This window comes from Onychostruthus taczanowskii, unplaced genomic scaffold, assembly GCF_017590055.1.
Source record: "Onychostruthus taczanowskii isolate IOZ18803 unplaced genomic scaffold, ASM1759005v1 scaffold24, whole genome shotgun sequence".
Taxonomy (NCBI): Eukaryota; Metazoa; Chordata; class Aves; order Passeriformes; family Passeridae; genus Onychostruthus; species Onychostruthus taczanowskii.
The window spans coordinates 10,860,774-11,001,486 of record NW_024499684.1 but is presented as its reverse complement, the minus strand read 5'-3'; the positions used below and the strand labels follow the sequence as shown (position 1 = coordinate 11,001,486).

General features: G+C 45.4%; 3 protein-coding genes across 5 annotated transcripts; 2 read left to right on the top strand and 1 right to left on the bottom strand.

Annotated features, from left to right (window-relative positions):
- Window positions 1-9,489: 9,489 nt before the first annotated feature.
- Window positions 9,490-13,839, top strand: GMNC (geminin coiled-coil domain containing). The gene is made up of 6 exons (XM_041406089.1): window positions 9,490-9,504; window positions 9,896-10,052; window positions 10,143-10,228; window positions 11,608-11,724; window positions 13,195-13,466; window positions 13,641-13,839. Exons 1-6 carry the CDS (start codon window positions 9,490-9,492, stop codon window positions 13,837-13,839), a joined length of 846 nt encoding a protein of 281 aa, XP_041262023.1.
- A 47,409-nt stretch (window positions 13,840-61,248) lies between these two features.
- LOC121336666 (interleukin 1 receptor accessory protein) lies at window positions 61,249-110,056 on the bottom strand. Of its 3 annotated transcripts, XM_041406021.1 has the most exons (12): window positions 109,633-109,694; window positions 99,501-99,580; window positions 93,175-93,242; window positions 81,094-81,379; window positions 80,151-80,343; window positions 78,268-78,433; window positions 77,255-77,326; window positions 76,018-76,147; window positions 74,949-75,097; window positions 72,568-72,717; window positions 71,574-71,717; window positions 61,249-61,967 (listed from the first exon to the last, which is right to left on the bottom strand). In XM_041406021.1, exons 3-12 carry the CDS (start codon window positions 93,239-93,241, stop codon window positions 61,249-61,251), a joined length of 2,076 nt encoding a protein of 691 aa, XP_041261955.1. In that variant the 5' UTR covers window position 93,242; window positions 99,501-99,580; window positions 109,633-109,694. The 3 variants fall into 3 exon arrangements, with proteins under 3 accessions (XP_041261955.1, XP_041261953.1, XP_041261956.1); XM_041406019.1 differs by lacking the exons at window positions 99,501-99,580; window positions 109,633-109,694 and adding an exon at window positions 109,942-110,056; XM_041406022.1 differs by lacking the exons at window positions 61,249-61,967; window positions 99,501-99,580; window positions 109,633-109,694 and adding exons at window positions 64,880-68,960; window positions 109,942-110,056.
- Window positions 110,057-133,575: 23,519 nt separating this feature from the next.
- On the top strand, window positions 133,576-137,673 carry TMEM207 (transmembrane protein 207). The gene is made up of 5 exons (XM_041406044.1): window positions 133,576-133,671; window positions 135,488-135,525; window positions 135,951-135,995; window positions 136,442-136,581; window positions 137,525-137,673. The coding sequence occupies exons 1-5, from the start codon at window positions 133,576-133,578 to the stop codon at window positions 137,671-137,673; spliced, it is 468 nt and encodes a 155-aa protein (XP_041261978.1).
- The last annotated feature ends 3,040 nt before the right edge of the window (window positions 137,674-140,713 follow it).

The window sequence follows — 140,713 nt, the reverse complement described above, 5'->3', positions numbered from 1 at the left end:
CCTCCCCTCCACACGGGCAACTGGCCATATTTCATTCCAGCTGTGGCATTGTGCACTGAATTAACTTTATCCTCAATTTAGAAAGCCAGCATGAAATCAAGAGACCTGAGGGAAAGAATAAAGAGAAAGAAGAGGGAGGGAGGAGAGGGAGAAATCCTAGCAGATCAACCCAAAAAACAGTTTGGTGAGTGACCATCTACAGGGGTGGTGCTGCTTAACCCATTGCTGCAAGGCTGGTTGCAGGCAGCACATTAATTAGTAAGAGCCTTTCTGCCTATTATTGCCTGGTGCTGCGATTTAAGGTTTCTTAGCACAAGCTGAAGGGGGAACTCAGTGATATAATTGTTTTTTAACCAGTCACTGTTAAGTTGCAGCCTAAACAGCAAGTAAAGCAGAGCAATAGGCAACAGTGGTGCCAGGATGAGTCTGGCTGGACACACCGCGAGCTCTCGAGGTGAGGGCGCTCACACAGAGCAGTGTTCAGCTTCAAAGTGCTGTGAAAGGTCAGCTATTCCCAGATCTGGGAAAGCACATGGGAACTGTCACACTGCTGGGTGTTAAGACAGATTCCCTGTGAGCAGTGGAGAGTGCTGGAGGCTTCTACACAGCAACTCACAACATCTGAATCCAGAGCCTGCCCCTCCTATGGTCCTCACACCTCCATGTACTGCAAAGTTACACAGGCAGCCTGAACATCACCCACAGCTAAATGCTGAAATGCCTGTAGTTAACTCATCCTGGGATCTTTCTGCCTGCCTGGATGTTTAACTGAAACACAGCCTGAGCTCGCAGTGCTCCCACTGGCAACTTTTATCTGGTTGAAAATGCACCTGAAAAGGTCATTGTCATAAGTGCTATCATCCTCCTGGAGACAATGGAATTTTGAAAATGCAGCACAAAATAATTCCTTTCCCCCATGTTGCTCAGTCTCCCTCACCCTCAAAACTTGAATGCAGCTATAAGATCCTAAGTGAAGGCTTCCTGATTTACTCAGCTGAACCTTCTTGCTGTGCCCTGGTGGAAGCAGAGGCAGAGATGCTAGCAAGCCCTCTAGTGTCCACCTGCAACATCCTTCTATAAAACATCCCAGCGTCCAGGGGTGCATGAAAACCAAAACATTCTCAGCAATAAGCTAACCCTCCAAATTCATGATACCAAATCACATCTTTGAAAGAATAAAGTCTATAATTAGTGTTACTCTTGAAATAAAACTGACAGCAATTACAGAGGGCTATTCCTCAGTAAGAACATCTACCATAGTATCTTCCTCATCACACATTTAGATAAACAAAGCAATAAAAGCAAGTTATTGAAGGGTGCTTTATGGGCTGGCAGCCAACCCAGAATGGAGCAATGTAGGATCTTCCAGTTTCCCAGTGAAGAATTTTATCCCAGGGAGCCCCACTCCTTTGTGCCCAAGGCACCAAGGGTGCTTGCCCAGACTCTTCTTTGTAGATTTGTATTTCCTGGGTGCTGGATATTACAGAAATGTCTAAGCCCTGTCCTTGAACATAAAACTCTCTTAAAATGTGTGGAATTGCAAAACAACATCCAACAGCTAATAGCTGATAATCACAGATTAAATTAGTTCAGTTCAGTTCAAATTAAGCTACAATTTTTCCCTAAGGCAGAGGTCAGCAAACTGACCAGAGCCAACAAGGTCCCAATGTGTATGTCAGGAGTCTGCTGAGCTTCAGTGCTGGCCATGGATGACAGACCAGTCATTGCAGCTTCTTTGGGTGGCAAGAGGTCTCATTTCTGTCTGACTAGAAAGAAAGAGATGATACAGACTCCACATGAGCTTCTGGGCAGCTTAATAGCTGCCATTTAAGTCTCTGTTCCTTCCAGTCACTTCAGGAAACTCGGACACAAGAATCTGGAGCCAGAAGAACATCTCCCCTCCAAAGCCTGCTCGGTTGCACTGTACTAACCTCTTCTTTCTTTCCCTGCTGTACTATTACAGTTTGCAATGGAATTGCAAAATTACAGTAAGGCATGGATGAATCCTGCTCTCTTATCCAGGAGCAGTTAAAAACCAAATACTTCTCTAGTTTCTTATTCACTCTCAGGCCTTTTTACATTGCTTTGGCACAGTATGAGGCTGCCAAATGGATACAAACCTCCCCCCACCCCTTTCTCCTCCAGGATAGCATAAAATATAACCAGACCTAAAAAAATCCTGTCTGCAGTTATTATCCACTGCACATCATTCCTACAAGGGAAGTCATGCTGCCATTGAAGTGTGTAAACTTTTGGTTAAAATTAAATTTCAGCAAAAATTCAGGGAAAAAAAGCAGCTCTGATGTGTTTTGAATGGAATTCTTTTAAAAGGCCTTGGGATTTGGAAGACATTTACTCTTTTAATCCATTATATCAAAATAATTGACAAAATCACAATGAAACATTTTGTTCCTTCCTAAAAACAAAAACCAAAGAGGGGAAAGAAAAAAATCTCTCACAGAGAATTAAAAAGCATTCAGGTTTCATTCCAACGAGCTGGGCGTCAGGACCTCGGCATTCTTAGAGAAAAGAGATTATTGTCTCCAGCCAGCCCTGGTATAAGCCTGTAAAATCCTCTGCCAATCTTTTAGATGAATTACCAGCCAACTAATTCCTTTTCATCACCAGTTCATCGAACACTACCTGCACGGACTAGGAGCTGGAAATTTTGTGTATACAGACAGAGCTGTTTTACTAGGATATCTCCCCCGTGACTTATTGCTTTAACTCAGCCTTTGAAAAGTATGCACAAAAACCCTGACATCTTTCTCAGCTCATGACAACAACATCCTTCACCTTCTGACCTCCAACACATTTACACACGTCCTAGAATCTTTCTTTCATTATTGATTAGGGAAGGCAATGCCATACAGCTCTGCAATGAAGAGATGCCCTCACACATATTTACTCAGACCAGAGATCTCTGCCAAACATCCCAACTGCCAGCCAAGAATGGAAAGTGCCCAGCTCTGCACCCAAAGCAAGATGGAGAGAAGCCAGACTGCCAACTCCTGAGCCAGAGCCAAGAGGAAAAGCACTGTTCAGTAGGTGAAGCCCAGTACATTGGGCTGGCAGCACCGTTCACACAGGAGGAGCTCACAGGCCAGGTTAGAAGCAGGCAGATGCACACATCAGTGGATGATTAGACACGAGGACTCAGTCAGCTCTGCATCTGGTCCCATGAAAATTCATCCTAATTTGGACTAAACCTGTGAGCTAAGCTTTTCTGGCATGTCTCCCTGCAAAATAGTTTGAGTTCAATACAAAACACCATGGAGAAAATCATGGCTTTTTAGCACACAGCTCTTTCTCTTGCAGGCGCAACAATTTCCCCCAAACCACGATGGTCAACACTCCGAGCACACTCAAGAAAAACTGTTTCTGCCATCTGTTATTTAACCCTGGGACTACCTCAGGGTTTTTGTTTGCACTGCTGAATCACTTTCTATGGTGTAAAGGTTACTTAGCTGCAGCATGGCAGCTCAGTGCAGTGGGAACCTCTGGAATGAGGGACACGGACAGCAGCAGCATGCTGCTGATGCCAGCCAAGAACAGGCTTTGCTTCCATAACTACATCATACTTTATATTAAAACTCCCATCCAATTAATTCCTAAATGTGACAAAAAATTATCAGTTCACAATTAATTTGCTCTTCTGGAGCCAATTGGTCTCAGCCAAGAACAAAGGAACTCATTTGGCCAGGGGCTACATGAGGACATGTTTTATTACAGAAATGTGAAATCTAAGCAGACACACCAGACCTGACTTATAGATGAGGAACTGAAACAAAGATGCAGAGACTGACTTAGGTGTATACCATAAATGGGTGACCTGAAGTTTCAGAAACTTAAGTGCTACATAAAACTGTACAACATCAGACCGAGGAGTAGAACATGTTTCTCTTCCACAAACCAATCAGACTGGCAAGAGTAACAAATTCTCACCTGCAGTTTTCAGGAGAACCCATCAGCTCATCAAAAGCCAGCCCCTAAGATCAGGATCACAGGGTTATTTTATGATACAATTCCAGCCAAAGGAAAGGGCAAGAAATAATAAAGGCAATAAATAGAGCCTGGGATGACTTCTGAGAGAACATGTCCATAGGATACTAAGCAAGTGCAATTAATGTCCTCCTCTGACAAAAGATCAACATACCCAGAATTAATGAAAGCATTCAAAAGAAAAAACAAGAATAATAAAACTCATTATGCTTTTATCCTCTCACTCTCAATGACATGCTGCAAGCAGTGAATTCTGTAAGCATATTCTGTGCTCATAAAACTTGCACTTTTTCCATTTGCCTTTCCATTTCAGGGAAACCTCATACCTGTACCTGAGGTTACAATCAAGTGCAATCTAGAGGACTGCTTCTCAGATGGCTGGCAAACAGAAAAACAATTGCACAAATCCAGACAAACACAGCATTGATTGTTGTTTATAACACATCAAATGACATACAGGGCAAACCAGAAAAAGCTAAAGCCACAAGTGTCCGGTTGGAAATTGGAGTGAAATTCTGAACAGTAAAAAGCAGCACCAGAATCACAACAGCAAGTCTCTCACATAAAAGTGCCATTATCTAGAAACCTTTAGAAAGATTTCTATCTTTCTTTTGAAAACCTTCAACTTTTTCAGATAAATTCCATCCTCTAGTCACTGACTTACCACTCTTGCTGTGAGAAACTGCAGGTAAACCCAGAAAGGTGTTTTGCAGTTTTTCCATCTTGTAGTCATCTTTTTTCTTCATTCTAAACACTTGTGGAACTCCACAGTGCCAAGAAATATCAACACGGGAGAGCTGGAGCCCAATAGCACCGAAGACTCAGTTTGACTTAACTGCATTTTACAGGCAATAAAGCCCACAGGTGCATTCACTGCCACCTGACAGTGATTTCAAGACTAGTAACAAGGGTGAGAGAGTGATGAGAAAGGTAAAGGCTGCCCTAAAATATAGCAGGAAGATATTAAAGAGAAAGATTTCTCCATGCTTTTCTCTAAACTATGGTGTGTTACACAGCAACCTGAGTAATGTTGGTCATCCATCTGAGAAACAGGTTAATATCAGCTGGAATATTTTCAGAGATGGGCTCCTAAGATTAGGGAAAGACTGTAAAAGAACCTGCCTTCTTTGACCTAAAGAAAAAGACAATGTGTGATAGTGCTTTGCAAAGACATCAAGGCTAAACACTGGAGAGGGAGATGAAGTGTCTAAACTAGAGCAAGAGTTTGGCACAAGGACAAAAGGGATTATACCTACTATGAATACATTCAGCTTGGAAACTAGAAAGTGTCCAGCCATCAGAGCTCAGAGTACGGGGTAGCCTCACAGTGGGAATAACATAAGGAAAATAACCTAATTAGTTTTAAGAGGGAGATTGAAAAGTTTAAGAATGTCTCAACAGCAGGGGACTGGATTTGGGAAGTGCCTTTTAGTCCTGCGTTCAAGGACGAAGACTGATCAGAAAAACAGCCAGAACCTGGATCTGCATAAAATCCCTTTCAAAAGCATTTTTGCAAGTCAGTCTCATCAGGTTTAATTTCTCACACCTTTGATTCACAAACATGATCAGAGATTCATGCAAGTGTCAGGTACCTGTGTGTACCTGTCTATAGGTTACCATCCTGAGTTACAAGTGAGCCTCTGTTTTGTCACTGGTTCACTTAACCACTCTTCACACACAGCAATGTAGCAGTAACATAGAAGGACAAGTAAAGAGGATTTGGGGTGGGTTTGGACACCAGTGCAAGTGTCTGCACACAAAGTAACCCATACTGTAACTGTTGTAAACCTGGTATAAAACTTGTATTAAACTATCTGTATTATTTTCCTCTCTGTACCATTCCTTCTGAGAGCCCATTCACTATGATGCAAATGCAACTTTCAGGCCATTTTTACATGAAAAAGGGATAAACCAGAAAAAAGTTGGGGGTTTTTGTGGTTTTGGGGTTTTTGTTTTGTTTTGTTTTGTTTTTTTTCTTTAATATAATTGTGAAGGATTATCTTCACCACTGTTGTATAAACAAGAAAAAAATCATAGAAATTACAAAAGAACAAAATATAGGTACAAACAGACAGTAATTAACACACTGCAATACGTTTAAATGTGTGTTCCCAGAACTTCAGAAAAGAACTGCTATGACATTCAAAGTGAAATCTCCACTGAAGCAATATTGTAGTCTTTTCCCCCAGAACTTTATTCCCAATTAAAGAGGTCCATCATTAAATGCAATAAGCAGTAAAATCTCCAGATGAAGAGGAAAATTAGCAGATGACTGTTACTTAGTTTTGTTTTACCCCCACACATCAATGTGATTACTACTGTGGCATCAACCTCTTCCATCATCGTGTGTGATCATCCATGCACCATTTTGCAAAATGAGGTGTTTTTCTCCCACAACAGCATTTTTCTTTCTTTGGCAGTCACCCAGAAGGTATCTCCCCAAACCTACCAGGGTTCTGTTTGGTTGTCTTTTACCCATTACTACCTCACTCCCCAGCATGCCAGCCTTGGTGAGTGGACCTGAATTCCCTGAGCTCAGAAAGCCAAGCGCGTTTGGTTGTCTTTTACCCATTACCACCTCTCACTCCCCAGCATGCCAGCCTCGGTGAGTGGACCTGAATTCCCTGAGCTCAGAAAGCCAAGCGCTGCCAGCCCCGAGCCAACACCGCGCCGGCAGCGCAGACCCAACAGCGGCTTTCGGGTTCCTGTGAGATGTCTCTAGACAGGGAGAATCCACACACCGCCTGGGCAGCTCTTCCAGTGCCTGCCTCAATGGAGAGCTCTTCCAGATGTTGAGGTGAAGCTTCTTGTGTTCTAGTTTATGGCCACTGTTCCTCGTCCTGTCACTGGGCACCACTGAAAAGAGTCTGGCACCTGTCTCTTGACCCTCACCTTTGAGATATTGATATGCATTAATAAGATCCCCAAAGGAGAGGCCCCGTTCCCTCAGTCTCTCCTCATAACAGAGCTGCTCCAACCCCCAGTTATCCCCTGGATGTGCTGTTCATCCACCCGGCTCTCCTCTCCCTGCTGCTGCCCGGACACACGAGCCGCGCGGTGGCCCGGGGCCACACGGGGAGCACTCCCTGCGCAGGTCGTCCCTGCTCTTCACCCGCTGCAGGCTCCTCTGCGCCCGCCTCACCCCCTCCGGGGCCAGGCGGGCACCCCCGAGCTGCCTGGAGCCGGGCCCCGGGAGCGGGGCAGTCCGGGCCCCTCACCACAGAGCGCGGCTCCCCCCGCCGCCATCGGCGCGAGCTGATGACGCCATCTTGGGCAGCCCCAACATGGCCGCGGTTCGGGCTGTCCCGGCCCGGCGGGATCCACGGGGTGTTCGCCTCTCGCGCGGGGCTGCTGAGGGCTCCTCCAGCCTGCCCGCCCCGGCACGTCTGCTCTCCCGGCTTTACCCGCCTCCGCCGGGCCATTTCCCAGCGCGCTGCCGCCCGCGGGGCCCAGAGCAGCGGTGCTTGCCCGGGATGTGCCCGGTGTGAGGGAGCCGCCGGTGCCACAGCGCCTTGCGGCACCTCAGCGGTGGGCAGCGGGGCCAGAGCCGGCCGAGGGGCTGCGCCGGGCCCTGGCGCTGTTTGAGTGTCACACAGCTGCAGTTCCTTGGTAGCCAACAGAGACCCAGCCGTGCAGAGGGGTTGGCATCTGAAGGGAGTGTGTTATCACAGAAGTTATCAAATGTGCTGGGCTGCGGGCTAAGAAACGTAAAGTGTGACCCCAGACACTGTAGGCTGAGTGAGAGAGTGTCAGACCTTTTTAAAATGCTTCTGTTGGGAAAAAAAAAAAAAAAAAAAAAAACCAAAAAAAAAAAAAAAACTAACCAAACAAAAAACCATAAGACAGGAGATGGCAGGGGTTTAATTTGGTATAACTGCCAGTTTACCTTGGCCACCAACCTAGGAAAATAGGCAGTAATAAAAGAATGGAAGGCAAATGGCCCTCTTGGTTTGTCCCTCAGGTATTGTCCCTGAGGCTTGCTGATGGGGGAACAGCACTGAGCATCCTGCAGGGGAGAAATGAAAGACCATCCCATATGCCAGCATGGTCTGCCCTTGGCCCAGCCTCATCCTGGCTGGCTGCAGACAGGTTGGGAGAGCACCTGGAACAGCCCTTGCCATGGCAGAGACAGGATCCTGGCAGAACAACTGCTCTGCTATTGGCTTTATTCCCACCATCCCCTATGCTATTCAAAGGCAGACCCTCAGTGAAGATTGATTTTATTTTTTTTGTTCCCCTCTGGGAGAATCTCAAGTTTATCCATGGATTTTGATCGCTACATAAATCTGATACGAATCAGAAGTGACTATATGGAGACAATCTCTGCCTTTCACACACCTGTCCATGGCTTTTGCAACATTATGGTAGTAAATCCTTTATGATAAAAAATCTTTTACCACTGCCACATTTATATCCTAAGATCTTCTGGAAGTCTGGGGCTTGATGGAAAACATTCTCGATTTAGTGAGACATTTGCAGGAGCTTGTCCTTGCAGACTCTGTTGTTCTGAAACCTGCACTTTCCTTCTTAGAACTGTCCACAGAAGTGCTCTGAATCATATTTGCTTCTACACACCTCTGAGAAGCTGGGCAAAACCCACTCCGTCAGCCAGGCAGGTTGGACAGACTTGTTTCTTCCTGCTGGATTTTACAACTGCAAACAAGTCTTCAAAATAAAACAAAACAAAAAAACTCACCAGCAACACCAGCAGCCTTATTCTGAACATGTGGGATGCTTCCCTGCATGCCTGTTCATTTCCTGGAGTGAAACTCAGACGCACCAGTTCACTGCTGCCCTGAAGTGTGTGGAAGCTTTTTTTCCTTCTCCCTCCTTTTCTCTTCCCTCCTTCCTTGTGTTGATTTGTGGGACCAGAATGACTTTGATTTCAGCAAGTTTGCTGTTTATTCACGTCACAAGTTTGACAGCTTTACACCAAATCAGATTGCTGGGTTTCAGGAGAGCTCTGAGGCGTCACTGGGAGCTCCTTTAGATTAAACTCGCCTCCCCGGTCTCCCCCCTCTCCCCCTCCTTCAGAGCCATTTAAACCTCTCTGGGGCTTTAACAGAAACGTGCTCCCAAGACCTGCATTTCATTCTGCCACTAATATGGTAAGTGCTCTTTGCATTTCTCTCGACCTCGAGGCAGAGGAGAAGCTGGTCTCTCCCTTGGGGGAGTGCAATAGATTTTGTGCCCTCTTAAGATGGGAAAGAAAGAGGGCTCTTCTCTACCTGCCAGTGCAGTCTCTGCTGCTGTGCCTTCCCATGGGTGGGCAGACTCCCTGACTGAGACTCCAAGTTCTGCCTTTAGCTTCCTTGCAGAGATTTAGAGTTGCTGCAGATGAGGAGGGAGAAGGGGTGAATCCAGAGACAACCCCAGGTTCTGCGGTCTGGGACTCCTGCAGAACTGCAGGGGCAGAAGAGAGTGCGAGCAGCCAGGAGGTGACTCTGCTGGCTCTGTGCTGCTGCTTTGCAGCTGAGTCGAACACCCATGGTGGCAGCAACGGTCTGGCCAAGGACAGCACTGGACCCCCCTTCACCCTAAACCCACTCAGGACCGTAGCATTTCCCAAGGGTTTGCAGGAAACGGAGCCGCCTCCCTGGCACAGCTGTGCTCGGAGCCCCAGCGCTGCGGGGACGGCACTGCCCGCGCTCGGCGCACGGAGCGGTGCCACCGGGAAAGCGGGGAGCGGGCACCGGGTCAGGGCTGGGCGCTGCCTCGGGGACCGGCGGGGCTGCCCCGCGGCAGCACCTGAGCACAGCCCGGCCGGGACAGCAGCGGGGACAGCGCTGCCCCGCCGGGGCGCTTCTGCCGGGGAGCGGCGGGGCCGGGCTGGCACCGCTTCTCCTCGGGGCCCCGCCGAGCGCCCCATCGCCTCGGCCCCTTCCCTCCGCAGAGCGCCGGCCGGCCGTGCCCGGAGCCGGACTTCGCCGGGGGCTCGGGCAGCGCCTGCCCCTGGTCCGCCCCCGCCGGCGTTTCCAAGGAGACCTGGGCCGCCGTCTGCGCCGCGGAGCCGCCGCACAGCCAGGGCCGGCGGGAGGCTCGGCCGCCGGGTGAGTGCTCAGCTGCCGCCGGCAGCGGCCGCGTCCCCAGCCGCGCTGCGAGCTCTGCGGGGCCGGGATAACTCTCGCTGTCGTCCGCAGGCCAGTTCTGCGGCCCGCAGCTCGGTGCCCAGGACGCGGCGTGGCAGGGAGACCAGCTGTCCTCCCAGCTCTACAGAAACAAGCAGGTAAAGGCTCCGCACCCCCGGGTTCACCCCACGAGGCTCTCGAACTTTGTGTCACGTATTGCATCCTCTGGGTTGGCTTATGGCATGTCTCCCTGTCACTGGCACGGATGTCTGAACCGACATAAAACTGTTGTTCCTTGCTTGACGTATCTGTCTCCCCCATGTTGTCCTGTGAGGTTGGACCAACTGTGGTGGGATTCCCTATCCATTCCTCCCCTCTTGCATCATATTGCCACAGCAGCCTTGGCACTAAAGAAAACCAGGAGCATGAACAGGGGGGCCTCAGGCTCTGGTGATGCTGTTGGCTAAAAATACATAGTGTGTGTCCTCCTGATTCCACCAGGTTTAACTTCATGGGAAATGATTCCACCAGAATTGCCTAATTACATGGAAGATCAACTGTTCTGGCCAACAGGTTTTCCTTGTCACTTTATTTTCTCTTATATTTCATTTTTTTGTAAATCCCAACAAGAGACAGGAGAAACTGAACTGTCTTCAATGAAGGAACTTCACTTTGATGACTCTGATCAAGTACTTGGAATGATGTTTTGACACAGTCAAGTCAGTGAAAATTCAGATATTATCTTAAAGGGCCCTGGAATCAAATCATAGTTCCAGCTGTCAGTGTATTTCTTTCTTTGGCTTTGCCTCAGTCATTTAAGTCTGTTTTTGACAAAGCCTATGCTCAGAAGATGCTTGTGGTCCTTGGCAGAAGATTCTTTTTCCTACTAAAGAAGTCTCCAGAGCTCTGATGAGGAGCCAAAAATCTATCTGTAAACACTTAGATTTCCCTTGGAAAAGTGTTAGGTGTCTGCCATTCCTGTTCAGTTTTTGAGACCAGGGATTATCTCAGCTCTGTATATGTACCAGGGCTGGTAGGGTCCAGAACTGAAGAGATCACTGAGTGCTACTTTATCATAAAGAAGGGCAACTGCATCTCGCTTCAGCACTCTACCCCCATAAATTGTTAGTTTGCAACTTCTCCTCCTTTTTTTTTCCCACCAGCCAGCTATAAAAGGGAAGGGAGAGGGCAAAGGGATGTTTGCTGTGGCTCAAGAGGAGATCCTGAAGCTGCTGTCATGCCCGTGACCATTTCTGGCTGCTCACAGGGCTACTTGTAATTCATTTCTATTATTATTCTGTGGTTGCAGGTTTTTTCAGAGTAATCTTTTCAAACACTCACTTAAAGATTAAAGGAAGTCAAAAGTGAAAACTGAACAGTCATGCCACTTAGAGTTATAGAAACAAGAGGCTGGAGGGGGTGGGTTGAGCTCACAAAGCAAACACCCCGATCATCAAATCCAAGCAGCTTGTACCAGAGGGCAATTGCTATTAAGTTACAGAGTCAACATCTATTCATCAATATCTCTATTCCACAGCTTCAAGATACTTTGCTTCAGAAGGAAGAGGAACTTGCTAGGTTACATGAAGAAAATAATAACCTCCGACAATACCTGAATTCTGCCCTGATTAAGTGTTTGGAAGAAAAAGCCAAGGTATTGTGTTCAAACCTGTCATACAAATGTGTGCAGAAGGAACAGGTTGATTTGGTACATGCCAGTAAAATATATGGAAAATCTAAGAGTGTAGACAAGCTGCAGTGGAACTCACACTCACATTTAAATTCACAAAGGTGGCAGTTTGCTCCAGGAATGATATCCTGTCAGGTTCTGACTGTGGAGACAGTGTAGCATCTGAGATAATTAAGTTTAATTTATTAGTTAGCTATAAGTAAGATAAGATTATATAGTCAAGGTAAAATTATTCCCTCTAATGCCTTTTATCAGTAAGAAGCTCATATTTGAATATATATATTTTGAATGTCTCTTTTTTCAATCATCCCTTTGATAAGTATTTTTTCCAGTTTATTAATTAAAAAGTTGTGTGGGGTTTTTTTTAATGGTGAAATACAAAATTAAACATTTCAGGTTGGATGAAACATTCTGTTAAACTATGTATGAAGGGTTGTTTTTTTAACATTTGAATTCTTTGTCTCTCACCTAAACAAAAATAAAGAAAATAATTCTTTCTTGTCAGCTTAAAGACATTTTTTGCTATTCCAACTAATAGCAAATTAGTTGGAATAGCACATTAATTTTGCTGTTGCCCATGAAACTGAACTATTGATTATTTGCTCAACTCTGTTTGGATTGGGCATGAGGTAAAAAAAACTGTAGGACATAGGAGACTTTCCTTTTCCATCCTGTTGATGAGTTGCTAGCACATTGTCCTCCTTCCCATGGCCAGACCTGGCTCCTGGCAGTAGAAAAGGTCTCCTTCACTGGGCACAGTGGCCGCCCCGTGTCATGTGGAGAAGGGTCCAGTGTGGAGCAGTGAATTCATGACATGGTGGGGAGCTTCCTTGTTTATTCTTGCCTTCATTTGGCCATAGCTGGATGCCTGAAGGGCCCTTGTCCTGGGATAATGACAACCAAGGTGAATTGGTGAATGCAGTGCCACTCAGGCTGCTGCTCTGAGCACTGCCTTGTCAGGATCACCCTGTTGCAGCAAAAGTTACCTTTGATAATACCTCTCTCTTTGTCAGGCTGCCACTTCGCCCCCCATGCCCTGCTCACCTGCAGAGCGCTGCTGGCACAGAGGCAGGTGGCAGCCCAGGGCTGGGAATGCCATCAAAGCAGGTCTTATTGACATGGCCACACTCTTCTCTTTCAGGAACAGGGTTGTTGCAGACACTGTGAAGATACGAAAGAGTTGGTCATACCCATATGTTTAAGCAGAGGTGGGAAAAAAGTCTCTGTAAGGACTCTGTAAAAAGTCTCTGTAGTAATCAAGTAGGAACAATCTTGTGCATCTGGGGCAGGGGGGAAAAAAGTCTCTGTAAGGACAGTAGTAATCAAGTAGGAACAATCTTGTGCATCTGGGGTCAGAAACATGTTGCCTTCAGGTATCTAGAAATTCAAATTTTAATCTTCCATCTCCACCTTGTTGTTTTGGTTTTTTAATAGAAACTACTGTCTGGCCATGGGCAAAAAACCTGTCCTATCCTCAAAAGTACCAAGAGGAGATTAAAAGAGGACCACTGCTTTGTTCCTCAAGAAACTCCTCATGCCTCCAAAGCTAGAAGAAACCTCTTCAATGAATTCACTGCCTGTGAAGAGCAAGCCAGCCCTGCTGTGGACAGCTGGGTCTTGCAGACTTTAGGATTAAAAGATGTGAACACCATTGATGAAGCTTCAGCTAACTACAGTGCCCTGTCCGCAGACCTTGGAAAAGACACGTACTGCCTGAGCCCTGGGGGAGCAGTAGACTATGAGCACAGGGAAGGAGCAGCAGCAGTGTTTAGCTGCAGCCATGTGCCTCCAGCCAGCAGCAGCACCCATCCCTGCAGTGAGGATTCTCCCTTTCTTCCTCAATTTCCTTCAGCACCATGCATCTCCTCACCTGTGCCAAGTGTTTCCTCCGTCCCAGCCTATGGGTTGCCTTATTTGACTGGTGGTTTGTCACCCAACAAAACAGAAGTGGCCTTCACAACATCCCTGAGTCCCCACCGCAATGTGAGAACGCACAGCTTCCACCAAGGACAGGCCTTTGTGCGCAGGGACGACGATGGAGGGTGGAGATTCACCTGGGTGCCGAAGCAGGCTGAATGATGCACCTGATCAAGGGTCAGCCATAGAGGATGTAGGAGTCACACTTCACCTTGTGCATCAGACAGGTCCAGGCAGAAAAAAGGACCCCTTTTGGGCTGCTTTAAATGCTACTCTGTCACTAACCCACTCTCATTCCCTCCCAGATGTGACTCCAGATTACACTTGGACAATTTTCTGCCCCAGATGTTCAAACTGGATTCTTTTCTCTTGTGCCTGTGTTGAGATACCTGCTTTTACTTGTTTCCTGGGGTTTTGTTATCAGCTCTTCCTTATTACTGGTGGTTTCCAGGCTGGAGGGCTTTCACCTTTGATGGTCACTTTCACATGCACCAAACGAGAAAGCACTGTGGGAATACACCTCTCTCACTTTGGAAATAGCACCTGTCTCACAGATACCCAAAGATAACAAAGGAGGCATAGGTTGGAGGCTGAGGATCAGCAGTTTCTAAGTGATTTGTGTCTCTCTTGACTACACAGATAGCCTTGGATTTAACAAGCACCTGTGGTTGCCTTAGGTGCTGCACAAGGCTGACCTACCTGCAGTTCCATGGTGCTGTCATATTCTTTGATGGTGCCTCAAAATAAAACCTGGATTTACTTCTAATGCCTGGAGGCTACTTAGTTACAAGAGATTCAGCAAGGGCAGGGGATCTTCCTAAAATGTGATGAAGAGACTGATGTGTTTACTAATACATTTTAAGGGTATTTGTCTATCAACAAAAGAAGTTTACATGTGGGGAGGCAGTATCACTTAGTGGTTGGAGTGGGTCTTTGGGAACCCCAGCCTTCAATGCCAGCTCCTGCCTCTCTGTGTCTGCCATACTGGGATGGGCTGAGGGTAACACCAGCATTACTTTGAGAATGCTTTAAAACTCTCTGAGAGAAGGTGCTCTAGCACTGCACAGGACTTAACTTTCACTAGTGCTATTAATGATATGAATATTTAATGATAGGAAGTCAATGGACTTGAAGGAAATTCACCAGTACTATTTTCTGTTACCTTTGTCTTCAGTTCTGCAGTAGTTTGACACCTAATATTCAAAATAGACTGACTTGGTTATTCTTGCTTTCAGAATGGGGCCACTGACATTGAGGAAGGACTTAAGTAAAAATAACCAAAATAGAGGATTTTTTTTTCAGTGGCTTGTTTTAATACAGAAAACAGGATATTTTTATCCTCTAAAAATAGAGGAATATCTTCTAATAGCCTGTTGTGCCTTAGAATTGCAATATTTGAGACACTCCATCAGGAGCAGTAAGGATTTCCCTAAGGACTCCTAAATAAACAAACTGTATTTCTGGGTAGTTACTTTAAAGTAACTGTGGCAGACTTCCAGGATAGGCTATATGAAAGCATTGATTGTAGGCATTATTTCACTGGATTAAAAAGCCAATCAAACTAAAAAAAAAAAAACACCACAAACCCACACAACAATCACTGCAGAAGAAAACCATGACAAAAACTCAGTAAAACCCAGAAAACCCACACCAAACAATGCTCATGGAATAAATACAAGTATTTGTTTCGGGAGCTTGCTGTAGTCCATAAAATTGTGGTAGATTGATGAAGACTGGTCAGACAAGACCACTGTTTCTGTAGCACTTTTCTACTTTTCAGTGAAAGCTGAAGAAAAATCCTGTCCTACAAACGACTCATTTTTTTCTCAATGCATTTATTTTCTATTATTCTCCCCTTGCCCCACTGTATAAGAGAGCATTGAAGAAAATACTCCTGTCACTGGAGATTTTGTTGATGTGTGTGGCAGTGTAGAAAATGCCTGAACTTAACCTGAGCATGTGATGGGAACCCCTGGTACAGGTGGAGGATGTGGAGGATGCACAGCAAACTGGGAGTAAGGCAGTGTGGCCAGAGGACTACACCCAACACAGCTGTTGATGCCACATCTCTCAAAGCAGCTGTAAAACAGAAGTAGAGAAACATCTGTCTATGTTTTCTAACACTACAGAATGCTATTACATGTGAATTTCAATGCTATGGAGTGAGCAGCACTAATAAGTGCTTTTGTACTACCAACAAATCTTAAATCAGGATTTTTTTTCTCTGAAGAGAGAGAAAAGCTTTCCATTTGCCTGACTTTCCTTTCCACATTTTTATATCACTGCATGTGAGAATTTCTCCTGCAGAGAGCGAGAACAAAAGTGTCAGATCTTTGGTACAATCCCGAAGTAGGGTTTCAGTTGGAACAAACTGATACTTGAGTCTTTGCCAGCCTTTTGTACAGGGATGGCTGACCCTTTGTCTCATAGCAAATAAATTATGAATGTGAGGAAATAATTTACCTGAATGAATCCTCTTCTTTTCCAGTGGGTTCCTGAATTTTACTCTATATGAAGGAACTGAGTTCTGTTGGAGAGATTTTTTTCTGAGCCTGAGTTTACTGGAATTCACTTGGGTAGAGGATCCCATGGTGCTGCTCCTGTCAGCTGATGGATGCTCCTGACCTGCACATGCAGACTTCAAATTCTGGTGGAGGCAACTGCTTGAGCAAAGTTCTCTGTGATAATGATGCTGCTGGGCACTGGAGCAGATGGAGCACACTGGAAAGGAAACAGAAAAATCCCCAAAACATTTTAACAAATAAATGAGAGATTTGTTTTACCCTGAAACCACCATTTGAAGCAGTATTTCCTGAATTACATGAAGAAGAATAGAAACAGGGTTTGTCTAACACCAACCCATAGCAAGCAAATCAGCGCAGTGACCAAACCATTCCTTTAGATAAATATTGCTCTTATTGCCAAAAGAAAGCCACTGCTCAACATACCTCACCCTGAACTGCCTGGTTCCTTTGAAAATCCTGCCTTCCTACAGGTGTAATAAGTGTGGAAAACCAGTAAGAGGCTGAAAACATCTCATGGCAGATTGCTGTCACATGATGGGATGTGAGGACAGTTTCTGACTGGGCTGGTGCTGTGTCCCCATGATTTCCTTGTGCCTAGAAGCACTGAAGCTGCATTAACGTGGTGCAGTTCTTTGGCCTGCAAAAATGTGGGAGGAAAAGCTCTTGCTGGTACAAAGACTAGATGGAGTTTTGAAATGGGTGTTCAGTCTTGTTTTGTGCTCCATCCTCCCTATTTGTCCTTTTGTATCCATTCCCAGTGGGGGAAAGAGATTCAAAGCCACCGTGCTGCTCATGGAATGTCCGAGGTAAAGCCCAGGGAAGCTTGTGACACATTCCTGTGCCCCAGAGGTAGCTAGATATCAATGGCAATGAAAGCAAAAAGTGGAAACAAAATCTAGATATTCACACTGCCATCACAACTAGGTAGCCAGGAGATAGCAGAGACAAGTTTCAGCTTGGTACTCTATTTCTAATTTTAAAAAACAGGCAGCTGGAAACAAGGGCCAAAAGGCAAAAGTTCTGGGTTCTGATGCTGCCTCTGGTATTACAGTTGGTTTCTATGAAATTCACCACTGGACCAGTTAATGGCTATTTAATAAGAAAACACAACTCTTGCTGCTGCAAACTCCAAGAAGTTCCCTCTTGCCAAGGATCAGTACCAGGTCCATAAAATTCCAGGATGGGGAGCTATGACTTGAATGGCCATAGGACCCAGGGTGGTTCTTTGAACAGCAGTGAACTTCCTTGTCTGTAAATACTCATCTTGTATTAACATAATTTGCTTTATTTTTTTATTTGAAGTTTGCTTTATTGTGTGACTGTAACATGCAGCTGCATAGTTTAAAATAATCCATGCTTCTGGAAAGGTACACTAACAGAAATGAAAGTTAATTTAACACTTAATATGGTTTCTGATTTTTATGATTTAAAAAGGCCATGATTATATGTAAATGCCAATTTTACCACTGTCACTAAGTTATGGCTAATAAAACTTATCATCCAATTGATGCAATTGTTTCTGGCCACTTCAGCAGGCATTAAACCATGCAGCTGTTGTTCACACAGCACAGCATCCCCCTGGCACCTACACATCTCCCCAGAGGACTGAAAAGCACCTTTATTTCCTGCAGTCACAAGTGTCCACACAAGGACATGCCATGTTTTTATGGTACCAGATCCAACTATATTGACAGCCACAGGTGTGCTCATTTCAGCCTGGGCTTGCACAGCGTATTGCAGTAATCCATTATTGCTTTGACTCAGGAATAGATGCCATGCTACCAAACAGCAAGGACAGAGGGAAATATTGTGCTTTCAGTCTGTTGTTTCTGCAGCATTGAGCTCTCTCATTTATACCTTCCCAGGCAGCTGAGCATCCTCATCCAGGACAACCTGATTCATTATTACAGTATTCTCACTACTCCTGATTTTGACTCTGAAATGATGAATTGCAAAATGGCACTGAGGTGTCACATAAAGAGACTGGAGGTGAGACAGAAAAGCCTGATTAAAAAATTCAAACCTTTACTTAGCTCAACTTGACAACAAAGAAAAGCTGTGTTAGTTATTAACTTTCCTTTCGGTACATGAGCTGGTTTATTGGTAACCATCCACCAGCTGAGACCAAAGAGATTTTTCATTGGAATGGAGATGGCTTATTGCTTATGAAAAGATACAAAGTGAGCCTTCCTTAATCTCTTTTGCCCTCATCTTGAAGCCTTACTAAGTCTATGAGATGATTCATAAACACTCTGGCCTGTTGCCGGGTAGCTGACACCCTGTCATAAAGAGAGAGCAGTCTATAAATAATTTGAGGAATGAGCTGTGATTCACCTAAAATGCCATCTCTCCAGTCATTCCTCTGTTTCATTAGCTGTGCATCACTGAGTTATTTTAAGGCTGAATGCTTAAACACAGTACAGCTCAAGGAAATCAGTATAATAATAGTTCACAAGGAACAGACTATAAAAATCAGCATGAGTATGAAGAACTGGGAGGTCTGAGGTCCCCATTTTCCCTAATTTATTTTTTAAAATCCCACTCGAAGTGTGGCTGTAATACTGGTATGGTTAGCTGAAACTCCCAACAGCTGCTGCCTCCAAAGCTGTTACTAGCCAAAGATCACTCTGAATATTCATTTACTAAACAATGTTTGCATGTGTAACATCTTCCACCACGACATTATTCTCCGTTAGTGATCACAGCACACGGGGTCAGGAGCTGGGAGCTCTGTGATGCTTTCAGGAGCACAAACAACGTGATCAAAGCCAGCTTCTAGCTGTGCAGAATGGGAGCCTAACAGCCTATGAGAGAGCGCAAATGCGCTGTCAGTGTCCCAGATGTGCTGTCAGTGTCCCAGATGTGCCACGAGAGCCCAGCTGTGTAGAAAGCAGCAGCCGCGCAGCCGGGGCCTCAGCAGCGCAGTTACACCCAGCGGTGTGGAGCGATGCCGATTCCCGCTGCGGGGCTGTGTCCCCAGGCTGTCACATCCGGGGGTCCCGGTGCCCACCGAGCCGCTGCCGGCTCCCGGCACCACCGGCCCGCCGCCGGCCCTGGCCAAGGTGCTGAAACGGCCGCGCCGCGGGCGCGGGCTGCGAGAGCATCAGGGCGAGCGGGGCTCCCCAGCAGAGAGCCCCGATAGCCCACCCGAACGTGCTGCCACAGCCCTATCCCTTACCAGCAGCTCCCAGGGCTCGAAGGACGCTGTCACACGTGATGACATTGATTAGCAAAATGGGCTTGCTTTGATCTCGGGGCAGTCTTTACCTGACAACACAACTGGGGGCGAGGAAGCAGGGAGAACCTCTTTCACAGGGCTACATCCTTGGTATGTAAGGGACAGTTTGCAGGTACAAGCAGTGCTGGGCTCCTCTGCCCAGGCTGTGAGGCAGCTGGGTAACAGGCAGGGTAGTTTCAGAGTATCCTACTCCGTATCACCACATGTAGAGGCAGTGTCAACTGGAAAGCTCCCCTGCACCAATGTTATGAACCGCAGTTTATCCCAGATACAGAATAAAGAGGCTATCTACTGCCTCCCAGCTGGGACAGAGAAACCAAGAAATCCTTGTGACCTTTGAGAACAGCATCTTTGTAACCTCCAAAGCATTGCATGTTTGATAATCAGCTTGATTCTACAGAAACATTTGTTAGTACAGATTTAAAATACTCATCACTCTATGTTATAGGATTATTTAGACTATCCAAGTAGGAATACGATCTCAATTATATAAGAAATTATATCACAAATGTTAATCACTCTGTAGTAAATTTTGTTCTCCTTCCCCCAGACTAGGATTCCCAACAGCCTCCCACATTCTAAAAGGTTTTTTCCGAGTTACACTTGTAAGTAGGATCTAAAATATACATATATTTTTTTCTGTTTTTTCTCCAACATCCACTCTGGAATTACATGAAAGATAGCTGCTATAATGATATTCAGCAATCAAGAGACAAGAATTTAGTAACAACTACCTTTCTGCTGCTCTCTTACTTTTTGCTCATCTAGTCCAGGAGCTCAAAGTTATCTGACAACATCAAAAAGTGATGGAAGACCAGTGCTGATGGAAAGCCTCCAAGGAGACTCTGGTTTTAAGAAAAGTTGAAATTTCTTTTGGATATAAAACCACACAGTTCCAAGACACAAGCAACTCCTCTAAAAAATACACATTCTTATCCAAATCTAGACAAAATCTTCACCAACAGTGTAATCCAGGTCAGCTCATTCCCAAGTTCTGAATATTATTGTAAAGCAAAGATCAGCTCAGCAATATTCAAACTCAGCTGTAATTGTTGCACCTGCTTTGAGTTCCAGTTCCCTCCCTTGGAGATAGAATCAAACATAAAAAGTAGGAACGACAGGATCCCTTCTTGCTTCAGAAAACAGGGCTAATTTTGTTTACCTATGGGTCATGAAATATTTAGTGAGACCTTTCTGCAAGTGAATGGAGAAACACTGACTTAATACTGGTGGTATTGTTCAAACCTGCCAGCTTCAGTTCCCTTCAAAGCATGATATTCGCCTGGTAATTTTTCTTGCCTTCTTACCTGAACCAATCACTTCTCACCTGAAGAACACTGCTAGGGGAAAGATGCCGTGTTCCTCCACGACAACAGTTTCGTTTCAACAAAAGTGTTTTTCTGAACTTTTACAGTCTATAACAATTGCAGTAACCCACTGAGATCAGCATGGTTAAGTCTGACCCCTGAGAATAAAATGGAGCTGAGAGAGCTTTAAGTTTCTTCTTAGTAAAAGACCTTTTATCAAAACGAAATATCATTACCTCAATGGCCCGGTGGCCATTCCAGAGGTATATAAACATTTGCTGCCTATCTGTAAGCCATTCAATTATAAAGATCTTGATACTGTGTAAATATTTAACTACAATAGAGGATATAAATCAGAGAAAGTGATTCTGTTTCATTTCACTGGTGGCAGTAAATCACAGGCTATTCAGACTACTGGGCTACACCCAAATAAATGACTGAGCTGTGAATACAGGCAGACATTACCTAAAATTTCCTGTAAAGCAAGTCCTAATTTAATCCAGAATTCTTAGAGGGAAGATTAGCAGTACCACAACTCCAGAAACCTGAGGCACTTCCAGATATTTTTACTGTATCATCCAAGAAGGGAGAAGTTGCCAACATCCAGCCTTTGGACGAATTTTCCAGAAGATGTGGTCAGAAATGTTAAAGGGCTGCAAAAGCAGGTGCTCTTGAGTTTGGGCCCCTGGATATTAGTGACAAAGGCAGCAGAGAAAAAGAGTAGTCAGTAAATTCCAGTCTCATTTAATCAGATAGGACTGAGTATAATAGAAGCAGCACTATGATGGAGCACAAGAGACCAGTCAGTCCTTATCCAAGGGCTGGTCCATGTTTCTGTGCTGTAAGGAAGGTCCTGGAGCTGCCACATGGGAAACAGCCATGCTGTGTGTCACTGCTGCAGAGATGCAATACTGGGCTCCCCATCACAACAGGGACATGAGTTCCCTCCATGCACTGCAAATTGAAAGTTAAAACCTTCCAGGACTTGGCTTTTAATATGAGAATAACAATTGCCAGTGCATGGACTCATGCTCAGCTGTAGCCACCAGGGACTGAGTCACTGTCACCATTCTCCTGCAATTCCCTCTCTTTGGCTTTCTGATGCACAAAGTTTGGTGCCAGCCCTGGGTCCACAAGGATGGGTCACACTTCCTCATTTCTAAGAGCCACCAACACAACTGCTTGTTTTGTCAGGACCTGTTTATCCTCACGTCCTCATTTCTGCCTGTCCCATCCTCTGCTATCAAAACTCTTCAGCCAGAGGAACAGTTAGTGTCACCCAAGTGGCTTACAGACCCCTTCTGCAGTCTTTAAAGGGACAGCAAGGAGCCAAGAGACCAGACAATCTGAGAAAATAGAGTAGGAATGAGATGCTTCTACTAGGAAAGGATGGGATGCTCCTGTTGACAACATATCACTGCCCCAGGGCACCTGACAGGTCTCTGCTTACCTTTTGCTTTGCTCTGGAATGGGCTCTTTATCAGAGAGAAAAGCAATATTTGCTCATGAAAAGATAAGAAATGGGTTTATTTCTATCAGTTTAGACTTCGGGTTTATCTTCCTGCTCGCAGGACATTTCATCCAGTCCGTACCACTTGGGGGGCCCAGCTCCACAGACAGGGGAGGAAGAGGAGGGTGAGCCAGAGATCCAACAGCAATCAGAAATTCTGCAAGACAGTGTGACTGCAGAGACAGCAGGTATAAGCTATACACACTTTTCTCAATTTTCCCAAGATGTATGGCCTCACCTGTGGCTGATGATAGTGGTTTTTAATCTGAGCAAGAGCAAAAATTCCCTCTGCCTGCCCTCTTTTTCCACTTGGCCCACAGGCAGGTACAAGTTCAACGAGTGCCTGCAAGCTCCAGTGCATACAAACGAGCCTTGTGCAGCATTATATTTTGGTTTTCTCTACCCCCTCTTTGGGCTCCCCTGGCTAAAGTCAAAGAAACATTGAAAGCATCCAAGTAAATCAGTCTATTGCATTTTCTCATCAGCTTAAAATGCTCTCCTTGGTGCCAAAAAAATGACAATCCACTGAAGAACCAGGCTTGCAGGATAGTTGTATTGAAGCTATTTCTTTTTGCCTTGCCATCTTGAGAGGCCTGTTGGCAGGAGCATATCCCCCTGCTCTCCAGTCCACTGTGCCATACTGAGCACACAGAATTATACACATGGCTCTGACAGAGGGTGTCCCAGCAGAAACCTGCCCCATGAACACTTGCCTCCTACCATGGTCATCCTAAAACAGATCAATTAAATGTACCATAATAAAATTAAACTACTCAATAAAACCCTGTCATAAGACAGGAGCCCATACATGTTTGTGTGTTACCCACCCTGAGGGACAGGGCTGAATCCATGAACCATCCTGAGCCAAAGAGCTTTGGGGTTGGGTGACCCCCAGCAGCCTGAGCCGTGGGCTGGCAGCAGGGTCTGAGCCCTCTTGTGTGCCTTGAGCAGAGAGAGGCTGGGGCTGGCTGCAGGATGGCTGGCACAGGGCGAGTTCCTAGGATGGCACAGCCGCTCCCTCACACATGGAAGTGATTTATTAACAAAGAAGCAGACCCAGTATCCCCAAATCATGTTCTGCAGCACTACCCAGTCCTCTGCCCTGCACCTGAGCAGTTTAAGCTGTGGCAGCTACTTCTGTCACCAGCAAAGCTCAGGCTGCCTGCGACCAACTGCAGCACTTCACCCTGCCCTCCTCTTCCACAGCAACAGAGGAGAGGCACAGAACCCCAAAGAAAGGAAGATGGGAAAAGTGGGCTATCCACTGCTGCAAACAATGAACATTCCCTACAATTATAATTTGTAATATATTATCTGAACAAAAAAAGTAGAGTCTGAACATCAGCTCAGAGAAAGGAATTAATTGCTAAGTTGCATGTGAATGGTTTAGAAACACCTGTTTTACAGAAGTCTGGGAAGTTTCTGAAGGAGAGAAGAGATCTAAAAAATATAACTCTAAAATTCTGTGATAACCTTTTTCAGGCTATTGCCTGAGTCCAAGTCAGAAGAGTTAGCATGCAATGGGAGGCAGCAGTCAAGACTGGAGTAAAGGGGAGCAATAGTGGCATGTTTTTCTTTCTTATTGATTTAATTTTCAGCGCACTCTGGAATTGGCTGTTCATTTCAGCATGGATGCACTCAGCAGTTTGTGACACACTGTGCTGCTTTGCTCTGCCAGCTGTGCTGTGCCTGCCAACATTTGTTGAGAAATAACAGGAGGTCACACATGGTGTCAAAAAAAAAATACCCCTGGCACAGCACATAGAAAAAAGGCATTGTATTAGTGGCAATGAATTCAGACCTACTGATGGTGGAATTAATGAAATCCATGGCTGGCACTCTCTTTGCATCCCAACGGAGGCTACAACAAACAAAGAAAATGTACTGGCCACTAGCCCATGGGGTCAGCAAACCAGCCTTGTCCAGGGCAGCTGGAAGCCCATTGCCTTCCTTGGCAGGCCCTGAAGTGGAGAATGGAATTCAAGTGCTTCCCTAGGACCTCTCTTTTCTGACTCTAAGGCAACAGGAAACCAGGAGACAGGGAAGCAAGGAGCTAAGTAATGCCCATGGAGAAAAAACAGCACAGAATGGTGAGAGGCATTTGATTATTTTAGTTTAATTTTCTTGGTTTCTTAAGCTCTTTTTTTTATTTTGCTACAAGGGGAATACATCTTTCCCTTTGATTCTTATTTGCCCTGAAGCCAAAACTCATCTCCTGAGCATCAACATTCGCTTATTGTTCTTTTCTTTCCTGAAGGGTTTCAAGCCCCTTTCAGGAAACCCTCAGAGACATTTATGCTGGCCTTTGTCTCCCCATTCTCTTTATGCTGCCCAGAGACAACTAAGGATACATACATTTCTACATAAAGACAAAATTCCTCACAATAAAAGCAAGGATTTAGGTAGATGATGTGCATCCTTGGACATAGTCAACAGGTAACTGGACAAGGCCCTGAGCCACCCAATTCAATTTTGAAGTTACCCCTTTGAGCTGAAATGTTGAGCAGAAAACCTCTGTATGTCTCTTTGTACCTTCAGATTTTCAATATTTCAGTGATTCTAAATCCACATCTGATCAGCCATCCCTTCATGTGCTATCTACATGCAAGTGAAACTCAGTCAGCACTCACCTGCCTTAGACTAGCCAGCCTTAGCTGGAACATGATCCACAACTTGCCTTTTCCCCCTGTAAAATACTACTGTGGATTCTTGCTTTTTATCTTCACACTTTCTGCCTTTATCCAAATCCATTTGGGAGCAGAACCCAGAAATTGCAGCTATTCCCCAGGCATCTCAAAGCACCAAGTCATTTGTTGATGTTTCTGCATTAACCCCAGCTGGGTGTTCATTCCCTTTTGGAAGGATAATTTAACTCCTACTGCTGTTCAAAAACGTAGCTGCGTGCACCAAGTCACACACATGCCAGTGTCAAATCTAGAAGAACCACCCACTGATCAAAAAGTCACAATAATTCCTTTCTCCTAGGGCATTTTAATGCAACTCTTTCATGTTTAATGTTTAATGTGAGTGGAATAATAGTTTGTCTCTTTCTATCCCCCATTAACAGAGATCAGAGGCACCAAATGCTTACATCCAACTTAATACTTCCCAGCTGGTCACCCAACCAATAGGTTCAACGTGGGGAAAAGACTGTACAATTGGAAGCCTCTCCTCTCAGACAGTTTCTAGCAGGGAGTAGCTAATCATGGATGCAAGCCCCTTCTCAGACTGCATTATTGTGCAATTCCACTGTAGCTCATCCCTTGTAGCAACCTGAGAAATCTGGTAATTTTTACCATTTCAGATTGACAGGTTCTCCCTAAAGCTAAGCTGCAAACAGGTGATTCTGTCATGTTGGGCACTGACATTATACCCTTTGTTTTCTTTTTGGAAAAAAAAAGAAATCACCGGACAAGGAAAATTAAAGATTTTTATGTCAAAGGCTTTGAAATAGAACATTTTTGGTTCATTTTATGGCTGAACTGGAACTCTTCTCAAAATCAGTAGTATCCATTACATCCTTTCCCATCTGGAAGATCAAACTGCCCACAGACAAAGGCCCTGGAATAATCAGTTTTGTACAAAAACTCTGCTTAAGTTGAGCAAGGAGGTGGACAAAGAGACAATAATTAGTGATTTATGGATGTTCAACTGTTTCTCCATGCTCATGACCAGCCTAGAGCAGGGAAGCACTGCTCATCAGCTCTAAGGAAGCCAACTGTCTACGGCTTGCAAGAAAGGAGGGACTTGCTAGAAAGTATCAATGATCTGGTCTTGGGGTTGGAACAGCTTTTGGAAGATGGAGGAGGCAACCATGTGTGCTGATAAAGCTAGCAAACTTGGAACCAAGGCCTTTTGTTTTCTTTCCTCTGATGCCAAGGAGAGGAGCGTGCCTGGGTCTGCACAGAGTGTTCCCACTGAACAATGTCAGACACACGCCAGTTTGGAGGTCTGCCAGCCTAGGCCCACCTCAGTGAACTCATGGCAAGGCAGAAGGAGCACACAAAGACCAGACCAAGGTTATCACAGTCTTCCCAGAGAAGGCCAAAGCAACCATTTGTCATCATTATGTTCATTCTCTATTCTTATTTCTGTGCTCCCTAGAAAATAAAGTAATGCTTACTAAGAAATAAGAAGAAGGAAGAAACAACCTGAATACCTGAGACTGGCTAAACTGATGGAGAAGATGATGAATAACCAGCATGGCTGGCAGAGCTCCTATTCTTCCTTTATGAATGTTACACAACCCACTGCTTAAAATATCAGAGCCTTGATTTATTACTTGCCATGCTGTAAACAGGTTTTGATTGCTTGGCATCTCTCTTCTGTCAAAAAAAAAATTGAAGAAAGTGTCCACCCATGGTGGTTCTCTATGCATGTCCTGTATAGCTGAGACTCACTTTTGCAGACTCAACTTCCAGCAGAGTTCTCAGCAAGTACCCTGCTGGACTGGGACTCATGTCAGTCCAGTGGAGTCTCTACACCTCCTGTCAAAATACATTTGTGTGTGAAATCCTAGAATGAGGCATATAATCAGTAAAGAAACAAAAACTAGAGAAAAACAGATAAAAACAGTGGGAAAATGCAAAGACAGAAATGATAGTATTTTACCTTTCGGTGGTATTTTTCTATCAATTAACATATATTTGCAGTATTTTGCACTTGTCTCTGGTTTTGCTCACTTCTCCTTAGCAGAGAAATCCCCTGGTCGGATTTGCCTCTCCACTGTAGTCTTACACAAGGTAGGAGAGTAAGAGCCCAGCACCACACAGCCTGCAGCTAAAATGTGCCAGGGTGAAAGATCAGGGACAAGCCTTGTCTGCACAGAAGGGCAAACTGCAACACACAGCTCCTGGTTGAACCTTCATCTCCAGCTGTTATCCCCACACCCCCCACGGAGTCCGTGGTGCCTGGGAACAGGCAGGAGAGGGTGGATGGTCATCCTTGCCTCTGACAGACAGCTCTGGTATCACAGCAAGTATTCAGCCTCTGCCTCCCATCCATCATCCTGCTGTGGGAGCCTTCACCACAAGCAGTGACTGCCTTGGCTCCACAGATCTGCTCCTGTAATCCCAGCACTGAGCAGTCACTGAGGGACAGAGCAATTCCAAAACCTCACAATTCAACATGAAGTGACACAGGGCAGTGAGCACATTCGTGTTGCATTCTGCCATATACCACTGCAGTCAATCCTCCCCAGGCATTTAGGGTGTCAAAAGGTGTCCCAGGAAACAAACCAACTAATTTGGATTATTTAACCAAAGTTTTCCCACTGGGGACATAACCTCTTCAGACTGTCCCTAAAGAAATCTGGTTCTCAGCCCTGGCAAACAATAACAAGCAGAGAACACTCAGATACTTGCAGTCCATAAAACGATAGGGTTGTGATCATCAGCCCACACAGGAGGAGGATGGCCTTGCCAGGTTAATCCAAAACCAAGGAAAGGCAAACAGAGTGGGCATGGGGCACCTGTGGAGGCGTGTGCATTAATTGTGCTGTCCTGGGTCTGATCATTTACACCAGCAGCCCTTGATTAGCTGCTTCCTTGTTGACACTAGGTCTGGTTGAGTTGTTAAAGAACAGCAGAGGACACTGGAGAGTCTTCGTGGTAACTGCTGAATTGAGAGCAAACAAGGAAGCTAAAATTAATCACTTGCTCTTAGATTGCCATCATGGTGCACAACACACACCACAGATAAACTCCCTTCCCTACAGGGAGAGACTTGAATACCATCCTGCCCCAAAAAGGAGATGCAGAAGAGCAGGTCCAGGAGCTACAGTCAGTTTGGGTAGCTAAAAACACCTCAGCAGGACTGTGAAATAGTGGGGTATAAGCTCCTATCTCAAGAGATCATCTGAAGGAATCAACATGGATCAGGCAATAAGGCAAGCTTCCAGCCTGGCACTTTACACTAACTTCTGACCTTGTCCCCTGGGTGGTTTTACTTCTCTTCTAGTCTGATCTCTTCAGCATTCTCCTGCTGTCCGTCTTCCTCCTGGAAACACATCTCACTTTCTGGGGATCAGCAAAGGAGACTGTGCAAAGTCTGCAAACACTTTACTATCTTTGTTTCTGTTTGAAATAACTGATTGGTCACTCAGGTCAGAAGAACTGCTTGGTTCTAAGTTATTCCCCACTAATAAAACCGCTCTGCTTTTGGGTACTCAGCTTTGCAGCCAATCATGGAAATACTAAAGGAGGAGAGAAATTTCCTCTGCTGCCACTGTGAGTTTGCCTCTGCCAAGTCCACTCTCCTACTTCTGATGGGTATTAGGAGTCAGCATGATAAAAATAATAGCAAGAATTTAATGACAAACATCTTTTGAAGAGTCCCATGAACTTCATATCTTGCATGAAGAATCAAAGTCTTTCTAGAGGTGAGAATAAAACCAGAAGAAATGCAGCACAAAGTGCTCTGGAGGATACATCTCATGATGGTGCCAGAGCTGCCACACCAGGAACAACACCCTCATGTCCCTGGAACAGGTGAGTAATAATTCTGAGCCTCTAGCTCCTGAAGGGCAGCTACACAGCTTCATTTTCACTGGTGCTGAGCAATCTCTGGCAATGAACCTTGTGTTAAAACTACATTCCTGCTTTAGAAATCTACACATTCTAACAAATCTCCCCTACACTGTTAAAAACCTCTCAGCTGAAGCTCCAGGGGAGTAGCTACCCTGGGCCCAAGTGCATCTTCAGCCATCTGCTCTTCCCAAATTCCTTAAAACACAGCTGATAAATGTTTTTTGGCCTTTACAACCACTGTGCAGTATATGAAAACCAGATATGAAAGATCAATTAAGGGACAGTTAATTTTAAACTTGCATCTCCAATCCCTCCTGCTCAGACACAGCCCCCTGGTGGCTTCATCTGTGTAGAGGTGAAGCTGGGGTTTTTTTAATTATTAAAAAAAAAATTCTGCCTGGAAGGATTTGACATATAAACTGTAATCAGCTTGAAGCATCACAGCACAATACTTGATGAAAAAATAGAGTGTAAAACCTCATTTCTCATTGCCATCTTCTGGCCAGAGCAGTGTAGTGTATTCTCTTACTAAATCAAGCTGCAGTACAGCATAGACAGGCAAGATGCAATGCACAAATTGCACAAGTGCAACCCTGGTTTGGCTGCAGTATGTGCTACTGTACAGGCAGGGTATGAAAGCAGCTACCTGGGATTCACCATCCAGCTGGAACAGCTGCTCAAGAAGTGAATCTGTGAAAAATTATACATTTGAAAGTATTTGAAAGCTAATCTCACTGAAATCTTTATCTGAAATGGCATTTATCCACCAAGCTCTTTCTCAGACGCTAGTTATATTAAAATGGTTATCAATCATTTCAATACCCTCATCATGCTTAAAGGAAAAATACCCTTTAAAAATCACTCTTTAGAAAATCTAATCTCTTCCAAACGAGTGTCCTCCAGCAAACTGTAATCTTTGGGACTAGGCTATTACATCTATATTCAAAGAACAATACTTGCAATGACAGATCATTTATTTCTGATCCAGAGGCCAAGTTAGGCTTGGCACAAATGCACCACACATCTTGCAGTAGTCTGACTGTGCACTTATTGCCCCACTATTCTGAGTTACTGTCCCAGTCAGCATGCAAGTTTATGTTTATACACCAAATAGACACAGATAGGAGATGGTGTGGAGGAGATTTATCACTACCAAACTGATCTGACAGCTGGATGGGAAGTGACTCTCCCTGTCCTTAGTTCTTCCTGCTTTGTAATCACCTGCACAAGTGAAAGATTCTTAGTCTTAGCAGAGAACAGTTTCCTCTGCTTCACTGTGGAAGAGCCTTGCTCCTAATCACCTTTCCCAGTATTTTCCCATCTTGAATACATCATCCCAAGCTGCTTCACCTAAAGGCCATTTAAAATACACACGACTCCTCCAGATTTCCAGACAAAGAGTCAGTGCACAGAGCTTTTTTCCAGCTCTCCCTGCAGAGTGGAGGACAAAGGAGAGATCTGGTTGCCCTCTGCTTGCCTTCATCCTCGTAGAGGAGCCCCTGCCCTGTGGCCATGAGTGACACGCCAGTGAAGAAGCAGTTGTGTATTTACACATGACACACCTCTTAAAGCTATAAGAATTTTGCCAATTTTTGACCAAGCCCTAACCTCTGCTGTCTTTAGCCTTTAGTTAAACAAGTTAGAGGGTTTAACTGGGAATTTAAAACAGAATAACAAGAAAAGAGCAAAGTAAGTAAATAAGTTAAATCAAAGGTAATAAAATGTAGCAGGATAAAGGAATCATCATAGCAGTAGGTATTTGCAATAACCAAGTTCCCTACTGCTCTTGCAGAAATACACCTGAGTCAAGGAGTGGTACAGTGCCAGAGCTGCTCCAGGTGCACTGGGTGGCTCTGCAATTCTTTCCAGAGCAGCACAACACTGGAATTCTGCTCATGCTTTCCCAGACATTCTTCACACTGCCCTTTTTCCCCTCTGCTCTCTGTAGATGTCTCAAGTCCTTCCTGTGGAGCATCAGCACATGCTGGCAGCGAGGGGGCTGCTCATGCAGATTTTCCAAATCCTGTGCTGTTCATCATGTGCTGACAGTGTCCAATAGTCTCAGCCTGGCTGCTCTTTTCCCAGTTGTGTTGCTAAACCGAACTGCAGACAGTTTCTTTTCACCACTTGTTTGTAATGGCTTGGTTAACACTCTGATCTTTTCCTCATGGTGTTTTACCCTGACATATTTTCAAAGGCCCATTTGTTCTCTGAGCCTTGGATTTGAGGACAATATATTGTATATTCTTGCTTTACAAAAAATCTTCATAAATCTATATTCCCTTTGGGTTCCCTCTTAATTAAACTGTTCAGTAGACAGAGATGGGGATTACCTAAATACAGTCATGTTTGCTGTTCTGCTCAGTAACTATTTTAAAACACTATTAGGATTTTGAAACCCAATCAGATTAGGCCTGTCTCTTGGATATGTTTATACAGACATCAGTCTTCAACTGGAGTTTTTACCCACTAGTGCCACTGCTTTTCTGGATAAGTAATTGTATCCAAGCTCCATAAAATAAGTCCTGGTTATAAGAGAAGCCTGCAGCAGTTCCTTCATGAGTACCTCCAGGAAAGGTATCCAGATTTGTTTGAAAGCAACGCCACCTTCCAAGTGGATGATTGATGCCATTGTTACTCGTTAAAGCACTCAAATCACATCTTGGCCATCATTTAATATGTTTTACACATAGCAAAAGCTGGGTTGCTTTGAATAATAGCTTTAGACCTTGAATGACTTGCACTAGAAAAAGGGAACAGATGATATCACCTGAATGCTCCTTTTGCAGGCTGCACGGCCCGTAAGGCCTGGAAGGCAATAAACAGTGATAAGGAACACATCTGAGGGGAGCAAGTAGCAGCGAGAGACCCAGCCAAGAGTTGTGGTTTTTTCTGCTTATTCTCTGAGCAAATGTAATACTTTTTTCTTGTTCAGCTCTGCCATGCTAAGCTAGTTAATGGATCATTCACAGTGAAAACATAATTAGCAGCAATTAATAAAGGAGAAATGGCTTGCATAACAGCCTACACAGGACATCTTGCCAGGAGACCATTTATAAAACACCACTTATTTACACCATAATTATGACTATCTGCTGCTTGCATTGTATTTGCAAGTTTAAGCTCCACTGCATAAATTGTGTACAAAATTGCTGTAGGACCAGACCCCAAGCACCTAATAAATAGATCTGAAATTTTTGGATGTGTCCCACTAGTAACATTTTGCACCATTGGGTGCTGCTACACATGCTGTGTGAAGAACATATGGAAACAAATTGCTGTGCCCTACAGCTGTGCCTGCAGTGGGTGCTGGCAAAATTGCAGCAAAAAACAGTTGAGGTGGTTGAGATTAATTCAGCGAAACAGCTGCAGCTTTGAGGCAATCCAGGAGGCTTCTATGAATTTATGCAAATAAACAACATTTACAGGACAGAAAGGAATCACAACAATTTAGGGTTTCCACCATGTCTTGGCAGCAGCCTGACTCATATCTGCTGTTTGTGGTTGCAGAATATTTTACTCTGAGATTGTCAGGCAGACAATTCATGGACTGTGTAGAGTCCCTGGATGCACACAGGTGGCCTGCATTAAGTGCCCATATGCTCCACAAATTCAGCTTTCAGACACTAAAAGACTTTCAAGCAAAAAATAAAGATTAGGCACGCTGGCCAGAGGGAAAAATAAAACAGAAGCCAGAGGAAGATGAAACAGAAGAAAATGGGGAAAGGAAAAAAGAGATAATGCAGCAGCTCATGAAAAATGAGCTCCCTCACAAAGCAACTCTGTCAAATACGACAGATTGAGATATTAGTCTGTTTGATGCTGAATTACAGACTGGCATCACCTGGGATGGCTGCGCAAGCCCTGCCTGAAGTAGCACACTGAAGAGTGTGACAACCCCCACATGTTACTAGTTACCAAAGCCAGCAGGACACCCTGAAACCCAGGATCCATCCCTCTCCCTGGAGTACAGCAGCCCTCAGCATTGTTCTCTGATCTCAGTCCACTTTAACCAGCTTGTCCTGAACACTCAGACACGACAGTTTGGATTCCAGTCGAGCAGCATAAAGTGCATGGTCTGTTGCAGCTGAGGCAAGGGAGATGCTGGCAATGCAGCCCCTATTGTTTGCACAGCAAGGGCTCTGGTTTTGTTTCAGAACACAATAGGTTGATTTGAAGGCATTTCCCCCCTTGAAATAAGTCATTTAAACCACATGACAAAATAGATTTTGAAACAAAAACTAGTTTTTCAAACCCCACAGCTCTTTCAAGAACTAGGAACTTGGACAACATGTCCCCTGTACTCAGCACAGGTGAGGCCACGCCTTGAGGTCTGTGTCCAGTTCTGGGCCCTTCAATTCAGGAAGGCATTGAGGGGCTGGAGTGGGTCCAGAGAAGGACAATAGAGCTAGTGAAGGGTCTGAAGCTACAAGGAGTGGCTGTGGGGTGTTTAGCCTGGAGAACAGGAGGCTCAGAGGGGACTTTCTCTCTCTACAACTCCCTGAAAGGAGGGCGCAGCCAGGGGAGGGTCAGGCTCTTCTAACAGGCAACCAATGACAGGACAAGAGGATGTAGTCCCAGGCTGCACCAGGGCAAGTTCAGGTTGGACTTTAGGAGAAATTTCTTCACAAAAGTGGTGATTAAACATTGGGATGGGCTGCCCAGTGAGGTGGTGGAGTCACCATCCCTGGAGGTGTTTAAGGACTGGATGTGGCACTCGGTGCCATGGTGCAGTTGACATAATGGTGTTTGATCAAAGGTTGGACTCGATGATCTCAGAGATCATTTCAACCTAATGGATTATGTAAATTCAAGTATTTTCAAGAAGCAGGACAGTTAAACATTTCCCAAGGCATTCACAGAAGCAATCCTAGTTATTTATTCCCAAGAGTAACCATGTCTATCTGGTAACATACCTCACCCACCCTTACACACTGCCAGTGACAACAGCACCCCCTTTAGAGCAGGGTCTATTATTGAATTCCAGCCCTCTCTGGTATGTGTGCTTATGAAGAGCAAAACAAAAGCGGCCAGAGCTTGGATATTGCTCTAGTAAGTATTTACATTTCAGCAGCACCTGGAATCATGACCAAAACCACACAAAGGCAGGTGCTCCATATGCACTGAAAAGATAACCCTTGACAAAAAGAGTTTACAAATTTGGCATACTATGGGGTCTTGGTTATGCCTATTGACCTACTACTGACATCTGCAAGGGTCACAGACCTGACACTCTCTGTGCCAAGGCTGGCTTTAGTGGATGCAGAGTCCTGTCAAGGGCCAAATTCTCACACTGCACCCAGCTAAGGAGCTTGCAGAGGAGGTAGTGGCTGAAAACGGGCTGCTGCAACTGCTCCTTCTGCAAAGCAAGGTCTGCACAGGGTGCAGGAGCAGTATATTCCTTAATCCCCTTTTGTCAGAATAGAAAGGAAGCCCTCAAAGTAAAGGCATATCTCTGAGGCACTTACCCACAGTGAAAATTGCCTGGACGATTCCATGGCTAAATCAATTGATTTAGAAAATTCGGGCCCTGCATTGAAATCTTCTGCATTCAAGGTGCCCAGCATGTTTGCAAGGACTGACAGGCAGCACTGGGCCTCACCAGCCAGGAGCCCATCCACAGTACCCAAGCAAGGCTCAGCTGAGAATTCAGATTTCTGGAGAAACGACGGTGATGAGGCAGGTTGGAAGTCAAAGCACAGGTCAGACTCAGGTGGATCCACAGCAGCAAGGCACATGCAGAGCCAGGGTAGAAGTCACTGTGTGCACTGGAGTCTGGATCAGTGAGATTCACAGCCAGGAAAGTGCATGGCCAAACTGCAGACCACCCCAGTGCTGCAGCATAGCTCAAACCAGAGCCCAGGGCCCCAGTCTGAGCCTAAATAGGATCCCTGGGTTGATGAGCAAGGGCTGCAGGTGGAGGTGAGGCTGATCAGGGCAATGAAGAGCCATTGGTGCAATCAGGGCCCCCACGGGTGTGTAGAAGCAGCAGTTATGGGCTGTGATGGCACTTTTGTCAGCAGTGCCACTGGCCACTAGAAGACAAGAAATGGAATTACTCTGGAATCCTGGGGGCTTTCTGCAGCCTCCTGCTTGCTTAGTGCCCATCCATTTAATCTATCCTAGAAAGAGCCTTCTGCAGCTGTGGCTTGAGACATAAACAGTTGCCTCCGTAAGACAATGGAAAGCTCAAAGAAATTAATAGAAAGCTCTTTTCCAGTTATTGGAGTGGACTTTGGATCATCATGCAACACCACATCAGCACCTATTGTGCTGGGAGCCACAGAGCCAGTGTGTGCTGAAGTAGTCATTCCTCTATTCATCTGGTTGCTGAAATAGAGGTTTATTTTTGCCTCTGCTCCCTCTTCAGAGTTCCCATTTCATTAGTTACACCCATCTTGTGCATTAGCCCCATCACCAGCACTGCCCCAGCTGTATCTCAGTTGATGGCATATGGGAAAACAGCTCTCAGTAATTCTTTTTCCAAATCATTTGTCCAAAATGGCATATATTGTTCTGACTGACTGCAACTAGAATTTGTTTGTACTTTTCTATGCAAAATGAGATTAGAGGTAAATATTCTGACTTGCTGAGGAAGTGCCAAATGGAGATACACTGGGTATAAAGGCCTGTCTGTCTACACACCAGCTAGATGTTCAGGTAAAGGCAAGACTAATTTGGTTTGAAACAAAAAGTGCTCTTAATTCTTGCAATTAAAATAAATGTTGCAACCTGAGGGAAGAATCTTCGTGACAGCACTGCCAGGCCAGAAAAAAGGAAAACTGACTCAACAAGACAAGAAGAAATAGTCAGTAACACTCTCAGCTTTTGGGGATCTGCTCCCCAGGTCTGCTTGCAAGTGTTGTAGGAGCTGTAGCAGCTTGATGCATGTAGAGACAGCAGTGACACCTTCCTGCTGTGCTGCCTCAGATATCAGTGAAAGTGTGTGCGTACACAACAATTCAGATTTCCATGATATTTTTGATTGTACTCCCTTTTCCTCTGGTGAAACACCCCCAAAGAACTTAGAAAGTGGGAAATGGAGGAAGAAATGCCTAACAAAGCAACCAAATGCATTTCACCTCAAAGATGCAGGGCAAATTATGGACCTAGCTTTGTGAAGATGATTTCTATTGTTCAGTTTTTATTTTATTAAAAGAATCACTGAATATTTTTATTCTGTTATTTCTTGTTTCCTCTTGATAGAAGTTTCTGTGCATTTTCAGCATTCATCAGTAACTTTTAAATACTATAAAGTGTGGAACTATGACTTTCACTTAATCTCCTTTTTACCAGCCAAAATGTCCAAGTACAAACCCTGTGGTATTTGATGCAATATAAGCAGTGAACACAATCCAAAAGCTCTAAAAACTATAAAATATTAAATACATGAAACTAAAAGAAATTAATACATGCAGAAATGGCTGGTAGGAGAAGCCAAAGGGGTGGTGATGTTCAGTGTATTTCTCTTGGCAGATATGAGTGTGGTGTCCAGCAGCCTGAGGGCTGGCAGTTGAACTGCTGGGAGCATTGGCTCTCAGGAAGATGGATCCTATTCAATTGTATTCCTTTTGCTTGTTGTTTTGTCTTTATTAATCTTCCCAGGGCTTCTTAATTTTGTTTTTTGTACAGAGAGCTCATAGCAGTGTGGACTGAGTTTCTGAGAGAGGTTCCAGTCTGCTCTCTAACCACAGCACCCACTCACACCAGAATTCTCCACTCTTGTCCATTAGCAAGAGAAAATGAGAGTGAGATCTGCCATGGAGGGCCCAGGTCAGGGAGGGAAAGCAACACTAGGACCATTTGGAGAATGGGGACATGGAAAATAGTCATGAACAATTTCCAGAAATGTCCCAGGAGATCATTGCCTTATTCAATGCCTCTCATTTCTGCCAGACTATTTTTGTCTCAGCCCTGAATGTGTCCATCTCGGTATGTGCAGCTAACTTGGTAATTTTTAACTCATGGCACTAATTGAATTGTTATTGAATGTGATTAATTAGAACTGGAACAAGCCTCTAACAAAGAACTTATCAGATCCCTCCACTGACTCACTGCTTCCCAGTGGCTTTGAAACTTGCAAATTGGACATGCCCCTCGATCTTTGGCAGGTCCCAGGTACCCCAACTCCACTGGAACCTGCTGCCTCATGGACAGGATGGCTGTGTGGGCACCCTGGCCCCCCTACACCCAAAAAAATGAGCCTCTGGGGGGCAGCTTTTTTTGCTTGCACATTTTTATCTCCAAGAGCATCAAAGCTGGCTCAGCAGACCTCTGCTCAGAGCTGCAGCACTCCAGGCACAGTAACTGAGCTGGAATAATGCACACTCCATAGCAGGAAAACAGGAGGGCCCTTCAGCCTGTCTGGGCTCCTAGACTTCAATAGCAAATTAGATCTTTAGTAGAGATTAGGGTTAAATATCTTTGTGGCACAAACAGGACAGCAGAAGGCTTAATATTATGTGCAAATATCTTCGAATGATTTAGGATACCTCTGGAGATGTGTGTGTGTGTCCAGGCAGAGACAGATGCACATTCATCTCAAGTGCAAGACTTTTAATGTATCTTGTGGTATTCTTGATCACAATGATGTCAAATAACTGATTTCCCAGCCTGGTTGCTCCTGCGATGGAAAATGTAGTTTTCATTAGATTTAACCTTGGCTTTTTTTTTATTTCTTTGGCCACATCTTCCTCTATTTCCCATGGGAGCAAGCAAGGAATAACTCACTTCAGAGGTCCCTGGGCAGGAAAGCTGCTGTGCTTGTGTTAACTGGAAATCCTTTGTAATGGGTATCAAGGAAAGGAGCACTTTGATTCCAGGAGCTGCATCTTTCAGACCATGGACCCAGGATACAGGCTGTGCCTGGACAGATCAAGATGATGCCTTTGATGTCATTCCTGTGCCTTCTGCTGGGTGTGTTTTGTGCAGGAGGGGAGCACAAAGACAGTCAGACAGCCAGAGGGGAGGTTTTAACTGAGCTACTTGTCAACCAAAATATCATTTTCATCTAAGTGGAAAAGCAGTGTATAAAACCCAAAAATAGAATGATGTTTTTCTAAACCACTGAAGAACTTTTACTTTCAACATTTACATTTTTTATTTCCAAATTTCTTTCAAAATTAAATAATAATTGGGGTTTTACTTCTTTCAAGGGAAGCCACATTGGTTTTTAGTCTGGAATTCAAAATATGCTGAAATACTGACTTGTCTTGGAATATTCAGTTCTGCTGTGGGACAGCTTCAGGCCAAAATCAGTCAAAAACTGAGTAACTTTTTGACTATTTGATGATGAAGGTCAAACAATCTGTGAGAAATTGTCATTCTCTGGAAATTATTACAAGCATTGAGGTACCTCTTCTGCATGCATAAAATTGAACTTCTTTTAGGTGGCTGCATGAACTTGAGACTTCAAACAAGCTTAGGAAAAGTCTTCCAGCTTCTCTGAATATAGATGAAAGAATTCGAGTCCTGGCTCAAGCAACCCCAAATTTATTAAGCTAACCCAAAAATGTGCCCAGGGAATGCTAACACACAGAGAATTATGGAAAATAAAATGGAAATTTTAAAATAACAAAAAAAAGGAAAACAAAACAAAACACAAAAGCATGGCAAAGCTTTTCTGTTGCTCTGTTCAGTGCCCAAGCAAGACACAAAATCCTGATGCATTTCACCCCTGGCCCAGCCATGAAGTGCTGGGTGGGTGGTAAGTGGAAGCTTTGAACACCAGACCCAAGTGCCCATCCTGTTCTCCTTGGCTGAGTACGTGCTGCTTAGGAATCCAGAAAGAAAAGAGATGCAGCCTAGCATCAGCTCAGCTCAAGTATTATTTTAAAACATGAGCTATAGCACACTTAGACAATTGGACTGAAAAACAAACAGAAGTATGTTGATAGCTATTTACACTAGATTTAGAGTTCCCTTTTCTATGATGTCTCAACTTACAAAAAATACACATATTTAATTCTAATTTTCCAAGGCCTCTGTATATTCATCGTGGCAACGTGCTTTGGCACCTGAGTCCAAAGAAAAAGGAATGAGGACAGAACAAATATATGCTAAGAAAGTTCAGTCCTGCCCCCTTATTTGAGCTAATCATCTCATCTGTACATGCTCAGCAAACAAAAGGTGATCCAAATCAGTTGTCCTCCCTGGTTTGCCTGGGGAGCATAGAGCAGGTAGACCATGTCACCTGGGGGGTGAATTCATCATTGTTCCTCCTGCCAGCTCATCAGAATTTCTGTTTTAGAAGTTTTGGGTTTATGTGTGCATCCAAGGGTAAAAAAAAAAAAAAAAAAGGGGGGGGGGATTTACTATCAAATTGTCAAGTTTGGAATTAAAAACCCTCTAATTCTTTCACCAGTGGTGACTTCAGTGGGTGTTATGGAGCAACTTGTAACACAAACTGGCAGCAGTATTTGAGCAGTCTTCAGTTTTCCCTCTGGGCCCTGGGTCCCCATCTGTACACATTTTTCCAACATTTTTCTGGCTAAGAGAAATTTGGAGACAATAAAGAGGCTTGGCTTACGCATCTTAAAGGGCAGGTCTTGGACTGATGGTAAGGGCAGGCAGTGAGCTTTTGCTTTGGTTTTTTCTTCACTTCACCTGCTGCAAGCTGCCACCCCCACTCTATCTTTTTCAATGTAAAATGTTTTACTAATGTAAAATCCCCCTTTGGGGGCCAGAGAAGGGATTTCCCCTGTGATATTGGACTTAAGGGAAGATGGAATCATTGTTTCCCATCATTCCCCATATTACTCTCCTGTATGGCCAGTAAAAAGTTGAATGGGAAATGACAGTTAATTGTGGATTACAGGAAATTAAATGCCCATACAGCACCTTTGACAGCAGCAGTGCCTAACATGGCTGAATTGATTGCCATAACACAGGAGCAAGCTCATCCAATTTTAGCCATCACTGATGTTAAAGATGTGTTCTTTATGGCCCCACTTCAGGGAAATGACGGATAATATTTTGCTTTTATCTGAGAGCAAAGCAATCGGGAAGATAACAATGTCCCAGCCTTCTCCATTATTGCTGCTCTAGTGGCTTTGTGCCAGACAAGATGAGGTATTTCCACTGCTGCTCCACTGTGGATGAAGCACCCTTCAAACCAGCTCCTGGCAGCCCTGCCAGCAGCACAGATGTGCCACAGGAGCTCAGGACCCTGCCCTGGACTGGGGACAGATGCTGCGGCAACCAGTCCTCGCTGTCACCTCCACGTGGGCATTGCCACCCTGACAAGTGTGAGCCTCCCCCTCTCTGGTCGTGTGCCTCACAGGTTTGGGGGGTGCTTAATTTTGCAGCTCCCTGTCAAGAGTTCCAGCTGTCTTCTAACATCACAAGATGCTGAACTTCTGTCCAGCATGGCCAAGACATGTCCTTAGATTCAAAGTGTTTTGAGCAGGTATCGGAGGAACATTCTCTTACTACCAACTGCTTAAATTCCTTTTTTCTTTTCCACCCAACAAATATTTCTCCAAGCCAAACACAAAGAGTTATACTGTACACAGTCTTTGAAATGTACACTTCATTTTCAAGGAGCTGGCTTCAAGGAGGGCAGCATACTTGTAGGTATTTTGAAGTAGCAAAAGAAAAGAAAAAAGATAATGCAACAGCAGAGAACTGAAGCATGACTTTTCTGATGTTTGGGGGTTTTTTTCTGTGCCAACAAAGATTCAATAGTGTGGAGGATTTGTCTGCAAAGTCATTCTTTGCCCTCCTTCCTTTTCTTTCCATTTCACCCCCGCCCCTTCAGCTCTAGTAATTCTTTACTCTCATGATAGTTCACAAGATGCCACATTTGCAAAATAAAGTACTACCAGCACCTGTTAGGTAGAGGAAATCATGGCCAGCAAGGTGCTGTAACCTCTTGACAGGATAAAAATAGACCAGCAAGGTGCTCAGGTGGGAAATCACCCAGGCTGCAGGAGCTGGTGGGTGTTGCAAGATGTATTTCTCCTTTCAGTCAATTATAAACCACTGTGTTTGCAGAAGTGATACATAAGCTGCAAACACGGGGGCTGTGACTATTCATATATACTGAGTCACTTATTTTTGCTAAGTTCAAATATGCCCTTAAATCCCAAAGCCCTACATTGAGTTTCAAAGTCTGCGCTTGTAACAATTTTCCACATGCAGATCTCTTGTCTGTAAGGACAGTTGGCTGATTAATTCTCTCTGTACCAGTTTTCTTTACATGAAATCTGGGTCTACAAAGGCCTGGTAAAACAGTGGCCAAGAAGAGGGCAAGGCTTCTACCGAGATGGTCTGGAAAAGGATAGATCCCCAAATCCAGACAACTACTGAAGGACAACTGCAGTGACCTGCACTGACCTCTGCAGATTACACCAGAGAGCATGTAACACATTAAAGAACCCCCATAAATGAGTGTCTTGGGTGCTGATGACACAAGATTTCAGTGTATGAGGCCTCACAGAGGTAAAAATCAAACAGAACAAAGTAAATTCAATAAATTATAATTTTGTCAGAGTTGTTAATCCTTTACATTTTAATCATTCATCATTTCCTTAACAGTCCTGCAAAAAGAATGTTTAAAGTCTTGGATTATAGAAGAAGTAACACATCTTAATAGAGAGCAAACTTTCAGCCAAAAGGGTGTTTGGCAAAAGAGCAGGACTCTTGATGTTTTACATAATCCTTTTTCTTTCCAATTACAAGATATTTATAATAAAAAACGTATTCCAGATCTAGATATCAAATCTGGTCTTGACTTACAGCATCATCATGAACGTCCTCCTAAATATTTATGTTAGCTGCATTACTTATGGGTAAGAAAATTGCAGGTAAAGTGATTGTCTCTTATTACTTGAATGTGGGTAGCAGCAGGTGGGGGTGTTAGCACCTGTGTGCTAGTGTCTGTGAGAGAAAGATAAAAAAAGCTTACTTTCAATAGTTTTATGGAAAGCCCCATGGAACAAACAAATAAACCTTTCCCAGTTTGCCACTGCAAGCTCAGAGATCTTGTCAATAGCAGAACAAAATTATGCAGCAGCTCACTTCTGGGGGCATTTAATCCTTGGGAATAGTGAGGTGGCAGAGGTAGCCTCTGCTTTTTGCCCTCCACTCCTCTGACTCAGCTTGGATCAGGACACCTTGCTTGACAATCACTGCCCATCCACCTGCCTGCACAGCAGCTTTGTGAGGAGCAGGTGTGTGTGTCAGACTCGCTTTCCATTCCTTCCCTCTGAAAAGAATCAATCTCAGTTGAGTTGATTTCATTACTTTGTCATCAAAAAAAGCAAAATGTGCAGTCAGGTGAGAGAATGGGGTGCACAGCCATCCAAGTGCAAAGGTGAGGAACACTTAACCCCACTCCAACAGTGCACCCTCTCCCCCTGTAACACTGCAGCTTCTGCACCTTAGCAAGCTGTGATGAATGAGGGATTTAATTAAAGTCGTCTGAAGGGGCAGCAGAGAGGAAGGTTGTGGGAGGTGATGGGACGTGGGGATTTGCACCTGTGTGATGATCAGTGGGTTTTTGTACCCAAGGTTGATGAACAAACCACCATCAGTGCTGGGATGCTGGTGCTGTGGGTGGGCAGGATCACACCCCAAAGATAAATATACCTTGATGATAAATAAGTTTCTAGACATGTGGAAAATGTTTTGGCATGGAATTTTGTACAATTCAGAGCTGCTCTTGAAGTCCCACAGCACATACAGGTCCATCAGAAGAATCACAGATTTGCTCCCTTTCCAATGAGGGATTCCCAGCCCCAACAATTTACTATATTGTAGAAATAATAATTTTATCTATATGGAAATAAAAAAAAGAACACCGATATTTTGAACAATTCCCATCTGTGACAACAGAAATAGTTGCATTTCACAGAGCTTGCAGACAGACAGGTAACGCACAACACAGCTGGACTCAATTTTGTACATTTACTTTATGGTTATACTGCAAGTGCTTAGACAGGAAGCCTTCAAATTCACTGAGGATCACCTGTGGATTTTCTAAGACTACATTTGCATTAGCAAATAGGATTAACTAAGAGGAGCAGAGCCAAGGACCAGGAAGATTTTTGCTGAAGATTTGACATCCACAGTAAATGCATTTCTTGGTTTTATTGCTTGCGGCTTTGCAGTTTGGTTTTTTGCCTCTTTTTAAATTCTTGCCACCCACAGTCTGGTTCCCAGTGGTGCCTGGAATGGATTAGGAAACCACATATTCCAGACAAGTTTCTTCCAAAGAGACAATAATTCAAGCGTCCTTAAGATGGCACCACAATGCAAACCAAACTAATTTTACAGGGAGCTCCTGATCTGAACTGAAACCCTAATGCAGACACATACTCAGGGCTTCACAGCAGTCTAAATCAGTGGATCAGTAATCTCAATTGATATTTGGGAAGGAAAACACAGTTAGTAGTCCTCAAGTATTTCTATTCTCTGGGATCACACCAGATGAGGTGATCAGATTGTGGTTACTAAAGTTATTAATTTATGTGTTTTATCAACTCTCCAGTGACATATAAAGCTAATGCTAAAAACTTCCTGTCTTGAAGGAAGTGGGGAAAAAAAAGAGGGGGGACAAAAGGACTGAGAAAATAAATAAATAAATAAACAAGAAATTAAGCATGAGATAAGATCGACACTACTGTTCATTTGTCCTAAGTGTGTGAGATTAATTAAAGAATAGAGATCTCTATCTGGGCAAAATGTGCATCCAGTACCCTTCTTCCCCTCCACTGAAGTAGGAAATAAGTAGTTCATGACCAGCTGGGACAATCTCTACTGAATGGCTTTGAGGCAATAAATCACAGAAGCTGGTTTGTCCACATTTCTTTCTTTTCTTCAGACTGTTTGGCTAAATCTCCCACGGAGAAAGTTACGCCATGCAGGAGATTCAGCAAAATGCATGAAAAATGTACTCATGTCACCTACAAATTCCTCACTTCTGGCTGAAGTCCATTTGTGGCTTTAATACAAGACAATGCCCTGCTACTCTCCTTCCCTGAATCCTACAAGGGCAGCTGTTTAAACATTTATCATGAAATGTTTCAAAGAAGAGAGCTCACTGTAGCACAATGATGCCATTTGAGCTTTGTTTCCGGGACACGTGCAGGTTTGGGTAGGGTCGTCCCACAGCCCCACAGTTGGCTTATTTTGCTCACATTCATGCTAAATACCTCACTAATGATTTTTTTTTTTTTTTGTATGTTCTGATTCTTCACAAATTTGGTTTAGCAAATCCAAAGCTGTGGCAAAGACCCAGCATGCTGGGAAAAAGCTTCCTTACAGCTGCATCAAGGAGGAATTGAGCCAGAGGAAAGCTGGCTTGCTTTCTCCCACAGCTTCCAACTGTTCTTCATGTCTATTCTCTGCAATTCAATTCTCAGATTGATTTGTTCCTGTCTAGGGATGGTGTGGATGCAATAGGTCTGTGGGAGAAAGAGGAGGACAGAGAAACTTCCTGAAATAGAAATGTGTAGAGTTGCTCAAGACAGAGAAACTCCTTCTGGCTCTGACCCTTCCTAAACAGCAAATAGTTGCATTTGGGAGATTCATATGTCCAAGCTCTTACATGTTTTTACATGGATCCACTAGTTGACAGAGCACATTGGAAGAGCTGGATCTTTGGACTGAGGTGGTGTGTCCACCCTGTGCTCACAGGAGACCACTTACATGGGCTACCTCACAGGGACATTCTCCTGTGGACAAACAGATTCCTAAAGGGACAGAAGTCAGCCCATTCCACAGCAGGATACCAAGGGTCACTGTTTGAATGGCCTTCCAACCTGAACTAGTCATGAATCAATGATCTAAAAGCATAAAACTCTGATTGCCACTTTCAGAGGTTCTGTGGGGCTGTGGATCTCCTCTGTGTTCTGAAAACATGGTTTCAGGAAAAGTTTAGTTTCTCCTGATAAAGAAGTTTATTAAATACCGGTGTGGACTTTGTGGCACCTGTTTGAAGGCTTCCAGGTTGCCTGTGCTCTTGTGGTACAGCAGGAGACAGCAGCATGGCCAGCCAGCCTGCACCCAGCACCAACCTGAGCCTCTGTTTGCCTTGCAACAACCCAATTTCTTCAGCCTAGGTGGCTGAAATGAGGCAGCTAATGCTATACTTAATGACCTATATAATGGCCCATTTTCCAGAAGTGATGAGAACTTACAATTATCCCTGTGCTCAGTGTGAGCTGTGGCTGCTTTGCAAACAAAAACGCCAGAGTAGGCATTCAGCTTTAAATGGGCAAAAGTAAAAAAAAACTCGAGTCTTAGATCCTTGTCATTCCTGCAGCAACATCAAACATCAAAATGAAAGACATCCTCCCACTGACTTCCATGGGACACTCAGTGTGACCTGGGAGAATTGGTCTTTCCCAAAAGCACAGTAGCTCCAGGCAATGGCTCAGCAGCTTCTGCACACTCTGGCCCCACTCTGCATCCATGTGCTGCTCACTACTAGTTCACCAGTCTCTGCCGGGAGCGCCACTTGGAGCTGGGGGCCCGTGGGAGCAAATCTGGGATCCTGTTGACTGGAAAGTCCTTTGGATTGTCATAGACCTTCTTGACCATTACATCCTCTCTGCTCATTCCAGGGTAATAGGAGATCTCAGCTAAATGGCTCAGTGTAGGACATGTCCACAACTCAAAAAGCAATTATAATTTCCCAACAGCCAGGCCTGAGCACAGGTTTTGTTGATTTTGGCTCAGAATTGGGAACACTGACTCACCTGAGGTGTTGTTTATGAGCTTGCCATCACACCTATAGACTGAAAACCTTTCCTGCACAGCAAAAAACAGGCTGGAACACTGGAAATGGAAACTCTGCCACTCATATGGAATCCTTCTTGTCAGCTCAGGACTGGCTTTTTCCATGTGGGACTCTCCTGTATCCTCTGTATCACCAGGTGCCATCAGCCAAACTGTCTCTGCCATGTAGGCTGGCCCACAGCAACCACCACTCTCCACACGAGAAGGATTTAGTAGTTGGCAGAGCATAGTGTGAAGGAGGCTGTGACTGCAGACGTGGATTTCAATTTCATTACTCAAAAACTTCCAGCTAAATTCGTTGAAAATGGGGATTCAGGTCAGTAAGAACAGTGGAAGGTGTTTCTTAAGTGTTTCACTCAAATTTGGAACACTTTGGATTGAAGTATGTTCCAGGCAGCAAGTCTTGAAGCCCAACATTTATTTTTGAAACACTAAAACATATCTGATTTTAATTCAGAAGACTTAATATTCACCAAGATACTGAGAACCATGAAGTTCAGTAGCACAAGTCTTATGTTTAAACAGTCAGGGCTTCTTGCTGCATAAACACTCTCCCAAAGGCCTTTCAGAGCACACCAACATGAAAACAGCTTACTTTTGGAATAATGTCAACAGATTTTACTCCTACACATGAGATACTTCAGGCTTCATTGGCATCTCTTGTTATCCTGGCTTAGGTGGGTTTTCACATGTTGAGGCTGCAGTCATGTTTTTTCAAAAGGAAACTGTTCTGTTGCCCTGGAGTTGTCATCTCCATGTTTTGCTCTCCCAGGGTCTTCCTATGCTCTTTCAGTCAAACTTTCCCCAGATAGCTTCACACTGACTTCCAGGGGTGGTTTCTGATCTGCCATGCAAGATGAAGGACCTTATCAATGTCCAAACCACGTCATACATTAGGAACTTTCACCCCAGAGGAGAAAAATAATAGGTGAGAACATGGCACAGCTACTTTAATTCACAACGGGCTTGCTGAGGATGAAAAGGTGGCTGCAGCTTTCTGCTTCTGGTACCAGCCTGGGAGGACATGGTGTGAAGCAACCAAGCAGCATGTTCAAGAGAGACCAAAGGAGGTGTTTTTTCACACAAAGCCAAGTAAACCTCATTACTTCAGTGCAAGAGCACTGTAAATACATAAGGGCTACTGGGATGCAAAAAGAAATCAGAAGTTAAAGAAAGACCTACATATTTTCTGCAAAGGTCTGAGCTCTGCATCCTGAATTATCTAAGACACAGTTGGCTGGGAGGACATTCTAGGGAAAACAGCTCAATGAAGTTTACTCTTGGCATCTCCTAGTAGCAAGATGCAAGACTGGATGGAAGCTGAACAGCGAGGACCTTGACCTTGAAAGACGCTTTTATATGAGCAAAACATTATCATAGGTGCCAACACTGTGTCCCAAACCAGAAACACATGAGAACTGCAGTTTCTGGGCAAACTTGAGTATGTCCCAAGTCAGCAATCAGGCTGAGACTGTCCAGCTCTGTCCCTGCAGACAGAGCCACACCAGAGCCTCATGAGACAAAGGCAAGAGGCAGGGAGCCTCCCTTGAGGGTGACAGGTTTGCTTTATGGAGACCTGCTTTGCCCTCTAGTGACTGTTAAGGATAAATCAGGAAATCAAGTACCCTCTATTTCCATCAATAAAATTCATGTCCAGCTACATCAGCTGGCTGGGAGACAAACAGTGGGGCTGTTCTGACTTTGTTTGGCCCAACTGAGAATATTTATCTCCCAGGGCAGCCTGTCCATGCAGGATAGAGCAAGGGAAGGAGATGCTATTGAGAAAAGTTGAGAACAGACACCCTAAATTGGGAAATGAATGTCCAAGGGATTGGTAAAGGAAAATCCCTCAGGGCTGATGCTATTTCTAGTCTGCACATGCCTTGGAACTGAAAAGAGACTATTTGGGGGGAAAAGAAATGGAAGAATAATGGAAACAAAAATAGTTGCTCCAAATTCCTTTGCAAAGCCATGTTGCCTACGAACTCTTTGCAAACAACTGACAATTCATCAGAACATGAGCTCATATTTTGTGATCTATGGGGCCATAGACTTTGTGAGATATGGTCTGCGTGACTATTAAAAGAGCTCTTTTTTGGAAAAATAACAACACTGATCTTTGTTTAAAGAGCAGCAAGGGAAGAGAGAGATTAGAATAGATATCTAGATTTGTGCAATTGCTGTGCTATATGAAAAGGAAACTCCTGGAAAACACTGTAGAGAAAACTTTTCCTTTAAACTTAAGAATAAATTCTTATATTTTCAATTTTGAAGATCCTTGTCTCTCTTTGCTAAATTAGAGAGACTTGCTACAATGAAAGATAATCCAGTAATGCAAATGGAGTTAAATTCCTTAGTATCCCAGGAATTAAAAGAAATCAAACGTCCTTTTGGAGACTCTCATTCAGACAGTTTTTGTGACCACAAATAGGATTATTATCATGTGATTGAAAAACACTTTTCCTGTGTATTTATATATAAACTATTTTACAGAAACTCAAAGTCTAGATGCTTTGATATTAGGTTTTTTTTTTTACAAATACTAAGATAAGAGAGATATTTTGTGTTCTAATGCTCACTCAATAAAAAAAGCCTGGGGAACATAAATGAATTTTAACTGAAAACTTAAGCCCAGAAATAGCCTTGAGCTTTTATGCAAAGATTGAGTTACAGGAATATTTCAGGCAGGCTGGAACCATTCTCTGACACCACTGACTAGAGTGAGGAAAAAACCAAACACACAAACCAAAACAAGAACAAAATGAAAGACAAAGTCCATCCCAGCTAATTTGTGAATGAAAGAGGAGAGGCTGCATTAGATGACTTGCTCAGTCACTGATTTCTAGACATATTTCATTTGACTCTTACAATACCTACAGTTGTGCCCAAGAACTCAATCCTAAATAGGATTTTTTGCAAAGCTGTGTCATCAGCTGGGATACTGTTGGCAGAGGAAAAGTGTTAGGCTTGGGTTGTTAAATCACTTGGACATATTGCAGGACCTAGAAGAAACTGGGAAAGACTCACACAAAGTCTGTAATCATATTTGAAACTGGAAAACACTCACACAAAGTCTGTAATCATATTTGAAACTGGGAAAGACTCACACAAAGTCTGTAATCATATTTGAAACCACTGTCAATCTGTCAGCTCCACATCCATCCTGGATACCCAGAGCTTCGCATTAGCATCTGTAATATTTTAAGGATGCTCCTTTATTTGCTTTTCTAGACCCAAATCACTTTCACAAATTATTTTCTGATAGGTTTTCTAGGCTGCAGCTGCCCAAAATGCTGACCCATGTTTATGCCAGGGTCTGACATGGATTTGGTGGCTTGGTTCACGACCATAGATGATTAAGATTGGTCTTACCTGATTTTTAACTTTATTCCTCCAAGAATAACCACTACTTGCAATGTTCACATCCCAGAAGCTGGGCTGTTGTACGAATCCAGTGATCCTGTCTGAGAGCTCTTTCCCCAGCAGCCACCAGATGGCCTGCAGAGAGGTGCTGTTCCTTGGAGCAGCTCTTACAGGTTAGTTAGAAACCAGCTTTAGGACCAGTACCCAAAAGGTGTCTGTCACACATGGGCTGCTCCCATGTAAGCAGATTTTTTACCTGCATGCACCATCATCTACAGCACATACACGTGTCTATCCAGGCTTGGCTTTGCCACTAATGCAGACAGTCCTTCCAAAGGAGGGATTCTTTCAGGTCAGCTGGAAAATGCTGATTGTCTGAAATAGTGATTTTGAGGCTTTTAAAAACTACTTCCTGGGTTTTGACCCTTTAGAGACATAGGTGTGACTACTCCATAACCAAGTGTTCAAGATCTTGTTTCTGATAATAACCAAGTGCTTCAGAGGAAGGAAAACCACAGCCAGCATGTTTCTCAGTCACTGGAACAAAGTTTGTTATTGAATGTTAGTTTGGTACTGATCTTAGTAGCTCATAACTGATTTAGACCTGAAAAACTAGAATAGAATCATTTGATTTTCATGGATCAGAGTTCTTAGCTCTTCTTGACCTCTCCAAGAGGTATAAAAAGCATCAGGAAAGGAATGCATAGGTCTTTTCAGAACAGTGACAGCTATCCTGCAGACCAGCTCAGAAGTGCCAGGAAGCAATAGAATGGATTAATCAGAAGTATTTCTTCTCTGAGTTCCCATATTTGTACCTAAGTGAGCCAGTTTCATGTGCATTTCATGTGGAGATGTGTCCTTTGTGGCAAAGCCATGGGTATTGCCAGGCAGCTCCAGCTCTGCAGAGCCACAGGATAGGCTTGGACACAGCTGAGACAGCACTGAGGTTCCTTGGGGGGAGCCCCAAGGATGGCATTCCCCTCAGCCTGGGGAACCCAGCTAACACACACAGACACTGCTGAAATCTACTCAGGGCAGATCCAACCACACTAAAATTAGTAAATGCATAAGAGGGCACAAACTCTCTTCAGAGTTGTCCTCCTGTACCCAAGTGCTGTTGATAAAGTCTTCCAGTCCCATGAAAGTTTTCCCAATAGTAGATAGGTGTTGTCAGCATGTACATCCCATCTCTGACTCTGAAGGTTTCTTTACATCCCTTTTTTTTTTTTTTTTTTTTTTTAATGAGAGACCTGAGAAGGCGGCACTTTGGCCTGGTGATCCAAAAGAAGGGAGTTGGAGGTACAAGGGAAAGAGCAATAGGCTGTGACAAAAGATGCTACTGACTTACTGCTTTTTCGGGGGAAAGAGCAAATGTCTGGGAAAAAAAGCACATTAAAACTGAAGGACTCAAAATTAATCCTGTTCTATTTTTCACAAACAAGTAAATTCCAGCAGGGCAAATATATATACATATATATATAAAACAGAATAGGTTACTGTGAAGGAGCATAGTGAAAGAATGATTTCAAGAAATATCTAGACTTTAAAAAACTCCATGTATTCAAACTGGCAAGGGCTGCTGAAATTCCCCCTGGAGTGCTTATAGAAAGAATTAGCTTAATTAAACCTCTGAACCATTAGTGATTGCATTTGAGGGGGCAAAGACAGCATCAGAGGTCTCCAAGGAATGGAAAAGGGCAAGCAAAATACTTATCTTAAGAAGAGGGCAAAGAGAGGCTGTGGGATTAGCCTTTCCAAGATCCAGGACATGAGAGTGGTTACAGAGCATCCCATCACTAGTACTGAATGGATAATGAAATCATAAGGACCTGGCAGCAGGGGTTTGATGAAAACAAGCATGTCAAATCAACCTGAATTCCGTGAGAAGGTTAGTGACCTGATGGAGAAGAGGGAACCAATGTGTGTGATCCTAATTGGAGATTCTGGCTTTCAATTATTTTTCCCTTCATAAGTTAATTGAGGAATTGGGCTGTAATCACTTCTAGCTCACAGCACTGAGCAGCTGGGCAGGGAAGTGTCGATATTCCTGTCATTCCTCTGGTACATTTTTGTCCCACCATTTTCATTATACCGAGAGCATCTCCTGCTTTCTTACCTGCACAAGATCACGTCTCATGTCCCCACCATAACTGATGACACTGGGAGTTTTAGTACAGACCTTTAAAGATCAGCACCCATGAGGCCATTGCAGATCATAAATATAGTAAAAAAAAAAAACTATATGAACATGGAGATAGTCCAGGACAAAAGGCTGGATCTCCCTTGCATTGAATTTTGAGTAGATTTTTTTTTAATTAAGGGGTTTATAAACTCCCCATACCTTTATTAGGGTTTTAACCAAAAGCCACCTTGGCTAAATTCTTGTTCTAGCAGCAGAGTGCATTTGTGAACTAGATTCTGTGCCCAGTGTCAGCTGTGGGGTAAGTCTCTTTCCCTTCTATAGGCTATTGAGATGTTTTCTACACCAAGCAGAGAGAGAAAATAATTCTAATCTTGAACCAAATTCCATCTAAAGATATCTGCTTTGCCTACCTCCAGCTTTTTGAGAAAAAGTTGTCATTCCTTGAAATAGTACAGCATTTTCTGATCGCCTCTACCAGAGTCCCCTTCAAACTGGGAAGTATGAAAAAGCAGCTTGGCAGAGCCTGCTTGACAAGAGTTGACATCTAAATTGAACATCCAGGCCCCAAGTTCTTGATTTGATTGAAAAGCCACTGGAATTGCTTCTTGGAGACTTGAGGGCTGCAAAACCGGCTGTGTGCTCCTCCAGATAAGGGCTCCTTTGTGCCGCGTTGTGTAACGGCTGCCACAGGGTTGATGTGGGCCAGGCCATAAATAACTTCTGCATAAATATTTTTAGCAAATACTTTCTGCTCTCTTGAAATACACTGGACAGCTTGAAGTGTGTGTATCTGTGTGTGAAGGAGGGGGGGGAGCTAGCAGAGCTCCCATCAGGAGCACAGAGCAAATATCACAGCGCTGCTGATGTGCAGGATAACGCGGCCGGAGCTGACGCCTCCACCCAGGGGTGTCCAGAGCAAGCAAGATGTCTCCTGAGAGCTGCCTTATCAGAGTGGCAAGGCGTGCTGGGCTGTGGCAGAAATATCAATGAGCCCAGTGCACACAAGAGGTGGATGCCAGCACAAGTGCCCTGAGCAGGAGCCTATCTGAAGAGTCCCTTCCAAGGCATCTCCTGACCTTTCTGATGTGCCTAGCACAGAGGGAACTGCTGGTTGTATTCCCTGTGGGCATAACCTGCCTCTTGTTCTGCACCTGAAGGGCCATCTGACTCCAGCTGTAGACAACACCACTAATCTCTATAGATGAGTGCACACATAGCAAGGGTTAACAGGGAAGCACAGCTGCTAGAAGACTCCAGCTGCAAGGGAAAAGCAAAGTTAACCCTTCATACATTAGTCCTTACACTAGGAGCCCAAAGATCCCTGAAAATGCAGAACAGGACAAAATCACTTACATTTTCTCCCCACACCAGAGGCACTTCAGGAAAGTGTGATACACTGGCAATGTGTCAAACAGCCCCTACTGGCTATCCTGATGGCACAGCGGGGAAGGTGCTCACTGGTATGGATCCCATGTATTTAGAATTATTGATTTTCTGACAATTTCTGTGCAGAGCAAGTCATTAACACAGTGCCAGGCAAGATTCTGTGCATGTCTCTTCAACACCAAACAGGTCAGGAGAGAAGGAGTAGTAAAAAGCTGGGAGGAGGGGATCAAGAGAGGGAAAAAATGGTCTGGATTGATGCAGACTGGGATTGTCCACCATGGGCTGTGCATTCCAACTGCTAGTGAAGGGGAGCTTCATAAATAGGGTTAACCTCACAAAAACGTGGAGAGGGAGCAAGAACATTGAAGGCTGTTAAGCTCTCTAGCTAAAATATACACTTGGCATGCAATAGGACATGAGGATATGTGAGTGAGAGATCTTGTCTAGTGTGCTCTGCAGCTCCTGGGAGTCTGCATCCCCAAAACTCAAAAGAGCTTCTTCTGAAATTGGCAGGGAAGCACCAGCACATTTTCCTTCAGTTTCTTCCACAGAGACAACACAGAAGTCACATTTCAACTGAAAAAACTGAGCTTAATGGCTGCAAAAATTTCTTTCTGTGTTCTCTGTTATGCTGAAGTCTGCACATAACCAGGGGCAATTACCTAGGCTAAGGTATCTGGAAGTACTCAGATATCCACCTTTCAGAACCTTTTATCAAGGGAGGTAATAAGCCATACTTTACCATGGATCCATAGCAGAAGTGATCTCTGGTGACCTTCTGGTAATATATCTCAATCCAGCCCCAGTTCTCAGACATTTCTGTGAGAGTTAGCTTGTCTAGCTGTATTCATCAGACACAGCTGATGTGATTAATAAATGTTGACTGATCATTTAATAGGGTGACCTGAAGAGAGTTGCTTGAGGCAGTAAAGGAGTTGTTACAGGTGGGACTTGTTGCAAAGATTTTCCTTTCCACCTGCTAGCAATGTTACTTAATTATTTGGTGCCTTCTATCTTTCAAAAATGAACGAAAATATTAATGTAACTAATCTAATATTAATCCAGTCTGCTCTGATTGTGCAGACAGGAATGAGAGATAGCAAGAACTTCAAACTTTCCCAAGTTATAATAGGAGGGAGGTTGCAGCACAAGGCATGTTGAAAGAAAGGCCAAATGCCAACCTGAGAGGAAAGCAACAAAAATCAAACAATGAAGTAGGTTCAATTCAGTGATAAAGGTGACAATGAGAAATGCTGCTAAGGTGTCAGCCAGGCAGCCAGGAATTCTCAACAATAGCCCTAGAGCTTGCTTTTGGGCAATTCTCTCCTTATTCCAGTGTTCCTGTAAAAGTATTGACTAAACAGAGAATAATAAAGGTTGCCTTTAGTCTGTGAAATAAGTGGTGACAGTTTCACTTTGTAGTAGTATAATGGAGAGTTGCTATTTGCCTGCAAAGTACTGTATTTCAAAAAAAAATTAAAAAAAATAAAAAAAAATAAAAAGAGAGAGGAGAAGGAAATAAACCTATGATAAATAAAAGTATAAAAGTAAAAGTACAACTGGAAATGCCAGGATGAATACAATTTTTTAATTGGAATGATGTGATCTACTTTCTCTGCCACATATTTCCTTGTCCCATATCCTTTCATAAGATCACCTACTAGAGACTAAATATAAGCCACTCACCCAGCTGAAACAGCCAGTGACAGGAGGTGACACCCTGCTCCAATCTGGCTGCTCCAGCATTTTGTGGTAACTGGCAGACAGACGTCTGCACACAGACGTGGGCCAGGCTTGCTGATGAAGTCAGTGCTCCAAAGCATCTGTCGTGTTGACCTCTGCACTGGAAGCAGGGCCAAACTGAACAAATTTAGTGTACCCTGAGGAAGTTTGCTGTTAGTCAGCTGGGATTGCACAAAAAAGAGTGAAGTCCCTTAGAGAAGGAGTCCTCTGACATCCACACAGCACCTGGCACACTCTCCCTTAGCCATGGAGGAAGGAGAGGAAGAATATGCTGGAGACTGAATTACCTGGCTACTGATGGGGCAGAGGTGTGTAAGGACAGGAGATAAGCTGCTGTACTTCAGAGAAGAATAAGTGAGAGAATGCAAGCAAGCAGGTTGGGATGGAATAGAGCCAGATGGTGAGCCCCAGTCACCTGCTAAGTCTGTCCCTCTCTAATAGTCCGGGCGGTGTGCAGAGCAGCTGGAAATACTTGGATGCTGCTTGTGTGCATGGCAGTGGTTATCAGAAAACTTCAGACTAAGGCAAGACAGAGGGGTAGCTAAATTAGAAAAGAAGATGGGAAGCTAAATCATCTTGATCTAGTTTTACAAAGTGGTGACCTTGGGTACCCCCCTTGGCATAAAATTCATGTAAGAGGAATTGCAAGCAGTTGAGCTGGACTGAGCAAAGGATTAAGTTTGGAGCGAGCTCTGGGCATCTTCCCAATTATGTCTGTGTGTAGGAGCTTGGCAGGAGCGAGAGGCAGCATGTGGGAGAGGTCTGGCTCACTGATAACAGCAAAAAGAAACAGAAGTGCAGGGTGTCCCCAGGGAAAAGGGTAACTTAGCCCAGTCACTTAAATCTTCTTATCTAACGCCCCCAAAAAGTAATAATAAATGTTTAAAATTAGTGCTATGAATGGATCCTGATGACACTGCAGGCATTTATTAAACTGTAGCCTTGAAGTCCTCAAGGGAACAAGGAGCACCAAGCCAAGCCAGCAGAAAACTAGGACTCAGCACTAACAGAGCAGCCTAGCAGAGGGTCTGATGGTTATTTGAGGAGATGGGTAGTAGCTACATGTTAACATAGCCCAGATACCCTCACTGTTCTTCATTCGGGTCCAGCTTGATGCCAAATGAGCCAAAACTATCGTTTGGGTCAGACAGAACTCTGACAGTGTTGTGCTGCTGGAGTGGATGAAACCTGGCAAAACAGATGCGGGTATCAGGGGGAAATGCCAGGTATTTGTTGGTGGTTTTTCTTCATGTATGCAGATCTGAAATGGATAGTGAGTTTGAAATGCTGTTTGAAGTTAAATGCAGGTAAATGAACATGTGCCAGGGAGGCTGACGCTGAATGGGAGCCAGCAGCTGCTCTCTCCTGCATCCCCAAATGGAGCAGATGCTTTCGAGGCAGAGATGTGAAACAAAATGATAGATGTTACTCTTGCTTGCCTCCAGAAAGGAGCATGCAATTAAAATGTAAGCATGAATGGAGCAGAATTTTCTTTCAGTGGTAACAGTGTGCATGGAAAGAGTGAGAGCAAAGCAGAAGGCATGGATTGCTGTCTGCAGAGACATCCCCATTTGTGTTGGCAGTGTACAGAGGAGAGAGCTAGTAAGGTATTATCCACAGCCAAGTCCTTGGACCTGATACACAAACATGAGTGTGATTTGAGGAGCTGATACAATCTGATATGCAAACATGTTGATTTTTTCCAGCAAGCTGTAAGAATATAGTTTGAGGCTTTTCAATTGCTGGAGGGCTGGTTAGGGAGCTCATGGCAGCACTGACCTAAATCTTTAATAAATCTTAGCAGACTAGGAAACTGCAAATACTGAAAATTGAGAGTGCTGGGCCAATATGCAGAAAAGGGCATTTATAACTAATGCAGATCTGATGTGTTTATAATGAAATCTGCTTTCCAAAGGAAAATGCTATTTTCATTTAAGCTGAAATGTTTTAAAAGGCACTAGTCTTAACAAAGCATGCTGTAAGCAAAACAGAAGTGAAATACCAGACTGATTTTGACACTCTCAGTATAGCATGTTTTGAGCTTTGTTTAAAACTTTTTCAAAATATGTTTATGTTAAATAAAATACAATTTTAAATGGCAATCACATGTTTTCCATTTTCATGGAAAATTTTGATGTTGTCTTGTGCTGATTTTGTTCTGCTTGAGGACAGAAGAGGAGGAGAAAAATAAAATCAAAGAAATGGGATTTGCTGTGAGTGGAAAACTCAAGTTCTTTGTGATTCTGTCTAGTTCACTGCAGGCTCATTCCCAGACTGGTCAATATGGAACTGTCCACATGTGGGATTTCAAGGTGTCACTGTAATCAGCAGTAGCCAGTGAAAACAGCTCAATGGGATCAGATATTCCCAAATGACCGTTTTCCATCAATAGTACTTCCAGCTTGGCTGATAACTGTGGGTACATAAATGTGGTAATGTTTTGTAAGCATCACCCTGCACACATTAATAGCAGGCTTTTGGTTCTTCATCCATTAACCTATAGATCTCAGAAGGTAAAAACTCATTATTGAACAAGTTTCTGATGGGAATCAATGTCTCAGCATCTTTATGGCTGATCTGGAGATAAATAAAATATCATTTGCTAATAACCATGGCAGATGGAACAAGGATTGCCTGTCATCGCTATTTCCCGCTTCACCAAGCATGCAACGTGATCTGCCTTGCCTGATGAACTGGCCCCAAGCAGACACAGTGCACTGTAACAAAAAATTCATCTAAGATCATGCCAGTGGAATGCTCAGAGACACCTCAGCCATAGCACTTCCTTGGGAAAGGTGTTGGACACAACGAGCAAACAAGTGCGGTTTCCCACTGACATGCAGTGGGATGAAGAAGAGTGTCAGTGGGAAGCAGTGAATACCTGCAGGTCAGGGACTTCACTTCCTTGTTCAGCCCAGGCAACAGGAGAGACACTCTGCCACCTATGGTCTGAAAATTATTAATAGCAAAGAAAAGGAAGAAAGCCTTTTGGAAAACAATCATTTTGTGGGCAATGGATTGTCAGATGATTTGGCAATAGAGTGCAAGTAGTCCCACTGATAGAAAAATACCTGAAAAGTCTCTTTGCTGTAGCAGAGGAGTAGAACCATCATCCCATTTGGAAGCAAAATCTAGGTTACGAAACAATCAGGCACAATATTAAGGCTGAGGCTGAATATTCACTTGAACAAATACTGATGAGTTGGGAAACTCATCGGTGTTTTCAAGCCAAATGAGTTTGTGGCAGATACATTTTAGTGAAGTACAAATCATTAGCCTGATTACAGGCACATCAGTGGAAATGCTGTGTTCCCTGATGTCTGGCCATTACTGTGTCTGGTGCTACAAAGAATTCAAGTCATATTCTTCTGTAAACCATTCTGCAGTTTCTCTATCTGTCATTAACATCTCTGCAAAAGGAGCCTGCATGGTACGTTTATGATGCCATTTAAGAGCCACAGCCTCTTCCCAGCATGACCAGTGATGGTATCCAGTGTAAACATCCATGTGGACAACAGTCAAACCCCTGCACCTCTTTCACATGGATTTGGGCAGGCAGCTGCAGGGTCATTCATGTTGCTCCCTGTTTGGTCCATAATGTTTTACCTTATGCATTTCCAGAACAGCACCAGGTTTCTTTGGCTGCCAGGTGAGGCCAAATGCCTGTGTGGTGAGCAGGGAGCACATATATCCCCCTATAGGCCCTGATAAGGTCTGCACTTCCCTGCTTGACATGGCTCTGGGTTATACTCCTAGGCTGGGTGTGTCACACAGGGCAAACACCATCCTAGAGGTGGTGCTGCCCTTCATAGATATTGGTGGTGAATCAGCTGTGGAAAATAAAATAAAAATGTGGAGCAAGGATTAAAGGTTGGAAACATTTTTTTTCCCCATTTCTGGCATCTGTTGGTTCCTTCACAATCTTGTCATTGTTTGGGAAAATGTCTGCTATAAATACACTTAGATCAGATGCTTTGAGATCAGCATCTAGTGTAACAGATGAGAATAAAAATCTGTTTGATATTAGAGAGTTTCTTTTAGTTCTTGCAGGTTAGTGATTCATCAGGCATTTCAGATGTGAGGAGCAGCCCATTATTGGCATGTCCAGTGGCACTTGCTAGGGAGAGACCTCCTAGGCACCAGAACTTTGCAGTCACTAAAGTGAAGACAGGTTGATGTTGAGATGGACCATGTGGCTTGTCTGTGTCCCCTAAATGTTTAGTTACCCATGTTCAGTGTCTTCCTGACAGCACCAGCTTTCCACAGTTTGAAAACCACTAGGTAGCAGTGGAAATGTTGTACAAACGGCTGTGGACATCATAACCTGGTAGCCTTCTACCATTGCATGCTTAGGTAGGATATTCAACTTTGTATGAATGTTTTTATGTTAAGATATAGTAGACATTATACATATATACTAACTCTGCTTCTGCTGAACTGTTCTTTTGAAAGAACCATGTGGGGTGAAGGAGGCTTTAATACTGTGCTGTCAGTTAACTTTGGAAATTATTACATTTTTGTATTCAATTGAAAAATGCACGTGTACCAGAGAAGAGAGCAGTGACTGCAGTCCATCTGCACCAGGGGGTGTCAGATGGGACATGAACAGCTTTTAAAAGATTTTCAGAGAGCAGAATTCAACTCTGCAATGAGTTTGTTCTGGTCCTAAAGTAGGACATTGAGATGGGATATAGGGTATTGCTAACACCTTCCTTAGCATGAGAGACAAACACAATGGAAATTGGTTCTAGGGTTTCTTCCCATATCCTTGCTTAGACATCCCTCCAACATGATGTGCCTTTGGCCTCTGGGACCTCAGCCTTGGAGGCAGGGTCTCTGCACACACTGGAAATCCACCATATCTCAGTATTTGTTATGAGAGCAAACAAGACCCTGGATCTATTTGATGGGTCAGAAAAGAAGAGGTAAAATTGCACTGGCTCTGTTGAAGCATCAGGAAAAGCAATGGTCATTACTAGTTTGCATTTGTTCTTTCACAAAGTGATGACAGTTTGCCCCAAAAGGCTGCATTTGGCCATTTTATGCATCTGTGAGGAGCTCCAGCTGTTGTTTCCTCTATCTTTGCATTGTTGTAGTCGACCGAGACAATACCACACTCAAATAAGGGCAACGTCTGTAAATAAAAGCTGTTTAAATGCCAACAAATAACAAATATGTTGACTCTGGAGGCTGATTGATTACAAATTATTTATATTTTGTAGCTGCGCTTTTCAGCACTACCAGACTCACTGACAGTACCATCCTACATTTAATTGCAAGCAACTGGAGTAATTTCATGGCATTTTGATTGCATCTTACAACACATCCTGCAATGTGTCAGCTTGCTTTCCAAATATCTCATTCCTGCTTCTCCTCTGGTCACTGAGAATAGCCACATATGGACAAAGCTTTTCTGAGCAATTTACAATGTTTCTGATGGAAATTAGAGAGAAATCCACACCTGGAAACTTCTCCGGAGTCTGAATTTTTAGCTCCTACGAGTTGGTAGGGATTTGTTGCCCTTGTTTTATTTCAATTGACTCAGCACCACATTTTTTGGTTTCTATTTCTCAGTCTGTTGCAGGAAGCTGTTGGGATTCAGCTCACAGAGGCTTCTAACAGGAGAGCTGTCAGCTGTGCTTGATCTCAGACGGAAAGGATCAAAAAAGTCAGGGCAATACTGAGGAAGAGGGTCTGCTGAGGGAAGGAAAGTGATATATGAATTATAGCTGGACTTCAGCATTATTAAAATGGGTGAGACATGGCTCCGTCTTTCCTCACAGCTCCAGCAAGTTCACCAGAGGCCATCAGATAGGGGTCCTGGGGCCACCAGACCCTGTACCCCAAGGGCTCAGATCATATTTTCAAGGCAGAAGAAAAATAATTACTTGTCACTCTGATATGCAATTACTGGACTGACTAGAGTGGCGAAGGAGACCTTTTTTGGTCTCAGGGAAAGAACATAAATGCAATGTATTAGCAGGACTGTCATGCCAAAGCATCAGCTGAAGGCGAGCAACTGGCTGCCAGGATTAGCACCCTTCCTTGGTGGGGAGAGAAGTCCTTGCACAATGTGGAATGAGGCAAATGAAGTTTTCAGTGCAGGAGAGAATGGGAAACACTGCTGACAGCCAGCTCAACAGACTGATGAAACAGCAGCCCCAGGGAGACTGTTCAAAGGCTTTTTTGGTTATTTAATGAAGTGTGGTTGAGTTTTCACCCCTCAGATTCAGCGCCGGAGGTTTTCTGTGAGAGTTTGAGGTCTTGCTCCTATCCCTGGGCTCACTGGCTACTCAGAGAATTTTTTTAATCATATTCCCTGTAATGGTTTTCTTTCCTGCTGCGTGGAAGGCCACTCAACTGACAGAACAAATTCCTCATGTGGTGAAGTGGAGATGGGGACCAAGCCCAGGAGCCCATTGCAAGCTCAGGGAACAGAGGGGACCTCAGCCAGCTTGGGCAAACCATATCTCCAGGCACAGCCTGGTGAACATACAGCATTTACCAGTTCCTATGGAACTTTTTACAACAGCAGATTAAAGAAATCAATTTTATTTAGAGAGAAAGGGCTTGTCTTGAAACTGTTGAGCAAGTTCTTTTAGACCACAGCGGATAACTGCAGTGACAGGGGCTCCCATTACCCTCATTAGCAAAGTTTTAGCCTTTGCAAAATGCAGGCTTGCTCCCCTTTCTCCAGAGGTTACTGCCAGCAGGATGGCTTCTCCCTTCTCCCTCCCTCCCAGGCCCTAGCTGGGGACCTGCCCTCCTGCACCCAACCCCAGCAGCAGCCCTGCTGCAAACACAGCCACGGTGTGGAAAAGCAAGGCCAGAGAAATGCATTTTCAGCTCCACTTTGTAATTTAAACTCAGGAGAAGCACCCGGGTAGGAAGCCCCCAGCCGCTGCTCTGTGCATGGCCGCAGGCCCCTGGCTCAGGTCACCAGCAGTGGAATTGCTGCAGTCCTCCATGCAGATCTGGCACTGACACTTAATGGCACCGTGCCAGCCTGTGACATGGGAAAAATATCCTGAGGCCGCAGTGAGTTTCTTTCAGTGGCCCAGCACCAGCAGTGCTTCGGCCTGTGGGTTAGAGCACGTAGAAGTCATTGTTGTTTGACAGGTCACTGTAATGGCAGAGGGCGAGAGCAGGGCCCTGTGCCGCCGGCGGCTCAGCTCGCGCCCTGCCCTGAAGGCCCTGTGCCGGCGGCCTGCCCGAGCCCGGGTTGCAGAGGTGACTGTCCCACCTGGGCTCAGCCACGGCCTGGTGCTTGTGTCTGCTGCTGCCATTGCAGGAGGTCCCACAACACCGGCACGTCAGGAAGCGCTTGGCTCGCTGTTTGGCCTTTGACTCGGAGGCCGAGGCCGTCCCTCCGTGAGTGAGAGTCACAGGAGTGGCACCCCGTGGGTCGGGCTGCCCTTTCAAGCGGCTCCTTCTCCTCTGGACGGGGTCCAGGCTGATGTCGGACTGGGAGGAGCAGCTCTCGTTCCAGCCGGCGCTGGCGCTCAGGCTGCGCAGCGGCAGGGCGAGCCGCAGCGCCTTCCAGAACTGGGAGCCGGAGCGCTTGGACTTCTCCCCCTTCCAGGTGACGAAGGAGACGGATTCCTTCAGCTGGAGGATGCTGGGGTGAGTGCACTGCAGCGGCCTGTACTCCACCACGATGAGCTTGGTGGCTATGGCATTCTGGCACATGATGCCCAGCTTGAACTCCAGAAGGCTGATGCTCTTCTCTGTCAGGTAGTCAGGACTCAGGACCACGATCATCCTGCGGCTCCTCTGGATGAAGTCGAACACGGCTTCAGTGGTATCTAAGAGTACAAGGGTAGAGGAATTGGGGTGCACAAGGAGAAGGGAGTGGGGAGAGAAAAGCTAAGGAAGCTGTTTGGTGGCATACCTGCACAGATCCCTCTTCCCACAGAGGGAAACCTGGCACAAGCTCTGTGACTTTCAACTTGCCCACCCTCCTGCTGGCATAATTTTTGCTGTGCAGTGGGTTTTTGAGAAGGCTGAGGCGTAAATGAGAAGCCAGGATATGCCATGATTGTACTCTGACTTCTGCACAGCATCAGTCGTGCCCAGAGAAGTGCAGGCATTTGATAAAGGGTGGGTCTTGTTTGGGAACCCCCTGCCCACATCTTGAGCAATTCTTTGCATTAGGGCATCAAAGCAATCATGTCGTCCTGCCCCAGCTCAAACTGCAGGGGCTGACCCACCTCCCCCCTGTCATGCTCTCTCATCTTTAAGCAGAACCTCCAAATTTAGAAAGCAAAAATGTCAGCCTTAAACCCCTCCACCAGTTCCTCTAGGCATCATGGGGGGTGGAAATACTGTCCTTCAAAGCATTTCTTTGAATTAATTGCAAGATGTAAAGCTCAGGAAGAAGCCTAGCTGAAATGGTGCCAAGCAAGAGCAACATTTCTTTTATTACCAATTTTGAAAAGCAGCAAACTGAAGGAAGTCCTTGGACTTCTACCTGTGGCTTGGGATACAGAAAGTATATTGAAGGTGTAGTGGCTAAAGGGTGAGCAGTGAAAAGGATGGGGACTATATGGCTGTGGCACTCAGCAATTTAACAAAAGCTGAGTAATAAAACTGTAAAAAATTTTAAAAACCAATACACTTACTAAGTGCTGGTGCCTGAGATGAGAGAGGATCCAAGGACAAACTGGTGTTCAAGCAAGACAAGGATCATTAGAGTAAGAGCTCTTGCACATTCAGAGAGAAAAATCTGCCTCTAGGAATGTCTTTCAAAGAGCTGTTCTGGGAAGAAGAACTACCTCCTGCTTCCCTTCCATTTCACACTGCTAAAGCCTTCATTCCTCAGGCTGGAGACTCTCCTCTCTCCCTGACAGTGGAACACTGCTCTTTTATATGAATAAAAATACTGTTCCTTCCCTGCAATGGCAATGCCTCTTAATTCTCCCAGCACTTGGTTGTCTCTTATCTCACAGCAGAAGGTGCACTGTGTTGCATCTGAATGCACCTTATTTTAATACGGTACAGAGCAGTACTTTTCAAAGAAGTATGACTAGCTGTAAAACTCATTGTCACTAGATTATTTGGAGACCCAGATAGGAAAAATGATCATTCAGTAAAATGCTAATGGAGAAAGTAGGAGGCTGTTTGGTTAATAAAATACTGGAATTAAAATAAAATTATTTTGAGGGTTTTTTTTTCTTGTAGAAAAAGTTTGGTGGGATTTTTACCCCCAGCACACACAGGAAAACACTAATTCATTGAAACCAAAAGTAGATGATAGTTCTGTCACTTACCACCATGACACGTTTTTTCCACCCTATTTCAAAGGCATAAAGAATTGGCAGCAATCTCCTAAGTCCAGACCTCATTCAAACTTTTCTACAAGTGATTGAAATCTATTTTGAAAACAGCCAGGCTTCAACAGTTTGTGAAAGAAAAAGCTCTTTTGCTGTTTGAAAGGTCTTTCTTTTTGAAACCTGAATCACAGAACCACAGCAAAATGTAAGCAGGAACAGCCCCTGGGAGGTCTACCTGCCTGCTCAAAAAGCCCAGCTTCAATTAACATCAATGACTCTGATGCTGCTGAAACGAAATGTTTTGATTGAGGCAACAGTGCTGGTTTTCTTTTATCAATTTTGAATTTGCAACGCTTTTTGAGAGTTTTTATTTTGAGACTCATGTTTTTTGACACTCTTTTTTTTTAGACTTATAAAGGAGGATATATTTGCAAATATATCCAAAGATATATTTGATTTTGAGAAAGGGATGCATTTAGACTTGGCTGACCAGGGTACCTTGGGATGTTCAGTTTGCAATGTTTACCTAGCTCAGGAAAAATCCTGAGTAGACACTCCACAGTGCAGGTAGAATGTTCCCTCCCAGTGAAACAGCACTGGATGGGACAGGCAGCAATAACACTGCAGGGGCTTGGGGATTCAATACTCTTTTTCTAATTTTTCTAATTAGATTTTTCTAATCTGCTTTTTACTAAAAAACCTTCCATCTTTACTAAATGTTTGCAAAAGGCACTGCATATTTTTACTGGTTTACTTGTGTCTCCCCAATGCACCCCAAAGATGTAACAGATTATAAGGATTATGATCACAGATCCCACATCCATAGACTCAAATTCATAGGTGGTCACAGGTACTCATTTTGCTAGTGGTCTGGAAGTGCTGGGCTGTCTCTCAACTTACCTGCAGGCAGGCAAACATGGGAAATGGGCAAGAAAGTGACCTGGATGAGAAAATAGGAAGCTGACTGAACCTAGAAACTGATAGGCAAAGTAGCCTGAGAGTGAGCTTGATTTCTGTGGTTTTGGCAGATTTCTAAAATTCTGATTTGATATTTAAAGCAGAGATTATGTTGCCTTCCCATCTTTCTGTCTTGTGATTGCCAAGTGAGCACTCTAGATCAAAGACTTTCCGTGTGTGCGTGTCCACTGCTGTGAGACATCTGAATGCTGTGTGTCACTGTGTTTCTGCTTGGATGGTCTTGGGAGCTCAGGTGCCTCTGCAGGCACAGCATGAAACAGCCAGGAAAGTGTTCCATTCCAAGGAGGAGCCCCAAATGATCTTGATGCTTGGACTACACACAATCATCTTTCTTTAACAGCATTTTGTAGACATAATGAGAAGATGGTACTTATGAGAAATGCACAAGGACTGAAATGCAAAAATGAAAATGTTTTATTGAAAAGCAAAATAAAATAATACTGACACTTCACAAAACAAATCACACAAAGGCAAAAACATACAGAAAAGGGAAAACTCTGGAACAGCTGTACAACATCAAACAGCACGGGAAGGGAAGATATTTTTTCCAATTTGTGCCACGCTGTTTCCCAATGAAAAAACAATGAGGAACTTTGCATGAGCTGCATATTGATAAATGTTAGGTTAGAGCACAGAAACTCAAATGAATCAACTGATTCAGATGGATGCTGTGACAGAATCCCACAATGGAAACCGCACGTGGCATAGAATGAAAGGACAGGCGTATCTGAGGCACTTGCAGATCTGCTTTACAGCTGGGACTGGGCTTTACCCTTGGCCTGAAATATCCCAGCAAAGCCAGTGGTAAAGCTCCTGGGTGAGTGGAACCTGCTTCTGGACTGTTCCTTGCACACTGCTCCCTCTGACCTCTCAGGTCCCTTCCAAACCTTCGCACCTTTCGTCTTGTGGCTGCTCTGCTGATGTCCCTCAGTACCCCTGTGCTGGGGTTGCAATGACACCAAAGGCCACTGCAGTGTATGCCTGAGAAAGTCCAGGCCTATTAATTATCTGGAAAACTCTTCCAATAAAATCATCATCATCATCAAAATACATGAGGTGCATTTAACTTCCTAAAATAATCAGACTTAATAAAACATCAGCATAAAATCTCTTGGTAACTCAGGCAAAAGTGAGATGTGATGTAGTGAAGTCTGGGATGTCAATTCAATTTATGAGTATTTGAGAGTCAATCTTTTAAAAATCATACAGGAACCTAACAGAGTTCTGCTTTGGCTTCAGGGCCTTCCCTCTGCCTGCAGATTTGGCAGCTGATCACAGAGATGCTTAAAACACAAACAAAAAGGTGAAGCTGGGCACAATGACAGGGTTGCAATGGGTTCACAAAGCCAAGCATGGGTTTGGGTGCTATCTCTTATAAACAAAGTTTTCTGGAGTGTGAGAAGCAGCTCTGTCCCTCCACAGACAACCACAATAGAAAAGCTCATAACAAAACTTTTAAGCACCTCTGAGCAGATGAGGAACTCCACTGCCTCCAGTGAAGCTGACTGCAATTTTACCTGCTTAAATCAAAGTATATTTGGGGTGGGAAAGATAAAGAGGACAGTAAGAAAGAAGCCCTATTTGTTACACATCTGTACAGTGTCCTGGTTCCAGCCAGGACAGGGTTCATTTTTCCAGCAGTCAGGAGGGGGCATGTTCAGGACACCGAAGTTATTCTATACCACCCTGCATTTGCAAGGGGTGGAGGTAAGGGGTCTCTTTTGGAGAGAAAGGGTCCCAGCACAGCGCAGCTGGGCCAGTGCAGGGCAGCAGAAGGAATGGCTGGATGTGGTCAATTGTCAGGGGGTTTTTCCACAGGAATGATTCATTTCTTGTACCCTCTATCACCAGTATTGCTGTTGTAAATGTTCATTTTCTTATCTCATTGCTGTTTCCAGTAAATTTTTCTTATCTCACAGCAGGATCTTTACCTCTTGTGCCTTCAATTCTCCTCTCCCTCCCTCTGCAGAAGGAGGGAGAAGGGGAAAATGAGGGGCACATGGTTTCAGGGGGAGCTCTGAATTATGGGGTACCTTTCCTAAACACGACATAGAGTACCTGACTAAGGGCATGGGGGGCTGTAGCTCCCTGCGGCCCTGGAATAACATTGTTAATCACAAAATGCTAAGGGTAAAAAGGTTTACCTGATACCAGTCCCACACCTTTAAGGCTGGGTTTTTTACTGCGATGCCCTCAAAGCTCCCAGCTCAGCTGGGTAAATAGTGCATAGACTCCTAATTGTAGTGCTTTTATAACGCCATTATGAATGCTTATGCCCCACCCACTGGACACCAACAGAGCAAATGCATGAGTCAAAGGTGACTCAGGAGCAACCATCACCAATAAAAATAAGCATGCACTTGGTGTGTGTAATACCGAACTCCACAATTAAGTGGGCAGGTCCTAGCACTGAGAGCTGCAGGAGTATGGAGACACCCCCAGAACCTGAAGTTTTATTTGAAAACATTGTGAACCATAGCACCAGTCTATGCCAGGGCCCCACCGTGCTTTAGCTTGTCCTACAAGAGAGATTAAACTCCCCTCCTCAGCATGAACTGTGTGATGGGGGTTAACTCACCATGCCCTCTCCTGCTGAAGCAAGGACACCTACACAGTGGGGTTTTGTGCTTCTGTTTTGTGCAAATGTCGCAGAAGCTGAGATACTGCTGTATGTTCTGCAGCTTTGGGCTGGAATCAAGATGGGGAGAGACTTTGTAAAGCCAAAGCTAGTTTAAACCTAAACCCTGAATTAGAAATGGCAACGTTGTTCAAAACCAGGCATTGAAGAGAGAGTCTTTATAAAATCATAGAATAATTTGGGTTGGGAAGAACCTTCAAAGGCCATCCTCCCTGCAATAAGCAGGGACATATTCAACTGGATCAGATTGCTCCAAAAACCTTGTGCAACCTGGCCTTGAATGGTTCCAGAGATGGGGAATCCATCTCCCTTGGCAACTTGTGCCAGTGTTCTACCCCCCTCATTGTAAAAGATGTCCTCCTTAAATGTAGTCTGAATCTACTCTCTTTTAGTTTAAAACCATTACCCCTTGTCCATAAAGGGGTAATTGCAAAAGGTCCTACTAAAAAGAATGTCCCCACTTTTCTTATAAGCACCCTTTAAGCACTGAAAGGCCAGAAAAAGGTCTCCCAGGAGCCTTCTCCAGGGAGAACATCCCCAGCTTTATCAGCCTGTTCTCACAGTCTTACCTACATGGACAGAACTAGTAGTTTTAGGAAGTTCAAGTAAGTTTCTGGGGTGTCCTTCTGAGTTGGACTTATATCCATGTCATTCCAAAGACCTTGGAAGCACCTTGCACGATGCTTTCCCCCAGCCAGTGGCAGAGAGAGTAGGCAGGTTCAGTAGTACATTAGGGCTCCTTGTAGTGCTTGTGAAGTCCCTGAGTTTACTCTACAAATAAACATCTCTCACACACTCCACAGCCTGTACTCATGAGAGATTTCCTTGGATTACAAGCAGCTCTGAAGGACCTGGGGCACTTTTGAGACTGCAGAGTCCCAGAGACTGACCACTTGTTACTAGATGTGCTACAATGCAAATAGCACCCAGTAGAGTTGTGGGGGTTTTTTAATGCTACTGTAACAGCTATTTCCCACTGCCAAACTACCATCTACTTCAAAGGAAATTTGGGGAACAAAGATGAGGAGCTTCAAAAGTCCACACCCCCACGGTGCAGCAGGAGTCTGTGAGTCCCACAAGTGATGGGGACTACAGACCTGGGACATGCAGGAAAGGCTCTACACTGGAGCTACCTTGCAAATTGTTCCTCAGCCTCTGCAATAGGAACTGAGGACCAGAAAGGAGTGAATTTACTTAGGACTGGAAGGAAGATCTGTCCTGGATGCTAATGAAGGTCCCATAGGAACTGGATCTAGGAGTACTGGCCATGCTATCACAAGGTGCTGGATGCATCCCTCCTAGATAGCAAATTTAGACCTTAAGCCCAGGGCTTGTGTGGTTGATAGCAAGGACATACATTTGCAGAAAGCAGGTGTTTGCATCTTCGGTCTCTCTAATGACAGAGCAATATCAAAGCTGCAGGGAAAACATGACTATCCTCTGAAATGCTTGGGACATGGTCCTTCATGGAAAAAAACCTGAGTTCCTCCCCACTCCCTGGCCTAACTTGTGGATTTTTGAGGTGTGTTTTGGCTTGTTTTCTGATTGCGTCAAACATTTTTCAGGGATATGCATCAATCCATCAAGGCTTAAACTCCTGCTAATTTTTTTCACTGGCATTTCCACCTGCAGCTGCTTCCAGAACCTGCCCTTTGGGAACTTGGATTTCTCGCCTTTCCATTTAATGACATTCAAGGCCGCTTTGGCCTGCTTCAGCTCCTTCACTTTGCTCTTCTTGATGGCTTTGTACTGCACTAGAATGACTTTGATGTTGCCCTTGGAGGCCATATTCTCTAGGCCAGCCTTGAGCTCCAGCAGGGCCTGTGTCCCCTGCAAGACGTAGTTGGGGCTCAGGACAACAAGCAGACGTCGACTTTTCTGGATGAAGCTCAGGGTTTCGTCTGTGACAACTGGGAGAAAGAAACATTGAGGTGGTTAGTGATGCCCAAGAACGTGCTGCTGAGCTGCTGCTGTGACACCAGGTGACTCTTGAAAGGGACAATAAATCCCTTGGAGACCCTCTCTGGTGCTTCCCAATCCTGTGACTCCAGGTGGAACTTCCTACACCAGGGCTGGTTCCCACTACCCCATACAGTGGGGGTATTCTCCATCACTCCAGACTACCTACAGATGCCTTTCCTTCTACCCATGCTACACAGAGATAACCAAGAGAGCTACACCTAAAAGTCACTGCACTACACATCAGTGACACCACCCAGTGCTGTGAGGATGCCTTGTGGCCAAGAGAGCTGCTGATCTCAGGCTGAGATTTAGCTTCCTTCTAATGAGAGGGGGAAAAGAGGCTCTCTGGAGCAAAGCAGGGAAACTGCCAGCTGCATAACACATGAACTCAAGGGAAAGACTCACCCTGAAGAAGCTTCAGGAAGCCTGAATGTCTGTGCTTACATTCTCATCTGGCAGATGTCCAGAATGACTCTGGATACTCCCTTCACTCTTCTTGCCTCAGTTTCCCCCACAAAGTAAGTATTCACACTGTCCCCAAGTGTTCTCATGGGATAATTTGCTTTGGTAATGCTACCATCCTAACTCCTGTTATTCATCCATCTGTTCCTGCTGCCATCATCTATGAAAGCAGATTAGAGCATTTTTAGAACTGACTCTGAGGACTTCTAGTGAAGTGTCCCAAAAATGACATCCTTTGAGCTAGAGATATGTCATGGTAACTGTGGATCCTCTTTAATTTTCTAACATCTGCAGGTACACTGTCCTTGGCCACCGTCTGTAATTAATGTGAAAATCCCTTGTAAGTGCGAATCCGGGTGCTTGTACTCTCTGCTGCACAATCTCCCACACTTCCTTGATAAGGGAACACTCTTGACTGGTCAGAAATTACAATGGAGAGTAAAATAATGCTGGCAGACAACTTCATTTAGCTGTCAAGCACGTTTGATTAGTTCTTGTCAGCTAACTCACAGGATAATCCATCTCCCACTGTTTCTTCATCAAGGACAATATAACTCTCTACCCATGACACAGATGCACACTCTGGAGGCATGATGCCAGCGCCAAAAGCTATTTCCTGGCCCCCATGCTTTCCTGAGAAGGAGATTAGTCAAATCCTGGCTTAGAAGCTCCGGGGAAGCCCCAGCAGCATCGTGGATGGCAGTGTGGTGACAAACCACTCCAGCAGCACCCCGCAGGGCTGGCACTGGCTTGAGGCTGGCAGGGACTGAGGGGGGCAGATGGAAACATTTGGGGGTAAGGTGAAGCACAGAGAGCCCAGGAGAGCAGTGCTGGGAGGAAAATGACACCCTCTAAAGTGAACAGGGCAAGAAGAAGCAGAGGGAACAGGAGGGAGATGGACATCTGGTGACAATGGCTCAGAGCAAACCTGTTCTGAGCCTGACACTGGCATCAAGCAAATCGAGCCTGGAGGGTGCCCTGCCACATCATTCAAGCTCTCTTCAAGGAGGAACAGCATCAGGATTGCAGCTGTCTCACTGAGACATACATATTTATTCACCCTCAAACTTTAAGGTGCTCCTAGATCCTGGCAACAATCTAGGAGGGAAAGATAACAGAACCCAGACTGATTCTGCTCCCTTTTTCAGGTAGGTGGGCAGAGAATCCCCCCCGTTCCTACTCAAAAGGGACACCCCAATGGACTTTCCTAGTACAGGTTTTGTCACCAAAAAAAAGAACTTTGGGGTCCTGAGCCAAAGCCCATGAATTCAAAACAGGACAGTCTGCACTGGCAGAAATTCAGACTTTGAACTTTTAATAGGCATCAGGATCATACAACCAACTCAGCCTCCAAAAAGTAAAAATCAAGAGTGTTGTCTAGATTTGTGCCCTTGCTGTGGAACTTGTGTATGTGTATCTGGATAGCTTCACAAACTTCCATTCTTGGTGATTCCCCGCCTCCCTGAAGCAGACATAATGTCCAGAACCTCATATGATTTATCTCAAAATACTAAAAAAGGACTACATCTTACCGAAGAGATGAGTCTCACTACCTGCAACAAAGTCTTTTAATAATAGCAGCTAAATTGTATGCCATATTAGACACAAACTCCCTAATTAATGAGGATGAATGGGACACACGTTATCCTCTCACCGATTTTGACACCTTCCACTCCTTCCTGAAGTAGATGCTCCTGGTTTTTACAAGGATTCTCCATTACTCTCTGTGAGCTGATCCAGTATAACACTTTCCCTGCCTCTTCTAGCCTTGACTTTATCCCATTTTTTAAGGCAGCTCAGAGGGTTTGCATGAAGGTCAGTTTTCCAGTTCCCCATTCTGACATTCCTGCACAACACTCCTGGAAAGAGCAACTGAAACAACCAACCACCACCCCCACAGCAGCCATTTTGGTGGCCAGGTGCATCTGCAACACTGTCGTGAAGCAAAAACATTAGAAGACACTAAAAAGAGTTCATTAACAGTGATAGGGAAAAAAACCAAAACATAATCTGGATAGGCGTGTTGCAATCAATGATCACTACCTCAAAGAACAATGAAGGGGATGCGCATGGAGCACAGCCCCCTGTGAGATACTCACTTCCCCCAGGGAGGCTGTCTCTGTCGAAGATACACAGCTTGTACCCGAACTCGTTCTCCAGGACTCCCCGCAGCGTCAGCAGCACAAACTCCTCCTCCTCCGCGTTGCGCGCGTAGGACACGTACACATCGTACTCCTTCCCGTCTGGGCAGGGCAGCACAGGGGACACAAAGGGCACAAGGGACACCTGTGATACCGCCCATGCTGGGCCTTTGACTCGCAAGAGAAGCAGGTAGGAAGGCTCACTTGGAGCCCAGGCACTGCAGGTTAAGGCACGTAGATTTCCACAAATTTCCCTTCTGTCCAGGCTTCTTTTGCCACCTTTGACTCTGCTCCCTCTCGCTGCTGTCTATGCACACGAGCAGTCCCACCAGACAGAGACTTGCACCCTGCCTACACCCTCCGAGAGCTGCCGCACCCCCCTGGCAGGTTCACACCACAAGCTGCAAGGGCTCAAACACCCTCCTCCTCCTCCAGAGGAGGAAATCTCACCTCAGAGTCCCTAGCAATGAACTCCCAGTAACACAGGAAAGAACTGAGGACACAACGGTGATTTCCACATCCATCCTTTTGGATGCCTTCCCACATTTTAAAGCAGATCACTTTGGATCAGATCATGAATCCTTTACATAGAGTCACCAGGGAAACAAGGGACTTATTGGAACCTGATAAAATATCTGGACAATCTGAATTGGGTGATACAGCTAGATCAGCAGGGCAGGGCCCTGGGGAGCTGGGCATATCCATGCTCCACCTCTGCAGAGAATACAGAGGACTTCTTTTTCCTTTTCCCTGAGCCAAAAGCCTGATTCCTCTAGCTCTAATGAGCGATGACCCATACAACTGCATGTAGATAGAGAAATGGAAGGTCAAAATGCCATTATACTGTGAAGAGGTTTAAAAATAGCTTATAGGAAAACTCCTATATGAAAATAAAGGGTCTGCAGTAGGATAATAAAAAGCATTAATAAAAGAAAGCATTTTAACTCCTTACCTAGAATGGTTTCATCTGTTCCAAAATGAGCCCGATAGAAGAGGACCATTTCAAGCCAATACACGTGATAGATGACTATGAGCACCACAACGAGCAGGATGGTGGCCCCCAGGCCACAGGCCAGCTCCACAGTGTACTTGGGTGCTACAACTGAGTACAAAAATAGACAGGGAGTCAGGGTTAAAGAACAGGTTGGACCTTCAGCTGGGCAGGAACAAGCTTGTGTCATGTGCAGCCAAACACCACAGAGGAGCAGCCAGGAGCCAAGCTGACCCTTCACACTAAGGTGGCCAAGCCAAGGCTCTTCTGACAGGGCACGTGGTGGCCGGCCACCCTGGAGCCCCATTCTGGGTTATTAGGTCTGGTTATGCTGGCAGAGCAAGTCCATAGCACAGGCTGGACTTCTGTCTCTGAGCGAGGCCCTGGGAGCAGCCAGGTGATGGAATGACCTGTTGGTGGAAGACACCTGCACAGTCCAAAGCCAGAACATGAACATGACCTTCTCAGCAGTATCAGCAAACTCTTGGGGGAACACAACTGCTCTGATTTCTAAGAGATCCAGATAAAGACTCTGCAGCAAAATAAAGGCAATGGTTACCTTTCTCCCTCCCTATCAGACACAGGTCTTGTGTCTTGTCCCACACTGACACCCAGGATATAACTAGCCATGGCCTGACTCTTTTCCACCATGAAAGAGGAATCAGAGTTCCTTACAGAAAAGCTGAAATGCTTGCAAATAAACAGGGCAACCTGCAGGCATCAAGCCAGAACATCACAGGCCCCCTCCAACTCATGAACTGTCTGTCACACCATTGCTGCTTCTTTGTACTAAGGACAGAAAATTTCTGACTGTATCCCTGGGCGACTCTGTTGGTGGCAGTTGATGTGCAAATTGGCAAACTGCACAATAACAGAACAACAGGGAGTGGAAACATCACCAAATTCCAATATTTATTAAGTTGCTAATAAAACTGAATTACAAAATCAAAAATGGAAGGAATTTATCAATGTTCATTAGGTGATGAGCAGCAGAAGTAGAGAAGGAGAGAGAAATCATCCAGAAAAAGCAAGAAATGTATATGACCTCATGTAATGGAAGAGTTGGAGGCAACATACAGAGCCACTTGCTGAAAGCCAGGTGCTGAGGGGCTAGGTTCTGGCATGCCTGATGCTCCTATGAAATGTGCAGAGGGATGGGCTGCACTGAGCTTAGCATAAAGTTGCTCTGCCAGCAGCAGCTAGGGATGGCTCTTGGACTTTGCTGTGGAATAGAGCAGGAAGAAGGAGTGGTGGGTAACCATGTCTGCTCAGAGCAAACCCAGTCAACTAACCAAGAACAGACACGGGGAGGAAAAGGGAGAATAGTACAGATCAGTCCACTAGAAAACAGTATTTAGGCACTGATATTTAGAGAAAGAATAGGAGTATTTCAGATTCACTTTGCTACATGTACAAATATTATCACACCAGAACTCACTGACAGATGGTTTCAGCCTTTCTCAGTTATGTGTGTGGTCTATTGTTCCTCCCTAACAATCCAGAAAAGGTTTGTCTCAATTGAATGAGACTAAAATAGAAGGAGGACAAGTAACAAGAAGAAAAAGATCTTCCAGTAAAGACCTCCAAGAGCTTTTCCATGCTTGTAATGCAGAGTAGAGGGAAGAAGGTGTCTGGTGTGAGCTACACAAGCCATGGCAGCATTCCCTGTGGGAGAGGGGAGGTCTGGCTTACAGTAAAAGCAGGTGTTGAAGCTCTAGATGAGGCTAATAAGGAGGCAGAAAAACCCACCTTAATCAGGAAGCCTCACATAGCTTTTATTACTGAGAGGAGGGTCTGGGAAACAAGAACCAAATCTCTGATGAAAAAGCAATGCTGGAAAACCCCACACAGAACAGAGCTGAATCAGTCAGTCTATACCATCCATGCTGAGGTGGCTGTATCTAGACTGCAGCATCATGACAGCAAGGAGTAAAACCAGAGAGTGCTGTGGTGTGACTGTCTCACTCCCTGAGCAATGCCAGCGACTGCAGACTGTCTTCTGGAGGATGCCAACTGCTAGCTGTTGTGTCATGCAAAACCCTCACACAACCAAATAACCTGAAATCATTTCAAGCAGCCTGTGCCCTCAGCTCTGCTTCAGCTGTGGTACAGGCATGGGATGAAGACAACAGATCTGTCCTTTCTCTACCCACGAACTTGCCCATGGGGGGCTCTTTGTTCCCTTTGCCTCCGAGAAGTGGTGCAGTATGACAGCAGTGCCTAGAGAACAGTGTTAGGCAGAAAGGCCTGATGGAACTCTTTTCCCCCTTACTGTTTTGCAGGGCAAGGCTGAAGGCAGCAGCAGGAGCCCCCCAGCACACCCTGCCCTGCAGGCGCCGTACCTTTCACGCGCACCACGGCCTGGCTGCGCTCCTCGCCTTTGGCGTTCCTGGCGTGGCAGGTGTAATTCCGCTTCAGCTCCTCCGCTGTGGCCTTTGCAACTGTTAGAGTCCTCACCAGAGTTTTGTCTTCAAAATCTCTAGTAATTTCACTGTAAGAGAAAAACACATGTGAAAGTGCAGCAAGTTTTTAGTGACAGGTATTCCTTTCCCGATATAACCTCCTCCTTTACAAAGGCCAAAACACATAACTTGATATTTATAAATCAATATACACTTCAGATTGTAATACAGCTGCAGCTATTCCTTTATCTGATTTTCCTTAATATTTATTTTACTGCTCATAATTTTCTCATTGCAGCTGTGCCACATTGCCTTTTAGAGGAAATGGAAGTTCTTGCCTATAAACAAGAAGATCTCATGAACTCAAGATTCACAGCTCACGTCACATTCCCTATGCAGTCCTGGATGAGTCACTTTGTCTCTCTCTGCCTGAATTGACCGTCTGCAAAATGAGGATACAGTATTTTCTTTTGCCTTTCCTTTTTCTACACTGGTTTGCAAATCAGCTGGGGCAGTGACTGCCTTCCACTTGTAACTCAGCATCCAGCAAATGGGACTTCGATCCTCATATGGGTTCTTTATGTGATTGAATCTCTATTCTTCCTAATCCTATAACACTATAGGATAATGTGTATAATATCACATTTTTGTTTTCAGCCTCTGTTTTTCTGAAACACTTTTATACCCTATGCTATTTGGGAACACTCCTCTAAATAGAATTGCTAGCCCCTGTTTTATAAGTCCCAAAACAACAGCAGCTGTTGGCATCGCTACCAGAACAAATGATAATGTGAACTGGTTAACAAAGCTCCCTCAAATCCATCTGTAAGATATGACACTGTCCAGGTCTGGAAGCCTCCTCCTTGGAGGTCCTGCTGCTCATCACAGCATGGTGCAGACACAGAGACTTCTGACTGACACGGAGACTGCACACTCCATTAGGACTGTCACACGCCTGTACCCACACACCCCCAGGGGATTAGACATGAAGGTTCACATTAGATGTTACCTTTGTGTGACTTTTATCTTGGGGTCTGTGATGTCATCTGTGTTTCTCCCATCTATGGTCCACCACACCTCAGTCCGGGAGTCCTTCAGGAAAGTGAAGAAAACCTCACAGGGCAGGATAAGGTCATCACCTGCAAAGAAAGGACCATCATCTCCTAGGAGAAAAGGTATTGCAGTGCAGGAACAGCACCCCCCTCACTTCAGTGCTTTCCAAAATCCTACCAGCCTAAGCTCTGCCTCCCTTCAGGAAAGAATGAGGCCAACATCCACTTTCTGACATAAACTATAATAACAGCTTAACATCCCTGGACATGAGGATTTGTGACAGACATAAATAGAAAAAGATGTCCTGCCTTCTCAAATGTGTTACAAATTCCTTGACTGCACAAAGTGACCCACCCAAAGAGACAGGCTCCATGCCAACCACTTCTTTGGAAATCCTTTGCTAATCAATCCCACTGCACAGATGCCACAAAGTGAAGGATCAAGCTCCACAAAAACATTTTGGTTTGGAAATACTTCTTCAGTAATTTGACTTCTGCTCAAGATCAGACTTGGGAGCGTGAATATATTGGTGATCAGTAAGTGACTTTATGTTACAGAGGACTATGGATGTAATCTGACCTTCTGAGCCAAAAGAACTGTTCTTTAAAGTGAAGACTCCGGTGCTAATCATCATCATTGCCACCACATTTATTACAGCAATGTAATGGGACACAATCCATTTGATATAGGGAATTGCTCCAAAAAGCTATTAGGCAAAAGACGGTGTGGGGGAAGGGCTGAGGAAAAGGGTGTGGTACCCCATTACCCAGTGCCGCGAGGTCAGCAGAAGGAGAGCTGTCATTAATTAGGAAGTCATCAGCCAATAAAAGGGGAGATGAGCAAGAATTGGCTAAAAGACTAATGCCACTCTAGGGGTGAATGAGGGAGGATGGGAGCAAACCACAGCCCGGGCCAGGGCTGAAACAAGGTCCTACAGGAATTCTCCTAAGCAGCTGAGTGTCCCCGTTTCATCTGCTTCTGCAGCTGCAGTTCTGTATCATCAGAATATCTTGCAAAAAATCAGCTTTTAAAGCTGTGCTCTCCATCAAAAACTACCATCCCACACTGTCCACCAGGCAACCCATGGCAGCTCAAGTGCTCTGAGAGGGAAAGCACCAGGGACGCAGTGGGAGAGCTTTGTGCCTGGCTGGGTCTCCCTGTCCCACTGGCACGCTGTGAGTGTTGGACTTTACCTGCTTCCAGTTCGTACACAACCTTCTCATTTGGAGAGGTGAACTGTGGTGGCAAGGCCTTGTTTGGAGATCCTGCAGGAGACAACACAGAGCCCCCGTGGGGCCCCAGACTTCATGAAAACCTGGAATTCTTGCAGCCTCACTCCCAATGTCCTCGTGCTGCGCTGCACGTTCTCCAGTCTAACTCGTGGTGCATTCCTGCTCGTGGTGGAGTTCTGTGCACACACAAATCTAATCCTAGTCCCCAAACTCAGAGCCAGGTCCTGATTTTAAGGCTCCTCCAAAGTTTAGGTAAGCTAGTTTGGGCCTCTCACATGAGAAGAGCTCCATAACCTTCTCATCTCCCACAAGGCATAACCTGCACCAGTTTGTTTTTACTGCTGCTCTAAAAAACAAAATACAAACCTCATTTCGTGTCACAAATATCCATTTCAACCCTTAAAACAGCTGTTTCTGAGGAACTCAGAATGTATCCTACAGCTCACTAGGTTTTTAAATTCTGCAATTCCCTGGCAGGTAGGCTGAGCCTCTGTGCCTGGAACAGATGTGTCCAAGCAGTGAGTACCTGGAGCTCTGCCTAGCTGATTAGCAGTCTCAACCCCAGCACAAATGACTTTGAGATTCCAAGACGACCAAGACAAGTTGGCTATGAAGTGAGAATCCCACAAATAGTGATGAGCAAAGGGCACAGGAGACCACGAGCAGGAGTGCCAAGGTTATGCAGTCACATGCCAGCAGAGGGTACCCCTGGCCATCTCATGGGCTGAACCTCACCACCCTGAGGCTGGCCACTCCGTGTTTGGGGCATTTGACAGGGTGGTAGGAGACACCTACTGCAGTATGTTCTGGACAGTCACACAAGTCTGACCCCAGCAAGAAAAAAACTGTCAGGTGAATTGGGTAACGCAGATTGACTACAACCACAAATGGATCCTGCAACAAACTCTTCCAGCTGTTTTTACCACTTCTGCAGACACCCACATGCATTTTACACATTTTAAAGTCATTCTTACCCACCACCTTCATCTTTATGGTTCTGGTGAGATTATAGGTTCTTCCGTGGTCCTTGAATGTCACAATGCAAGTGTAATTCCCTTTATAGGCACTGCGGACAATGCCAATGACAAGCCTGGGCCCCTGGGGATATCGCTCATAGAAGCCATCCACCAAGTTGCAGTTCTGGAGTCAGGCAGAAAAATACATGACTTTGGGACTCAAAAGCGCAGATATTGGTTTAAATGCTTCTACAAAGATCTCATTTAAACTATTAATATGACACTTGGGATCATGATGTAGGTCAGACCTAAATACCATGAACTTTGAGCATGTTGCAATATAGACTGCTATGTTCACCTTGAAAATGAAGTGATGAAGCAGATCACCCTAATAACTTTATCCCACTTTAAACACAGACAATTTTATAAAGGAGAGATCTCTGATTCAGAAGTACCTTGGCAATCAAAGCGAGCACCTCAGCAGAGTGAAGAATAAAGTAAAAAGTGATAAGAAGAAAATGATGACGTATTCACAAATGGATACCAAGACTAAAGGACATGTACCCCATTGATGTCCATCTTTCGGGACTAATCAAGTTCTCTTGGCTGCCTTCAGCTCAGGATGAGGCCCCAGAATTTGCAAATAGCAAATGAGAATCTATAGTACATAAACCTTAATAACTCCTCTCTTTCTGTCAGGCAAGGCAGAAAAACTGCCAAAATACCAAGCTAGAGATCCCTTTTCAGAAAGAGGCTATGCAGATAACATCTTGATTGTCATAAAACCCAAAGATGCGCACATTTTCTAAGAGATTGTTTTTGAATGGTACATTTCCAAATCTGATACATCCTAATGGGGCAGTTTAGGACAGGGGTCATATACCATTTTTAATGACTTTTATTAGGCATGGGATGACTTGCTGCCTGAAAAATTACTTCCAAGGGGCTTTTTGTTTCATTCTGCTAATTGATTGCCGAGATGTGAATTTCAATGAACGATACAAGTAAAGCATTTCAATTACTGAAGTAAAATGACTCCTCTTGATACGAGAGGAAGTTTCTCCTGAAGGGTTTTAGAGGTGGGATTTTCCTTTTGGGTCATTTTAATTTCTTTTTTAAATCAGCAGATACATTTGTTGACAATTTCCCTTATTATTGAATTCATTTATACAAAATCTTCTATCTAGAAATACAAAAGCACTGTATAGGATGTTCTTCAAGAATTTATTCCCATAACTCTCAGACTTTACATCCCCTGAGACTTCTTGTTCTCTACTGACTAAAGGCATCCACCTAGAGAGAAAGAGTGAAATAATATTTAATAAAATTGAGCAGTAATTCTGTAGGCAAGAGCCTGAGGATGGCTGGAGACAGTCTAATAATCAGAAAAGTATGGAGGGTGGGGTAGAGATGTATCAGTCTTCAGAAAAGAGGTTTGCTGAATTGTGTCAAACAGGACACCCATTGTCTTTGCCTGATGTACAACTTCACTTCCTGACCTCAGAGGATTTTGGAAAGGATGCAATTTTCATGAACAGGTGGGTTTTTTTAAAGAAGAGGGAATATGAATGACAGCTTCCTTTCCAGGAAAGTTAGAGGCTCACACACAGCAGGTCAGGCACACTGCCCATAACTGAACTGAGCCACCTAAATCCCTCCTAGGAGTATTTTTCACTTGTGCACGCTGGTCAAAAAAACTTCAGTGTTAGCTCTCAATTTCTTTCCAAGAGCAGTTTTACCCATGAACTCATTGGAAGCAGAGCTCTTAAAATTAGTAAAGCTTCATTAACAGTATCATCACTGGGGAGACTCTGAAACGCAGTTCCATGACTGCCATGCCAACCACTGCTTTTTCACACACACCACTGCATCCCCCTGCTGCCCAAGTAAGTTCTTCTTACCAGGTACCACTTGACAGTTGGTGTCACACTAGCAGGGTAAAACCCATCAATATCTGGACATGTGATCTTCTGATTGGCATGCTCCAAGTAGAACATCTCCTCCATGGGTTTTATGGAATGGCTCACACAAGAGTGCTGGTCTTTTGGAACAACTTCCAAGGGAAAAGCAACTTTGCTGCAGTAGGTTGTGTTCCTAAGGGTGGATGAGAACAGGGCTGATTAGTTGAAACTTGTTTACTCCTACAGCAGTGGAGTGGAATGAAATAAAAATTACATCTGCAATAACAAGCATCATAGCGCTGATGAGGTATGTACAGCCTTAGTTGACTCATTTATAAATGGGAAAGAAAACCCCACCAGAGGTGGCCACACAAGTTCACAAAAGCCTATAAAGATGACTAACAAGCAACATCCACTCTCCTGCTGCTAAAGCAGATCATAAGGTCAAAGACACAGACAAAAGACAACATGAGCAAGACCAAAAAGAACTCTTACGCACAGCAGACGCTATGTTCATTTTGCACCACAGTTAGAGACACTCTTAATTTCCTAGAAGTCTGAATCTCATGAATCTTTGCCAAATTAGCACGCAGTCAAAACATTACCCCTGCATCTGAAGCTATTTTTACTCTAGACATGCAGATCACTTCTTAATGGCGAGTGCCTGTGGATTTTGCCATGGGCTCAGCAATAATATTTTCACGGACACTTGCAGCAAGGACAGACACACTCATTAGTGTCTGCAAGGCTCCAAGCATTATTGCCATGTAAATTGGCTCAGCACTGAGCAGTCCTATAATTGCAACATTCTTTTCCCATTAATGCTTTTGTAAATGGTAGTCTCCCCACAGGAAGTTCTGGTGCTAACAGCATAATTTCCCCACCTCCATAAAAGTCCTTTGATTGCACTGAAGATGTACAGAAACTGCACCACACAACCTACCTGAGCATGCAGGTGTAATTCCCAGTGTCATTGAGAAGAGCAGGCCAGAACCAAAGGGTGTCTTTATCCTTACTGATGTGATTGTCAGGGAGGCGATAATTAATGGGCTCCTCCAGATCCCGGTCCTGCGCGATCCTGTACCAGATCAGGGTTAAGCCAGCAGAATGGGCTGTGCTATAGTTGTACTTCAAGAAGGTCTCAAAAAGTGGGCATTTGATCTTGGCAGGTTCCCCATCATAAATCTGGATCTGCTTCATGGTGTCCACACCCCAGTCATCGCAGCGCTCTGCAGCCAGGAACAACAAGGTGCTTTAGGCCTGCAAGTCTGCAGGAGGAAAACAGTTCTGCCCCCCACAGCCCTTGGTCCTGTCCCCATTAAAATCAGAGACAAAACTGTAGTGTTTTCAATGAAAGCAAACTGAGCTTTTATAAAACAGAGCAAGAACATTGTGCTCATTTCTAGAGAACCTGGAAACTTCTGTTTTCATTTGCACACCTCCTACGTTTATGCCAAGCTATTTATCTCTCATCAGGACAACAGAATAGGATACTCCTGCATAAAACTAGGCTTTCTACAGAGCTCCAAGAAAATTTACCACAAAAGTCATAGGTGGGAAGATAAAATTTGGATGACAACAAAGCCAGAGGTGTGTGTGCATCCATACACAACGATAGCGAAGATGGAAACTGACGTGCTGAAACAGGAGGAAAAAAAAGAAAATAAATCAAACATCAACCCTCCCTTAATGCTGTGGGTCACTTTCCCTGCCAGAAGAAGCTGGACTGTGGGTTCCAGAAGTGAGGGCTGTCCTTCCTGTCATGGATTCATGTGACACCTGTGCACACCAGGATAGCCCAATGAGTACAAGAAGCAATAAGTGACACAGAAAGACTGTTTCTAAACTTCACTGATAGTGAAGTTTAGAACTGGAGCCTAGGGGGCAGAAGGAACAGTATGGAGCAGGCAGCAGCAGATTCTCTTGTATTCCCAGGCAGTGCCCAGGTGCAAACCCCAAGCACAGTTCAACAAGAGGCAGTGGCTCAGTGTGGCTCACAGCAGACTTGGACTGACATGGAAAACATAAAGCATGAGAAAAAGCTGTATAGAGCTTTCTTTCTTTAATTACTTTCTTTTAAAAAATATTCTTGCCATTAGCAAACAGTTTTACCACAAAAAGCACAGTCCAAACCCATTTCTCTTCCAAGGACTCTTCTCCACTCTGTTCCTCCAACCCATCAGGATGCCCAGGCAGGCAGGGACTCGGTGCAAGCAAAGCACAGTCCCAGGGTGTCAGCAAACCTGGGAGCAACCTGCGCTGTCAGAGCCAACTGAGACACACGGAGAAGCTGCTGTCACTGCACCTCCTGCCTCCCTACGCTGACAAGACAGAGCACAGCATGGCACACTTCCCAGTGCCTCTCTTGGAGCTGCTGGGAGGCATTTGCTTGGGCAGCCTGACGTCTGAGAAGCCAAAATGAGTCAAACAGGAGAGGGGTGTGCTGCCTGCAGCAGTCCTTGGGAGCAGTGTCTCAGCACATCACACACAGGCTCACCACAGACGACACTGCAAAGTCTCTCTCATTTGCAGATATTAGAAGAACTCAGACTGAGAGGAGAAACAGAATACAATATGCTCTTTGAGCCAATTTCTTCTGAATTCTTCTGAACTGACTTCACAGGCCCAAAGCAAGATTTCTGGCATTTATTCTTCCCTAAATAGACAGTGGGATGTAGCTTGCCCCCAGATTCATACTTAATTTTAAAAAGCAGAGATAAACCTTTGAGAAGATAAGCCTGCAGCACTTAAAGGCAGTGATGCTAACTCCTGTGGCTCAGCAATGGTTAGTCATGGGCAGGAGGAATCTGGGCCAGTAAGAATAGAAATGTTTTCTGGCGGGTTTACACATAAATGTAAATGCAAGCTGCACTGCTCCTCCTGCAGTATGCCAAACACCCATATGACAGAGTGCTACTTCTGGAGGAAGAGAATGAATTGGGCTAGGAAAAGGCGGTGAAGCTACCCAGAACACAAGCATTTGTTCAGAGGAACCCCAACCCCAAATATCTGGAGAGTGCTCACCATCTAAAAACATACAGATCTTTCAGAAGTGCACAGCATCACACACAATGGCTGCTACCACAGGCAGCGCCGAGGCTGGAACCACTGCTGGAAGCCTCACACCCTGGGAAGGAGCATAATGACCCATCACCACCATGATCAGGGCAAACTGGAACCAGCAGACTGCTTTATGCTGGTGAGGCCATGAACTAGGCATGGTCAAGTGTCCTTAGAGTGGTAATGAGACAATGAGCCTGCAGAGACTGCCTGCTAACTGCATGATAAAGCATGGGCTGTTACTCATGGAGACAGGGCAGTTTTTTCTGTAACGAAAGGCTTCCCCTCTCAAAGGAGCAGACCTGGCTCTGTAAATCAGGATGCCCAGGTTCTCTTCCCAGCATCTGACTTGTGTCTCCTCTTGGGCTGCATAAAGGCAAATCATCCTTATTACTTCAAATGGCAGGACTGGGGAGAGAAGAAACTATATAAAACATTACTGTACTGAAATTCTTGGAGTCAAGATCAATGAAATTTGCAATCGTGAGCAGCTCTTGCATTTTGCAACAGCCCATAAATCAGCACTGTAAAACTACTTACCCGTTCAACTGAATGAGTTATTGAAAATAAATACAACTATTTTCTCTTTTTTTCTTCCTACATTTCTCTAAAACAATGCCCAGGCCTCGCCTTCTTGGCTTGGGAAGAGGGGACTGTTGTTGTTTTACTGTAAGAGCTGTACCTGGAGGTTTTGTCTCAGAGCTGGCCTGGCTTCAGGGACACTGTCACAGCAAACAGGTGGTGCTCAGGCTCCCCATGTGCCCTGCCCTGGGGTGCTGCAAGCTGTGAGCTGAGCCCCAGACACAGCACATAACTGCTGGTAATGAGCAGCTACACCCAGAGCTCAGGAGCAGCTGTGCAGTGGGGGGAGATCCCAGGCTGTGCCTCCCTCCCAAGGCAAGGACTCCTCCTGGCTGCCAGGGCAAAGCCACCCAGCACGACTCCGAGGGCTCAGGAAGTACTGCCATGACCCCTCACTCAGAGCAGAGATGGCAGGGACACCACAGGCTGCAGCAAAATGTCCTTAACACATAAAACACCGAGGACAGAAATTGCGGTGCTTTGCACAGCTTCCCTCTCCCTGTGCCATGCTGACAGCTACACTCCTATTTCTACATTTTGGGGTGGTTTACTCCCAAGACAGCCAGGCTCTGCCTGATATAACACCTTTGTGAGCCTCCTCCTCCTCACCTGTGACAGTTCTCTTCTCCCTGTGACAACAGCAACCTTTGCTGTCGTGGCACTTCTGCGCCTCTCCCTGTGCCATGCTGACAGTTACACTCCTATTTCTACATTTTGGGCTGGTTTACTCCCAAGATAGCCAGGCTCCGCCTGATATAATGTGTGAGAACTGCAGGGCACCCCTCACACACACCTTTGTGAGCCTCCTCACCTGTGACAGTGCTCTTCTCCCTGTGACAACAGCAACCTTTGCTGTGGTGGCACTTCTGCAGCAGAGCCCAGCAGATGGGGCAACATGTCCACGCACATCCATTAAGTAGAGGGGATACATTACTATTGCTATAGTTCTATTTGCATCCAACAGCTCCCCACAACATTTTGTGCTCTTTCCACTATTTTAAGGTCTACTGGATACTCAGAGCCTACTTGCTGCTAAGATCAGCATGCAACTACTTGTGTGTCAGTCTAAATTGGAGACAGCCTGGCATGCAAGAAAATGGCATGACTGACCCTTTATTGGCAAAAAGCAGTCCCACTAGGAAAAAAAAAAATATATATATACATACATACATTAATATATGCTGATTCCAGCAACAATGTGATTTGAGGGAGCACTGCAGAAAGAGGATGCAAGGATCCAGTTGTAATTGTGAAAAACAGCACTAACTTCTATGGTGCTGTGCCCATTTGTAGCAACTCACACTTGTTTTCACTGGCTAAGCCTCAGAAGTGAGTTTCTTCTCTCTTGAAATGTTTCCTGCAAAAAAACAGCTGCTGGAGTTAAGAGCAGCTCCTGATCAAATCAACTGGGATCAGCATTCATGCTGCAACTCCAGAGGTTCCCTAGCAAATGGAAACTAGTGAGAAGATGGAGCTATATCCAACTCCACATCTCTTCTATGCTGCAGCAAATTGAGCACTGCACATACACCTGAGGGACACAGTAAAATTCTCTAAAAATGCACCATCCCACAAATGTACCTTCCTAGAAAAGGCTCTGCAAAATGATTTTGAAAGAAGCCACCTTGTCCTCAGTACCAGTGAAGAGCACTGCAGCTCCCTTGACCCCTCCTACTGCTGAATGTCCTCCAATTGCACAGCGAGTCTGTGACCCACAACACCTGCCTGGGACAGACAATGTGGGGGAAAGGCAAGAAATGGTCCTATTTGCACAGCCCTGCTTAGGAAAAGGGGTGAGGATCTCCCATACAGGCTGCATGGTGGAAGGAAACACCCATCTCCAGAACTGGAAGACAAAGTGCAGGCAAGGGCAGCAGTGTGAGGATAAGGATGTCCAACTTGATTTCATATGCCTTGATTTCATGCCTGCCTTGCATGCAGACTGGGACCATGCAGTGGCAGCAGGGCACAAAGCCATCAGTGCTGCCAGATTAATGATCCCTGTTCCTCACACCACTTCAGCTGCAGCATCAGGTGGGGCTATACTATCATAGGATGACTTGGTTGGAAGGAACATTAAAAATCACCCAGTTCCAAGACCCTTGCTGTCGGTGCAGGAACATCTCCCTCTAGACCACATTTCTTAAAGACCCATTTAACCTGGCCTTGAACACTTCCAGGGATAGGTCATCCACAGCTTTTCTGGGTATCCTCTTCCAGTGCTTCACCACCCTCACAGCAAAGAACTTCTTAATATTAAATTTAAACCTACCTTCCTTAAGCTTAAGGTCATCCTCCCTTGTCCATCACTATAGGCCTCTGTGAGTTCTTCTGCAGCTTTCTGTGAGGTCTCCTCAGAGCCATTTCTTTTCCAGGCTGAGTAGCCCCAACTCTCGGCCTGTCTTCACAGGAGAGGTGCCCCAACTCTCAATCAACCTCATGCCCCTCCTCTGGACTCACTCCAACTGATTCATGTCCTTTGTATGGGGACCCCAGAGCTGAACACAGCACTGCAGGTGGGGTCTCAGCAGAACAGAGGGGCAGAATCACCTCCCTTGACCTCCTGGCTGCACTTCTTTTGTTGTGACCCATGACACAGTTGGGTTTTTGGGGCTGCCAAGTCATATCTCAACAGGTTCCTACTCATCTGTCCCTGCTGCATTACCTCAAAGCAAAGCTGGTATGAGTCAGCCTCTACCCATGGGGCACAGCAAGGCTAGCCTGTTATGATGCACGAATCAGCATCAATAAGGCAGAAAAAGCTGATCACACAAAGCAATTAAACAAGAATTAATCATTACTACCATAATAAAAAAATGTTCCTCACCACCATCTTTCAAGCTCAATCAGTGAGAAGAAAGGAGAAGAAGACAGGCTGAATGGAGAAGCCAAGCTGTGAGCACAGGAGGCACCAGCTGTGGCCAGTACCACGCGTGGGTGCATCTCCCATTTATGCCAGTGCCAGGAGCACCCACTCTCCCCACTGTGTCTGCATTCTTACTTTTCCACCCTGCACGAGACCAGCCCTGGCTGTTCCCTGGCTGTGTCCTCTGCTCAGTGGTATCCCATCTGACCAAACAACAGGATGCAGAAGAAGAGAAACATGGAAAAAAACAAATTAAAAGCTCTGCCCTCTGGTTTGTGCCTCTTCTCCTTAACTGGGAGAAGAGGCACAAACCAAAACACGCAAAGATGGGTGGGAATGACACAGAAGTTGGGTTAGGCCCAGCCAAGATCAGCTGGCTCTCTCCGTTTGCTCTCACTACTTCGGCAGAAGTGATGGTGGCCACAGAACACCTAAAAACTGAATTGTAACTGAATGCTGCCTTGGAGGCTCAGCCTAGAAGCTGTGCCAACTCTGCAGAAATTTACAATCTCACTTCTAGTGGAAACGCATCCAAAGAGGCCTCTCATAACCCTACTGCCTTCCTCCCACAGCCTCTCCAGTAGAGCAAGGAGGTGGAAGTGGTCCTGGCACAAACTTCCTACACAGCCCAACCCCATCCATGTAGCTCTGCTGTGATGGCCTTGGTTGACATGGTTTTACACTTCTCCCAAGTTTCATCATGTTCATCCTGTGTTGCCACTGAGCTGTGATGCCTCCACAGAAGCCTCTCATCTGGATGCTGCACACTGGGATGGAGTCTCTCTCTCTCCTCAAGTGCTTTTATCATTTGCATAGGTAGGACAGCTCAGAAAAGAAGAAGGAAAAGGACCTTCTGTTGCAGAATGGCTCCGTTTTGAAAAGCACCTGTACACGGCAGTTGATTAACTTTAGACCCTGAATGTCTAATTTAAACAGGTGTGAAAACCTGCCTCTGCCAAAGTCATGGAAAACAAGCTGACTGCATAAACTTCTGCTGACTTCAGGGGAAGCAGCCAAAGCAAGACATCCAAAAAACTGATTCTGTAATGGAGCCCAGAGCTTCTGACTCTGAATCGCCTTATCTCATCAAGCAAGCCTGTAACACTGGGTAGTCCTTATTTGTGTCTCTTAGAGCTCCTCCACAGTGAGCTCTGTGACTTCACTCTCTATCTGTGCATAAAGCTGTTTACTGCATTTGGCAGAGTATTTTGGTTACCCCCAGCAACTGGGCCAAAAAAAAAAAAATTATATTCAGATTTCTCTAGCAAGCTTGACATATTTTCCTGGAGGCTTTCTTTAAATTTGAGATCAAAATGATAAAAGTAGGGGCATGAACTGCTTCCCTGAAGGACAAGAAGAGCAAACAGCTACTTTCCATCCCACTTCATTGAGAAAATTTATGCATGAAGCAAAGCAGAGCAGCATAGGAAGAGGAGAGGTACAGGAAATGGAACACCCCATTGCAAAGTCAACTCTAGGAGAGGCAGCATGAAAAGGGGTCAGCATCTGATCAGCATCACTGCTGAGCTGTGCTTAAGCTGGCAGGGGCTCTTGCAAGCCTGGGACACCACACTGGCACTTGACAAGGTCCAGGCTAAACTCCTGGCTCTGCCAACAGGCTTGCTCAGCTAAACCCATGCAGCCCAGTTAGTGCACTTAGTCAGGAGCTCAAAATACAGTCAGCAATTCTTCCCTGTCCATCCCACAGGGATGCATTACAAAGATGCTGCAGCAGGTGTCCTCGGACAAGGAAGGGAACCAAACAAACACAGCAGGCAGTGAAATGCATTACAAGGGTACAAGAAGAGTCACCTAGGCACCACAAAACATCTGACAGCGAGAGCACAGCCCTGCAGCTGTGGCAGGGGGACATGACAGCTCCCTCGTGCCCTATTTGACACACACACAGGAGCAAAGGTGGCTGTTCAATACTGTGTCAGCAACACACCCAGAAAGAGCTGCTTTCCTCCAGACACTCCTGCACTTCAATGCAGATAGGTCACACCATGATGCCTGCACAGAGCTCACCCCCCACAACCCATTTCCTCAGCTGACAAGAAGCAGACGTGAGGTTTTATCTTCCCAGTGGGCACAGCTCTGGCTGGTGTAGAGAGAGACTGGTGGCCGTGGGAACACATCTGCACCCAGGTCAGCTCTGCTCCATGGGTTTTATCTACATCCACTCCAGGGCTGTGCAGCTTTCAACACCCTCAGTGTCAATGACTTCATGCCCCCAAGTGCCATAAACTTCTACAACCACAGTAGCTCACAGATGGGTATGGATGGTTATAAAATCACGTCCTAAATTAGGACAGCAAGAAGCTGAGATTGGAAGAGTAGGAGGAAGTCAGGAAATCCCAGGAGATGATGGTGGGGGAGGGATTTAGTCTCTTTAGAAAACAATAATGCAGTTTAATCTGTTTTTCTTTTGACTTTACACACTAAAATAAGCTTCTCAGCTTCTGGGGCTGTCACAAATCATAAGGAAAATAAGGCGACTGGAAACCCATCAGCAGAGTAAGAGCCATACAGTAATAATCCTGAGGAGCTGCACAGGGCTTTCCATCTTCAAAGTCTTTTACAGACAGTAATTTATTAATCTGCAAATTTCCCCTGGCCAAAAGTAACTGTTCTGCCTTTCTGCTAAGCGTGAGATCCACAGTGCAGTTCAGCACTCGGGAGAGACAGTGCAGGCAGTGGCTCTGACCTCTGGAGCTAGATCTCTGTTTCTTTCTCACTGCAGGCAGAACTCCACTGCTCCAGCCACCACCTGAACCCAGAAACATTGATGATATCTGGCACTTTGGAACCAGCTTCAGAGCAGACAAAACCAAAGTAGCTGAAAGCCTCTGATATGGGGGAGTGTAAATAGACATGTTCACAATCCAGCAAATAACAGCAAAGCCTGAAATACAGCCCCCAGGAGAGAAACTCCTGGCTGCCTTCCAGCCACTACCTGCCGTGCTGGGGTATCATTCTGGCCCAGTCCTGGGCTCATCCTACCACACAGGCTGTCTGACAGCCCCCAAGGGAGCTACAGAGGCATTTCCCATGCACACATGATGATTCCCCCACCAAAGGGCTATTTATGCACAGCAGGTATCTGCTCACACTATGTGGGTCCATTAGATAATCAGCATGAGGCTGCTCCTCCTCTCCTGGCAGCAATATTCTTCTGCTTTTGCAATTTCCTAAGATAGTACTCCCAGCCATGGTCATCTCCCCGGCCCTCACGCTACGAAAGCTCTTGGAGGGTGAGAGAGCAGCCTGGTTAGCAGAGAGGAAAAAATGGAATAAGAAGCACAATTACAGCCACATCTTCTTTATAAGTCAGCATCTAACACTGGTCAGATTTGTTCAGAAATTGGAAGATAACATTATTCTGTATTCATAGCGGCTGTTATGTTCTTTGTCCAACTGGTTTTTCATCTCTTTTGAGCCACTGTATATTTATATATTTATACGACTTCAGTAGTGCCAAAGAAACTATTGTACAACCAGACCCGGGTCCATCAACTTTTGTTATCCTTCCCTGGCTATCAGAACATCTGGGTTCATTAAGCATCCTACAACATGAGTTCCATCTGAAGGATGGCTTGGCTAGGCAAGGAAAGCAGAAGACCTTGACTACCACTGTAAACACTGACCCAAATGTCATGAGTGATGCACTCCATGCACTGCAGGTCATGGATATTCTCAAGACCCAGAAAAGATTTGCCCACGCATTCAGCATGAGCCAACAGAAGACTCAGGCACCAATTCAGTCTCAGGCTCTGCATCTCTTACTCTACACTACTCAGATCACATTTCTTCCCTCGTACAGCTTGCACCTCCCTTTCAGCAACTGATTTTGTTTCAGCACCAGCCTCCATATGCAGCAGAAACAGCAGAGCCCAGAGAACAGATGTTTAGAGCCACAGTGCTGTAGGCAAAATCTGGGGGGAAATAAAGTTTGTGGGTTTGTCTCTCCAGTAGGAAGCAGGGTGAAGCATAATGCTAAAGCTTTCTGACACACTGCCAGAGAGACTGACAGCCATAGTGGCTTAACTGGATGGAAAGGCCACTTGCAGCCAGAGCAATGCTGGTATTTTAGAGCTGAAATTTAGCAAGTGTTGGTTCCTCACCTCCTCTGTAAGCTCACAGAACCTGAGACTCAGCAGAGCTGGTACCCCTGGTTTAGGCAGTCCCTGGTCATTATTGCTGACCAGATTGATCCACTGGGAAGGATGGCAGAGACAGGAAAAGTGGCAGCAAACCACAAGACGACTCCTGTCCCTGCCTCCAGCCTTCCTCAGTCCATCCTGGGCTGGAGAGAGAGCTGGTCCCAACAATACATCATTACATGACTTAATAGTCAAGGCACAGAAAAGGACTCAGCTGAGATGACAAATCCCTACCAAGTCACACATGTTAAATATCCCGGGAACCAGGTTCCCCAGTGAGAGCTACCCGTCTCCATGGCCCTGCTTGATGTTAGGTGACCACCAGGGCAGCTGTAGACTGTGCACAGCCCTTCTGCATTCACTCCAGATAAGCTTAGCTCTGCTCCCCCCACCTACATACCCTGCTCCAAGAAGGAAAAGCAAGCCCAAATGCTGTAACATTTTCAGAAAAAGGCCACTATATCATACTGCTATGTATTTATGACTTTGCAAGGGTGAAACGAGCTCCAGTCTCCTTTTGGTGCCAGTCCCAGGAAACCCTGCAGTGAAACAGAGGGCTGCACAGACGGCTGCCCCTCCATCCAAGCACAAACAGCCATCCAAGCCCATCATAAATAACAAAGGACATTCTGACAGCCCAAACCGGTTTATGAAGTCCATGGCACAAAAAGGAAGCTTTGAACTGAAGAGCACGTCTGACACCCACAGACCTGCAGGAAATTAAATGTATACACTGCAGTGGATTTGCAGGAGAAGTGTATTTTAACTGATCACGTGTCTCATGTATTGAGACTTGACTTACATTCTTGCAGCACTCCACAAGGGTTCTGGCCACCCTGTACAGCAAATCTCTGCTAAAGGAGACATGTTTAAAAAGTGCTAAATGCCCTGCAGAAATGCATGGAGGGTTCTGGTTCTGCCAGATCAACTGGCTCGAGCCTGTGTGGCCCAAATGCCAGGGTGCTCATTTCTGAAATCAGCTTCTCAGCCAACTGTGTTAGCTTTTAGAGCTGCTCTAACATTTCCTGGGCAATCCTGATTCAATTGCACCTACCTCTCATTTCTGCAAAATCCCAAGATGACTGCACGTGGGGTGTTGTAATGCTGCCTCAGCAGGAGGAGGATGTTGCGTTGGTGGAGAGCAGAACAACTCGTCCAGAAGCACAAGGAAAGCAGGGATTTTCCCAGCAAGCAGCTGAGATCCATGTTGCTGGGTCCCTCCTTCCCCACACACTCCCACTGCCTAGGGCTTAGTGGAGGAGACCTAGGCCGTGTATTCTTTCTCCTTTGCTGTTTCCCCTTTGCTCACCACCCACCCAGCCCTTGTTAGCCAGGATGGGACATCCCCCACTAAAGATCACAGCCTACCGTGAATGCCTGCAGGCCTTGGGCAGCCCAAGGGAAAAAACCTCCCAGGCTTCAGCCTCTGCAATGAACACTGCACTGAGATGAACCTTGCTGAAGTGCACGTTGTGAATCTGGCCCACAGTAATTCAGTGTGGTCCAAGAGAGAATGACAGAAGAGCTGTTCATCTGCTCGGGGTATATTGTATCTGCTTGTTTGCCAGCACTGCAGAGGGACAAGAGTTCATGGGGGGGACTCGTCAAACCCCTGTACAGCCCTTATTTCTGAACATTTCCCCCCATAAAACCAGCTCCTGTTCTTTCCTCCCTCCCCCTTTCCACTTGCCTCCTGCAAATCATGCTGTCTCCTTCCACCCCCAAATAGGAAGTCCGGAGCCGAGACATGCACAATCTGCCTCTTCACAAGAGCTGGGCTGAACGAGTGCCAGAGGAGCTGCGAGCATGACAACATATTTCCTGTCAGGAAAGTGACTCAGTGAGACGGGTATCAGAGCTCCTCTTACTCTAGAAGTTCCCCTCTCCCCTTGCATTGCTAAGGCATGAGTCAGAATTGGAGAGCTGAATCTCAGTCTCCTCCGGATCCAAGCAGGGATAGCAGAGTTCAGGTTCAAGCCTGGGTCCTTCCTGCAGCTCAGTGACAAGGCAGCTCCATGGGCCGAGCCCTGGATCCACCCCTCACAGAAGGGCAATAATGATACTAATGACAAATGATAATAATGACTAATGATAATAATGACAAAGGGGACAGCTGGAGTTTGCAAAGCACTTTTAGGTCGAGATGCTGCTGCTGTTTGCTCATGCACCTCTTCACACCACACTGGTCATTGTACAACAGCCCACCAGAACCAACACTGTGTTCATGCATTTACTAAAGTATTTTATACACAACCATTTAATCCAGAAATACTGCAAATGCTCAAAACTCATAGCAGACAGTTTTCTTCTCTGCACAGTAAGTGGGCAGGTCCATCACACGCCATGTCCTTACCTGAGCCTCTGCCGAGGGTGGCCATGGACAACCATAGTGAAACCAGCAGGACACTGACCAACTTCATCCTGGGAGACAAAGCACACAGACCTGGTTATTAGACACTGTTTTACCACTGCAGGCCATTTTTTAACTCTATGTGTTTATTCCTCCGTTCACCCAGTGGTCCTTTAATTCTGGCACATCCCTGTTTTATTTCATTAAGATTCCTTAAGAACAGCAGCTGCACAGCAGCACCACTCCGCCTGCGGGCAGCTTGCCAAGCCTGGGTGGTGATGGCTCTGAAGAGGACAGCCCAGCTCATTGACTTAAGTCACCAGAATGGTCTACATCAGGGAGCACAAGGAGTCAAATGGATGTCTGCAGGCTACAAATCCCAAGCTCTGACTCCCAAAGGAAGGTCCTTTGCCAAGACCTCCTTCTGGTCATCTCTAAGAACAAGTGCAGAGAGCGCTCGCAGTGGCTGCGGCACATCCGCACTGAGTGCTTGTCCCACACTCTGACAGGACAGCCACACCAGAGCAGTCCCAACTGGCAGCAGTCCCAAGGTGTGCTGCCAGAGCCTGCTTCAACCTGCTCCTGCAGGCAGTGGAGGCAAGACACCAGCTCTTCTCAGTAAAACCCTCCTTGGAACTCGCAGGAGTAAACAAACGTCAGGTTTGTACACTTCTCAGAAAGGATCTAAACAAAGGCTTATACCTTCTAAGCATCAGTGATAAGCAAAAAACAATCCCAAACTTTTCCATTCCCACTACAGAACACAATTTCCTGCAATTTGAGATAAATGTACACTGCCAGAGTTTCACTGGCTGCCCACTCCAGTATCTGGCATTCGGCTCTCAGAGCTGCTCAGTCACTGGAATTAAATATCCCTCTGTTTCAAGGTTTTTCAGGATGCAATTTATAAGCTGGTAGTCATGAAAACTGACATCCACTAGATGCTCTCATTAAAGGGGTTAAGGTCACATTTGATATTCCTGTGTGCTGTCAGATCACAAAGGGAGAAGAGATGGTTAAAAGGCTGAACTTCATCAAAGCATCTCAGCTCTGCCAGGCAGATGCAGTAATGAGCATGGTGATACTGTCAGGAATGTGCTCATGAGATGACAGAGAAACCTGCTCCATCAGGGTGTGTTAAAAGTGTGGGGGGAGAAGCCACAGAGCTCCCTTAAACACCTCCCTCAAAAACCTGTCCAGAATATATGCAGTACCCAGAAGGGCTTTGAGCATAAGCAGAGAACACCTATGATTGCACAGATTGCAGAGATGAACAAGAATGTGACACGTGAACTGCACTACTCAAAACCCAGCAGCGGATATTGAATCCTTCCTTTTCAGTGCTTACATCTGAAAAGCCTTTGTGCGATGCCTTCCCTCTGCTGGGCTCATCTCAAAGAGACAAAGGAAATCTGAAGCATGCCTGTTTTTCCCTGCACAGTCCATGGAAAGGGCTGCACACTGCCTCTGAAGCCATCAGGCTTTCAAAAATGGTCAAGAAGCAAAGAAAAAAAAAAGAGTTTTTTTTCCCTGGGGTCCAGCTGAGAGGGCTGATCATCCCCTACCACTTTCCTCCAAATTGAAATGCCAGCTGCTTATCAAATTCCTCTTTATTGCCACCTACAACCAGCTTCCAACATTACTTAAGACTCCACAGGGAAGAAACAACATTAAGTACTCCCACCCCTTGGAAATGCTGAAGAAAGATAAAACATTTTTATGCCATCAGATAAATGGACAGAGAGATCCAGCATGCTGCACTTCTGGTAGGAATGAAGGAACTTTTGGTAATTGAGATGCTTGAAAAGAAGAGGTGTAAAGAGTGGCAGGGAATCATTCCCATAATCAAGATTCCTCATGGCTCCCTCTCCATTTGTCATTAGCCAAATGCACAGCGTGTCCTAACTCACCCTTATTTTCCAGCAACTCTCTCCTGCATTTTGCACAGATCAGACTGAATTCAGCCCTGAAGCAAGCAGGAACAACTACGGACTTTGGATGAGTTTCCCTTGTATTGAGCAAGGCCATTTGCGTGGCCTGAGGCCAAAATAAACTACTACATTTCACTCGGTGGTACACGAACTCTGCAGTGAGCTAATATTTACATCCATTAGCTGTGCTCACGGGAACATGCTCCTTTCAACTGTCTCACAGAGCCACCAGGTCTCCATTCCCATGAGCAAGGTATCCAAGATTTCCATGCTCTGCCTACTAGTAGGAAAATCCTTTTTTTCTTCCTCTACCCAGCTATAAAATCAGAAGCCTTACACACAGAGTGATTTACTTCTGGTTCATTCCAGGCTTTCCAGAGATCTTATCAGTGGAGGCAGCCAGACACAGAGCCTGTCAGATTACAGCAATTTCTCCATTACAGAGAAGGGACACAGCTGACCACAGCCCCGGCTGCTCCCACTCGACACAAAGTGCAAAAGACCATGGAAGGGACATGCACAGAGTCAAGGGCTGGTCAAGGGGAGGCATCACACCTTCCTGAATGCCTGACCATGCCAGGATTTGCCAGCCCAGCTCCCTTCCTGTGGCACACGATTACTCAAAAATACTCCAAAACCCCAGTAGCCCCAAACCTGTGACATCCCCACAAGACAAAAAGGTCTGCCCACAGCAGTCCTGTGGTGACACAGAAGAGCATTGCATCCTGCTGCAGAGAGGGGTGGGTTTTGCAATGCCCTAAAGAACCTGCCACCACAAGACCACCCTGGTCTTGCCAGGAACAGAAGAGTTTTCTCAACCTTTCCCAGCTTCTGTGTTTCGTGACAGGACAGAGCATGTTGCTATTTTTCCTGCCTGTGACGCAATTCCAGTGGTGTCTGATGAACTTCTTGTGCAATTCTGTAGAACTGCACCAAACACCAGCTTCTGTGGCTGCAACCAAAGGAGCCAGAGGCCAGGGAGTGCAAACCCAGGCTGCAGCAGAAGGCTTCTCCCAACTACATCCACCCAGTGCAAATAAAAACAAAAGGAGAATAAAATCAATGAACAGGAGAGCTCACCAGCTCAGAAATCACACTGCAGCTAGAAAGCAGGCAATCAGAGCAGCCAGAAGGCAGCCAGAGAGCTCTGATACATCCTCAGCACTCCAGGAACTTCTCACGAGACCAACATACTCTGAGGTGCTCTTAATGTCTCCATAAATTAACATTTTAATAATAATTCATAGAGCGGTTAGGGAAAATGATCCATCACAGCCCTTGCTAGAATGTTTTTTAAGGAACTTAACTTGAAATGTTCACTTTGTTTCAGATCAGAAATTTTTCCCTTTTCCTTCTGGAGCACTTTTTTCTTCAAACTTTCACCTTCTGTCTACTGAGGAGCAAAGAAAAGTGGGGTGGGGGGAAGCACAATCAGGGAAGTGTCTCATGCTCTTAACATCAAAGGGGGTGGAAAATCTAATTTTTTTCATTCCATACTGGTCACAAGTGGCATTTCTGTCAGACAAAAACCATGAGTATTTTTATATAAAACACCTTTTAATAAAACACCCTTGCCAAAGAGACCCCAGCAAGGCATCATTCCCTCCTGCCTTTAGCAGCATGGACTCTGCAAAGCCCACGCACTTTACCAGCAATTATAAAACCAAAGACAGATGTCAAGTAATTAATGAAGAGAACTGCACTCAAAGTAACTGCTGCACACCTATTCTCAAAGACACTGTACCAATTCTACAGAACAATGCTGCATTTTCCAGGAAAAATGCCTTTGTCCTGCCCGACCAGAGGCCTCTAGGGAGAGCTGATAGGTTTTTTGCTTTTTATGAAGAAGTCACACTACGGCCTGCAGAACAAAAGTGCCCTTCAGAACCTTGCCACTAAGTGCTCTGACTGAAAGGGAGTGTAAAATAAAGCAGTTCTTGAAAGAGGAAATAAATAATTTCAGCCCAAGCACGTTTTGCATAGTATTTTCTTTCTGTAATTCTGTCCCAATTCAAAAGCATTTGAGAACCCCAAAAATGGGATACAGACACAGGAAGGTTGGCAAAATCCAGAGTGGGCTAGCTTAGGGAATGGTTTGGTTCTGTGCCATATGGACTTGGAGATGAAGGTTGACTGATGGGCTGCAGAGCAGAGCTGGTGCTCAGGAAAGGGGCTCAGCTCTCTGCTCCCAGCCACAGCGTGCCCACAAGCCCTGGGTCCCTGCATCATCACACAGAGCACTGGAGAAGGCTGCTCGATGAGTTTGCTGGGTTTCTTATGGGGAAAAACAGACGTACAGTTCAAGTAAATTTAAAGAATCCAAAAGGCAGACAAAGGGCAGCCTGAAAAAGCAGCTGCAGAAAAGTAACAGCAAAAGCACTAATGGAAAATGGGAAAAGGCCCTTCAGCCCCCCAGGAAACACTTTTGCTTTTCAGTATGTGCAGGAGGAGTAAGTCAGACAAAAGGAGGAATTACTGTAGCATAAACCATCTTGGTGCCACTTAACCAGGGCTTGCACAGTGTCTCTCTGACCCTGTGTCTCCTCCAGAGGCCACGTGGGCACTGCCTGGCACTGCCCTTGGCTGTGCTGCCCATGGTGCCACTCTGTCCTGCCCGAGGGGAGCCCCTCCTGCAGAGCTGGTCAGTGCCAGGGACAGCCCTCCAGAGGAACAGAATGTGACACCTAGGCAGAAAGACAGGCCATGGCTTTTGGAAGTGCAGCCTTTACTGCCCAGGAGGAATAACCGCATTCATGACAATTTTCATCCCCAGACAATTTTCATCCCAGGAAGAGAGCAGGGAGGAATGCAGCAGCAGTTTGATGATGAGCACCAAAAGCAGCTCGCAGCACTTTCCCTGCTCTCATGCATGCTACGCCACACTCATCACTTCAAACACAGGCACAGTGACCAGAGGGCCCCAACGCTGGCCTTGCAAAAAACATTCACAACTCTCCTGAGGGCAGGGGGCCCAATTTGTCTTGGCAGCAGCTCCCAAACAGCCAGGCACATTTCAGCAGGGATCAAGCAGAGCTGAAGCCTGCCCTGCAATCAGGGATATCACAGGAGCCACAGTCACTGCATCTGCTGGTGACACATCCAAGGCAGGGACCTGCACAATCAGTGCTGGAGTCCCACCTGGGCCAGGGCAGCTGCACTCACCAGGCCATCGCATGCCTGACATCAGAGCAGGCTGAAAGGAATTTGTTCTGAAATATTTCTATTACAAAAGTAATTTATGTCATCAGAACCACAGGAAATGCTGAAATTTGAGCAGCCTGAAAGCTTTTCACCAGCTAGAATCAAGTATTATACACCTGCTTTTGCAGAGGGGAACAAGAATTAAACTAGTGGGAGTCAGATGGAAAATTGCCCTGGTGAGAGGTGTCTCCTGTCACCAGCACAAAGGATTTTCTGCCTTGCTTGGTCAGACCTGGCCACTGGCACACAGCTTTACAGCCAGAGCTACTGAGTACCCTGAAGGACAAAAATACCAAACCAAAACCAAAGACACAACATGAAAATCTGGAAATAGTCTTCTCAACCAGTGGCTCGGCCAGCTCACTGCCAGCCAAGGACATGACACCAAGCATCCAAGGTGGCTCCATTTGCCTGTCACCCACCACGGCCCCTCCCTGGCTTCCTGCCTGCACATCCAGGCCAAGAGCTGCAGCCTGATGGCTTTTTAATACAGACATTTTACAACATCCCCAACACGGGGATGAACGAGCTCAGCGGTGTGATCTCCAGAGTCACCATGGGAGGTGATCCAAAGCTATTTCTCCTTCAACAGAGCCGCACAAATTGCTGAAGCAAGGCTGCCCTTCCAGGAGCACCAAGAGCTCCCCAGGGCAGAGCTGGCAGCAGCCTCCCAAGCTCAGAGGCTCGGGAAAAAGTGTGGAGACTTTCATCCACAGTGAGTCATTCCTGGGAGCCTCCTTGGTAGTGCAAGATTTGCCAGTGCCAATGTTTGGGACATGGAGGTGAGATTTCCAGGCAGGGAATTTGTGATTTTCTATTGGCACTTACATACCATCTCCTGGCATCCTTTTGGCTCAGCAGATTTAACGCTAACAATGAGAATTCAGAGAAAGAAGGTTTTTTTCACCCTCACAAAAGAGAGAAGTGCAATCTAGGCATGTGGAGAGAAGTGGAGGGAGGGCTTGAAAATGTACCTGAAGAAATTTGTCATCCCCTGCTTCCCTTTGCAGTTCTCCTGGGTTCCTCTCAGGACCTGGAAAAGCAGAAATGCTACAGATCTTGCACGCTGCTCTGCTGGAGTCCAGGGTGCCACTGATCATACTCTGCCACCAATTTAGCAGGCAGAGCACGCTACATTTCATACATCATACACTGTTCATAAACGAGCTCTCTGTCACCTCTACAAAATATGCTCACCTGGACAAGTCAAATAAGCAGCTGGGACTATTGCCTGGAGATCTGTGGAGTGGGCTGGAGAGGGGCAAGTAGAGCCACAGCTGTAAAATCAAACAGTATGGATTACAAATGGATCCATGCTGGCCACTGAGCAGTTCAAACACTAAGTTACAAGAGCACTTCTCTGCTCGAGCAAAAGGTATCCAGCTAAGATAGTCTATTTTTTATGTGTGAATAGCCAGGGAATGAAAAGTTTCCAACCGTGCTTCAAAGAGAACTGAGATCTTCCATGAAGCCAGACACAATGCTTCTATTTTGGACAGCTATGTTATAGTGAAGGGAGAGTTCTGAGAAACACACACGTATTGTGCTACCACAAAATAAACTGAGAAACCAATCTTTGCACAGAAAAAAAGGAAATCTGCAATCAGTGTGGCCCAAAGACCTGAGAAGACTTAAGGAAGCCAAAGTGAGATCCCCCCTCACTGGAAAAGTTCCAATTAACTGTCATGGAACACTTGGAGACACCTCCAAGCATTTAATTTATACATTGTGTCTCCTGACCTTTTTAATGGTTTTACAATGTAAGCAGCTCCACTACCCTCCCTAGGAGGTTGTTCCACTGCCCCAGTGGACACAGCAGCACATCCACACTGTGCATCAGATTGCACAGCAGCAGCCCCAAGCTAGCTCAGCCAAGTCTCTAAATCCAGAGAACACCGTGCAGATTTGAGCAGGTTTTCAGAAGGACTTAATGCCTTTTTCAGGACAGGCCCAGGACTGTCAAACCCCAGAGCAGCTTTCCCAGGAGGTGTCTCCTTGCAAGCCCAGCCTGGTCCAACCAGTGCCCTGCAGCCCCGCTCCCATCTCCCCTCTCACACCAGGGCTGCACCAGCCCTGCTCAGCACCACCTGCAACAGCCTCTCGGTGTCAAAAACACTCCAGGAGTTTCTTTTCTTAAGTTCATGCCCTTGCTGGCAGCTAGGTACCTGCTCCTTCACTTCATCTCCTCCCCTCACAGCACTAAGTGCTTGAGCACCAGATTCCCAGGATGGCTGCTCCATATCCAGATAACATCCTTCCCTTCTCATTCTTCCAGAGAGGGACACAAAAGGCAAAAATCCTTCAAGAACCACCATGCTCCAGAGCACAACACTGTCTTTCACTTCCCTTCCCAAGAATCTGCTTTCCTGTGGTGCCACAGATTCCTCAGGCAGCTGCAATGTTTCCAGCACTACTACCAGGTTTGACTGTGCTGCTGCCAGTGGGAAGCCCAGCTCTTCCTCAGGCATAAGAGAATGATTTCCTCAAGTGACCCTGGGTATCCTGGGATAAGCAACATATTCAAGTCAGATGAGTTTTTCAAGTTTGGGCCACACAGCATTTCCACACCTGGTACTTATATTAATCATGTTAATTTAATCCCATTTAACCTTACAAGTAAAAGCAAACAAGAATAAGACATCAAGATGCTTCAATCCCTGTCCTGCAGCTCAGACAGGCTGCTCCAAGTGTGCTTTATACATCAATCAATTTAAAGCAATACAAAAATAGAAAGCCCAGGAGCTACCAGCCTCCCTCAAGACAGCACCTCCCTTAAAAACATTTCTCTGGAGGTCCTTCCAGCCCTCCACATTCCCAGCCCACCCACCTGGTCTTCCTGGTGACTATCAGAGCAGCTTTCTTTTGCACACCTGTCCCTTTCTGGCCAGCATAGTAGAGTTGCATTCTGCAAAGGGGACTAGGAAAAGCTGTGTACACACAGAAAAAAGGAGGAGAAGAGAAACAAGAGTGAAACAATCCTTCCCCACTGTGATGCCCAGTCCTTTTGCTCCCTATGTCTCTAACATCTCCTTCTGAAAATATTTGGTTGCACCATCACAGGGAACTTGCTCAGTCTCTGCCTGCCCTGGCCCCATCAGTGCATCTTGAAATTCAACCTTCAAAGAACAGCACCCTGAAATTTGAAGTCTAGGAGCCTCCTGTGAGAAAGTCTGCTCTGTGACCCACAGCACCTACACAGTGGGAAAGCTGAGATGGAGCTGCAGGCAGCAGTATGCTGTGACTGTCATCAATATTAATTATTTGGGGAGAATATGATTGATCTCACAAGGGCAATGAATTCATTTCTCCAGCTGAATGACAAACAAAAGGCAATACATGCACTGCTGACATTTCCAAAGGCTACGAGGTGCAGAGACACAAGGAAATACTGCTATGCACTAAAGCCCTGCTGCAAAGGGCCAAAAATCTGGAAAGTCTCTGAAATGTTCATTTCTGAACACCTTCAGTGCCAGGAAGCAGATGCCTTCATATTCTGAAATCTGTGCTGACCCCAGCCCTGGGCTGGCTCCCATCTTTGCATTGAGAGGAAGCAATCACTGAGGATCTTTGGGAAGTTGGTGTCATGGTTTGACTCTGGCCCAATTCCAGACTCCCACAAAAGCTGCTCACTCACCCTCCCCTCCCATCCCACAGCTGGGCAGAGGAGAGAATAAATTAATGAAGGGTTCATGAGTTTAGATAAGGACTAGGAAAAAACACTCCAAGGGCAAAACAGGCTCAGCTTAGAGGTACAAAGTGAATTTATTACTAGCAGAGCCAGAAAAGGATAATGAGAAGTAAAAGAAAGCCCTTAAAACACTTTCTTTCCCCCAACCCTTCCTTCCTTCTCACCAACAGGACAGGGAGACAGGGAATGAGAGGTTTTGGGTCTGTTTGTCACTGAGATTTTCTTCTCCTGCTCTGGGAGAGGAGCCCCTCCCCTGTGAGCCCATGGGGTCTCTCCCATGGGAGGCAGTTCTCCATGAACTTCTCCAGTGCGGGTCCACTCTCACAAGCAGCAGTCCTCCCAAACCTGCTGCAGCGTGAGTCCCTCCCACGGGCAGACAGCCCTCCCAAAACTGCTGTGCCACGGGTCCCTCTTCCACGGGGTGCAGCCCTTCAAGGACAGGCTGCTCCAGCCTGGGAGCAGGGCCCTCTCTCCACTGGGGCTCCCGCTGGATCACAGCCTCCTCCAGGCATCCACCTGCTCCTGCCTGGGCACCTCCCCAGGGGCTGGGGATGGATCTCTGCATCCCTGTGGATCCCCAGGGGCTGCAGGGGCTCAGTGGCTTCCCCATGGTCTCACCAGGGCCTGCAGAGCATTCATGGCTCCAGCACCTGGAGCACCTCCTCCCCTCCTTCTGCACTGGCTGTGGTGTCTCCACGTTGTTTCCCCCACATGTCCTCACCTCCTCCTCTTCTGTGACTGGAAGAAAAAACTGCACCTGCCCCACTTTGTCTTGACCCTCCTCCCAAATACGTTCCCACAGAGGTGCCACCAACCTCTCCAACTGGCCCAGCCTTGGCCAGCAGCATGTCCATCTCCAGAGCCACCAGGGACCAGCTCTGCCAGACATGGTGGAAGCCTCCAGAAGCTTCCCACTGAAGCTCTGTGGCCTCCCATCACTACCAAAAACCAGGCTGTGCAAAAACCAACACAGGTGGGTTTAGTTTCCCTCCTGCTCTTTGACACTTCATGTCAGCAACTACAGAGTCATTGCACCTGACAGACAAGGAGGCAAAAAAAATTTCTAAGTGGGAAATATTACCCTCCTGGACTACTGAACAGGGCTGGAATGCAAGGTACAGCTCCCCTGTGCAGTGGGAGAAAAGGAGGACACAGTGAGCCTGCAGAAAAGCGTTTCTATCTCTCCATGGGGTCAGGAGTCTGTGTGTGTGTGAAACCTCCCAAGGAGACAGAGTTAACCAGGATCCCAAAATTCCACACAGCAATGTGAGAGAGGACAAGGAAGGAGGAGAAAGGTAAATGCACTGGAGCTATTTTTTCAAGAGAATGGATATGGGGGAAATCCCATCCCAGTCCATAGGGATGTTATTCCAGTGGAGTCTGAGTTCCGTCCTTCAGTCACCCCAACACATCAGCTCAAATGCAACCAGCACAGTTTGCTAGAGCAACACATTTGGGATCCAGCAGCACATCTGTGTTCATTCAGAGAGGCTGGGTGCCCTCAAGACCTCCAGAGCCTGCCAGCTGGGCAGCAACATCCTGCTCCCATTACCCAGATCCCTTCTTAAAAACAAGGGCTGCGAGGGATCTGTGCTGGAAGGAAGAGGGGCTATTTCTCAACAGAACAAATCCAATTCTTTGTATTAGAGTGAATTTGCATGCCTCTTACTGACAAATTAAGTATTTTTTACACATCTCAGAGCTTTGACTCAACAGATTGCTAATAAATTCATGTAGGTGGGGCTCTTGATGTTACTACGGTGGGAGGGAGGTGAGGTTTTACTTTTTGCAACAGGACTAACCTGAGAAAAAAATAACTAGAAATTTGGACTCCTTACACTGCCATTTACTAGGCTCCTGTAAGTCTCTAAGGTTGAAAATTTTAAAACAGTCTCTAGTTTATGGTAGAAATATGAGTTTCTGGCTAATAAACACGAAATCTGTATATAGGCATCAATCACCAAATGCAGCGCATGAAAAATTGTAATGTCTCCCTGATAATCAGGCATTAGAGAACTTATAAATGGCTGGCCCCTGAACTGAGTGCATTAGTAGAGGCTTTTGAAATCTGTGCCTCTGTTTCCCCAGCCACATTTAGAACAGCCTCTCCCCATCTCACACCCCAGCAGTGCATCTTAATATCTCTAAAGTGCTTAGAGATGCTGAGATGAAAGATAACATATGAGTGCAAAGTATGGATTAATTCCCAGTGCTCAACAGTCAGTGGAGCTGATGGGGCTAAAAGTAACACATACCCACCACAAAAAACAGGGATTCAGAGCCTATCTTAAATAGTAGCTACTTAAGGAACAGGTCCCTTGGAACAAGTAATTTTGGGGCTGGTTAGTTGGGCACATGGAGCCCCAGCAGGCAGGAAACAAAGAAATGCAATACACTACTATGAAAAATGGATGCTTTTCCAGAAGGTTTTCAACCTGTTCCTATAGAATTTGGTGGTGGGATTTAAACTCATTTCAGTTAGAGCTGCTCACATTTTAGCAACCACCACATGAAGAACATGACCAAACATAATTTGAAAAGCTATTTCCATTTCTGTTTGTTTTTATAAATTATTAAAAATCTAGTTTAAATAGTGCAAAGAAAACTTTAAATTGAGCAAGATAAGGTTTGGCATCCTTCCAAGTAGAAGGCAAACCCCAAAATGTTACTGCAAATCCAACAGATGGGTGTTATTTTTCACGCTTTAAAACCTCATTCCTTTGCACTGAGATTAACTGTAATTAGCTCTTTATTTACATCTAAAACAAAAAGTAAAATAATAAAGAAAGGCACTATAACCACAACTCACAGGCAGAAAAAGGCCAAAAAAAAGAAAACCAACAAAAATTCCCTCGGAGAAGAAAACATGTCTTTCTTGCCAAGCAGCATAATTGTTACAAATATACAGTTAAACAACTCCACAACATCCTGTCAGCACTAAGGGTAAACATTTAAGTCACAGTCTTGCAAGCGTTTACACACAAATTGATCAAATACCTAAGAATCTTCCTCAGAACACTGGAAAAATCTCACATCCCTCTAAATAAACAGCATCAGGCCTAAGAGAGGCAAGACACTCCGCTACACTTTTATTTCAGTAATGCAAGGGATTAAAGAAGACTGTGGGGAAAACAAACAAACAAACAAGCAAACCCAGCAGCTTTCCCAGATAAAGAGAGAGATATTAAAACCTACTCTTTTTCCTTTACTTTTTTTTTAAAGCCTTCTTCTAATTCTGATAACACCTTGGCTTAGTAAAGCTGAAGATGCTCCTTAAGTGTTTGTGTAAGTGAATGATTCATGTTGTATCTCCGTGTTCCAGCTGCAGCACAGCAAAGCTGTCCAGGGAGCTGCGTGGGGAGCCCAGCTCCATGCTCTGACCTGGCACTGCCAGGCTGCACCACGGAGCTCCCACCTGCACCCCGACCCCGGCCACAGCCGGCACTGCAAGGGTTAAACAGCACATCTTGCCCAGCCTTGCCCAAACAAGGCTGTCAGCAATGAAAAAGAGTGAGTGGGCTTGAAGGCAGCCTCAAATGCTTCTGAACCAACTGGAAACTCTGCCCTGGCAGCTCGGGGCTCTCAGTGATGGGCACGCATGGGATGCGGCGCTGGGGCACGCAGGGCTCCTGCCAGGCAGGGGTGGCAGCGGGTCCCCTTCTGTGGGCACCCAGGGAGAGCTGGGAGCTCCTGATGGCCCTGCTCTGAGTGGGATTTCCAAGCTAATGGCTCTCTGGCACCTTCCCAGTGTTCCCAGGAGAAGGAGCCACCCACCACTTCCCTGGCTGAGCCCAGGACTCATGGAAATGTCTTATTCTCTGCTGCAAATAGAGCGTTTAAGTTAACAGTCTCTTTTTGTTAACACATGTAAATGTAAAAAGACTCCATAAGAATCAATGTAACTTTTTCATCTAAATATCAAGTCAACACATAAGAAGACAGAGTAGAGGGAGGGAGAGAAGAGGAGGGAGATCCAAACACCAGGGACCTTGAATCCACTCACTGCAAAAGTTAAGGACTGAAATAATTCTCATTTACTCATATGAGAAAGTGAAGCTCTCACTTTCTCACTCTCTCCTTCTCTTTCCCTAACACACTCAGATACTTCTATCTTTAGCCAATTATCCTTGCTGTAATTTTCTTTAAATTGTAATTGGATAATCATCCAGACTCAGGGGAAACCTTTGTCAGAGGAATTCCTGGGGATATATTCCCATTTGACGAAACTGAGAGTTGTTAGGTTAACAAAGGACTGACTAAAGACACGATTCTTCACTTGTAGTGAAAATACTGTTTTACAAGCAACTATTTTTAGAAAACCCTGTAACAAAATAGACACACTTGTACACTCGTTTTCCTGTATTTTACTTTCTGTAAAATCAGACTCCAAAATTATGAAGATCGTGTTCTGTGCATGTGTCTTATTGGGACTTCTGAGGCTGAACACAGTAAACACAGTGGCCAAGAGCGAAATTCCCTAAAGGGCAGGCACCATGGAAGCAATTTCCCCAAATCAGTTCCCCTCCTGCCCTCTCTCTGAGCTCATCTGGCTCAGGCATGTGCAAAAGCCTCACACAGACCAGCACTGTGGCTGTGAAATGTCAGATTAGCCCTCTGCCTGGCAAAAGCACTGCTGTGGGGGGGAGAAATCCTAAAATACCTCCCAACAGAAGAAGCTGCTTTGTTCCAGTTTAGCAGGGAATCTCAGCTGCAGGTTTTGCTGATGGTGGAGCAGAACAAAGCAGCCACAAACCGTGGATGGCAGAGCCCCACCTGCACATGGCCCCCGAGCCTCCTGCAGGGTGTGGAGAAGGTGGCACACCTGAGCCAGCTCTGCCTCCTTCTGCCTTTGCAGCTGTCCCACTTTGCCCAGCCAGAGATGCTCCAGCTCACCTCCAGGTACAGAGCTGCCACCAGGCAGGCTGTAGCAGCACAGAGGACACAGGCTCTGCTCAAGGGGCACTGAAATCCATGAGCTGTGTCAAGAGAAAGAGAGGGGAGGAAGGAGGAGAGCAGAGCTGTACTGTAGAACGTGTTTTAGTTCCCAGATAACGTGGCGCTGTTCACAGATTTCAGCTTATATAGGCTTTTCCCTATTTCTATTTTTATTCCCAAAGCACGCCCCATTACTGTATGATAAGGGAAAAAAAAAAAAAAAGACACGAATGCATTCACATGCTGATACAATCTTCCTAAGTGTCCACCTGGCTAATGCAACCTGCGCTCTGAGAGCCAGGCTGGCACCTCCTCTCCCACACCACCAGTCACAAGGGCTTTATGGCAAGTTTTTGCAAGTCAGAGTCTTGCTGAAATGGGAGGACACTTGACAAGAGAAGGGACCCAGGACACACAGGGAAAGAAATATGACTCATGTGCCTGCCAAAATAACCAACAGAGAAATCCAAACAGAAGTGAGAAGAAGGAATAAAAACTGAAATTTTGGACTCTTATTCTGAAGGAATATAATTCTTCCTCCCTAGAGCTGGCATCTGGTTCATTCAGGTCTTGAAGGAATAAGGCTAGGACAAAATCTTTCTGCCTCATTCTTCCTGAATGCTTATTTTAGAGCTTAAAATTACAGCTCTGAGGCCAGCAGGGAGGCATTTCCCACACCTCCAAGTATCCAGGCTGCTACAGCACTCCCACTACCCTCTCAAGTCTCTTATCTGTGTGTGCTTTGTGGTGCCAGGTGTTTTTGGGTAGTGCTACCTGACCCTGGGGATGAGCCTCCTGGAGCCCAGAGCAGGGCAGTACTCATCCCCACTGCTCCTGCTCAAATGCAGGATACCTGCACAGACCAACAGGGTCTGGAAAGGGAGGGCCCAGAGTGTTCATACACAACCTTTCCTTCCACACCACGGAGGGATCAGGGGACCTTCTGGACTCTGGGGAGGCACGGACAGACATCAGCAAGCATCATACCAAATGCAGACACTTTGAACTCAAGCTAGAAGCAGAGACATGGAAAGCTATCCCAGGGCTGTGTGGATGCAGCCCTGCCCTCTGCCTTGCACAGAGGCAAGGAGTTAGAAACACAACCTCTCACCCCACAGCCCCTTCCTCCAGCTCCATGCAGCAGCTCCCACCTTCCCAGCTCAACATTTCCCAGTCACTGCAGTGCCCTGCAGGCTTCCACCAGCCCAAGTCCTCTCAGACTGACTCTCCATGTCCCCCATTATCCTCCATCCTTAGCTGCTCCTCCAGACAAGGTGATCCCAACAACAACACCGTGCCTACTTCCAGGGAAGAATATCTGGGTTTTAGAGTTTAATCCTCTCTGCTTGCCCTCTCCTGCTCACCACAGGCAGGCAATGGAGACAGAAAGCAGGAGCCTTTCCAGCACCAAGCCTGCCCACCCGAGAGCCTGTGGGCTGGAGTGATGCTCTCCATGAAAACAAGGGATGCCTTTCCTGCAAGGAATACAAGACAGCAAGTAAATCTTCCAGAGCTGCCAAAAGCAACCTGTTATAAATGACCCTCTAAGTTATGAGATATGGACTCTCCACAGTACAGTTAATAAATAACACCTCACAATCCTTCTAGGTATGGAATCCTTCTAGGTATGTTGGGTGACACTTCTGCTTGCCCGAGAGGGGCACAGTTAAAAATGGAGTGTCAGGAAAAGAATACTTTTTAATTACGAAGCAGATAAGTGTTTTTATAATACAAGGAGCTTGCTGCAATCTCACAAATCCAGAAATGAAAAGCCTTTCCTAGGACAAAAAACTGAATGCATGGAACAAAATCCATCATTTTATAATAAAAGAAAGATCTGTAAAGCCAACCAGAATTTTATCCAAGCACTATAACCAGCTATTCACAAAGCAGAGGTCAGGATGAAAAGAGAGAGCGTGCATGTGAGAGGGCATTTATAATCCAGTTTACTGTGACATCCTAAGGCCCCAAGACCAGGATTCTGTTGTGCCAAGCACTGTACAGGCACACTGCAAGAAACCAGCCCAGAGTGAGGAACAAGCACGGCCACTGTAAGAGGGGAAAGCGACATTGGCACAGAAAAGTAGTGAAGCACTGATGGTTTCCTTTTCCCCCTTCTTTTTTAGGAAACCATCCAGTTTCCCTCCAGACACACCCCACACACACACCAAAAAATAGAAAACCAAAAAACTACCTGCTTCACATAAGGGGGCAGCTGCCCCCAACAAACACAGCAAAGGCCATCTTGCTGCCAGCATCTAATCGCTTCTAGTCTGTGTTCTTGGACACGTCTATTCCACTTTATTTCCCTGCTACGGCTTAAGCCTGACCCCTTCCTCTCCCCACTTCCATTCAGAGACCCGTTTGACAGCAGAGAGCAGGTATCAGAGGCTCAAGAATTTGCAATCCGGATGAAAATTAAAGTTGCATTTCTCAGCGCGTGCAGCGCTCCAGCCAGGAACACCCAGATCTCCACGGCACAGGGGAGCGAATTAAATAAAGCAAATCCCTCCGCATGTCGTCCACCGGGGGCACGGCCAGCCCGGCTGCAGGAGCGGCGGAGACGAATCCGCGGTCCCGCAGCTCGGCTGGGTCCCTGCGCACCGAGGGTCCCCCGAGGGTCCCCGGCCCCGCGGCGGCACCGGCACCATCGCCCACCCCCTCTCCCCATCCCCGGCCCCGCAGGCTCGCTCCCACTGTGCCCACCTGTCCTCCCTCCCTCGTGCCGCCGTGCGCTGCTCCTCGGGCTCTGCCGAGCGCTTCCTCCTCTTTCTTCCCTATCCCCCCGTGCCAGCCGAGGAGCGGGGGCCGCTGCCGGCTGCGCGCCGCCGCCGCCCGGCTCCCCCCGCGCCGGGGCTGCAATCCGCCTCCTCCGACACAAACTTTCCCTTCGCGTGCGGGGAAGTTCACGGCCGGGGCGGGGCGGGACAGGCTCCCTTGTCCCTTGTCCCTGCCCACGCCCCCGCCTACAGGAACACGGGCATCCCCCGCGCACCCCCGGGCAGCGCGGCTCACCTGAGGGCGCGGGGAGCGCACAGCTGTGCCCGGCGCAACGCGCTCTCCTCTTCCTCCTCCTCTTCCTCCTCCTCTGCCTCCTCTTCTGCCTCCTCGCCGTCGTGCCCGATCCGCGCCCCCGGGCTCCGCTCCGCCCCTCTCCCCGCGGCCGCGCTCCGCAGGCGCTCGGGGCGGTCCCGCCGCGGTCACCGCGGGCAGCGCGGCCGNGGCCGGGGCCGGGGCCGGGGCCGGGGCAGGGGCAGGCACAGCTCCGGCCCTCAGCTCCGTCCCTCCGCAGCTGCCGGGTCGGGCCGGGGAGGCGGGGTGCGAGCGGGGTGCGCGGGGCCACGGCTCCCTCTCCTGGCCGGAGCCGTCCTGCCGGCGGCGGTGCCGGGGGCCCGGAGGCGCCCGGAGCCCGTGGAGCCGGCCCGGAGCCCTTGGACACGTTCTGGGCGCTCTGTGGCTGGGCTGGCGGACACAGCCCTGCCGCTGCCGCAGCCCCTGAGCGCTCTGCGGACCACCTGCCCCCGGGAAAGGAAAGTTTCCCGTTCTCTCTGGTGTGCCGGGATTCCTTCCTCGTAATTTCCTCCCGGGGCTCCCTGGACATTCTGATGTTGCCTCATCCCAGAGAAGTGTCACCGTTTCTTCTCTGTTCCCGGCACAGATACAGCCTTGATGAGGCTGAAATTGTTGATGGATGAGGAGTAGGCACCTGAAACGGACTGCAAGGGCAATGTCAGGGAGTCTGAGGAGTGGAATGAAAATCTGCAGAGATTTGGGCCAGCACCTGATCCTGGAGAATGTGGCCAGCGATTTTAAGTGCAGTCCCTAGTGCAGGAGTGCCCTTGCCCAGGAAAGCTCATTGTCCTCTCAGGTTGGCCTAGAGCCTCTTCCATCCTGGCAGTGAGTAACCTGCCCTTATTGGTACTTTTATCACATCTTGGCAGGCTGACAGCAGAGAGAAGTGGCTGGACACAAAGCCTGTAGTGCTAAGGAAACTCCTGTCTGCTCATAGTGCTGCAGCGCTTCTTAGCACTGTTGGCTACAACACCTGGACTGAGTTCAACACCTCCGTTGTTATCCTCAGAAGGTGATTCCAGAATATCTAGGAGACCAAATTTCACCCCATCCCATGAAGCCCCTCTGCAACAAACCTGTCCTGGGGTGCAGGGTCTGGCCAAGGCATCAGAGCCATTGATAGCAACCATCTCCCCATCCCTCTGCAAGGCTGCCTGAGGCACTGTGGCACACGTGGCTGTGTGAAAGGGGGTCCCTGCCCTCAGCAGCCCCACCACCTCTCCAAGGTGGGCACTCCCAAAGCTCTCCCCCACCCCGAGGAGCAGGAGCTGCAGCCTGGCTGTGCCACTGCCTGGGAAGGAGCTGTGGTGGGAAGCCAGTGCTGTTCCTGCAGCTCCAGCAGGAAAACTCTTCCTCCTGTACCTCTCTCTCCTTCCCTTCCCAGGGTTCTGGCACAGCAAAATTAGGCAGAAAGTTTCTTATCTCAGCAGCTTCTGTGTCCTGGTGGTGAATGCCCTTGAAAATCTGCCTACTTGGCTTGTGCTTAGAATCAGCTCTACTCAAGCCATCTCTAACCCAATTCCATCCAAATATTAAAGCAACTTTTTAAGGCAGAGCTCTGTGAAGACTAATTTACCCCACTCTAAGGGGAGATTGGTGCATATTTTGCTCCATGTGACCTGCACTGCTCCAGGACCTCATCTTGTCTGGAGCTGCTTTAGGTGTCTGTATAACTTGGCTGCAATACTGAATATAGGCAAATCTGGAATAGCAAGGCACATTTTTCCAACATGCTTACTCAGAAATATGTGCTTAAAATTGTCTGTTGAAATATGACAGTCCACTTTTCTCATAGAAGATGAAATAACAAAAGCGTTGCATATTTTAGTCATGATACCTAATGCAGCTGTGGGAGTAGCTCAGCTGTCTGGTGATTGTTACAAGAATTAAATAATAATAATAATAATAATAATAATAATAATAATAATAATAATAATTCCTTGTTCTTTGTAATATCTGCCATCCATAGATACAGATCTGGGGTAGGACATGTCATGATTCTTGTTTGGGAGGATCCAGGCACTGTTGCAATACTGGTGGTGCAGGTTAACAGTCACCAACACACACACCCAGGGAAATTCATACTGTTCCAAACTCCAAGCCTGCAAATTAGGGTCCTTAGGCCAGGGTCATTAATTTTCTCTGATCTTGATGAAAAGCCAGAATTCAACTTTAGACTTCATTGAAAGGCTCATAAAAAAGATTCAAGACCAAATTTCCAGAGACTGGTTAAAAGCTACAGCTGATGGCAAAGCCCCAAACCACACCTTCTTATTGTGTTTTCATGGGAAATGTTTCAAACCCTTTTGTTTATGGATTAAAAGAATCAAAAAATTCCTACTGCAAAATAAGGGTAATATTTCTCACTTGGGCTCAGTGTTGTCATAAGGATATTTTTGTATTGCTATTTTTTCTCCCATCCTCTCTCCACACTTGCACATGCTATTTCTGTGCAGGTTAAAATGCAACACAGTTACACCCTAGAGTGAATTATACTATGTTTTGAGGAGCAATTCAGTAAATAGAAAACATTTTTAAGCTCAAAAAGGCATCATTGTTCCACAATTTTTGGACAGGGAGCAAAGAGTAGCATTACTAAGTGAAACCACGGGGGGGACTTAAATAGCAGAGAAATGTGTTGGTGTTGAGCCAGGACACTGGAGCTTCTGGCATTGCAACTGCTGTGAAAATATTCCACAGACCTCCACTAACAAGTGGCCAAAGGCTTTGTTTTGCTGCTGTTCTATTCCCTTTAGGCAATTTAAAGTTACAAGCACAGGAGGATCCTGGGTCATAGAGCCCAGTTCTCTGCTGTGCCAGGAATAATGTTGTTTATGGTCCTTTTCATGAAAGGACCACGCTCTGACTTTAAACAATTTTTTGGTTTTGCCTGTTACCCCTCTGTGAGGTTCTCCTAGGCTGTCCATGTCCCTGCTGGTCAGGAACCTTTCCCCACATGTTCTGGCACCAGCACTGGCTCTCATTTCAGTAGCTGTTTTGCTCACTTGTCCTTACTCAGGTATTTTTATGGAGATGGTTCTTGTCTGCCTTTCTCGCTGAGTTGTGGAGGACTGGCTTTTCAATCTCCTTCCTAAATGACTCTCAGTTCACCTCAGACCTCTTCCCTCCATCTGCTGTGGTGTCAATTTCAAAGTTCATATGAGTTACCAAAAGTAGTTAGAGTATTAAATGGGAGGAGGTCTCACTGATGCTTCATACACTGAAATTAAAGTCACCATTTCTCATTGAAATATCTCACCTGGTAATCCCAAGATTGCACTTATCTTTCTGCAAATAAGCTGTAGTGGTGACCTCATATTTCTCCTCCATTTTTGCTTGCAATACTAAGTTCCCAGCCTTGATCAGAGACTTGTTACTATTCCCTTGTCAGTTCCCAATTCCCTTGTTTTTGTCCCAACTCTCAGCCTGCACAGAGTTTTCTGATTTGTTTGTTCTTAGCCAGCATTTCTGACACTGGGAGATCAAGGTAGTTTCATAACCTCTAAAAGACATGTTCTTGCTTGTTACTCACACCCACCTAACCCATTTTTCCTCCTTCCTAGTTCAGGAAATAAGCCCTAGACTACATATAATTATAGTCTGTGCTGTTATAAATGAACGTGCCTTCTGTGTTTGACACCTGCCTTTTAACTGGCATTGAGAGGAGCACGCCTGATAACCTAAGATACAGGACACAGGGAAGATGGGAGAATGACAGATATTTCTGACATAGCAGCACATGGACCTCCCATCTGCTTCTGTCAGGGGAGCTGATGTTACCCACACATGGAGCTGAACATTTTCTGCTGAGACCATTTTGCAGCGAGGAACCTGTGCCTGGCTGAGCAGGCAGGCATGGCTTTCAGACAGGTATGAACTGCACACTCACCAAAATGCATGAGGAGTCACATGTGTCAGGTGAGCCTGACTGACAGAGATTGTGTATTCTCTGCTGTATTGACTGTGCCCAAACCACATCTTGGATCTCACTGCCCAGTGAGGCATTTTGTGTGAACCTCTGTAAGAGCCCTGCACAGTGAGGAGGATTGGAAGCACAGCTTTGTTATGAGTTCATCTGTGTTTATTCCTGAGGATGCAGCAAATAGCTTTTGTCCATGTTAATGTGCTAAATATCATTAGTGTCTCTTCCCCTGTGTTACTACAGTGGTAGGACTGCTAATGCAAATGGTTCTTAAATGGAAACTTGACCTTACATGACTTGCATCCGAGTCCATTTAAATCTCTGTCACACATGTTTTGATACAGCCTAAGGCCGGAGATATTTCCAGTCCTGTGAGTCTGTGTTTCATACAAACTAAAGCTGTTTCAAAGCAGTGGTGGAGAGGAATATCTTCTCATCCTACTGAAGGCTTTGGCTTTTGGCAGGTATCTGACCCACGAGGGCACACACGTTGGACACCGTTTGTGTTTAGGATGCCTGAGCATCCTTTTGCACAGTGTATCAAACACACCAAATTTCTGTAAATTGCCTGACTTTGAAGGTTGCAGGAACACTTAAACTGGGTTGGCATTTCTGTTGGGCAAGACCAGCATCTGTCTCAGTCAGTCTTTGAAGAAAGCCTCTAGCCTGGCCATTAATTAGACTGCAGTTTACCTCTCTTGCTCAGTGATGCCAGTGAGAAGTGGCAGGCTGTCAGCAGATTAGTAAAGCTAGATAGGCTGGTTACAGCCTTGGCATCGAGGCAATTCCCTCCTGATGGGTATTTCTACAGGGAGTGGTCTCTGGAGATGATTTCAAACTCCTGGCTTCTCTGGCTGATGGTTTGCTGACACCACTGCAGAAGGGAAAAGGCACTGAATTAACACATTGTCTTTCCTGGGTAAATGGAGCCAATTAGAAGATCTTATAAAAGCAAGAAAAGGCTTAATACAGTGTATTTTTATCCTACCTATTTGTAAGAGTTCCTCCTGTCTTGACATAGATTTATTCAGGTGTTTTGATTCTTTAATAATTTTTCAACAGTCTTTTTTTCTGAACAAACCAAACTTCTCTGGATAACTGTCTGATAATAAACTACAATGGTTAAGGAAAAAAAGAGAGCATCAAGTGCGGTAAATGAAAAAAATTCCATTAGCATATTCCAAAACCTTATTATTATAGTCAATAACAGTTTATTTTCCCCTAAAAATGCAAGATCATTCTGCAGAATGACTTTTAAAATCGTTTATTTCACTTCAGCAGTGATGAAGCAACATTAACCTTTAGACTCTGAGTTTATCTGTGCATATGTTAAGGATTTCTTAAGGAAAACAATTCTTTTGTGTCGCTCATAAAAAGATTACACAGGCGACAGAAGAGTTCAGGAGCAAACTCAAGAAATTGCAGAAAACCTTACACAGTCGCTGGAAAGGGCAGCTGCAGGTTAGCAAGACCTTGATGAAGGGAGATGCTGTTACTTGCCAAAATTGGGAATTCCTCTGTAACAGGCTGGCATGATTTAACCAAAGGGCAGGACCTTCTGCTCCTGTTAATCAGCACTGCTAATGGAGATGTAGCAGTTCACACTGGTGGAGGTTTTTGGCAATGCTGATTGCTCTGGTTAGGCAGAATACCCATCTGCACAGAGAGTGATTTCTGGCAGCCTTGCAGCTCTTTTCCCAGGTCAGTGTATTTCCAGGCGTTTGAAAGTTCCTTTCTCTTAATAGCTGCTATCCATCCTTATAAAAATGAGGATAGCAGATGAAGCAGAATGGCCAGTTTTGCTCTACATCTATTGACCTCACTGGATTTACATTAGAGAGGATTTTGGAGTAATAAATTTGCATTTGTACAATTACTAGGAACTGTAATTCCTCCCACCCTGACTGCTATTGATTCCCAGAGGAATCAGTGCAATGCAGCCCTGTGCCACTGCAAAAGTGCAACAAATATTGTTAGCCTCCCAGATAAAACAAACCTGGAAAAAGGTTTTTGAAGGAATAGGTGAGCCACAGGAATATTTCATTAGTTTTGTGGATGCTGTTCAGAGAACAGCTGTAAAGGCAGGCAGAGGGAGTATTCAATTTGTATGGAGAATGATGAAAGGCTGCTGCCGGTGTGTGTGGGTAAAACTTCCAGCTCTCACAGGAATGTGGGCATCTTGAGGAAAACACTTCGTTTAGGGCAGTTAATGACTGCTATGCAACTTGACAAAAAAAGACTGAATTAAGTCAATGGAAATTGGATGGATATACAGGCAGCCTTACTCCACAAGCCATGCTTATGGAAACTTCTTTTTTTTGGAAGCAGATCTCCCACCTGCCTCTTCCTTATGAAATGAGAGATCTTAAAGATCACTGAAGAGGAGGGAATCAAGAGCAACGCATTCGTTAGCAAGTCATAAATTTGCAGGGAGAAAGCGCGGGGAGCAGAAAAAGAATGAACTCGAATTTCACAAGGGCGAGAGGCGCCCTCAAAGCCCAGCAGTTGCTCGCTCATGGCACAGAGCCATCAGCTGGAAGATGCAAAGTCGCAGAGCTGCATCTGACAATGAAGTTCACAAGTCGTTAACCAGCAATGTAAAGATGTTCTCGGCAGGCTGCAAGCGAAACGACCTCCCAGGTTTAACACTTAGTCTTCATAGTATGCCGGAGACATTTCTGAAGAGAGTAATTGGCCAAAAGGAAATGAACAATAAACCCTAAGATGGAAGTCAATGCTCCTGAGAACTTTTAATTTTTTTTCAGTTAACATTCTCTGTATTCCTATTTCTCTGTATGTAGCATGGATGAAAGATCCTGGGGGAACTGGAGTCCTCTGCCCACCCTGAGAAGGCTGAATTTAGAGGACATTTCAAATCAAGGTTGTTCATACTGGTAAACATAAAATCTTCATCTGATCTGAAACAAAAGGTGTCCTTTCATGTTTGAGCCACTCAACTTTTTTTAAAACCACTTAAAATACTTCAGATTTGCATTTTTTTCTTTAAGATTTTGACTTCTATTTCAAGCACATTAAAATTCTCCCCTCCACTCCTTTTTAGTCAAAACTCTTCACTGAATTCTTCTTCAGTTTATAAATAGTTTTGGTCCCTCTAAACCATCATTTTTATGACTTTCATATTTCTGGAAAAAAAGGCACTGCTATTATTAGTCATCCACAGTCTTCAAGCCATTACCCAAAGTATTGTCAAACAATTTCTGTTCCACATTGCTGGGAGAACACCCTATTAAATGGATGGGGGTTTATCTTTGGCCAGTCACTCCAGACAGGTTCCTCAACCCACAGCTGTAAAATCAGCTAGCACATTGAGGTTGAAAAGTACCCTTGGAGGAAATTTCCAGTTTGTTCTCACATGACTGTGTGCTCCCTTTTCCTGAGCCCAAGGCACCGTGTTGAGGCTCACCAGGAACTACACCTGTCCATGTGGGTGGAGAATGCATGTGAGGTCCCACCCTATGGGACAAGTGCGTTGGATTGGGCTGAAAACTCAGGAAAATATCATGTACTGGTGCTACAGTATAACACAGGAAATTTAGTGTTTTGGATATCAACACAGGTTCATGGGGAGGGAGCTGTTTATAAATAAGCTGTGACTCCCCATTACTTTCCAGATGTATCTGTGCATAATGTCTGCTTGGTTTTTCCTTTGGCTCCACTTTTCTGCTCTTGCCACACCTGAGATACAGTCACAGCCTGTGTTACCTGTACTTAAGTCGGGTTTAAAGTACAATTTTTAGCACATCAAATGAAATGAAAGTTCTCCTTTGCAAAGGGTAATAGGAGAAAAGGCAATAGGAAACAAATGTTACCTTGCAAGCCAGGTAAATAACTTCAAATCTGGACATCCTTGTGAGGAAAAATGTGGGGCTGCAACTCTTCCATTCTCCATGAGCACTCTGCTCTGCTGGTGAAAAGATACTTCTCAAGCTTTTTATCTGGTGAAATCACCTAACCTATCCTTTTCAGACATGGATTTTTTCTGCTCACACATGCTGTCAGTTGTTCTGTGAGGTTATTTCTCATGCAAACCAAAATAGTTCCTGATTTAAAATGTTCCTCAACCTGACTGTTCACATGATAAATGACATAATGGAGTCACATTCGTTAGCACCAGAAGCAAACTCCAAAATAGAAGCAGACAATTACTAAACAAACATTCTGTAATTATCTTTTCTTTCCTGACCAGCTGAACGATGAAGAAAGCAGCACTGTGTAGAGCTCATGATTAGAGCTGGTCATTTAGGCAAGAAAAAATATCGGGCTCTGGTGTATTTCATCAATCAGAATGTGGAGGGAGCTGGTTTCAGCCGATGGGACCAATATTGTGGTGGATGTTGATCATTTTCGCAATGTTGCCTCCCACTGACTTCCCTTTTTATATTTTTAATCTGTCTCCTAAATCACTTCATGCAGCTGTCTCTGGCTTATTTTCTTCTGTCTCGCATTAATAATTAATTCCATTGCTTTTGGTTTGCTCTTGACCTTCAGCCACTTCCAACATTTTGACATAAATCTTTGGATGTATTGCATTGTGTATTCCATTATACATGTTTGAATACTACATGGAGGTGTTCACATGCTGGCCTGTCCTCATAAGAACTGCAAGAGTCTTTTACAGACCTTTTTTACTACTTCTTTGGTGCTCATTAGTCCATTATCTGGCAAAATAACAGTCTTATTCTGAGGCATACCACTATTTCAATTACAGAATGATCATAATTAGACTCTCTGCTCATTAGGACTTCATTGCTTCATCTACACATGGGAACCTGTATAAATCTTAATTAAAAGAAGAAGAATTGCTTGTTGTTTAAACGTGAGTTTAACCTTAAATAGGAATCTGCAAATTAAGGAAAAGTTTAAGTTCTCTTTTACATATAGGTAAAGTAACACTTACTGATGACTTGCCCAAACGGAATAAGCGTTCCAGATGTTCAGGGCAAAACAGCTGTGGGATTATTTGTTGGGGATTCAAGGAAGGGTCAGGCAGTTCCTGCCTTATGTGCTGTTCAGTCCCTTCCACCCACTGGTAAAGCCACACCCTGCCTGGCAGTAGAGGGACGGAGAGTTTGGTTTCTTTTAGATTAAATGTTAGGAAGAAATTCGTTACTGTGAGGGTGGTGAGAAGCTGGCACAGGTTGCCCAGAGAAGTTTTGGATGCCCCATACCTGGAAGGGTTCAAGGCCAGGTTTGATGGGGCTCTGAGCAGCCTGGTCTAATGAAGGGTGTCCCAACCCATGGCAGAGGTGTTGGAACTGGATAATCTTTAAGGTCTTTTCCAACCCAAACCATTCTGTGATTCTCAATATGCCATTCTGGCAAACATTTAATTTGTTGAATGAAGAAGCAATTTCTTTCAATGTGAAGTAAAAGTTGTCACTGGGGAATATCTTGAAGGGGAGAGTCTGAAGTGTAATAATTATTTGTTAAAAATATTCAGCACGTATTTACAAAGAATGAGGCACAACTGCAATGCAGTCTGATGTTTTACCATTCCCAAAAGTATTTATGACAGATATTATCATTAGTTAACTCCTGATGAGCCCTAACATGGGAGTGTTTGGCACCATGAAGTTTTGAGGCTCTGTGGAACTGGGTTTCTGAAAAACAAGTCCTCACTGGGGTTTGTTCTGTGCAGTGGAAAACCAGGCTGAGGAGATTGCTAGAGATTTGCCTGCAGCAGAGCATGGACACCCAGCAGCAGCAGAGCTTGTGAATCCCACAGGCTCCTGCCTGCCTGCCTGCAGAAGAGGGAGCTGCTCAAGTCTCCAGGGAGCAGCTCTCCAGTTTTCCTCTCCCGCTATAGCCCGGTGTGCGTTTACCTCTGGAAGTAGCTAAGCAAGTCTTTTGCATTTCAGTTACATATCCAAAGGGCTTGTGTTTTTGTTATTGCTGGCAGCATCTGTCAACTCCTCCTGAAACAGCTCTCCAGGCGTGCAGTAGATAAAATTTGGTGGTACTATGGATCAAATCAACTACTGCTGGTTTCGTTAACAAAATAAAGAACATCCCATCCTTGCCTTCAACAAATAAAGAAGTTTAATTTGCAAAGCAGTAATTCACAGAACATCTGTTGTCCTCTTTCTATTAAACTTAAGATTAGCCAAGGGAAATGTGGAAGATCAGTGCTTTTCCCCTCCAAGCAGTGTCCAGGGCTTGAACTGATACCAGTGCTTCCAAGTAAAAACAGCTCTATCTATCTTAAGGGATTTTTTATAACAAGGAGTGGATTAAAGACCCAAGCAGAGCTACTTCATCACCTTGGTCTAATGACATTCAGTAAATACAAGTGAACCACTTACACTCCAGAAGCAGGAGGAGCAATGATTGATTAAACCTTCAATGTTCAGGATCAGAAATAAAGTCAGGCGGATACTGCAAAAAGCTAGGAAAAAGCAGGAAAAACTGATTGAAAGTCCCATCAAATGTTAAGGGAGGATCTCATCCTCCCAATGCCCAGGGAAAACATTTTTTTTTTTTTAATCAGTCAGTATCACAACACTCATTGTGGTGGTAGACACTATTCTAATCTTCCCAATTTTTATATGCTCAGCAGATTATGCAATATCAGATCGAATATCATTGCTCAAGGATTCGTGCCTTGTGGTTTAAAGGTGCAACCTGAAGTGGAAGTGCTGGGGCAGAAGTGGGACTGGCTGGTGGTGAGAGCAGGGAGTGGCAGGGGCAAGCAGAGCTGCTGGCTCGGGGCTCACCTGCCCACTTGTCAGACACACGGGTTTCCCTGGCAGAACTGGGAACCTTTTGGTTCCCAGTAATGAATCAAAAAAGTGGAAAGATTGTTCTAAATACTCTTAAAATCAAATATATGGAGTTCTACCTTTTTACCTGGTGAGCACTTGTCCCTGTTTCATGCTAGTGAAATAAACACTCAGATTTTTAGAAGTACCATACAAGGGTTGAATTGCTCATGCATTGAGAACTGTTATAAAATCAAAGCTTATGAAATATAAGCTTTGATTTATACAAATAATATATATAAGCTTTTATATTTATACAAATATAAAAGTCAGTTTTTTATTTCCTTACTTTTTGAAAATATCTCTTCTGCTTTTTGTTTGGACAAAATTATTGAGTATGGCTCACATTAATTTGTTGGGGTTTTTCCAAAAAGTATTGTCTTGGTAAGAACAGAAAATTCTGTCTCTCTGTGCAGTCTATCTCTGCATACAAATGATTGTTTTTAGCTGTGATTTTCTAACTCCCGAGGGAATTAATGAGTAAAGAAGAGCTCTCCATAATGCGTGCATGTGTGTGTATATGTCTGTATATACAGTTTATATTGCTTATTTATTATTTATGTCACAGGAGCTTATTCAAAACATTGCTCTATCTTTTTTCTTTGAAAATATTCATCTGGAAAAATTACTGACCTGTCTCTCTGCCTCGTCCCTCTCAGTGCCAGCTCAGGTCCCTTTTTGTGATCCCACAGTGGGGCCAGTGCAACAACCCAGCCAGTGCCAGGCCTGGCTGGAGCTGAAGGGCCTGATTCTTTCTGAGGGTTCCAGTTGTGCTTCATCTCCTGTGTGACACCAGGTAAGTGCCCTGCAGGGATGGCAGTGGGGAGAGGGGCTCTGGACAGCGTGGGGTGCAGTCCATGGCCCCATGGAGCAGAGCCTCCCTCGCCCTGTGGCCCTGAGGAAAGCCTCCACCACTCCCCAGGGACTGGGAGCAGAGACTGCAGCATCCTGATGGCAATGTCAGTCTTCTGAGGCAGAAAGACACAGCAGGCTCTTTTGATTAAAAATAGGTCAAGAATTAATTGAAATGAAGGAACATTTTTGGTAGTGCAGAAATTTGAACCAGAGTTGAACCTTCCTTTTTTTTTTTTCTTTCCCCCCATTTGATGCTCAGTATTTGAAAGATGTGCAAAATTTCTGGATTTCTGCAGTTGGTGGTGATCCAGGAATGTAATAAAGCTCTTCTCTCACTGCCCTCTCCCCCAAAATAATTCCTGAAGATTTATTCATCATTTCACACATCACTAAGTAAACATCCCCTTCCCATCACTGGCCTGATGGAGACTCAGTACATTACTGTGTAAAGCAGAATGATCATGATCTGAAATGCAATACACAGGCAATCTCAGTATCCTTGAGGTATCTCTGCCAGGAACATGGAAAGCAGTTCAATTTCAAGAGTAATGAGACTAATTTGCAAGTCTCTTCTACTGAGCCTTTTGTGATTTTGCTGTTCTCTCCTACAGTTACAAGTCTTGACTAATAAACAGCGTTATTATGTATAATACAGAACATTTCCATGTCTCACTGTGCAGTGTGGCTGGAGAGGGTAGCCTCAGCTTGAGTTTTGTAATATTTTCCAATTAGATGACCAGACATTAGTGCTCAAAATTCCTGATTGGTGGAGGCTTGCAATCATTGTTCCTTAGCAACTGAAGTAATGTTAAATTAAACTGATAAATGATGCTCTAAAAAAAAATTAAGAACTTAATCAGAGTGATTAATTTGTGATGCCCTTTTAGGAAAGGTTTACAGGATGTGTTGTGCATTTTCTATCTGCCAAGTGCAGTTCTTCATCAGCTGGGTACACAAGCTTCGAAAAACTGTTTTCTGATGAAGTGAAGAGTAGATCTACTCACCCCTGCCAGGAAAGATCTACCCCTTTGTAAAAGTATTTTTTCCCACCCTGCCTGCAGTCCTGGGAAGTGCTGGCCAGGCTGGGAGAAGTCAAAGCTGTCAGGAGATGTTGTCCCAGCTCTGATGCTATGGACAAACTCACTCCAGCACCGGTTCCCACCATGCTGGGCCACTTCTCATGCACAAAATACTGAACTTACAAACAAAAGAAAAGCACAACCTCCATACCCCAAACTCTCTTTTACCATTCATCCTCTGTCTTTTCCTCCTTGTTTTAATTAAAACCACAGTTTTAACCCAGCAGATGGTAGACTTTGAGACTAAGCCTATTCATTTCTTGGTGATGAGACAGAGCCTGCTCTGTCCACTCAGAGGGACAGGCAGCATGTCCTGCCTCCTACAAGCTGCTCCTCCATGTAGGTTTTCATGCTGGGCAGTGTGAGAGAGACTTCTGGGGGCTGCAGGCAGCAGGAGTGAGGTTTGGGGTGCATCTCATGCACAGAGGGGATGCTGTGCCTACGATCCCAAGCCCACCCTGGGAGCCTGCCTAAGGAACCTGGAGAAGAGGACCAACACCCAGGTCAAGGCAAGGCTGCAGGCACTTTTCCTTGACTGAGCTCCCCAGCCATTTCCATCTTTCCTCTGGACTATCCTGACATGTGCCACTGGCCTGCCATGACTTCCAGCTCCTTCACAACGAAGTCACCAGTGAAAAGCTCCTTGTTTGACACCCTCCAGCTCCCTTTTCTTTTCCAGTGATTGCTGTTGATTGCTGGCAATCCCTCTGACATGTGCACTGAATCAGTTTGTGACAGGAAGATGGGTCAATGAGCAAGCTCTGAATAAACAGTAAGAGCTCAAAACTGGAAAATTGCTTTGCTGAGCACAATTCTGGTGTCCTGGCTCCCACTACAGCCAGAGGAAAGTAAGAGAGTAATTATGAGTTATGTTTCTTCTGCACCTCTGTTAGTGTGAATCTAGTTTATGCATCACAACAGAAAAGCTTTCCAAAAAACATTGTTCTGCAAATTTTCCACAGTGATGTCCAATTTTTCTTCTGAATTATGTTTGGCTCTTGTCCTAAATAATTTCCAGAAGCCTTGGATTTAACAGGGCATTTATACACTTCCTGCAAAATCTTCTGATGAGTTTTAAAAGGTTGGATTAAAGGATTTGACACCCCTGAACTACCTGCCAGTTGGCTGACAGTGCCTTGCAGCTTCACTCCCTTCTGTTGTTGTTATCAAGCAAATTCTTGCCCAGAGAATATTTCCAATTTGCCTTGATCATGGCAATGATTCTCAAAGTATCTTCTTTGATAAGGACTGAACAATCTCAGGCTGGCCTCCATCAGATCAATAAATTAGTCTCATGGGATTGCACAGTCTTGAGATGTGACCTGATCCTTTCCTCTGAAGCCATTAGAGATGGAAGCACACCCCTCCAGGTTAGTTATTTCATCTCCAGGTAAACTAGTCCATCCTTAGGTTGCTCCATCTGCTTTCCCAGACAACATGAAGCTGAATTTCACAAGATGTTCTCCCCTCCCCTTCTTAGCAGCTTTTACAGCAGGACTTGTCTCTGCTCCTTATTCTGCGAGCGTCGCCGCAGAGCAACGAGCAGGTCACTGGCTCCTGGCAGTCTCCTCTTGCCCCTCATGGCAGTCCTCTGTGATCCCTCCCTGCTATGCACAATCACATTTTCCGGTGTTTGTGCAGAATAATAGACATCCATGGGATCTATGCAGCGCAAACCTTCTTTCTGTTGAGCAAACATGGCCTTTCTAAAAGCATTGCGTGCCCAGCAGTCTGCAGAACACCAGACTGTGGGCCCCCAGAGGAGTACAGGAGGCCCAGCTAACACACTGATTTTAGTGGAGTGGATCTGTTTTAGTGCAGTGCTCCTACTGTTCTGTTGTTTTTCAGAAAATGACATAAAAGTATTCCTAGGCATCTTGTGAGCACCAAGAAAACAGGTGTTTTTTCATGGACCACACAAGAGGTTGTTTCCTCTCACTTTTAATGTCACCACCCATGAATTATGTTTATAATGTTTTGGATAGACCACTGTGTTTCCCTTGCTCCATGCTGTCCTCAAGCTCTTCAGGCAGACAGCAGCTCTGTCACAATTGGATGTGATACTGGCACTTACCTTCCATCAAGGAATATTATTTTCCATAGTGTAATTCCAGATTTATTGAATCAAGTCTTAAACCTCAAGCGGTAAAGTGGGCTGTATTTTATACAGGAAATGGTTTTCCCTGCCAGATGAAATCTTAGGGCAGAGTGTCTCATTTTATATAGCTGCTTGGACATTTCTTCTATTTTGGGACTAATGGTGATGGGGTAATTTAGATTCTGTAGCAACCTGAGATAGCTGGATTTACAGAGTTATCACTCCAGCCACTTACAGGCATCTTTGCTTTAATTGAGTTTAGTGCTGTGAAAATGATGAACTTGATGAAGGAAAGCCTTTTCCACTAGCCTTGAGAATAAAGGCCCAGCTGAGGCAGGGCCAGCACACTGCCTTCCTTGCCCGTGCAGCCCCCACAGGTGGGATGGCAGAGCGATGCTGTGCAGAGCAGGAGGGAGCTTTGCTGCCCTGTGGTGCCTGTCCCAAGAGTCTGAGCTGAAGCAGAGCAAGGGGTGCTTCTAGACCTGGCAACTCTGTATTTGAGGTGCTTTTGTTTGCATCACCTAATCTCCTAAAGGAAGAGGGTTGTTTGGACACATGACTGATGAACTGCTGTCCATCTGTCTGATTCCTCTGGTTCCATAAACTGCCATTTTTAGCCTGATTTGAATCATCCCAAACCAACTCAAACCTAATCATGACTTCCTACAAGTTAAAAAAAAAAAAAAAAAAAGTAGTTGACAGATAGAAAAGATAGAAAAGAGAACTGCTAATCCTCCCCTGAAGAGGAGGAGGACACATCAAATGCAACAACATTGGACAATATGAATCTGGAGCTGTCAGACTGAGACCTCAAGTGGGAAAGGACCATCTCCCTACCCAGGACCAGCTTCTCAGCTTTACCCAGTGCATCAGAAATGCCAATCTCCTGCTGTCTCACTCAAAGCCTGGCCACCCTCTCATTTTTCTCACTGTGTTGGCAGGAGATTTGTGAGTACATCACCATGTGCCATTTCAAGCTTCATTTGAATAAGCGTCCCATATAATAGACTTTTATAGCTCTCTTCTGTGAATTCTAAATTAACACAACTAATTAAAATGTTCCAAAGTTTTATGTAAATAACTAATTAGCATTTGAGAAGGAATAGTAAATTCACAGATGGTCATGCCCCACTCAGGGCCCACTGTGCACGGTGTTGGGCCCTTGGTGCAACATCCTGCCTGGCAGGACCAGACTGCCCAGGTTTCACCCCAAGGATGACCCAGCACCATCCACCCTGCCTGCAGGCTCTGGGAACGCTGCATCTCATGGGATTAGGCCTATCCTCTCTGTCCCTGACATCAGGGCTTGCAAGAGTAAGGAGAGCACAGGAGTGTGGATGAGAGCATCAAGGACCAAGAGGTCTGTGCACAGGAGATGAGGTGAGTGTCTGAGCTGAGATTTTCAGTGTTTTTACTGGCGTTGCTGTAGGGATGTTCCCCTAGAAAACCTTCCTCAGGGACACCTCTTAGGAGTAGAAGCTGCTATACTTCACACAACACAGTTGAACCTCAGCACTGCTGGGTTCCAGCCTCAGCACTCCCACTGAGACCCTGGGAGTCTGTTCTGTCACACCAACCATGTGTCCATGGACCACAGCTGGAAATGAAGCTAAATATTTTCTTCCTCTCTCACAGGATTAGAGCTCATTCATATCTGTAGCACAGTGGAAAGGTGATGCAGGAGTAATACCTTGTAAGAATGGGGAGATTTAAAAAATAGATCTGCATCTAATTCTGATTGCCATCCAGGTGGAAGTTGGAAAGTGTCCCTTCTCTGGCATCTGGACTCTCAGATGTACCAGGAGCCTTACATTTATGCAGCCCATGGCACCCTGCACATCTAAGTGCTGTTGCAGCTCGAAAAGGACCCCACAAATACAAGGAAGGAGTTGGCCAGTCAGGGTTTGCTCTAGAAGACAGAGATTATCATTAGAGCAAGCAAGGAGAGGAAATTCATTTTCCCTTCCTATTGAACAGGTCCTACAGGACTAACCTCACCTGTTCCAAGGGCAGCTCTGACTGTTTTCACCTTTTGCTCCCAGAGCTGCAAAGACCTGTGGGAGATGGAGAGGTTATAAAAATCTGCTTTAAAGTAAGATAAGGGGTTTTGGTGTATTTGAGCAGGGCTCTAAGGAGGGAAAATGAGCTTGGGAAGATTCATGTTGCTAGGACAATTTTTCTTGGCCAGAGGGAACTCAAGAGAGCAGAAGCAGGAGTCGGTGGGGAAATCAAAGGGTGAGTTAAAAGAAAGGAGTGTGAAGAGCTTGGCTGTTTGTGTTGAAATTATAAACAGGAGTGTGTTTTTCAGATATATTCTTGGGGAAGATGTAAAAGTGGGAGATTCAGTAAAACAGTAAAGCTGTTGAGGGGGAGAAAGGGCTAAGCTAAGCCTTCCTATTGCGTGGTCTTATTTGCAGTCCCTGTCTGCCCTGGAAGCATCCCCCATATCTCTCTCTGTTTATACATGCAGAAAACTCCTGCAGAGCGGGGAGGAAGATGCAAGCTCTCCATCTGGTCTTCCAGACGTTGTTTCTCATCCTGGAACCAGCCTGGAGAGGAGGTGAGCTCTCAACTGGGTGGCCAGAGGGCAGCCTGGCCGCGGTACAGGGCTTTGGAGCAAACCCAGAGGAGCCTCATTATCTCATCCTTACCCTGATCCCAGACATGCTGCTGCAACATCCTTGGGGAGCAGGAGGTGGGTATGTGCACAGCATCTCACCCCAAGCATCAGCTCATGTTCCTAGGCAGAGCATTTGGCATTTTATCTGTCACAAGAGGAAGCTGGAGAGCAGCCTGCTGGTCTCATGTTTTTTGAATCCATAAGTGCTGGTATCAGCCCTCACTAATTCTGGGCACACAGGAGCATGGCTACAGCCTGATCTGAATGGGCTCTGCTTGCAAGGAATGAGGGTCTGAACTCACTGCCCTTCCCTGCATGGAGCCCAGGTGGGCCGGGGGTGCTTGGCAGGGGACAGGCTGCACCTGAGGCCCCAAAAATTCAAAATAAACCCAGAAAGGGCACCTGGAAGGAATTCAAGGTGCATGGGAGGCTGGTAAGCAATCAAGTGTGGTAAAGGTATTTGGATCATCCTAGGCTGAAATGTTAGCAGGTGCCTACACTCAAGGACAAACACAGCGTGCTCCTGTGGTGCCTGGAGCCCGGCTGTGGCAGGGAGCACAGGACACATGTCCCTGTCCCTGTCCCTGTGCCCACATGACCCCCCTTGCAGAGCAAGCCCCTGGACCACGGGGTTTCCTGCTGAAGAAGCACATGTGCCAGCTGATAATGACCAGCATTCATTTGTATTTCAGCATTCATTGCTAAACGGTTCTGCCTGGAAAATTGCCTTGAAAATGTGTTTCAGGATGTGCCAGATAGTCTCATGCTAATTTCTCAGCCAAAACCTCCCATGTGGTGTCCAATGTGATATCAGTAACTCAAAGGCAGGGGAAAATGAAGCCTCTATTTGCTTTCAAGCAATTTATTCTCTTGTTGTCTTTTTACATCCAGCAGCTAAGTAAATTACAGGGATGAAAATACAAAAGGCTTTTAATTTTTTCACTGTAATTTCTTAGCCCCTGGCAACCCAAGAACAACAACAAAAAAAAAGAGATAATATGAAAAAGTACTAATGCCTAACTATAATTTTTAATTATTAAATCCACATGCAATTCTAACTGATTAAAAGTAAGAGGACCTGTTGGAGTACAAAGAAACAGCAGCAGGCTTCCGAGTTCAAGTAGTTGTGATCAGCTTCAATTTCATATTAGAAAATGAAAAGAGAAAAATTTCTGCTGGTGATAACTTTGTATTTCTAGTATATTTCATCTTTCTCTTTTTTCAAGCTGCTTTTAATTCTATCAGCTTTAAGCTTAATTCTGCCTTTGTGTTTCTTAACTCTTGAGGATTATTCAGCCCTTTGAACTGATTTCTGACATGCTCTGTGTGAGGTACAGTGGTATCTGGAGAGATTGAGATGAAAGATCTCTTAAACTCTTTTTCTAGCTGGGCTGTAACACACAGAATTTCATGGGTGTTTGGGAAGTCAGTGATAAAGCTCAGAATTATCTCATGTCCTAATGTCCAAGCTGGAAATAAGAGAAGCCCCACTGTCATTCAGGTGCAGTAGATCTTAAAATGTAATTCTGAGCTATGAATTCTCATACAACAAAACAACTGCTAGGCTTACCCAAATCCTGTTATTTTGGCACCTTTTATTTTTTTTAGGATCTAAAAAACTTAAGCTTTAAAGACAAAACTCAGCTCGGAGGAGGAAAGGAAATAGCCACTTTTTTAAACTCTTTCAGCTTCACCCCGCCCCACCACAACAAAGCTCTCAGGAAATCACTGTGCACTGATTTCTGTATTTAATGGTGAGAGCAGAGTCAGCACCAAAGTTGTCAGCACGCACAAAATGTTTGCTGGAAATATACATTCTCAAAGTGCAAGAATTCCAGAGCAAGAAAGCTCCTGCCTCAGTCCTTTCAGATAAGCTTAATATTTCAGTGGTTGCAGTATTTATTTCAGGTGTTCATTATAAGGTTGGAACAGCAGTTTTTGGACAAATCACAATTTCTCTCAAAACTTCAATGTTGGGACTTCAGATAATTTTAAAGTTTTGGCTTCCCTGAATATATGAACCCCTGTGTATTGAGTTCAGTTTTCTGTAGTTCTCAGCATGGGATATGCATGCACATATAGGAGGAATCTCGTATGCATAACCTAGAGGAGATCCCTTTTTCCTTATCTTGCTGCCAGGCAGAAGCCTTCACTGACCCCATTCTCTGCTGGGTGTTCCCTACTGATACACCAAGGCAAACAGAAAGGCTCCCTGGACCATCCAATATGCCGAGGTAGCTGCAGTTGCCTCAGATCTGAGGGGTGACCTCTGAAGCCTCGTTCCTGGGGAGGATGCAGCAGAACAATCTCATCCTTGTTGGCATTCATCTCAACCCTGCGCCGCGTCTCTCCTTCCCCCGTGCAGCACAGCCCCCGCACAGGCTCACAAAGGGCTGCATTCATCAGGGACCAGCAACTGGGTACAATCCTTTTGAAAGACAACAGACCCTGCCAGCTCTACCAGCCTTGGTTTAAAATGTTCATCCTTCCTCGCTTACTCAAGCCCAGGGCTACCTTGGCTGACTCTCGTGCTCGTGGAGGGGTTGGAGGGCCTAAGGACCCACTGGGGTGGTTCCATGGGATGGGGAAAGGGCTCCCTGGGTCAGCGAGTCCTGCTGAAGTGGTTACATGTTGTGTGGGAGCTCACTGACTTGTGTCCCAGGAGCTGTTTAGTTTCATGCCCACACTCCTCCCACGGACAAGCTGCTGCTCAACCTTGCTGCTCTGGATGGGGTGAACCTTCTTTGCATTTCCAGCCTCAATTTATTCATGGTTGGTTTGCTCTCATTTGTTCCCGTGCCAGCACTGGCCATTAGCTTAAAAAGCTCTCCCCAGTGCTGGATTTGGTCATCTCAGTGTGTGTGCAGGGAACAAGCAGCTCCTTGTGGCTTCCATTTACAGAGGATGAGACCGAAGCTGCTTTAGTTCTCCCGTTGCAGAGAGGAAATGCTCAGTTCTCCCCATTGCTTCTCCTGGGCTAAATAAACTGAATTTGCCTGCGGAGTCATCCCAGGCCAGGCCAGGAGGGATCAGGGATCCCAGGCCAGGCCAGGTGGCAGCCTAACAGAGCCTTGATGCCAAGGATGTATCTGCAGAAGAAAAGACTGAGATGGTCGTGGTGGTGCAGTCAGTCAGGGAGAGGAGAGATCCCAGTGGCCTTGAACTGGAGCAAGAATTGATTGTGATGGTGATGTGAAAACACTGCAGCATAAAAAAGTGAGCACGTGCTTGACACCTATCTATCATTGTAGAGAGTGGGACTGCCCTGATGTTCCTTGTCTCTCTTGCACATCTCTGTGTGTTCTACATTCTGTTCCATGTCCCACCTCTCCTGCTGCCACTCTCCTTCTTCTCTTTCTGAGTCTTTGACAGTCTTATTCTGGACTGTTCTGGGAGGCTTATCACAACCTAGCAAGGTGATTGCTTTCCCAAAAGTCATCCCCAGCAACCACCAAATGCTCTGAAGGCAGCCTAGGAAGTTTAAGCTGCTAGCTGTGCTTACAGGCTGCAAGGTGTTTTATGTGGGCTTCTGTTTGCCAGTGAAGTGCCTCCCACTTTTACCAAGATCCAGAAATCTTCAGGATGTTCCCTGAAATTTTGGCTTAATCTAAAAGCATGTCTGAAATTAATTGTATGACACCCAATGAAACACAGGCCATCAGTTCTAGTGCACAGAAATACAGTTTTGGAGCCCATTTCCTGTAATTCCGACCCCTGTGCAACCCTGGCCCTCTCAGACTTGACAAGGTAAATCAGCTCCTCCCAAATTCCTCCTGTCTCCCCATCTTGCATTCCCTTTCACGCCTTTCATGAAACCCAGCAAGAGCCAGCCCCCAGTGGAGGTGGTTTCTGTGGCAACTCTAGAAGTCACCCTTCGAGTGATCCAAGAACTCTACATCTTCCCACTGGGAGGAGCAGGCACCTTAAGGAAAGCCCTGATGGACAGTCATAAATTGCTGTGTGTTTCCGTAGCTCCCGTGGCTGCCTGGGAGATGCATTTGTCACCTAGCAACGACATAAGGTGATGAGGAAATAACAGCATGTTAATCTAATGGCCATGAGTTAACATCTATCAGGGAGCAAGTCCTCCAGTGTCCACCAATGAGCTGAATGTAATTGAGGAGGAAAGAGATACCCAACTTTTCACCCAGTAAGTGGAGGAGGAGTGAGCAGAGGTTATCTTCATGTGTGTGTGTAAATGTATCTCCTCATGGAGGGATGACAAAATCCCTGGAGAAATCCCTCAGGCAGGAGCTAGCCCTCGGACACAGAGCTATCCAGAAGATGGGTCTCACTTTTGCAAAACCCGAAGGCAGCAGTGCCCCAGCAGGCAGGGAGCAGCAGGAGGGTGCCAGCTCACCGTGAATTTCAGTGCAAAACCCCTCTGGGTTTTTGGTGACCAGTCCTGACTCTCTTAGAGCAAATGCTGAGGTTCTTTATGACATTCATGTATTCAAGCTGCTCAGCTGATCGTGGACAGGGAGAGTTTTCCTGCTGAAACAGTGATTCTTTTCAGTATTGGTGTCACTCCTGAAGCAAAAGACTGGGCTATTCATGGACCCCCTTTAAGCCAAACCTCTCTCCTCTTGACATCATTATAGAGAGTGCAGGACAGGCTTCACAAATTGCCATCATCCCTTGGAATCCCTGTATGGGTCCAACCAGCAGAAAAGATCAGAGTTTGCCTCAAGACCAGGCACTGAATGGTGATAGAATTCAATTCTTTCCCTTTTCTTCTGGAAATAGATCCAGAACAGATGCTATGTGTTATTTTTCAGTACCAGGAGCTCATTGAGGTACCTGCCCCCAGAAATACTGGGGTTGATCCATTTGGCGGCTCTAAATTGAAAGTACCCTGGGTGCTGACATGAGGGAAGTAATTGTGAGAGGAAGAAAACTGAAATTAGTTCAATGATGGATGACCTCATTGAAGCCTGAAATTGTAAGAGTCACACAGTTCCCAGCAAGGCTGTGCACATTTTTATACTGCAGGAGCTTTTTCTTTAAGAAAACAGCTAAGAAATTGGTTTGGCAATTTACTGTTGAGCAGCACTGAAAAGGATTGGTCTGAAGCAGGACAGCATGTTCAGACCATTTATTTTGTGTAGCACATGCACTTAACACCATCATGAGAGATGCTTTCTCAGCGAGCATCATTTCAGGGGCTCGCCTTTCATTAGTGCTGAGCTGAAAGTAAACATTAGAGAACACCAGGGCTTGGCCTGGGTTTATGCAAAACTTGAACACTAAATAACAAACCCGTGTTGTGCATGTATATCACAGCTGGTTAGACTTCTTGACCTTTCAGCCGAAGCAAAGCCTCAGAGGTACATCTCAAGAGCAGCTTGGCTTTGTCAATCATTACAGAAGTAATGGCATCCCAACATAATGCTTAACTCTGGAGTGACAGCTAAACATATTCATGGCAACACCCTTTGTGTTAAAATCTGGAAGAACCACAGTTAATGGTGCATTTCAGCCACGGGCTGTAAACTTCGGTGACAACCTATTACTGACTGCTGAACAAACTGGGATTGTCCCTTCCAAGGGGATCAGAGCTATGGTGCAAACCATCCTCTACCCCTGTTTAACCACATCACCTGGATGGCTCTATAGGAATTGAACATGCAGTGAAATTTTGTGTCCCTTGTAAGAAGCATTGGGGATGTATGGGGTTTTTTCAGCTGCATTTTCCTGGTAAACCCTGACAGCTGCATAACAGAAGTAATGGTGCTGGTGGTGGGTGTCTCGGGCTGGGAAGGGTTTCTTTCATCCTTGGTGCAGGTTTGAGGTGGTAGGCACATTGCACAGGACATGGTTAGAGCTACCTCTGTTTTTTCTGTAATGCCAATATTCCATCTGAAGGCAGCATGCCAGGAAAGTGTGGCCCCACTGCACAGACACCAGTGACTCTGTTTGTAGCAGGTCCTGTTAAATGCAGCCGTGGGTTAATATGGAACTAAGCCTCAGCAGCAGGAATTTGTGAACAGCTAGGAAAATACCGAAACAACTGCAAGGTGCTGACCTTAAACCAGTGTTCCTTTAACTTCTGGTAGCTGTTTGTGCCCCTGCAAACCCAAGTTCGCTCCCTGGCTAGCGGTAATTTCTGAGGCGCAGGAAGCCATTGGGTAACGTGTTCTCTGGCTGCAGGCATGATGTGCAGAGAAGTTTTAAAAGCACCAAATCACAGAGGGTAAAACACTGCAGCAAACAAAGCTCTTCCAATGTTTCTCACACTAATGATGCAGAGACCTGGATCTTTGTGTTTATCTTCATGGATCACAGCAGGAACTGGAGTTCTATGTCTAACCTTCTTCCAGGTAACCAAACCCTTCACTGGGACCAGGCTGATTTTAGGGACTTATGTGGGGCGGGGGGGAAGGTTCCAACTTTTGCAGAATTTAGTCATCAGCTTTCTTTTTTATTATTATTATTTTGTGAAGGATTTTTTTGAGGATTTAATGAATGTGGGGAAGACTTAATGCTCACAAAAATTCCAATTAGTGCAGAGAAAACACTACTGCCTTTGTACTTTATTCTGTCTCTGGCTATTGAAATGGAAGAGCTTGGGGCTTCAGCAGCACGGGTGGGTGTTTGGCTGCTGTGACAGATTCCTGCCTCAGAGCAGATGCACTTTGCTGCAGTTTAACTACGCTAAGGTGGCTCTGCTGAGCTGGTTTGGAGGATGATAAAAGAGAGGCCAGAGGTTGTCATTCAGCCATGAAGAATACTCAGGACACATGTAATCACAGCAATCAGCTATCTGCTTTTGACCTGTTAATTAATAATCAGTTGAAATGCAAAAAAACCCAAAGGAATTAAAATATTCTGCATCAGAGTGCATGTGTGACGTGGCAAATTAGCTCAGTTTTAAAAGGACACATCTGGAAGAGTTGAAGCTTCTGTCTTTTTCTCTATTCCTCATTTGGATTTCAGCCACTCATGAAATTTCTCAGACAATGCTTTATATGAAAGACTTAATATACCCAAAGACCTCTGGAGAAACTAGGGATGGAAAGGCAGTGTGTGCACAGGATCAGACACATTATAGAGATCTGATAGGGGATTTCTTGCTGTTTACAGTGGCTTGAGCTTTGCATAACAAAAAGAACCTGTTAATTAGAGATTTTAAAAGAGATTTTTCAGTTATGTATGTTTGATATAAATTTCTAGTTCAGAACAGAGCCTTCCAGTTTGACAAAAATCTCGAAGTGTTTTGAATATATGCAGAGGGAAATCCAAAGTAATTATTTACAAATTACATTCTAATAGTTTTTTTTCTGAGAAACAAATCTAAATTCCTCTATCTTGTTCATTCTGCTTTCCAGTGTTATCACAATTCTATACCTGATTTGAATTTTTTTGTAGCAACATTGGGCAACTGTAATAACACACCTAACATCAGTCAGCCAAAAGAATCTATTGAATTGGATTCAATTATACTGATGAACTGCTCTGGTTACTTTTTGCACAGATAATATGAAACTGAGGCTAAGATCAACAAGGCTTGCAAAAATAAACTGGCTTAAGCTGAGAATAGAAAATATACCTGAAAAACAAGTTTGAGGTTCGCATATTTGCAATACGTGAAACCTGACTCTGGGAATGATGCACCACTACTATCTGAAAACAGAAAAATGCTGGGTAGAGCACACTTCTAGTCAAAACAGTTCCAATTTACTACTGCATTCACAATTAGCTCCAAAAAAAAAAAAAAAAAATGAACCACAGAACAAGAATTTGGTTATGGGCACTTTCAGCAGGCATTTCTGAATAGCAAAGCCCAGTGCAGCAAGCAGGTCTCAGACTCCAGCTGGTGTTTCCCTGCTCTTGTCTTTCCCTCCTTCACATCAAAAGGAATGCTTTCTCCTTGGCCTAGCTTTCATCTGCAAGCTATTGAATTTATTGAATTTATTGAGCTCTTGGTGAGGTTCTCTGCTGGATTTGATTTGGGCTGGCTCAAAGCAGAGCCCCACAGAGGCAGATCCCAAAGGAGAGGTCTGGTTTCAGCCCTGCAGGATCAGCACTCCTTTTGCTCTTCCTCTCAAACTTCCCACTCTAAGAACAGTAATTATACTGGTAAATTGTAAAAAACAAAACATACCTGCCCTGTCTGATTTACATGTGTGTTTTCAGTCAGCAGACTCTGGGTCGGACTGTGAGCTGGGCGAGAGGTGAGTGTGGCTTCATTCTCTCCCCCCGGCTGCCCCCACCTCAGGCTCTTTCAGGGGTGCTCTGCTCCTGCCTGGCACACCAGCACAGCAGAGGAACGAGGACCTCCAGGAAAAGGCCATTTAGGGTTGGTTGTTTTTTTCCAAAAAAGGAAATAGAGGCTGGCAACCCTTTGGGTTTTCAGCAAAAACGCTGGTGTCGGGTGCCAGTGTTGAAAGGCAAACAAGTGGCACTCTGCTTCTTGCATCATCTGCCTTGCTCCCATCCACACAGAGAAATTTTTAATGGGCTCCCTTCATGGAAGAAAACCTCTCAATCTTCTACTTGCTGATGATGGTGCTTGTCTTTGTGTTGGTAGATGTGCTGGGGTGGGTACAGCAGCCCCCTCACACTGGACTGGAAGTCCTTTTTATTCTTCCCTTTTTAGGTGTGTTGGACAGAGCGATGGAAACTTTAGCATCTGGTATGTGTGGTAAGTTTCAGATCTGTTTTAAGGGGAAAAACTGGCAAATAATATTCTTTGATGTATATATGGAGAGAAAGGCATTAAGAGAGACTGATAGCTAGAGAGCATTGCTCCTGGGCTGTCCCTGTGTTCTGTCTTTACAAACTAATGGAAATCATTTATCCATATCCTCCTCACTGTACGCTGACAACTGAGCTGGGAAAAAATGATAGATTGTGTCAGGGAGAAATGTTTGAATATCCAGCCAGCACTGGCTGCTGAGCACTCAGGAGTGAGACATTGGTTTCTGGGGACTTTGATCATGTCCATCGTGCTGGTGGGGGAACCGCAACATTTAACGGCAATTTGCAAAAGATGTTAATGAATATGTTAATTTGAAGACGTGCAGCCATCTGTCGGTGCTGCCCGCAGATGGTGACAGTACTGTTCCTCCCCTGCTGCCTCTGCCTTAGGTTCCTGGTGCTGTTTTTGCTGGCCGTGCTCCTGTCCTGCGGGATCTGCTGCTGCCTGCAGTGCTGGCTGAAGCGGCGGAGCTGCCGCCCCCGACGCACCGTGGCTGTCTTTGCCCTCAGCAGCTCGGATGCCTTTTGTGGTTAGTCCTGTCCCTGCTGCAAGGTCCTGCTGGCCCTGGTGGCCTTCCTGTGGCCCATCCATAACCCAGTAAAAAGCAGTGGGCTTGGGAGGTGGGATGCAGCCAGGGGCTGTATTGCTGGTGAACAGAGGGGCACCCAGCTCTGGCAACTGGGGGACATGTCCAGACCATGGACTGGGGGGCTGAAGCCACATCCACTTTTCACTGAGCCATACCTTGGTGCTGTCCCTGTGTGTCCATGTGTCCCAAAGGTGTCTAGCTGGGGCTTGGCCAGGCAAACACTGGAGGTGTGTGGGACTTTCTCCTCAGTGCCAGACCACTCAGTGATCTAAGCCATTGGGACAGCCACAGGCTCTGGGGTCAGACAGCCCTTTCCAACCTGTGTCCTTCATTTCTCACTCAGACAAAACTGTACTGGTCTAACTCGAGCCACCCCAGTACAGCTTGTCTGGCTTACACACCCTGCTCTGTCAAAAGATTGTCCTGGTGGGTGCTATTCACTGTGGCAGCCACCCTCATTCCCCCAGGAGCACCCAGATTTTGAGGACTGGGCTATAATGAGTGTGTAGCAACCAGAACTGATCTGGAGTATGGCCAGCAGCATCAGCAAGCTGAGCCAGACAACATCCCTCCAAGAAAAATAAAGCTAATCCTGTCATTAGGCTAAGCCCTTCCCAGAGGACATATTACCTGCTTTCTGGGTGGTCATAGACAGTGTCTCCACAGGGAGGACCCACCCAAACCCACCCAAATTCCTCTGTCCCAACTTCTTGTATCTGTAGTTTGTGGTGAAACACTTTGTGATGCCATCCTTCAAAAATTGCATCCATGACTTTCTTGTTTCCAAGTGGTTTGGCAGCTCCTCCTGGGCTCACCCCTCTCACTCCCACGCTTGCCCTTCACGCCTGTCTGCTGTACAGTTGTGACTTTGCTTTTTCCCCAGCTACTGAAGCACCTCCGTGCCCATCCTCTGGATCCCTGAGCCCCTGCATGACTGCAGAGAATCCCTCTTCTCCTGCCCCATGCATCAACCTCGGGGGAACTGAATTGCCTCCATCTTATGAGGATGTTGTGAAGGAAAACAAGGTCTAGACACCACATGTTGGCTTTCAGTGATCCTACTTGGTTCATCAGAGATCTTCCATCGTGCCAAAGGAGCGTGAGATCAAATCAGCCTTTTCCACAGGTTGGCCGAGAGACTGAAAAGCAGCACACATTTCATCTGAACCTGAAAGATGAGACTAAATGCAAGAGAATAAATGCCAAAAGTATGTGTTGAATCTGTCACAGGAGTTCAGCTTGACATTTTGATAACTCTGGATTTCAAAAAGCTTCCTCAAAGGCCTGTGTGCATTTGGGGTTTCTGGCTCAGCCTCTAGATTTATCTCTCTAAGGCTGCTTCAGCTGGTGCAACCCCATGTATTTTAGGACCAAATGTTGATAAATGACTTGGTAGTTACTTCTCAAGCTTGGGCTGCCTCCTTCACTCGGCACTGTGCCAAGAAACACCCTCTGGCAAAGTCATGCTGTTCTAATACATTGCAATGCAATCATGCCACTCTGTGATGAAGGATCGTTTGCCACATTTAAAATATTTAGCACAGCATATCAGATTTGTCTAGTGCAAAAGGCAGCAAATTTATGGCCAGGGAAGAGAAAACAAGAGACAGGGATTATGTAGGAGTAGCAGTGGCAGGAGCTGGTTACAGAGCCTTAAAAAAATGTGAGTTTGCTCATTTGAGCTGTTCTTAATTTCATGACTGTTCTCAGCTACTCTTGCCCCAGCACTGCAGACCAGAAGGCTTTGAATGACCCAGGACCCACGTGGAAGTTCTCCACAGACATGAATTAGGGGCTTAGGTACTTAGTACTACAGAAACCTATTAGGATAAAGAATGCCTTTTTTTTTTTTTTTTTTTTTTTGAGGTGATCACTGAAGAGAGGATGGAAAAATACTTTAAGAAGCCATCCAGACTGCCTTGTGCCCAAGCAGGATCAGCTCCACCAAAGTCATTCCTTGGAGGTATTAGCCTAACTAGTTCTCAAATTACTGAAGGAAGATGCTGAGTTTTTCCCTTAGCTGGGTTCCAGATGAAAGCAGAGATTCCCCTTTATTTGTGGTGGGCAGGTCACTGAAGGCTGAATTCAGCCTGCCTGACCTCTCTGCCTCTGCTCTGTAAGTGGCAAGGGCAGGGGGTGCAGTCAGACCTGTGCTGCTGCAGGAGGTAACACCAGCCTGGTCCCATGCTCTGTACTCCCATGGAGCCATGAGCCCAGTCTGGGCAGCTGGGTCCATCTCGGATTAGAATCCCAGAAGATTAATGGGAGCCCACAGCCTGCCTCATGGAGCACCTCCCCACCTGTACAGTGAGGTTAGCACCAGTTCCTGTGCTCAGGAAGGAAACTGGGAAGATAAATGCACTAGAGGTTATCATATTCTCATAATGATTCTATGTAAGTACATTTGCTAGATAAAGAATGGGAACATATTTTGAGAAAAAATAATTTGCCAAAACCACTGCAAATTATCTCCCTAAAATCTTATTTTAGAAGCAGCTTTAATGTTTGACACTTGTGTGAAAGGAAATAAATGTCACTTGTAGCCAAATGAATGTTTGTGCCAGCAGGCTAAAATATTACTGGGTTTATTAATAAGGAAAATTAGCGAGTACAGACTCAGCCAGGGGAGAAATCAAGCAACTTCTGAGTGTCCTTTTGCTGGCTGAACTTAGTAAGAATTGCAGGTAATCAGCACCTCACAGGATCAGATCTTTCATGTACATAACTGCTTCCACCATTCAACCCCTTCAATTTATGCCCTGAAGCATGAGATTTGATTATGTTTGTCACTGCAGCTTGCATAGCCTGTTAGTGGGCATTAAATCAGCTGTCACTTGATTCCCACCTACACACTGTTAGCTTCAGTGACCCCTCCATGGCAGAGAACTCCACAGGTTGTCTGCATTATGTGCTGCATAAAACATTACTGCCTCCTGCTTATTAATGGCTTGGCTCTAAATAAATTGCTGCCTTTAATTTCACTGAATGTCACCTTCTAATCAGATGGCTGGAGAGGCTAACAAGCAAGGACTGCTCAGGTTTCAAGGCCTCCAGTCCCTCTGCATCCCTCTTTCTCGAGGACCAGTGATTCCCGAGGTGCTAAATCCTTCCCCAGCCACCCAACCAACAGAGGGCAAGCAAGACTTTCAGCACCCAAAACTTTCCAGGGAAGGGGTTTGTTCCCCTGCTGCTTGTGTGCATTCAAGTGCTTTCAGTTTCATGTTTGAGGTGGTTTAATTATGCACAAAAGGAATCAAAATTTTCCATCAGAATTGCAACAAGTGGCTCACAGTAAAGTAAGCTAGTGGCTGTCACAAAACCAGGCTCCATCTGGAGTCACCAGCGTGGGAGAACCTGTGTGCTGTGACACCTGTGCAACATGACAGGAGCCACAGGAGCTTCCAAAAACTGCTGAAAGCCAGGAGGTATCCGCAAAAAAGAGCTCTTTCAGAGCTGCTGTGGGGAGGACTTAAACTAATACTGCTGCTGGCTTGGGGTAAGGAAGGGAAGTACCCTGAGGAGGGGCTCAGGGCCCTGGTCCTTGGCTTCCTGATCACTGGAATGGAGAAGAGGATGGGTTTCTTTCTTCTACAAAAGCATTTTGGGTGGCCCCACCAACCTATTATTCCCTATGGAAGCTGCTTCTCCCAGCTTGCCACCTCACTCCTGCGTTCTCCAGCAGAACGGACAAGGTTTCTCCAGACCTCTGTTCCCATTCTTACACAAGCAGAGATTTTACTGGGTAATTGATATTTTTATAAGTACTCAGCTCTTAATGAGGGCAGTTAAAGCAGTTTGGCTGATGTTTCCAGAATTGCAAAGGAAGAAGAACCATTTCCTTATAATCCATCACCTTGGGAATAGGGTTCACCTTGGAAAAGCACTTGTCCTGCTGTGACTCTCTGGCTGCCACTCATCCTCTGATTTACACTTCCTGCTGACTTTGAGAAGAAATGGCAAACAGCTCTAGAGAAAAGCAGAAAACACTAGAAGGCAGATGTGTTTCTGGGGGAAATTGTCATCAGCAAGACTTGTGGGGAGAAATGGGAATGGTGCAGAGGAGCCAAGTGCT

Bases quoted from the DNA above. Each gene is read 5' to 3' on its own strand.
- LOC121336666 (XM_041406019.1), bottom strand. From the start codon at position 93,241: ATGAAGTTGGTCAGTGTCCTGCTGGTTTCACTATGGTTGTCCATGGCC. The intron at 78,434-80,150 runs GTAAGAAGAACT...GCCTGACTCCAG, and splicing joins CAACTGTCAAGTGGTACCTG to AACTGCAACTTGGTGGATGG. The intron at 61,968-71,573 runs GTGAGTATCTCA...TTGTACTCTTAG, and splicing joins AGACAGCCTCCCTGGGGGAA to ATACCACTGAAGCCGTGTTC.
- TMEM207 (XM_041406044.1), top strand. From the start codon at position 133,576: ATGTTTCTCACACTAATGATGCAGAGACCTGGATCTTTGTGTTTATCT. The intron at 133,672-135,487 runs GTAACCAAACCC...GTGTGTTTTCAG, and splicing joins TATGTCTAACCTTCTTCCAG to TCAGCAGACTCTGGGTCGGA. The intron at 135,526-135,950 runs GTGAGTGTGGCT...TTCCCTTTTTAG, and splicing joins GACTGTGAGCTGGGCGAGAG to GTGTGTTGGACAGAGCGATG.
- GMNC (XM_041406089.1), top strand. The intron at 10,053-10,142 runs GTGAGTGCTCAG...TGTCGTCCGCAG, and splicing joins GCGGGAGGCTCGGCCGCCGG to GCCAGTTCTGCGGCCCGCAG. The intron at 11,725-13,194 runs GTATTGTGTTCA...GTTTTTTAATAG, and splicing joins GTTTGGAAGAAAAAGCCAAG to AAACTACTGTCTGGCCATGG.